Genomic DNA, 144,179 nt, shown 5'->3' with positions numbered 1-144,179 from the left:
GAGGTCAAGGGACCCCTTTGTAAATGGCCGTGCGTCTCAACGACAGCTAGCCTAACTTTGAAATATTATATATGCTGATGAGCTAGCATGACATGGTTGGTACCAATAGGTGCCTCAGGCGGTTTAGTTTCACTTAGCACTCTAGCTTTAAAACTGATCCCGTGGGTCTCATTAATGAGATGTCAATGATGCTTCTTGAATTATAAATATAGCATATCTGTAAGCGCTGTTTAGTGAGTAAAGCGCTCCACACGAACCATCCAAGCAGGGAACACAGAGTCCCTTACCTTGGATTGATAATGATGTATCCTCTCTTTTCGGTGTCCAAAAAACAAGGATAGAGCTAGATGATTTGTATGGCAATTACTGCAAAATCTCCCTCCACATGACAAGAGCTGGCAACACCAAACTTGTACTTTGGCAAAGCTAGTAGCTCGTCCTCATTCAGGTTCTATTAATGCTTTGGCAACGTGAAAGAATGGTGAGTCAGATAAAGGGGATATTTACAGGCTTCACTAATTCTCACTCTGATTTAACTTACTCGTTGTTTTTGCTGATATATTAGAATCCGATCATTTAGGATCTCCTCTCGCCAAATGATTGAAGGCAGAGGGGCTACGGATGCTCCCAGATGCAAACGTGTGTTAATATGGACATGCTGCCCATGATCTTCTTTTAAATGCATTTTTTGCAATTAATAAGATTTAAAGTTGATTGTTTCTGATTATTTATATGGAACAAGTCCATGAGCAAGCTGGATTCACATATCCAGTAGTGGAGTTGGTCTCAAAATGATTTGGCTTTTTCTCAGTTTGTGTTGTTCTTGTTTCCTCCATGACACTTTCTTTTTTTCCAATACTTTCATCCAGCTACCGAAGCCAAATACACATCAGGTAGACTTGACAGACAAGAACAAATTAGAAAATGACAAACTGAAGCCTCACCATTCATCACAACAATGTCCAGATAGCGCTGTGGTCTATAAAGAAAATGATAAGCTGCTTATCTTAATGATGTTATTGATATTAATTGGGTCAAGCACAGAGTCTGTCTCAAACTGTAACTGTAAGGAAGCTCTGCGCTCATTTAATGAGAGATAAGCTGCTGCTGGACAGTCAAGACAAATGAGAAATGGTGGAGGGAAGACCAACCAGCTCAGTTCTTTTCATGTTGTTGGACAGCTGTGAATAGATTCAAGACTGGTTCATTCGACCTGCCTTTGTGAAAATCACAGTTTTGTAGATGGCCGTGTGTGCATTTGTGTATTGGGTGTGTGTGAGTTGGAGAGAGAAGGAGACAGACACACAGAATTGGCTATTTGCTGTGGTACTTGGCACAGCTTTGTGAGCTCAGTGGTGGGTTTGTTTAACCCTGCTATGGCACAGCGGTGCCGACAGCTGCAGATAACTGAATACCCAGGACACACCCGCACTACCTACCAGTTAAGACTGCTCTGTCATTTTGAACTGATCACAATATTACCTTTGCCATGTCATTCTTGTTTTTTGGTCTAGGTATATAGTTTCAGCTTGCGTCTGAAAAAGGATCTCATTTTAATTTAGACCCAGTGGAGGTGGTCTCATACACTTGATCCCTCACATATGCCAGCTTGTGTGTGTGTGTGTGTGTGTGTGTGTGTGTGTGTGTGTGTGTGTGTGTGTGTGTGTGTGTGTGTGTGTGTGTGTGTGTGTGTGTGTGTGTGTGTGTGTGTGTGTGTGTGTTTACACCGCCCTGGAGGTAGGCTTGGCAGTGTGACAATGTTGTGGTTGTTAGTAGCTTCCTGCAGTTTGAGACAGCTCATATCAGCAGAAAAAAAATAAATACATTTGCATTGAAAGCTATTTGGTTTGTGGTTTGATTTGCTGTTGTTAATAACCCTCATTGTGTATAATAACAATCATAATATAAAGATTGTATATGCACATGTAACATAAGAGAGGCTTTGACCTTAAGTCCCTTTTCTGTACAGGGGTGTTATCTTTTTAGGAGCAAAGCCTGTGTGAAAAAGAACAGAACTCATATAATAATATAAGAATAACAATAAATTCTGTGATCTGAACCGCCAACATGGCTTAAGATTTAGTGGACCTAGAATGAATCTTGGTTGGAAAAAAGATGTCATGCACTGACACAAAAAGATGCTAAATGTGTCCTTGTAAAATTGTTGTGAAGCAGCTGCGGTCAGTTTGAACCCAAAAAAGCCCCGTAGATTCTTCTCGAACCGTTTGTGCTGCATAATTCACCTCTCTGAATATGATGTCTCTCCAAAATATAAACAGCTTCCAGTTGTTTAATCCCTCTCTTCATGCAGGATTTGTCTTCTTTTTAAGGAAGTCAACATTTTGATTGATTACATAAATGTCCTGAGCTTTGATTTATGAATGGCACAGATTTTCTAGGTTCTTTTAATGTTGTTTTGTCAGTACACTGAAAATAATACAACAGGCCTTGAAAGCATTGATGAAGAACTAAATAGTGACTATTAGAGCTAGAGGGAGGAAAGCATGGCCCTCTGCCTGCAACATGATGAAAGGAAATGATTGCTGTCAAATGGAGTGTGGTTGCTTCTTAGGTTTTATTCACTTTAATGAGGAGCTGCCAAAATGTTTGACACACCTTTGTTTTAACCTTTCCAAGAGAATGATGTTTTCATGATCTCTGAGTCACTGCATGTAAATGACATGTTAATCAAAACACAACACATAGTTTATTCTCATTAGTGGTGGGAACTAAAACATTTTTAACTAGGCTCATGCTATTCTGTAATCCCCATTGGTCATTTTAATTTAATTTGCTGCTGAGTATGAGGCATTTGCTGAAGCAAGCTATATCTTGAACACATGCCTGCACATAATAATGTCCAGTCCACTGGGGGATTTTATTCACCTAATATGCTTGCATTGCCACAAGCTAAGATTGTCTAATGTAATATAGTTATTCCTAAGTGGTAAGTAAGAAATAATCCATAAAGCACAAAGCAGTGAGGTGTGTTGGTGGTTTTAAACACAAGATATGAACACAAAGAACGGTTGAATCTGACTCATGGGCAAGAAAAAAGTAAATACACATTTTTGTTGAACAATTTGAAATGATGAAGCATAAAGTTAGTGATTCCATGTTTCTGCATGTTGCCATGGTTATGCATCTAGGCTGGTTTACCACTTTATGATCAATTAGGCTAATAAAGTTGCTTTTATCATTTTTTTACAACCAGTGGATAGAAAGGCTTCACATCAAACTGACTGACTTAAAAAAGCTTTGATGTTTCAATGTTCTGAACAAACTTGTTTTCAAATGTTTTAGCAATAATTAAATAAATTGTGTTAACAGTTTTGCCAACAACTGCTAGAATTGGAATTTGATTTGTATCATCTAACTTACTTGGTTCACTGTTGTGAGCAGTGAGGTATATTTTCCACGGAGACTTGAGAATTTCAAAATACAGAATCCAGCCCTGGACATCGCTCTCATTGTGTGATTGACAGGTCTGTTTAACATTTAAAGTATATTTTCTCAGTAATCCGCTTGTTAGACTTGCGAGAATTGCGTCTTGCAGACCTTCCAACTAGTACATCTGTCTGGAACATAAGACCTACAAGTAAGGTATTCTAAGTGAAACGAAAGGAGATATTTATATGCAGTGTGCATTTCAGCCAGGACTCACTATATATATATATATATATATAAAAAGACTGGGCTTTGTGAACATGAACTAGCATTTTGAAGAGCTCAGCACAAGGTGTAACATTGTGCTGAGTTAATCACTTAATTAACATGTTTTGCTCCCTACCTCAAACACACGCACACACACACACACACACACACACACACACACACACACACACACACACACACACACACACACACACACACACACACACACACACACACACACACACACACACACACTCACACACAGTGAAATACACGCCTTTGTGTCATTCATTCGGTGGTTGTATGAAACGATTCAGTGGATTACATTCAGCTGGTCTAATTTCTCAGGTGTATTGATACTCTGGCAGTGTTCGGCCCAAAGAAACTTTTTATTGTGTTGCATCTCGGGTTGAATGTTGCTTTGTTGCTTTGTAGTATTTTCGGTTTGTAGCATTTTCAGTTTGTGTTGTATCTCAGTCAGACATGGAGTTTGTGGATGCCTCTGCTAGCGTTGTTCAATGTTGCCATAGTAACCTCCGCCTCTTGGATTTGGTGGTCCTGAGGTCAACTCGTTTGCATTGTTAATATGGCTTTCATTTCATTTTTTATATCAAAAAAACACATCACATGCATACCGAGATATTGATTTTGTCTAAGTCAAGTTACCTGATTTAACACATGAAGATACAGAAAAATAGACTTTGTAGTTTTACGACAAAGCTTCTGCATTGGGATTATTTCTTGAACTGGAACTGTCAACGTGTAACGTCTCAAACGGCTTGACCTCAAACTGGGGTTGCTTCTAACACTTTCCTGCCAGAAAAAAAGAAAATCCAGCAGGATCTCAGGTGTCAAGAAGCTCCAGCAAAGGAGAATTTTTGGTTTAGAGAATAAAGAGTAACAGAGAAGAAAAAGAGAGAGAGAGAAATGAATAAATTGGACACAACACAACAGAAATCCAAACATGCACCCATTGCCCATGCTAATATGCCAAAGTTTTTTTTTTCACCAATTGGCGGGTCAGCTAGTCATCCCAAATTATATTTCAATCAGGAGAAACAATTGAATGAGGTATAGATAATTGTTTATTATAGCAGATGATATTTGGCGCTAAGACTTTAGTGGTCTCGTAAAAAAAAAAGAAGCAAATATTATCCATGGAAAATTGCAAATCCACATATTTTTTATCTTAATTCTCAATAAACAAAAGCATGTTTATATCTCCAAACCCTCCAATACACAACAGTGCTCAGTAATAGTTACCACATGGTTTTCATTGTAACTGAATATAGACAGGACCAAGTTAGGTAGGACGCTCATACAATGCAAATATCTACCAAGCAAGACAGATAATAAGCAAGGAAGACTGAATTTACCTTAGCCATGCTTGCAAAGTTTTTAAATACATTTGATTAACCAATCAATGAAAACATTTCCTAAGAGCCAAGTCATTTCTGTAAAACATTCGTGACTAATCGTCTGTCAGCCTTTGTGGCACCTTTGGCCGCAGACAGCGACCCTCCTTTCATCATTAACCTTTACCTCACTTTCAAATTACTGTATAATAGAGTAAGGTAATCTTTTGCACTGCTTAGAGGACACCTTATGCACTGCATTTAGTTCATCAGTTCCTACAGTCTTCTTAAGATAAAAAAAGTAATTTCTAATACACAGTCAGATAAGAGCCTGAATTCTCTCATTTCCTGCAGCATGGCATTTTGAACTTAAGGCTAAATCTTTACTTTACTATCTGTGTCTCTGGAGACTATTATTCCCCGCATATTGCCATTGGCCCTGTTCTCTTTGCCTCAGAAACACACCCTTGTGTTTGCCATGAAAAAAGCATTTCTGAGCATCCACCTCTACATCGTGCAAGCATGGCTACAATAATTAAATGACCTGTGTTGTGAATAATTGCAAACTAAAATAAACATTCATTCATTGTTGTTTGCTATTAGTGAGAGAGTGAGGGGTAGACTCCTTCCTGCATCTTCAGGTTTAAGTATGTATAGTTGTCAATTCTCCAGCCCCTGCAGCCATAACGGTATTCTCAGATCTGCCTCAAAGTGACTCATCAGCCCGCAGGGCCCTCCGACGCTCCTCTTCCCAAAGCAGGTCTGCCTCTGCCAACGTCTCTTTTGGGGATGGAGATTTCTCGTGAGCCCCAGAGCATCACAGGTTTTTTTTACTTCAAGGATGTTTTCCTTTAAGGGGAAGGTAAGGTCATTCCTTTGCCTGCTGTAGACACACAACACACTTGGTGCTCATGCACCATTTTAAGTGTTCCCATGGGCCATATTAAAGTGTGCTTCACAATAACATGGGTAGGCGAGTGTTTTAAGTGCTGGCTAAAAATCTGAGGCAGTACTAGAAATACCTGATTGTGTGTGAATTCATTTCCAAATGAGAGAACACTTAATCATTGACTTGGCACCTCCATTGTCAAGCAAGGACTGCTTGAGGACGGTTACTATAGTCACACATTTTAACTGTGAATCAGTACATCAAAATACTTAACAGGATAATAATATAGCCATAACATTGGTGAAATGGAGTTTAAACTCTCAGGTATCTCCTTCATCAATTCTGTCAGTCATGAACTATGATCTTTAGGTTTGTCTGAGCATGAATTATGATGTATCTGCAATAAAATCTTAATCTGAAGATAGCATAAGTATTACTCATATTTTTATTAATAACTTTTTTATCTGTCGTCAGAGATTTATCTCATCTAGTGCTACCAACAGGTCAATATTTACACTTGAAAACTGATTATCTAGCTCCTTTGAACCTCAGCTGGATTTTGAGATAAATGCTAAAATAGTACTTATATTCTAAGACACAACATATTACAGCTAACATTAAGATTAGTAGAAATGAGCTGGTGTAGTATCGAGCGTACATGGGCACTACAGCAGGGCCTCCAAATCAAACCTCAAAATATAAGGCATGATTGCAACGTCTGCTTTGGCACTTTAACAGAAACAAACATAGTTTTTGGGAGCATTTACTAAAACAACTGATACGCCATATTTTTTTAGTCATCATAACCAGATCTGCAACACATTCAACAAACAATATCAGATGCTGTGCATGTGTCATATTTTTTACTCAAAATCAGTCGCCTCGATCATGAAAAAATATCACACCTGGAATCTGATGAATGACGTTCTCCTTTTCAACTGAATTTCATTGATATTTGAGTTTGGAAAGCAGTAACACAACCATTTAACCGTTTTAAAAATCATTGAAAGAAGCTTTTGAGAAGTATTGAAATCTAACAGACAGAGAGATAAACAATCAAAACTGAAAACAAACCTTGGTTGAGGTCAAAATAAAGGGTGCAATCATTATCAGTGCCTTTCAGGTAATTTAATCATGACACAGTGGACAGACAAGGCAGGAACAATAGAGCACATATAAATAAATAAATTGAAAACAAGCTGAATTCTGTCTCCATTATTGATCCAATGTGATGTCTTCTGCTAATGGGAAACAACAGTTAATAACACACTAGTTTGTGGAAAAACAGGACACTCTTTTCAGCAGGATATCACAATGACAGGGATGGATTAAGGGCTTTTTAAACTTTTTTATCTTGAACTCATTCAACTGAGGTTATTTTCTCTAATTTTAAAGCTAAAAATTCAAAAAGCAATTTAAAACTGTTGGCAGTGATCTATCTGCAAGTCGTACGTTTTAATACAGATTCTCTTGATTCTTTTCGACTGCAGTTCCCGTTTGTGTTTCATTCGTGGATGAATTGTTTCTCTGTTGAAAACCACTGAAGAGACCTTGATAGCGCTCTCCATATGTTCAGCTAAATGATTTCCACCATTATGTAGTCATTTGAGTGATGAACGACCCCATCACTGCTGAATGTTGTCGATGCCTCATTACAACAAAAACACAGACGTGCAGCGCTCTCAGTTCGGGTGATCCTGTGTTAAGACATGAAAACTTTTGTGAGATTATGTGTAATAGAGGTCGAGACATAATATGGAAAATACATTTTTACATATTTTATGCCTCTTATACCCTTTTATATGCCTGTCAACTGACTGAAGTTTATAGATGAGAAAATGTTCACTACAAGTAAAAAAAGAAAAAAGAAAAGACAAATCAAATTTTAATTTTTGAATCCATGCCATCTCTACGCTCACACAATTGTTATGCCACACATTCTTTATGTATGTGGCATGTGTTTCCTTCTTCCAGTTATAATGAACAGAATTAGCTGTGAGGTCTATTTTATTTCCTTGAAGCAACTTTATAAATTGGTTTCAAGAAAAACTATAAAACTTGAGAAAACTGTGCCAACGTCTGTTTGTTTGAATAATGACTGTGACCTGATAAGATTGAAAAAGATGCTACTCTCGCTTTAATTCATGAAGCTTCACACTCGGGGTAACAGAATGTATTTCTCAAATGATTTACTGAAAAACACTCATATTGTGGAACAACAGGGAATAAATGTGACATGTATGTGTGTGAATGTGTGTGTGTTTGTTAGCTTAAACAATAGATTTATATCCACTGTAGTTGCTGGGAGGCAGTAAATTATAATGATGCATTTGCATAGAAGCCAATTTTGTACATTTTGAAGTATAATGTTTTATTGAAACAAGTCTGTCTCTACTGGGGTTATTGAAGGACATGAAGACCAGCACACAGTCACACATAGCTCTCTATTGGAAGAAAACAAACAACTGTGTGTGCACTGTTGTGTGTGGACCCAGAAGGAATGGAGATTACTATGAATGCTATGTAAGCACTGTTTACTCAGCTGTTAATTCACCTACTTAAAGCTGCGCAATCCGCTCATTTGAGTCACTAATCACTCTCCAGTCACACATGATGCCTGAAACAGCACCCTGCTGCCACATAACCTCACTGAAAAACATTCTGGGGACTCATCCAGCTGGTGACCAACTACTAGGTACTTGCTTAAAAGTTTTATGACTTGCTGTACCTTATTTCCTGCACCAAGGATGCATTGTTATCAATGAGGTGTTGAAAAGTTACAGCATCATCAAGCTTGTCACCCATCCGCTATCGACCTGAAGACGGATAAGCGTCTGTATTTCTGGGGTTCTGCTGTAGAAAGTCGATATCCAGGCAAAGACTTCCTTTTCCATTTGCTGCTTATCATTTGCTCACAGAGTACCAATTTGAGATTAGCGACTTGAATCTGAGTTGACAGACAACGTTATAATACTACTTGGATTATGAAGGGAAACCAGAACGCTTCCAATGCCAAAATCTGCATCTGAATGCAGAATCTTTTCATAGAATAACAGCCCACAGCAAGCTCATATGGACGTAGTAAAACTGAATATAAAGGAGAAATCAGTTTTCTCCCACTAGGCTCTGGAGACAGTGGAATCAACAAAATCAGTTCAGTCAGACACGCTGACATCAAGGAATCGACCATTTATAGCAACTGGTTATACAGTTATATTTAGGAGAAAAACACTTTGCTCTTTGAGGGAGGCTCTCACAGAATAAGAGCAGCGGCAAGGACTCTGACAGACCTAAGTTTATGTTGAGGCAATAAAATCACTTGGTTCACACTGGACACAGCAGCAGTCTCCTGGGTGAAAGCCCTGTGTTTTGTCATTCACAATGCAGATCTGTTGTATGGAAATGTAATTTTTAGGAGACAGGGCTGACATGAATATACATCTTAATGAAGTCAATACCTCATAAGGAGGAGATTAAGGGGCGTTGGAGGTAGCGGGGGAGAAATCTGGGTTGCCTGAGTTTAATCAGCAGAGTAACAGCGATAGGTATCAGGTCATAATATCACATAGTCACACAGCTTGTGAATGGCCAAATGATTGTTAAGCAGATTGAAAACAGACAATGTAAATCAGCCAATACGAGTTGTGGCAACTGATAGCACCGTGATGGGTTAGGTCTTCTATGGGTAGCTAGCGCATTCGACTGGATGATCAAGATAGTCAGTTCTTTGCATGATTGGCCCCAGTTTATCTTTCTTAGTAACCAGTGTTTCTATATATGAACAGGGACCTTCTCGTTCCATGCGTACAGCAGGTTGAGGTGAAAGTAGACCATATTCAGTTTTGTGTTTTACATGCTATTTTGTCTCTTGTTGTGAAACACTTTGTGACGTCTTGAAAGATGAAAGATGCTAAATAAATAGAGGTATTAATATTATTATCATCTGCTAACTGCCTCCTGTTGTTGCGTGTCCTGTGTACAGTAATGAATAAGTTATTCATTAATGCCTCTCCAAGTGCATGTGCATCTGCTCTCAGGTTCAGGATGTATTGAATTCTAGCAGTAGAGGGCACAATGGCACTTTCCCAGTGACCAATAGATTTACTGATTTAATTCATTTAAAATAATTAGAACTGCCTTGTGGGAGGAAAACAGGCAACATACATTATATTCTACTACATGGTGTCATTTGTAGATTAAAGGAAATGTAAATGCAGCAGCAGTTTTTGTTTAGACTTGCATCCAACAGCTTCATACAGTATAGCATGCCTTCAATCGATGTTCGCATTCAAAATACTGCATGCAACCTCTGAGGACTTAAGTAAATTCTAATTCCTTGATATCAAAATGAATTGAATAATAACAGCTTAACCTATCTATATGCTATTGCTGATTCAGCGAAGGCTAACATTAAAAACAGTGTTTATAGCTTTTTGATGTGTGTCTTGATATATAGAAATATATATATATAGACAAATCTTTAGAAACTAAACTTCTCTTGGCCTTAACTACTGACAGAATTCATTTCAAGCCTTTTCAATGTTAGAAACCTGGCAATCAACGTGCTGATGTAACATGTTTAGACTATAAGGATCCTTTGTCATATACATTACATTACAGTACATTACATTACATGGGTGAATGATATCATTCACCCATTGATGACAGGGCTACAACTCTAACTAACATTCATGCAACATCCAGTCCACACCGATGGCAAGCCTTCGGGAGCAACTCGGGGTTAAGTATCTTGCCCAAGGACACATCGACTGCCGAAGCCGGGTATCGAACCACCGACCCTCTGATTGGAGAACTACCTTGCTCTCCACTACGCCACAGCCGCCCCTGTGCATATTTAGTATATATATAGTTTTCATCTTGACTAAAAGATAGCAGTGCAGGACTCATCTGCAACATTTCAGAATAAGATTTATTGAAGATTTAGTATGTTTAATGTTCACAGATATTGACATGAAACTAAATCTGGTTGATAGCTTGATTTCCTTATAGACAAAAAAGGAAATAATTATTTTATTTCTCAATGGATTTTTTTATTTCTGTTTCAGTTTCCTTACAAACTGAATATTTATTTTAACAGTTAAAGGTTTCATTGATTCATTTAAAGTAGTCAAACTAAATCCCTCTTTCCAGTCACGTATTTAAATGGCAGTGGATGAATCTCAATCAAGGAATCAATCAGATAAGATAGTCTTTTTCTCCCTTTCTCTTGCTTTTGCTGTGAGGACCCTCCTCACGTTCCCTGTGGACCATGCCTGTCTAAATGTGAACCCTCTCCCTTGATTAAATGTGTCAGGTAGTAGTTGGTCTTCACATCATGCCAGCTGCCTGGGGGCTTCCGGTGGGTGTAGTTTCCTGACAGCTTCTGGATTTCATCTCTGATCCGTGTTTTTTACAGACAGTCATGAGCACAACATTAGCAGTTATAGCTTATGATTAAAGCTACTACTACACCCGTCTCATTCAACAGGCCCAGGTGTGTTATTCAGAGAGTGGATGGGTGTCCCTGCTAAGCATTTAGAGTAAGGTTTTCCAACCCATCTAACATCTGTCACTGGGGCAGGGTGGTATTGGACTCTGTAAATGGACTTGCATTTGAAAAGCGCCTTTCTAGTCTTAAGACCACTCAAAGCGCTGTACACTGCATGTCATTCACCCATTCACACACATTCATATACCAATGGTTGGGAGCAATTTGGGGTTCAGTGTCAATTTTCCGCACAGTGGCAGACCTGGTATTCCTCCTGATCCCCAGCCGCCCCATATTCCAGGAACTACGTTTTTCTTGGAAGACCACTGCCAACATTTAGTCACCTTCACTTACCTTAACCATGCCATAGGTGCCATACATACTGCCACAGATATTGCTGGAAGTGAGATTTTTAAAAGGTCAGACATCAGAAATTAAAAAATGCTTGTCACTGAACATAATCCAGGGTTTTGCAGGATATTATTGATGTCCTTGTCTGGCGATAAGGTTGAGAAAAACTGTAATATTGCACAGACAGTGGGAGGCCCACGGTGGGCCATTTCTGCCCCCTTGCATCTAAATCCGGCCATCGATTATCCAAAAGGAATGTAAAATAAAAGTGAGCCGACCTGCCATGTTGGCAATGAATCCTCAATGTACAGGAAATCTGTGTTCACATGCATCTACGGCAAGTACAGGGATCAAAATTGTACCAGGTGGTCAAACTAAGATGGATATTTGGAACAGACGGTTTGTGTAATACTTTTACAATTTTATTCCTTTCAAATTAAATAAAAATAAATATCTGTATGATCATCTAACTGTGTTTGTTGTCCCTTCTGACTTCTCTTCAGTGGTGTTGATATGTTGCTGCAATGTTATCACTGATGAACCACAAATAATCATAATTACCAGAATTATCCTTTGGCATCTTCTTGTTTGCACAGTTTCTCATTCACGTTACAGCAATACAATGCCACTGAAATGTCTTCACAGCCTTCAGGTTTATCCAAAGTTGTATCAGAAACACAGAGTGTGAGAGTCTTAATTAACATGAAGGTGCTTGAAAGCTTTGATGTTGAAGAGAATCAGGAAATTGAAATTTTGGCAAACAAACACGCTCCATCAAACGGTTTTGATGCCTTATTTTCAGTTTCTAAGTTGGCCCATAACTCTCCCAAGGACAGGTTGTCTTTTTATTGAACCACATGAGTACTGTTTGTAATTACTAAAAGCATTATTTTCTTTGGATACAACATAGGCTGATTAGTGTATTTTCATATCTGTGGTCACTGTCCCCAGGTGGAGTCAGTCGATGGGAACTGTCACAGGCTGATTTAATTTCCATAGGCTCGTTCAAAGGTACTCTGGGAAAAGCCTGCACCCAGCTCTCTCTCTCTCTCTCTTTCATTACACTCCCAATGCACATTCCCTTCATTTCTAAAGACAATCCATCTGCCGCTCTAAACCCTGTTTTGTCAAGAGTTGTTAGCTGCTTGGCCCCAGGGATGAGCACCGCAGGCTATTATTAATCTTGTTTGTTTCGTGTCTCTCTGTCTCTGTGCAATAGCGAGAGTGAATGCCCGGTGGACTTTCTCTTCCACAGACATAATCAGTGATGTAAGTAAGTGCAGATTATCATTGAGACTTGTGAAGGAGGGCCGCCTCTAAGGTCTACATGTGTCATCTTGTGAATGATAGTCATTTGTACAGGAGCGGTTTTGCTCTTGTAGATTTGAATTTCTACCAAAATCAGTAAAAACACAAAGGTTAAAGAGACATCTGAAGATAGACCATAGACTTTTGTGCTGAATGTCAATAGCTACGAATTTAATTAATTGTCGTCATGAAAGTAACAAAAAAAGATTAAGCTGCATTTGTGTTAACGTGTTATATTTCGGCTTTGTGAATTTTATGACAGGGGAATACTCCTGTAAATGGAATTTGTAGCTATTAATTAAACACCCCCAGCCAGTGTGATTTCCAGCAAAGTTATGCTGACCAGTTGATAATGCTGTGAAGCCAACGGTGAGAAGAGCTGACAGAGTCAGATCCCCGAAAATCAAGATGTTATCAGAGGAGGGCGGGGCGAGAGGAGAAGGACACTGCTGATTCTGGCTCAGCCATCTTTAAACCTAGCCAGCGGCACTGAGGATTTCTGAGCACTCATAATCAATACATTTACGCACATGCTTCTCATGTAAGTGAGATCTGATCTGGAATCGATCCCCATTAGTGACTCCGATGCCTCGCTGACCTCATCTTTTTTCCATCACATTAGCATCGAACAAATGAGCTGTATCCCATCGTGCTGCCTTACAGTCCCACCAACGTCTCAGTAATCAAACTGCAAAGAAATATAATAAAAACTGTGGATGGTTTAACTACAGCTTATTTCCCTGAACTCATAAATCTGTTGTCACTATAAAATTGAGTTTCATGCAAAAACAATACACTGAATAATAAAAACAAATCTCTTTTAAGGATTAAGTTTGAGTGCAAATAAATCACTTTTTTACTGAAGCCAGATGGAGAAACACTACAACACAACTTTGAAAGTTACTTAAATTCAAAGGCACTGCAGAAAGAAATTTCTTGAGATTTATGGAAATTCACACCTCATTTCAATGAAAGATTTGTCAGCAAAAAGGAATTCAGTTCAACAGAACCACAAACTACAGCCTTCGAAAGCCTCTCTTTCAGCAAAAAAAACAACCATTTTAACCTTCGTGAAAGTAGGATTTAGTCCAGGTCTGTTATTAGACTGCACACGCACTGCAAACTGGCAAGTTATTTACTCACAAGGATCTACTTGTGCTGACATGCCTAGAATAGAATTATTTATTGTCTCTACACAATGTTTAAAAAATGAAGTAGCAATCCTGACGGTGCATACACATATATAAAATATTGCGAAAGGACTTTGGTGATCCCCTGACTTTTCCTCTTGCACCACAATTAGGTAAAACTCACAAGTGAACAAGTATGCAGAAGCTTTATTTAAAGTTCAGATGTTTTGAAGTGGGGTTGTATGATGTGCTTGTCCATAGTCTACAGTAGATGAGGGTTCCTAGCTTGTAGAAGCAGAAAGGAGTTACAGCATATAAGCAAAGCAATAATGTGCTGTTGTCGATACCAAACGTATTTTTGCCACAAAAAAGGAAGACCCACCAAAAGTTTTTCAAGTGTAGGCATATTTTACTTTTGCCTGTTTAGCCTGACATGAAACACAATCTATGTTTCTAACAGCAACTGAAGCCGTTATCTATCCTCTTTAAAAGCCAGCAGACTCCAATGAAAAAAAACGTAGCTTTACATTGCAGAACACGGGGTTTGCTGGTCTACCACTGGTTGACTTTGTGATTTTGGGGCAAATGTCTCAACAGCTCATGGATAGATTGCTATCATATGCGATACAGACATTTATGTCTCCCTCGGGATGAATGAAAAATATTTTTTTTGATCTCCGTTCTATTATTTAGCACCATCATTACATTTAACATTTTTGTTTTGTGCTAATAAATGTGAGCATGCTAACATACTAAGCAAAGAGGGTGGGCAAGAAAAACCTACCTGTGAAAATGTTAGCATGGTGATGTTAGCATTTACCTCTTAGCACTGTCTAATTAGAGCTGGAACCCCTATTTGTCAGTTATCATTACTAAATTGACAGTTTGGTCCAAAGGTTTCCCAACAGTTGTCTCCCTCGACTGAAATCAATATTGTTAGCCTGAAAGATGTCATTTAGTGTGATTCATGTCAGTAATTAGTCCTGTTGTCTTGTGTTAGCTATGTTCCTGCAAATCAGGTGCTTTGTTGGTGAACGGCCACACAGCATCCTGTGTTCAGACAGCCGTTAGAAGCTGCTCATTAGATAGTATCTTTCCTCGGTCTGAGGTGAGGCCGTGGCTGCTGTAACACTGCTGCAAACATTTGCCGCTATTACTACTGCAGCTGCTGCTCACATAACATTTCAGTAAATGTAGCATTTAATAAGGGCTAAAAACATCACCCACCAATATCTGCAGTGTTGAGTTTGGCGTATGCTTGCATGAGTGGGATGAGGGCCGAGCTCCAATGTCAAATATCAGCTCTGTACATATAGGTCTAAAGTTTAACTTGCCACAATTTTGTTACATCATTTTTTCTCAGTAATGACTAGTTTAAGGCTTGTTTTGATCAATTATATTTTCTCTTAACATCTGTAGGATTGGTTTCCTGAATGCTCTAACTAAACTCTCTTATTGTGAAGGCTCAGTAAAAACATGTTTGAGTTTAAAAGTATGCAGAGGCCAGTAAAATAAACCAGTTTCACTCAAGATCGAAAACAGGTCACAGGAAAGGTGAGGCAAACTTATCTTTAACCGCATCCGCTATTGGGCAGCAGCCCAGTAGTCAGGCAGGAGGTCCTAACAACCAGCGACAACAGCTGTAATAAACAATAAACAATTCAGCGGGGAATGAATGGAAGCGGCCAGTAAATGTGTTACTGGGCTGATGGGGACTAGAACAGGTGTGCAGGTGTACGGGATGGTCAGGAGACGGGGATTGGCATGCAGGCTTTACTGCAGGGCAGTTGGGAGTATCTGAAATGACAGAGACTTGGAATTAGCTGAGATTGTGTCACTTATGGCAGCTGCAATTTTTTTCTAGCCTTATTTACAGTGATGCAACATCACTTGTGAAACCCCTGTGGAGTTTTTAAGCAGAATACCTCATTAAAACAAGTTTGTTCTTGAACCTGGTGTGATCGCTCATGGAACAATTTTTAACTACACGCATCAGAGGTGATTAAAGAGGAGATTTGAACAAAAGACTGACATCTCAAAGCAAAACTTATAATTGTGTCCTTCAGGTGAAGAGAGCAGCTGAGTAGTACCTTCATGCCTGAATGGACATGATTGAAAATGTTATTTTAATTTAATTTCTATGGCGACTAACTTGTATATACTGTGAGTGGTTAATCCATTTGGTCATTTACAGTTTTATTAATAACCTCAAAGGAATGGCTGGGACTAAAGCGTTTGGCATTAACCTATAACAACTTTTAACCCACCATTGGAACCATATTCAAGCACACCTTACTTTAACATTACAAAGCCAAAGCTGAAATCAAAGTGTGTTTTTGTCTTCTGAAAGTAAATTTTTGACCTTCACAAAAACAGGAAAACATTTGTAAAGGCAAACTGAAATGCACTTTCTATTTGAATCATATTGCTGTATCTAATTGTCCCTTATTTAAGCAATTTATTATTTCATGTAACTGCAAATGCAAATACATTTCCCTTACTTTGTCATTATTTTGGCACATCAACTATCATTATCCTCTTGATATGACCATATAGTTGTACATTCTTACATCAAAGACCTTGCTTGGGGTTTTCTGAATGGAAATGTTTTTGGGGATTTTGTCATGCAGAGTCTCTGTTCAGAGATGCAAAGTGTCTTGATGCACACATCATGTGATGAGCCCATCTGTAGACCATGTACCTGTGTATATAACCTGAGGCGAGGTTTTAATGAGCATTTACAAAACAGAGAAAGCACTGCATATCAAATGGGTAGATAATGCCCCTCAAGAAATGAATAAATCTCATAATGTTTAAAATGATGTGACAGTTAAAGATCAAAAACAGCAGTAATGAAAAACACACCAGTTAAAGACCATATTACAGCCACCATTTAATAATGCATACAGTATATGTTAAACAGTATTCAGCATGAAAATGACTCATCGTAAACATCCTACTGCATATAACAATCTCCTAGCAGTAAACACTCCCATTCGATAGAGTACAGCTCACCACAATGAGCACTGTAGGTAACAAGGAAATGATCAAAAATATACTTACTTGTCAAACAGTAAAGAAAATACAATGACCAAACAAACTTTAGACAAGTGACCTTTTCAAAACACAATGCAGAGTACGCGGGCTTTTGCATCAAGTCCTGTTTATTTGTGTCCCTTAATCATAGTTTCAGCCTCCAAGGGCTTCACAATAAAAATGAAAAATAAATGGAAACTACGTCTCAAGAGAGAGTAACCAAGAAAACAATGGTACACATAGAGGAACAATAGGAACATAATCAAACATAACTTGATTATCTTGCAGGTGGTTCCTTCCTGACCTGGACTTTGTTGCCCAGCACTAATTTGAAATAAATCAATTGATTTGAGTGGCAAAAACCTCCTCCAATTATTTTCTGAGTTGACCGACTGATTGAAGTGCTGAAGTGTTGTCTTGCTTGGACACGGCGTTAGAAAAACTTCTCCATTAGTTGTAGATTTTTTATACAGCTTACACCAGAATTTATTCAAGATTGGTAAAAATGTAATGTAGTATTCAGAGTGTCATCAGCCTGTCCATAGAACATTTATATTGGCACTTTTGGTTATCTAATGGAAACCCTGTGTATCTGCATTTATTTTTTAAACTCTTATTAACCGATTAGCAACCGTTTAACTGATTTGCATTTAATTGTATGATTCGTAATAGAAAGATTCTTCTTGAGGTTTACTGTTGCTTGATTCGTTGTAGACACCACTGACAGGGACGACTGGGCAAACACCCAATTATCCGAGAAGGTCAGAGTTGGTTTGCAAGACGGTTTATTTGTGCGGAGACCTGTGGCAAGTGATGTTTTCTGTTTGTGTGAGCTGTTTAAGTTGTTCTGCCACTGGGTCAGTCTGTTGATCCCAAAGAAAGTCCAGCTGCAAATTATGACGGTATTATACCAGTGGGTTTGTCTGACAGTCAAACTCATACTGCAGTAGAGTTTCATGTTTGGTTAAAGTTTCAGGGTTTAATGGTGTCAGCTGTTTCTTTCATCATCTCCAGGAAAAAGAATGGTTAAAGTTTATCAACAAGTTGGTTTTCCCGTTATAGTGCAAAGAGTCACAATTAACACAGTGAGGCGAGTACTGCTAAATTAAAGAATCATAAATAGAAATTAGCAATAAAAAATATTTAAATATATCTGTAAAGATAAGACGAATACACGATGACAGAAAAGCCTGTTAACAAATCCCAGTGAAAGCACCCTTGAAAGGTGCAGCTGAAGGGGTGATGATGAATTATAATGATAATTGCCTTTCTGCTTGAACTTGCGTTAAAAGCTTCGTTTTAGATACACTCTACAATCCAACATATTGGTATGTACACCGTGGTTTGAACAAAAAAACACACTTTAACTAGAGTGCTTACACAGTCAGTAAAATCACTGAGAAACCACATAATCAGCTGGGGATTTGTTCACTATCAGAAGTGAAAGCAAAGCCCAGAGTATTTGAAAGGACCACTCTCACCCCCTCTATGCCTCGTTTAAATTCCTGCCCTCAGGGACGCCTTTGGCAAAAAAGAATATTTACAAAAAGTCAAGTGTTTCCAATGCAACTGATATCTTAAACTAAAAAATGATTATTTTTTTTCCCTCTACAGTTCCTTTAACTATTAACACCACTCTTCTGGAGTGCACCCCAAGCTTCACACGTGAGTCATATAGGTGTGTGGCTGTGCACATAGATTTGAGATAAATCCTTTTTGTACATGCTGTTCTTAATGTTATATGTTTAGGTGATATCATTGATGTCTTGTGTTATTATTGTTTTGTATATGTTACTGCATGATCAGAGACAAATGTACGTCAGTGACCAATGAAGTCGTAATGCATGAACCTTGTACATTCATCATTCTATATTGTCCATATTTGTAATAATTATTGTTGAATGCAAACAGGTTAATTGTCATCATCTTTTCTATCTTTTTCTTTTCTCAAATGTGAGATTTTATTCTTTTTTTGTATCACAGATGATAGTAAACTGAGAGTCTTTGGGGTTTTGGACTGTCTGATGAAACAAGGAATTAATCAATATTTAAAAACAAAAAATCATTATTTGGTCGTATTTGTCATCCACAGAAAAATTCAAACGGGTCAACTCAACAGCTTCTTTTCACAGGATTTTCATTATCCTTTAAAATAGATGTCAATTGATAAATTATCGTCTTAATTTAATGAAACAAATGAACCTGAATCCTCACGTGTACCGTACGTAAGTATAGTGAGTGTAAAGAGACAAAGACTGTAAAATTGTAAATGTGACTGCTGTTTAAAATTGTCCGTTTCCCTCTCAGTGATTCATTATACATGCAATGAGATATGTGATTACCATTTTGAGTACCAGACCCCCCTTCAATCATCCGCCCACCCACCCCACCCACACTGACGCACACACACACACACACACACACACACACACACACACACACACACACACACACACACACACACACACACACACACACACACACACACACACACTCACCTACACACACAGACACAAGCACATTGAAGGTCAGTTTTAAAGGACAGCTTTTCTGTTTTAATTCCTAAAACACAAGAGAGTAAAGCCTTCCAGTATCTGTGTTTACCACGGAGATCATCTTTCTGACTCAGTACTCAACATCAAAAGGCAGCATCACGGCACCTGTTTGGGGTTAAATGCCAAGCCAACGGGCGCGTAGCCAGCATGCATTTCCATCTCAGTGTTGCTGAAAATAAATGCTAATGGTTCTGCTCACGGTGATGGTGATGAAAACAGTAAAATCTAATCTCTGACATGATGCAGTATTTGCTATTATTTATTTATCATCCAATTTTTACTGAGTTCAATGGACTTTAAAAAGCCATCTGTCAACTAACCTGTCAGCAGCTGTTACTGTGACTGTGCAGCAATTATTATTATGGCATTATTTCCAGAAAAACCAAAGAGAAACAGTTTTTTAAAGAAAACATTTTATGACACATTATGACAGGAGGATTAAGAGAAACAGGCTGGCTAGAATTCTTTAAATGTGTCATTCCCCTTCTATTGTCCTGTCTTTTCTCCCATTGCATTCTTACATCAAAGGGAATGCTCCACTTTTCTTGGACTGAACTGGACTCAGCTGCTCTCTCATGTTGCATTCATGTCTTGTTTTTCAGAGAGAACTTGCAGCATGAAAAAAAGTACTTTTAAGAGCTACATAATACTGCTTTTCTCCTGCCGTACCGCACCTTCCACTTATGTCTCTTCTTTCCTCCTGTAACATAGGCCTCTTTTGCTCCTCAATCTGCAGAGAAAAAATAACTCAAATGGGAGAAGGAACCTGCCAGCAGACTTACTCATCATTCATCACAGTCTGTTTGTGGCCACTGTACGCAGCGGGTGAGTCAGCAGCAACCTGCGCATCTAAGGTTGAGACTGCACCACGACTCTGGGGACGACTGAGGGGGCATTTGTGGTTTGCAGCAAAGTGGACAGGTGTGCCGCATTTTTGCATGCTGTCAGACAACCTGCTTGCATGCCTTCTCGCCCGCCTGGCTCTTCTGACCCGGCCTGCTGTAGCCAGAATGCAAATGCACTATGGCAGCATTGTCATTGGAATAGGCACTGAAATGTCATTAGCGACAAGGCCAACCCATGCTAATCGCTAACATCTTGAAAAAGGCTGCCTCTGACATTGGTGCAGGGTCTGAATGAGCTGTGATAGCTGATGATTGTTATCTGCTCAAAGTGGAGACGCACTCTCCATGTTACCGAGCTGCTGCACCTTTGAATGCACTGTGACAGAAAGGAAAATCTCACATCCTGTGAAAAGGATTGATAAAGCCGCCAAGGGTGGAAAAACATTGGTGGCAAGTTTGTATTTTCTCATATCATGGTCATAAAGAGCATCAGTCAAAGCTGTGTATGTGATGATTTGGTGAGAAAGCGATTTGTCGTAGAAAATCCTGCTGTTCCACACTGGCTTATTCACTTAAGAGTCATAAAACTTCTGTAAAGTCTGTAACTGCATTTAAAACTGAATTATGTTTGCAAATGAGCATTACATTTTTATTCCAAACCAGACACCTGTGCAACAAACCAAATAACTTCATGATGTTATGCATACTCTCTCTGTTTCCCTTTCACACAGACAGACACATGCATATTGAGCAAATGTTACCAATTAGCATTTCAAAACAAAATAGAATTAGATGCTTATCGTGTGTGTCTCACAAGGGATTGTCCTTTGCCTTATTCTGTACCCAGTAAACATACTGCACAGTGTACATACTGGTGTGGTACAGTTTAATAAAACGTGATCTCACAGAAATACGTGAAATGACCATGACTTCTTAAAAGTGCTCTCCATGGTGGTGGCGTGTGATGTGTAAAATGATGTGTCGGCATCACGGCAACAATTTAACATTAGGATTAGGCAACAAAACCCATAAATAGGTTTAGGAAAAACATCATGGTTGGACTAATGTAACTACACAATAACTTACGTTGGAACACAGACATTGGTCTCCTGGTTGAAAGTCTTGTGTTTGTTTGAGCCATCCACCTCTTATCCCCACCTGTAACTAGCTCTGGGCGTTGGATATTCATGAGGATGCGTTTAATTCTTGTTATCAAAAAAAGGATCCTGTTTTTCATTCCGCTGGCATTTGCTGTTAATTGTGCAAAAAAAATAATCAAGAATAAATTCCAGTAAGCTGTCATTTGGTGATTTGGAGGTCAGAGACATTAAGCAAAATTTGGTTGTAAAGTGAGGGTTTATCAGGTGCACATATGAAATAAAACAGTTGATTGAACTCCATTCTAATTAGAATTTTGAAATACATTACTTAAAGGTACAATTGGCAATCTTCAAAAACATTTTTTAACATTTTTATTGAAATTCTTATTAGATCTTGATAGCAATCGATGAATCAAATGCTCTGACAAACAACCGGTATCTGTGGCTTACGGGTCTCTGTCCAATATTGACAATCCTCCCCTATCACTCTTGTTCACGGATGTGGTCGGCTACAGGTACAGTTCAGTCTCTCCTGTGCTTCGAAAATAGTTTAAAAAGTTAAAAACTAGGCCACTTAATGCAGGAAACGTTGGTGTTTATATTCTTCAATGACATGGAGTGCCTGCTGCAGCACAGGTGTAGGGGAGTACACATAATATACTTGTACAACTCACTAGTGAAGGTCAAAGTCATTACTGTAGCCAACAATTAATGCTAAGGTGAAGAAGAGGATACTGGCAGGTCCATATATTATTTTATGCATACCAATCAGATAGTAATGGGAGGCCTTCGGTGCCCTTTCACTCAAGCAGATCATTACTTGTAGTGTTAAATTATTTCTCACACAGGTTGTGTTGATGCTCATATAAATGGACTGTTTGACTCTTTAATTGAGACAAGCAGTGCCTGCTATTTTTCTCCTGATTAGACTGGGCTGAAAACAGTGACCTTTCCTAATGAATCCCAAACACATAATCAAACATAGCACTTTGAAATATCTACCTGGAATCCATGACCATGCATGGTTTCCTGAGCTTGTTAAAATCATGAAACCTGAACTCCTCATCGTGTTGGCAAACAAATGGGATTAATGTTAATAGTTAACTGAAATAATATTTTTACTTCTTCTTTTCTTTATTTATTTTTACAGTAACAGATGATCAACCAGTGAAAAAAGCAGACTGAAGAAATGTATCACTAGTTATAGAAAATGAACTTTCTTTCTTGTGTGACAGATACAATTACCAACATTCAAATTTACATTGATGGCCTATTATACTGCAATTACCACTACAACATCATTCCATAACTTAAAGTAATGATCTAAATCTGCCAGCTGCATTTACAGCTTCTCCTCTCTCACTCCTTTTATTTTTTGACCAGATATTATTATTCAAACCAGCAAATAATAACCTACATGTTTATATAAAGTGGGCTTAAAACAGGTTCCACCATTCCTTCGGTGCTGCAATCGTGCTTGCATATGACCGAGCGCATTCAGAGGAAAACAGTCTCCTTCTGCTGCTTTAGGAAATGAGCACAAGCTGTTTTCAGCTCAACACGTCTAACTCAGACACCTGTTACTGTTAGACAGACTTAGGCTCCTCTCGACAGCTTGCACAATATTATAAATTAGCTTCCTGCTGCCTCCACTAAATATAATCATCTACATAAAGTTTAGCAAGGAAAATTGCTCTACTCTGTCATGCTACTGATTCTAAGCGTTTGTGACCTTTACAGAAAATAAGCTGTCATTTAGATTTTGTTAGCAACCACCTCTCTCCCATTTCCTCCTGCTGTAAAATAAATTGTATGGTTATACTATTAGCACCCAGTGAGCAAGCCAGGGGGAATTGATGAAACAACATACGGACAGTTCGACATTATCACCATATACGAAAGCTATTTGCAGCCCCAAAACAATTTTAACTCAAAATAAATTACAAACGTTACATATATCAGCTTTACCTTACTGTGGAAAACAACCATTGTGTCGCAGAAGCCTGTTAAGTTCATTCTGCTGACTTTATCAAAACACTACTACATCATCTAATGACCCCTCACTTAGGTAAGACAAGAAGACAAAACAGAATGTTCATAGTTGCTGTTTTAGATGATGTTTCATGGATTCACGGAATACTTTCAAAACATTTGCTAACACTATTTCCTGTCTATCAAGGTGTATAAAAAGCTTTGTCTTTCCCCCCAGTGGCCACTTGCAGGATTGCAACAAAAAAAGCTCCTTTGGCCCCAAAAAAGCCTTTTCTGAACATTCAAAAGATGCATGTAAGACTATATAGAAGACAAGTTGAAAATAAGTCAAGATTATTTTTTTGAACTATGGAGGTTCCATATTTGTTAAATTTTCCCAGAACTTAAAATTAAACAGTTTTTATGTGTGAGACGTCATCCCAATGTAAAGCTGCATATTTGAGTCTGTAATATATGTCCTTTGTTCTGATTGTAGAGAGATCTAATTTTCCATCATGGTGGATGCATGGATTGTATCTTTCCAGTGATACTGTTTTGGATTCTATAAGACACCAATCAAACTTAATGCTGCCTCCATTAAAGCTCTTCATAATGGCTCCCAAAGTAAACCTATTTATGCCTACCATTAACTTGCAAGCTCTAGCTGGATATCACACCTGCAAAAGGAAAAAAACACATTTTATTACAAGGTGTAGTGCACTGTGAATCCATGCAGAAAGCATCGTGATCAGAATCCAATCACATCGGGCCACGTTTGGTGGTCTGGCTTGCATTGATCCGACCTCAAGCAGGTCTTAATGTAATCTGTAAATAGTGACCACATTCTTGGAAAAGCAATCCGGTCAGCAATTTGAAAGGTCACCTAACTCCACCTCTTTCTTCTAGCTCAAGCAAGCACAGTCTTTTATCAAAGTCAATTTCTCTTTCGAACAGTGTTTCCATCCCCTTTAAAGGGTGTTTCCCGTACCACTGAACTCTGTGGCTGGAGTTAGGGTGTAGTAAGGTTATGGTTAGGCAAGGTAGAGTTTGATAGTTTCAGTTGAGATAAGGTTGGACTGAGGTTAAGTATCGCAGAAAAAGACGACGGAGGTTTATGTTTGGGCTTGGATTGATGTACGCATAGTTGTGTTTTGTCAATCTCCGTCATTTTGTAACAGGAAGCATATGCAGAAGCTTGGTTTATACCCCGACAGTGCGCCGTAAATGGATGTAGAAACACCCCTAGACAGAAGATTACGTATGGAGAGCTCTACCTGCAATTTAAAATACGGTGGCATTGTTCTCCAATAGTGCCAGAGTAGTGCCAGAGTAGCCGTTGCTATGCACGACGATTACGCACGGCTGTGGCTATTTATAACATCTGTGCCATTGTACCTGCAACCATCATCAGTAGGGACATTTCAATCTTTATTATCAAACGTCAGGAAGATGATAAAAGGATAGTTAAGAGCATATTAAAATAGACAAATTCAAGTTTTTTGCATGTTTTTATCTTTTCATGACAACAAAAGTTAAAAATGTTGTTTCCCAAATTTATTTACAAAGTGGAAAAAAATCTGGGTGACATTAAATGTGTAGAAGTTTAATGTCAGGAAACAGGAAAGGATGGCTCGAATTGAAATAAAAATAAAGACGGATCATTTCACAGCTGGCTCTAGAAAAACGACAGACATTGTGTGTATTTTTTGTCTCTATGTGTACTGTAAATGAGGCAATTGATGTATCCAGCAACAGATACAGATATACATTTGTGAGACAATAGTTTTTCAAATATGCTAAACATTTTAAAGAAAATATCACAAGATACTGTCATAAATAAACGGCCTCTGATGTTTTTCTCAAACTATTGCTCAGATTCACGTTTTGAATCCTACTGACTGTTTTGGACCGTACATTAAAACACATGCGTGTTGTGTATTTCTTTGGCCGAGACCTTTCATTTTAAATCCTGTTAAAGACCCTGAGGTTCCCACAAGATACCAAATATACTGTATTTTAAGTTTGAATAAACATTGTATCGGTGATTTTCGATTTGATGTGATTGTGCTGCCATAACAAATGTCCTTGATTAGAATGTTTTACTCAATATCTGTGTTGAAGCATTGGAACAGGCAGATACTGTGGGAAGTAAATATATATATTTTTTTATTTTAACTCTTCTCTTAAGGAGAAATTAGATTGAAACCGAAGGATTCAAAAGGTCCATTCAGCTAAATGTCTCTACATTCAGCAATTACCGGAATTTAGATCCATATTTTACACAAAGGCACAATTTATAAAGGACATCTTCAATCTTCATCCTCAAGAATTACTGTCATTTGTATCCTTGGCCTCTGAAAACAATTGCTGCTGTGGTCGGTTTGAATTCATGCTGGTTATAATGGATTCTAACAGGCAGTTTTCTTGGTGGAAAAAGTTTCATAGAGTCCAATTTCTCAGACTACTCATGCAGTTTGTGCCTTTTTGTTCTGTCTATGCTCTGTAAGATCCAAATATACATTGTTTTATCATAATATAGAAACAACCACTTCTATGTTTCACTGTGAAATGGATGTGTGCATAGATTGCAATTTTATCCAACAACAATAACAAATATAGAAAACTATTAGCAAGGGGAAGAAAAATGATGCAGTAAACAAAACATTATAAGCAAACAGTTTCTTATTTGGAGATTCAGGAGCAGCAGATCTTCACTCCACATCCTCTTGTCCTGCAGTGAAGTGGACATCGTGGCACTAAAAGGCATGTAGACGGCCTCGGCAGGAACAGTGTTGGACAGTTAGATGGTGTCGTAGAATGGAGATACAGAGAGCCAGGCCTGTAGTGATGCTCAAAGAAGTAACTGACTAAATTATAGAGAAATGTGTCTGCAGTGAAGAAATTCAGAAAAGCAGACGATGCTGACTGAGCTAATTAAGTTATGGTGTGTGGCGCTAAATGAGCGGGCTAAAGAGTCTAAATATAAGGCTGCTGTAATGTTTGTTTTTCCTCATAGCGTTCAGTATGTGATTATATTCTATAAAGCAAACCAGCGAATCAAAGTGTTTGCGTCTGACATTTGAACCCTTTGCATAGAAATGAACTGCTCGGTGTTTTCTCAGAAAGGAGCAGTTGGACCACAGCGGGGACTCTGGCACTTTACTGGTGACAGAAATCTTTCTCAGGTGATTTCTGTCATGTCTTTTCGCCTCAACTGGGGGCAATTAGGGGATTCGTTCTTCACATAGTTGACAGATCCAAGTAACATGGGAGCAAAAAAGTTCTTATTTGCAATTTCAACCATGATGAAAAATAATGGGTGGTATGTCATAGAAATGCCGATGTCAGTATGATATTGATTCATTTTTTCCTGTTCTGTGTTTAAAAAAAGATGGGAACAATTTAACTGAAATCGCATACAAACTGAATGTAATAACTTTAACTGAAATCATTTCCAAAATAGTGAACGGAGGTATGGTGTCCAGTACAAAGCTGGAGAAGAAGAAGGAGTCTGATTTTAAACATAAAGAGCTTTATTTTTGAACACATAAAAAGATTAAGTGTAAATATGGCAAATCACTTCTCTGGAGGTTGTGTGCTCAACTGTTTCTTTGCCAGGACAAGTAACTTCATGGAGTTTCCACTAGTTGCCTGGCAACTGGACCTGGCCAAGAAATAGTAAGTCCCGTAACGCTCAACTTTCTGCAAAAGCGAATAAGCAAATATACTTCTATATGACAACATCTTAGCAACAATGTCAAATAAAAGATTAATTTGACATTGACACTCCAGAAATACATTTTCATATAATATATGTTTTTTTACTCCAGAAAGTAAAACTTTTATTCATTCATTATTTAAAAAGCTTTACAAAGTGCAAGTTTACAGTAAAATAAACTAAACTCCCATTAAATAGAAGAGTGTGTTATCATTTTATCGCCCAAGAAATTTGATTTGTTATGTTTTTGTTGTTCATGTTGTTGTTTTGTTGAACCTGATCAGGCGTTCTACAAGTCTACAAGTTCTCAACAGTGATTCATTGGATTGATCAACAGTAGCAATACCAGAGATAAAAGATCTTGTTTTTACGTTTGACAATAACTTTGCAGAATCCGGTTCAACTTGGATTTTCAACTTCTCATGAATCAATCTGAAGATAGTTTTGAGTTTGATAATGAGCTACTCTTCTTACTCTCTCAGGTCTTTTGGGCAGATATTTGTTATATCCAGTTCATGGACACTAACCTTACACTCATCCCTGTTGTTGGCTTGAACAATAGACTCATTAATGTTTAATCATCATGTTTAATTTTCCAGAGAGACAGTTATCATTTTAAGAGTCAATACAATAAGTTTCTTCGGAGAAACCTTTTTATCATCAGGCCAATTCCTCGGCTTTGATGTGAGATAAAGCAATTGAGAATCACATTAATACCAAAACATGGTCGGGACGATTTATCTCAACCAGCTAATGAGCCTGGGAATGTTTCCAGTGTGCATAATCAAATGTGGAGGGAAATACAATGTATGATTAGCATATTACAAATAAATACTAAAACAAATCCACCAGTTCTGGTACAAAGGAACAGGTAGACTGTGGCAGATCTGGAAAGATTATTGAGGATTTAACTGGGCACAAAAACACTAACCATACAAATGTGTGTCTCTCATCGATATTTATCGCCATCTTCTTAATAAAAAGAAAAGAAAACAGCTTATCCAGCAAGAATAGCTTGGCATTGACTTTAGTGGTTATTTGTTTATAAATGTGTTCCCTGTTTTACAACTGTCTATTTCATACAGCCCTGTTGACAAGGTTCACGGAGAGAGCAAATGACGAAACAAACAATGTGTACTATACAGGCGGTTAAGAGGTTGATAACAACTTTAGTTTAATTTTCTTGGCTTTAATTAAGGACACCTGAATGTAACACAGGGAAGGCTCCTTCCTCACAGTGTAATTACATGTTTTTACATCTCTTCAACAAACCACTTACCCTGTCTTTATTTTCACCAGGCCAAAACCGACCAGCAAATACAATCAGTCCTCGTTTCCTGTGCTTTTCACCTTTAAAAAAAGCTTTGTTAAATGTGTACTTAAATTAATTCCATCCATGCAAAGTGTGAAGACAATCTCTAGACAAAAAGTTAAGAAAATGTATATATCTACCGTTAGACAAGGCGTGCTAATGTCAGGTAACAGCGAAAGACTTCTTCAACATTTCTAGTTTCCCATTAAAGGCTTTCCACTGCCCTAACATTAAAATGTGTTTATTATGAAGCAAATGCAGGAAGTGAAGTATCAGCTGCAGCTTTACACACGTTAACTTACAGCTGCAGAAGATGAACAGAAAACTGAATTTAGGTGAATCGTTGACGTTTGCCCAATAAGCAGAACAGCTGTTGGTGTAAATAATGTAAACCACTTTATTTGGAGGTAAAACTGAAAGTGAGCGTAAAAGTGTAGCTAATAATCCTGCTGTTAAAACTGTTTGTGTGCAAAACTTCAGTAGGTATGGTATATCAAAAATATTTTACTCTTGGTCTATGATCGTCTGACCACTTGTACATCTTGCTTTCTGGGGATGTCACTGGTTTTCCAGATCCGTGCAATTGACTTTGTAAGAGACATGTAATTATAACCAATCGAAATGATTGCCTTAACTGCAAAGGGAAAATCCAAGTTATAAAAAAATGGAATAGTCCATTAAGATATCCACTGAATACGAATTAGTATGTCTTCTCTGATGAGTCTTCATTTGAGGTTTTAAAGAGATCAATATATTGATTATCCTAACAAGGAAAAGCTTGAAACGCTTTGGTTCTGAAACAATTTCCACAGGATCATACTGAAAGAATTAAAAGAGATGCCCTTGCTCATTAATCATCATCATAATTAGTGCCTCACACGTGTCACACACTCAGAACTGTGCAGTAACAGCATAGGCTTTTATGTAGGCCGTCAAATCACAGCTAAATGCCCACTAAAGTGAGAAAGAACTCCCAAGATATAGTAATGATTAGATTGGTAGCCGACTAAATTACAGAGAAAATGTGTCTTTCAGCCAAGTATCAAAAAGATGCTGTGAAAACATTCAGAATTGCAAATGATAGTGACAGAGCTAATTAGGCTGTGGGTGTTGTGTGGCGCAGAAGGAGCTGGCTAAAGGGTCTAAATGTAAGGCTGCAGTTATGCTGCTGTCATCTATGCACATTGTGCCATCATTTAAAGCAGAGGATAACAAATTACAGGGTTTGTGTCTGTCGTTTCAATGAACCTGCCACAGACTTTCACGGCATAGTTCATCTCGAGCTGGAGCACGAGCAGGATAAATCCGTTGTTAATTTTTCAGCTTCTCTCGTTGATTAAAAGATTGGATGTGTGACAAATCGGAAATATTACCTTTGTGATTTATATCGCCTTGCTCCTGTCCCTCCACCTTATTGATGCACAATTTGTGTATGAAACAAGAGCAAGATTAACAACCCTTGACAGTGAAATATGAAATGATCCAGATGCAAATACACAGAATGTCTGCGGCCGCTTTTTTTGTAATTCAATTCAAGGGCAGAAATTAGACTTGCAAAATTTCACCCATACACAAGGAAAATTACACCTAGACGTAGCCTTGCTGTTAGTGGCAAACAAAGGGGAAATGAAACATGCACCAAAAAGAAAGGACCATCAATCTAATGGGATTCTATTGCAAATTCTCGTTTCAGGACTGCCAGCTCTCACTGGGGCATAGTCAACAGTGGAATAGCTTTCAGACACTTCAGCACGAGGACAGCAGCTCTCTAGATCCCACGCAACAAGCATTATTGCATGTAAAACTGTGATTATTTTTTTTTACCTTTCTATAGAAAGAATAACAGCTTGAAATAGAACATTGTGGAATCCAGTAAAAGCCAAATCAGCGCCATTAGACATGGTAATAGCCTCACTTAGTGATCGCTGCCACAATGATAGTAGCAAGCATTAACTCTGCTCATTAAGGAGAGTTGAGCCTCACTGTGATCAACACATGCCAGCATGAGATGAATGGCGCATTAAGACTTATTTAATTAGGCCATTCTACTATTTAACAGTATTTTTTATTTATTCTTAACCTTAACTGTGTCATTCATCATGTTGTGGCACAGATATTTCTTTTGAATTTGTTTTAGGGAACTAGTGATGTCCCCGTTAGTAACCTTTCCTTTTTTATTCAGAGCAAAAATGGAGCTTTAGAAGCCAAACTCTTCCTGTGGGTGCACTCATTTGTGCTGGAAAAGAAAGAAAGTGGAGGGTTGGATGACAAATTTGGCGGAGGGAGCGTGATTACCGAGACACTGGCAGCATCGGTTGTCACTTCTGCAAAGCCTCAAAATACAGCCATCCTTTTTCCAGACCCCAAACTCATTACAACCAGTGCAAGAAAGAGGAGCGTGAGTTAGAGCTGCTTACACATTATGACTGATAGTAAAAACATGTAGAAATCATATGACCTTCCTACTACATCAGTAGATGTGTCGGTGCAGTCACGTCATACAAGATGAAAAGTCCAACAACCTTTGCATCATCCTCGCTCTCAGCTACAGAGAGGCATCTGGGAATGAGATATCTGGGGAGAAGTGTGGGCTGAGAAGTGAAAAATCCTCCACAACTTGTAAACCAGAGTGTAAAACATTAGGAGGCGGCAGGGCTGCAGACCTGTACAGCCTGGATCTATCTGTGTTTTTAAAAGTTATTTTCTAAACTGAATTCCTTGTTAATTGTCAATACCAGTTATTTGTGGAGAGGTAGATAGTAAGCTCATATTGTAAGGCTCACATCATCAAGTGTTCATGCGTAGCAATTTCATTGGGGTAACTTACTGAGTTGTTTACCTACATTTATTTTGCTGATGAATTTTAAGTAGGCAACCTCCAAATTTAGCAACACATTCTCACTCCCAACTCGTCGAATACCAACGCTTGGCCAGTGTCCCTATGCTTCAAACAACTGACGTTCTAGTTCTTGACGTGGCAGGGACAGCGTGGCAGTTTTAACTCTTTCAAAGCAAGTGTCTTTTTAAGGCACGAAAAACACTTACATAGATTTAAGAAAAGAGCGTGGTTGACTTTAACTTGACTCACCAATGAGTCACATGACTAACGAATGCTGTGATGTGGGTAGGTTTACATTTGAGTTAACTGAGTAAGAATCCGACGGGCACTGACCGACTGTCGGTGTTTGTCAAGTTGGGAGTGAGACTTTCCTCCTAAGAACAACAACAGCATCAAAACAACATACAATGTTTTCGCCTTCAAGTGACAAGCCCTCTAGCGGCCATAGTATGACGGGAGAAAAGGAGTAAGTCAGTTGGCATTGTTTTGTTAAAGTGTTCACAGGAAAGAGGACGGGGTAGATGGATGGGTCGAGAAAAGATGAGACTTGAATACGTTTGTTTCCCAACCGTATTTTAATTTACTTGAATCCGTAAAACAGAGGTGGCAAGTCCAAAGCACGACCCATAGAGAGACAGTAGTCTCATTTATGGGAAGTATCCTAGGATGAAATAAACAAGATTTTTTTTTAAATACCCAATGTGACATAGGTGCGGTAATCAGACGGACAACCATTTAGCTGTATTCAAAGAGAACACCAAACATCCTCCTCTCCATCTTGCTTCCAGCAAATGCAGCGATTGTTTTCACCTCCAATTATGTCAACCCCCCATGGCAGGATAACCACTGAAAGGGGTGTCAGCGTTGCTTCACAATGCATAACATAATACATATCATATTGCCTGGATGTAAGTGTGATTTCCTTGACGATTCTTAGCAGGATGTGAAATGATAAAGCAAATGTAAGGCTCTCAAATGTTGACAATGTGAAGTTGTAATTTCATTCTGTTCAGAAACTGGTCTGCATTATTTGCCATTAAAATATATATATCTAAGGATTATTCTCATGGCTGTTTGGACATTACTATGTCTTTCTGTCCAGAAAGTCCAGCTTTGAATTGACTGAAAATGGTTTAAATGATGTCACCACCCACATTCTCACTGGGTTAATTTGACAGTACTGAATGGAGGGCACATAAAGTTCAACTGTGGACAACACATTTATACTCAAAATTCAAAGCTTCTGCTGTACTGTGTTTTTGTTTCCAAATGGATTTGATGGTTAAAAAAAGGGAAAGGAGATTTTATTTCAAATGCACAAAGTTTTACGCATTTTTCCAAATAAAGAAACGGCTCCCTGTCAGCTGGGATTCCACTGAACATAAGGTCAAACTACAGTATGTCAATGTAGATCTCCTCAAGGGATTCTGCTTGTACAAATGAAAAAGCTTTATACTCTCCTTGAATAAGTATTTTTTGGGGGAATAGTGAGAGGTCCTATTGTTTTCACTGCACTTTAACTAAGGGTCAATATCTTGATAGACGAAATAACAAGCTGATTATTCACCATTGTCAAGAAAATAAGAATAATTTACACTTGACTAGAATCAATAAAACAATTTAAATTCAATTGAAAAGTATTACTTTTCCATTGACTCCAGCTGAACAGAAATTCAATTCTAAACCTCAGCATAACAAATAATGTAATAACCAACCTCACTGCTTCACTGTAAACACAACACCTTGAAACAAAACGTTATATGAAATGGAGAAATAGAAAAAACAAATGAGACAATAATCTTTACGGATTTCTGCGTTTTCATTTTGCAACTCCCAGATTAATACAAGGTGCTAATTATTGTTACATATGCAGCTTGTTAGGGGGAGGGATAACCAGTCACAGGGGATCACATCCATAATTCATTAAATTACCTTTAAACTTAGATCGCAAACAGCGAAGAAATATCTTTATAAACGTGGTGGAAAACAGCTTGAGGATTTCAGGGTCACCGTATCCTTAATTTCCAGTTAATACTTATTAGATGGTATATCAATCAATCAATCAATCAATCAATCAATCAATCAATCAATCAATCAATCAATCAATCAATCAATCAATCAATCAATCAATCAATCAATCATATATATTCACACTCCAAGCCTTGACTTACATTGACTTTTTGTTGTGTTTTGTTACCAGCCTGTTAATGAGAATCTCCATTTTAACCCAGCATTTATAAACTGTGTATGATGTTATAATGTAGATGTAATCATATATATATATTAAGGACATCATCATTTTTCATTAATGAATGTGTTAACAATTATATTTCCTCCTTTGAAACATATATAGCTGATGTATAAATATAATTCAAAACATTTTAAATAATATAAATACTTCCTTATATTCATAAAAATATGAGTATTATTACTGATTTGATTTCTTACTTTAATGTTATAAATGTATTATATCTGCTAAGTTTTAATCTAATTTTATTTGTAAATATTTGTTCTTCACTCTCGTTGAAAACTATCCACTGATCAAGTTGTTTATTTATTTATTTTATTTGTGTGTGTCTAACTTCTATTTGCCAGGTCAAGAATCAATCTTTAAGGTTAACATATCTTCATGAGTTTTCAACATGTCATAAACAGATCTGATGATTTGTATAATACAAACAGTCATGGATACTCTATATGGGAAGTGGTTGACCAATATGTTAACAAACACTTAGAAATGACCTTATATCTGCTTACAACTACATTACTGTGTACTATAAACAATTTATTATGTTGATCTATTTGCCTTATAAATGCTAAATAGGGGGTGTCAAGTACTACACAAAGTTAAATGTAATGAATGCAGAAACTGAAACCTTCTTACAGGTTGGATGGACTGCTGTTGGCACCATCACCTGGAAATATACAATCCCTGCCATCTGAGTCTGATCCCTCTGTTCATTTGTCAATATCGCTTGCCACTTCTGCTTTCAAGGGCGCATAAACGAAAGGTTGAGTGCAGACATTGAACCTTATTATGCCGATGGTTGCGGGACTCTAAAAGCCGTGGGTCATTAGCTCTCATAAAGGTCTACATGCCGTCCCCTGAGTGACGTTCTGCTGAGGACAGGGAGATGCATCTGATGCATTTTTATTATAGACTCCACAATGACTGCGGAGGGAGTTTGGTCGATAAAACAAAGGCTTGGGGAGTGTCAGGAGTGTATTGTTTTTTCAACCGTCAGGCCTGCTATCACAAGTTTATATTGAATCTATGCCCTGTACGCAGACCTGTATCACATATCTGCAGAGTAAGACGCTATTTATGTTGCAGCAATGCGCTGAAGAAATTCGATGCATTCTTTCTGCTACGAAAGTGACTTAAAAACGAGACGAAATGTGTTTGTCTGTCTTCCTTATCACAAATATTTCTCCTTCGGCTGAGGATTTTTCCTGAGGGCTTGGTTTACCCATGCAACATCTGGACAAGAACATTTTAGAGAAACATGCTTACTTTATTGCGACTGAAAACTGCAGCACTTGTGTACTTCCTTTAATCTTAAATTCTTGTGCATGTATTCAGCTGGCTGCTACATGAATCCACCCCCAGCCCCCCTCCATACAATAAAGCTTGATTTATTTTCAGTCTGCTCTGTGTATTGGATAATGTAGTTTAATCTGATTCAGGCAGAATCCTGGCATCCAGGTAGCGAACGTTTCTATTTGTCTGCTCTTGGATTTGGATCCATCTTTTTCCCCGGGACCTAAAACAAAGCATGTGCTGGATGTGAGCCACAACTCAGACGAGATGTTCAGAAAATGATCTTCAGCATACATCAATCCTGAAATGATTCAGGTGGGGAGAGGGAATGGAGCTTGCCTGCAAAACAAACAAATGAAGGTGTCTGGATAGGTGCTCTACGCAGAGCACTGGAGGGATAATAGCTCATGATAAAAGAAGCTTAATGATTACATTTACCGTCTGTTTAAATATTTAACGCATTTCCAGCTAATTTCAAAAATAATAAATAGTAGCCTACCATTCTTGCATGAAGTTATGCAACCACTGCGAAATATTCCAAAGGTGAATAATATATTGCATAAAGGTCACACGTACAGATTTCAATGATATTTCATTATTACAACCAGACCACCACAGAAATGCAACAGTATATGACCTTTCAAGGCACATAAAGAAGGCTTGGGAGGGTGCATTGATGGTAAAATTGATTTTTGTCCTTCCATCTCCATGTGATATCACATCTCCTATAGATAGAAATACCACAATATGCTGTAATCTCACTTGACTGCATGGTGTTATTATGTTTCCTTTCACCTCTGCACAGTAAATGACTGCAGGATGCCTTCAATCCAGGTGACATATTACATGGAGAGGACATTAGGATAATTTCACAGGTGAACATGTGAAATGGAGAATACGATTAATAACAGGTACATATATAAACCCAGGTCTATGCATAATTGTCATGTCAAAAATAAATCCTTATTCACAGGGCAAATTAACATTAAACATGGTGAGATCAATTTATCTGTGCAAGTCGAGCTGTTGAACTCTGCCTTCCTCATAGTCTGTGACATAGATACACAGAGTCCTACCTATGGGTTAAATGTTTAAATGAAAATGGATACAGACATTAGAAAAGCAGTGCAGTGTTCAGGCATTGAACAGTTTAGTTTCACTTAAAACAGCAGGGAGAGAAAAGATAGGTTGTTCCATTATTCAAGTGAAGAAACCTAATTCAGACTAATAAAGCGCTGTAAGCAGTGTGACCTTGGTGCTGGGTTGTTTGTAATGCTAACCACTGCAAAGCATGGCTACTGCCTGGATCTATTTGTCTTTTCTCTTAACTGGATTGGGTCAATAAAACCATGGACACATAAGAGACCAGTTAAAGGCCCATTCCACACAGATACATAGTTATAGTTTCTACCAAATACATTCCGCTATATTTCTTATTTTTTATTATCTGTGCACGACAAGAATAGAAGACAGTGGTACATTTCCCCATAGCAATCCTTTTGTTCATCTGCATAACTTCAATTTTGATAATTACATTGCTGAAATGGAGCTCCAGGCACCTACCCAGAAGCACTATTTGGCTGCTATTGCTTTGCGTCCTCACTTATGCTGCAGTCAGACTTGGGCTAGCCATTTTTCACACACAAAAAAGCAGGCTTGTAAAATATTCATCCCTCATTTTTGCATAAATTACATCTCATTATCGGCTGTGCATACAGTTGCATACTTTTACAGATATTATTAATGTTATAGCACTTTCATCTGTTTCTGCGTAATTGGCTTCAACCTCTGCACAGTTTGTCATCTCTCCTGGGTGAGATGTCTCTAATTTTCTTGCTGTTTCTTTGTGAAAAAAACAGAGATTCTTGAGATGAACCCATATGTGGTGTTCAGGTCTAAATTAATATCTATTTATATAAAAAATTATAAATTACTTAAAGTCGGTTCTTCATTTTGAAACTTGTTATACGTGTAACATTTTTTCTCTGAGTACATACTTCCCCCTACAAAAGTATGTATTTTTGGCATGTTTCAGTTTAAAGACTTGTATCATACAGTCTGAGATTTCTGATCATTTTAAAGGACTACTCCATTGATTAAGCATCGACTCCTAAAACATTGTTTGGCTCGGGATGGACACTGCAGAAAAAGACATATTTATTTTTCATTCTACACATTCTTGGTGCCTGCATTGCCTACAATGCAACTCGTTGTGTTACGTTAGCAGTGGCTAATGTAGCATATAGAGCCAGGGTGATGCAGGGTTATAGTTGATAGTTAGGCTAGGCGCTGATAATGTCAAAAACACATAGGAATGTTCCAGAAAATCCAACAAATATGTAATTTATTATGTTTAACAATTTAAAAGTCCATTTATGTCCAGGGTCAGTTTAACCAAACCAACAACATTAATTCATTCAAAAGAAAATGCATTGATGAAGCTAGCAGCAATGAATTAGAACCTTCTGGAATTATAAAACTGAACGACCATTTCATGATGAACAACAGTGCGTCAATCATCTTTTCAGACCTCCTGAGTCCTCTGGAGTGAAAAGAAGTTCATTAAAAGTAAAAGCACCTTTGTTTTGTTGTTGTTTCATACAATCGAGGACAAAAAGGGCAGAATTTATTTTGAGAAATGAAATATGTATCCCTGCTATGCCTACTTGAAAGGTTAAAAATGTGTCCTTGTTAATTCTAATAAAATCTGTCATCAAGCCCACATTCGCCAACTCAGCAGGTTTATTAAGTCCTGGAATAAATTGTCAAATGAGATACAATGTTCAGCTTGTATTTGGTGTTTTATATTGGTAATTATGCAAGCGAGTGGAGACTCATTTAAATAATAGTTGTGGCAAGAACCCTAATGTTTGTGGGGAGATGTTGAAGAACTGAAGTTTAACAATAAAGCTCTGAGGAGCTTCATACCTAATGTGTGCCATCATTAACTAATAACAGACTTAAAGAGATTCAGGAGCTAAAACAGGAACAACATATATCATGCTCAACTCATGTCATGGAAGTGGTGAACAACACGGGGGGATGTAGCTCTCTGCCATGATGCTGACAAGTTGATTTGTTTTATCAGGATGCGTTACTCTGACAGCTTATTTTGTGCAGCGCCGTGTGGCCATGTGTCCAAACATCTGCCAGCTCTAGCAGTCACTCCGAGCCTAAAAAGAAGCCAGCTAGCGCCAGAAGGGAGATAAATGCAGCGACTTCTGAATTATTGAGGAAAGTCAGAGGTATCTTAATTTTAACGACTTTGGACATAAGGGGAATTTGAAGGTTGTCATTGCTCTTTTCAATCAGAGCAAGGACATAGCAGCATCCTCTAATTTAACAAGGAACCAACTTCTAATCTACCTTAGAAACAGCTGGGATCCTAAATCAGCTAAAACCGGGCTTAATGATGACACACAAATCTGTGCCGATCGCAGAGGATGACCAATATGCAGCAGCCAGATCAAATTGCTGTTACAGCCATCATTTAGGAACAGTGAGAAATGGCATCTTATAATGACAAATTATTTGTAGTTTTAAACCATAGCTGTTTTATTTTCCACTGCATCTCAATAACCATTTTGTATCCATCCTAGTTAGCATTTCAATGAATTCAACTGACGGTGATCCGATAAGCAATTCCAGAAATGTTCAGTTATTTTCTCTCTTTTCTCCAGCAGCTTTGTGTCATTTGATAAACAGTGATAACTCTTGCAAATTAGCAGCAGTTGTTGGAAGTGAAATGTAAATTGACCCCCCAAGCTTTGCTGATCCTGGTACAAATTATCTGTAAAAGAAAAAAGAGAAACATTGATTTTTAACAAGGCTTTTCACAGATTATTCTGGTTAGATCTTTCTTCCATGTTAGAAGCGAGACAGGGGCCGCCATGGGCAGAACAACGGTTGCTATGTGCGAACCCACACAACAAAGGTAAACTGGTGTCTCACTGCTCAATATTGTAGCCCCAATAGAAAAGTAAAATCATCATGTTTACCTGTTACTGTATACGTATATGGTGACCATCTTTTTCGCCAGGTGGTTACAATTGGTTACCATTGGTGAAGACAAACACACATTATGCAAGGCCTCTGTACACTGACATCAAGTAAATTATTATGGCTTCAATATACTAGATTAAACACGTTGACACTCTGACTCTATATTCTGGATTTCTTGGCTATTAAATCATCCATCCAAGTCCTTTGCTGGGATTCGTTGCCCTTCTGTGATAAATGAATCTATTATATTCTTCAGGAGCGTCTGTGACGGTCCTAGGTGGTTTGAACAACTGCGGTGATTAATGGCAACATGAATTTTGCAGACACCCTCTACTGGCTTCAAATAGTAACTACTACTTCCTCAAATCATTCAAGTAATAACTCTCTTTTTCTCTCTCTGCAAAACTCATTTTTTTCCCCTTCTTTTGCTAACATCTCCTTTATCCAATACTGACCACCCAAATATAAAACTCTCCATGTTTCTCTCATTATCTCCGCATTACAGAACACTATTCTTCATCCTCCAAAATTAGGTCAACCGCACCAACATATTACATCATGACAAAGCCTCTCATCGTTTGAGAGTACAGTATTACTTTGATGAATGAAGTGATTTGCACATGTGAAAAAACTGTATGGCCTTATAATTATTAAAAATGAATCATAAAAAAGGGAAAGAGAGTAGCTCAGTGCAGAATGTTGTGTTATTTATCTTAAAACTCGTTGCCAATGTAAGTCTTCACACTGAGGGACGACTAATACCGGGATAGCATTTGCTTTTCAGGAGTTGTATCCTCCTGTTTCCACAGAAACTGCAGAGCTTCCCATCTGCTTTTAGGGAATTGTGTTGAGTATTACTGATATTGACACCCTTCGTTTCTCAGGGTGAACTTTGTTTTGATGCACAATTGCAAAAGTTAAATTCAAACCCTGAATCCGTGAGAGGAATTATATGAGGGAATTCAGTAACCAAGGCTTAGCTGGCTGCGACAAAACTCACATTTTTCTTGGCAACACCTGCCTATTTGCTTATTGATTGTCTTCACACCTTTCCATCAGCATAAATCACGAATACTATCCTGTTTGGCAGCTGACTTCCTACAGCCCATGAATGCATTATGCAGGCAGGGAGACTTTTCAAATCGATCGGTGCATTATAAAACTAAAATAATAACTTCAACAAAAATAAAATCAGATGCTTTGTTCTTTGTAATGGATTAGGTTGTCTGTCATACCATGAAGAAATTAAACTGAGGTTGGCAGCCATCCCAAATACTTGTGATTTTAATAAATCGTCTAAAAGACGCAAAATGCCAAAGTCTTTTAATCTTTGAAACAGGACTCAGGACTTTCCATAGATTTAAAGAGTTTGGCCATGAATTTATCATTGCCAAAGTGCCCTTTAAGGCTCTAGGCCTATTATTGGCTGCTGAAAATGATTTCAAAAAACCACTCAGCCTCAAAAGGATGAGCAACATTTTTTATAATGTAATTCTAATGCAAATATAACATAACCTACATTTGTCATATGAGTTAAGTCGGCAATTGTTCACCATCAAAAATACACTAGACAGGAAGATCCCATTTTTGTTTTGAGGCTTATTTATAAAAAATGTAAAAAACAAAAACTGGTTTTGACTTGCTAGGGGCCAACTTTTTAACCCCTCTTTGCAGTTTTAGAGTGCTACCCTTCTTAAGTTGGTCCTGCACCTGGCTGACAGTCATGAAGCATTAGATGCAGAGTAGATTCAGTGATGAAACATGACACATTGATGTGGAGAACTACAGGACGGACCAACAAAAGATAAAATTATATGGGAAGAGTAATAATGGTAAAAATAGCTTTTGATTAAATAATGTAAGAGATTGAGAATCAGATAAATTATATATGGTCATAGCCTGAATTGCATTACATAATTGATGCACAGTCGTACATTATGTACCAACTGTCAACATGTGAAATGTGTTTGAAAAAAGAATACAAGTGTGATTCTCAAACCACTTAAGGGCAAAGAGGAAAGAGAGGCCCATGGGGACAATGCTGGTGTCATGGCTGGACCCGCATAAATCATGTATATCGCATTTCTTTACTTTTTTTAATCCGAGGCACAGTTTATTTGAGGGAGTGTTGGGATGCCTTGAAGTGATAAATGATTGGGATGTCAGATGTCACAGCACACATTACAAAGGCCTTATGAAACTACTAGTAACACTGCAGAGAGAATGAGAGTAGTTTTGGACTTCTTTGATTTGTCAAGGTCAAGGGATGAAGCTCTGCTTTTAAAATTTGATCAAAAATAACGTCCATGACTCATTTAACACCATGTTGGCTTTGACTGCTTTTATGGTTAAGCAACGGTGAGAGGAAAAAGCAGGACTTTGACCAAATGAATGCAGTAACACCTGTGTGCATTTGAGGTCCAGGTTGGATGCCATGAGTGCAACTTACTGCTGTATTAACAATTATACTTTCTTTTATTTCACATGTTTCAGAAATGCACAGCGCAAGCAATTATCCATGTCTGGTGCAGGTGTGAAGGCTGGGGGGAATTGAAATAAACAAATGGGGGACCAAAAGTGAGACGACCTTCACAATAAAATGTCAAAAATTGAGAATTGTTACTAGGCCTTGAAGATGTTTGGTAAACCTGCACTTATTATCAAAGAAATAATTGCAAAAACAGAAATTCAGAGCACAGTGCATACATGGAGGCTAATAAGTGTTACTATTCAGGAGAAAATTGAGTTTCAACAGCGGCTGAGATGAAGCCACAAAATTAGTTTACAAGTATAAACAATCTGTTGAAGAACTCCTCAACTGCACTTTAATATTCTCAAATTAAGATGAAGAGCATGTCACCCATCAGTTTTGTTTTGTTGTTTTTTAATTGCCATTTATGAATTATTTTCAAAAAACAACATTTACATGCTTTTTGTTAAAACCATGCACCTGGATCACGTCATGGTTTATTTCAAAACAGCTGCAAGACAAGGTTTTGCAAAAAAAAACACTGTGCATCACAGAGCCTTGTGGAAATATTGCTTAAATTATGGACATAAAAGCTGCCATCTTTTTCATTTTGGATATTCTATTACTGAAGTTTACACAGATTGTTTTTTTCTGAGGATGCATATTCCAATAAATAAATATTTCATTTGCTGAAACAGTTTGAGTTGAGATTATTATGTCAAAATGAAATAGGAATCTTACCTTACATGATACCTATACATGTTTGATCAACAACATGTACATAAGAACTATGTAACTGTATATGGTAATTTGCACTGTTTGTGATGTTTTATGTCTTTTTCAACCCTCTAGACATAATGGTGAGTGCCCTGAGTCTACGTGTCGAAACATTTTGGGAGTCTGCATGATTACTCAAAGGACCATTCTGTCATGTCACCAGACAGACCGAGACAGAAAACAAAACAAAAAAAACCGAACTACTGTTCAGGTTAATTGCACTTGATCAGTCAGAATACAGTCTGATGACTAATGTTTTGCAGTGTGTACGGAGGTAGTGCAGCCCGGAGGAACGCACAAGGATGCCCACGAGGCTGTGCGAGCTTTGAAAAGGTAGGCATTTTGGAGAGGAAGCAGATGGCCCACATTAAAAGCAAAGGGCCCTTGTGACTGTCTTCAATGGCCCTGCAGAGAACCGGGTAATTAAATGAGAAATTTAATCAGATTCCTCAAATTAAATGTCCAGCTGGATAGTTTTGCGAGAAGACCACTGGCTACACATACACCTAAGGGAGTGTCACTGGTGGATGCTTAATTCTCCAATCAGCACACACCCGCACATGATGATATTCCAGGTGATGATTACTGCTAAAGTATTCCATTCACAGTTCTGCCAGCAGGAGGCAAAGGGACATCAGCGTGTGGCCACAGGAGGGTCGTTTTAATAATGGGGCCTGGGAGGAAGCAACAAAACAGTGAGATGACTGGATGGGGGTTGGAATCAGTGGGTTTAGCAAGAGGGGGGTATTTTCTCCTTTTGCACAAGGCTTCAACCCTCTGTAGGATTCAAAAATGGCCTTTTTTAATCATGTTTGATGCAACATGTTTGATGCATCATTTTTTTTTTGTTTTTTTTGTTTTTTTTAAAAGAGGCAACACAATCCAGTCTGGTGATTTTGACAATGTGACACGAGCCACTAACAGTGGCTTTCTGTAGTCCTGCTTATCGTGGCACCATAGGCAGGATCCAGACTCTGGGTCCGTTCCGACTCGTTCTGCATTCAGCAAATCCAAGAACCGCCTCCCTCCCTCCCTCCCTCCCTCCCCCTCCCTCCCTGCTCCCGCCCCGAGCTGGCTGCCTCTCTCTCTCTCCCCCCCCCTCTCTCTCTCTCTCTCTCTCTCTCGCAGCCCGTCCTGTAGATGGGACCAGCAGCCAGATATCCATGCATGCCTGACCGCTAGTCCACTTCCTGGGTGGAAGAATGGGACATTTCCAGCACCACTTTTCCTCGCGTTGTGCATTGCCCTTCGCCACGCTGCCGCCGCGGATAATCACTTAATAATGACCGCGTGTGATCAATATTATTATCGACCACTTTTTTTTTTTTTTTTGGTGCTTTTCTCCCCCTGTAGTTAAAGACAGCGATTGGTCGCCGATTGACCCTTTCCTCACTACGGGAATGTCGCCATCTGGAAGCCCGCTACAGGCACGGCGGAGTCCAGCACATTTTGAACAGTTTTCTCACCGCCGTAGCGCACGTATCGTGTTATTCCTCGAAGCTAAAGGCAGCCTCTGCTCGGACTGGAGGCGAATCAATTTGTCGCTTTAAAGAAGAAGAAGAAGAAGAAGAAGAAGAAGAAGAAGAAGAAAAACACACACACACACACACACACACACACACACACACACACACACACACACACACACACAGTGACTCTACTGAATCGCTAACCAGTACTTTGATGCTCTGCCTTCGTGGCTGCTGTGCCAACTTCGCCTCTGCTTCGGTCGTGTGTATGTGATTTTTTTTAATTTTTTTTTTTTATATATATATAAAGAAGAGAGAAAAAAGACTCAAACTTTGTCACCCGTTGCCTTCTTGTTGCTCTCGATGAGTAGTCTAACATGCGGAGGATACGGGAACCGAGTTACTGGTGGATTTTACCCTTAATGTTTTTAACCTTGCCCAAACACAAAGACTGCCATCCTGGTAAGTAAGCTGTTCATGTGTGGAGCCTAACTACCGAGAGTCCACAGTGTTGCATTTGTGTTGTTGTTTTTTTTTATAATAAAGGGGTAAAAAGTTTTTTTTTTTACTGTAGATAAACGACATTTTTCCCTCAGTTGCTCCGTTTAGCCCGGGCTCCACTCGGAACAGGGCCGAGCCGAGTTTCACGTCCAGCCGCGGTGTGAACGCAGAGAGGCGTTCAGGCTCCGTGATTTGTGTGTGCGTGTTATTGATCAGGCAGCTGGACAATGGCGCAAACTATCCCCCTGCTTTTGACGTCAGACTAAACAACTCCTGTTTGACCCCGGCGCTTAACATGGTAGCTGAAACACTGGTTATTCATACAACATGGTGTCCCCATAATGAACACATCTCAGGACATGTAACGGGAGATGATACATCCGTCCTGGAGGCACTTAACAGCCACAGGGTTTTTTTTGGGGGGGAATCACTTTTATCTCCCGTGGAGATTGGCAGTGTTTTTTCTTTTCTCAATCTGTTAAACCTGTTGTTTTTGTTTCAGTTTTTTAAAGTTTTATTATAGGCGTACTGCAAATTGTGGACGTGGTTTTATGTGGATGTATAATTGACGTGTCTGCGTGCTGTCATGTGCGTAGGTAGAAATGAGGATGAGGGAGATAGTTAGCGCTGTTGGCTCGTGGATGGATGTGCAAGTATGAGGGGTGATTAATGCCACTGGTGCACAGATATAGTCCTGGAGAATATCGGCTTCAGTGGTCCATCAGTTTGAGATGAATAGTGTTGCACCCATCAGATCCTGCACCACTAGAGAGATACCGGTTAAGGGGTTTGGTTGGATGTTAACAGGTGAAGTATTACTGATGTGCAGCCAGAGGTTGAAGCTGGCTGAACACCAGTTTATTAAAGCTATCCAAATAAGTGACTCATTCTAGTGTTTCTATATGAGGTCATATTTTCATAGGTGTTGCCATCCCAACCTTCAATAATGGCTATGACAGAGCAGTATGTGACCATGTTGAAAACAATTCTGAATATATATATATATATATATATATAGGTTAAATCTCCTACAGATTCACAGAGAGGTGCTTTGCTTTTCAATAGTTTTCCCCCCCAAAGTGCTGTTTTTTGTAGGTTTGGAACAGGGCCTGATTTAGATTCACGTTAATCTAAGGCCATGGTTAACCTTGCACAGATGACTGGTTTGGGTACGGGCTAATATTGGATTGAGGGATAACACACTTTGACACACAAATTCTGCTTTTCCAAGATTTTGCCAGTAGCTCCCACATTTTTGCTGATTTGATACCTAGATATTTGAGAGTTATAAAATCACCATCAAATAATGATACATTGGCAGGTATGACATCATGACACCTAAATATAATCATAATCATTATAATTATAATTGTTTATTAGACAAATGTGAAAACGTAAGTTCTCTACTGAGGAAGACATTTTACACTTCTAAAATGAATGTGGTGCACTCTTGTGGACAAACTATGGGATGTTACCACAATTTTACTGGCATTTCTGCACTGCACATTTATTACATGTCAGCGAACATGCACAATTATAGACATGTGATAAGCTAATATAGTCCGATAACAATTACCCACTAGTTTATCAGTCTGGTTGTATCATCATCCAATTAGAAGCACTTAAAGTAGGAGCAGTAGTTGTAGCTACTTATTTTTATGTTAAATATCATTCGAAATTGTAGCCACCGGAAGGTCTTCTAGTTCATATGTTTTTATTCTGTGGCACCAATCATCTCCCATAGTGAAGTAGCAGTGATGTAACACAGGAGAATGGTTCCTCTCTGAGTCACCCCCCTACTCTGCCCCAAAATCCCCCAGTTCCCTGCTTCCTGGTTCTTAGTTTGCAGCTTTATTGACCAGTAGCCTTCCAGGCCCCCAACACGTCTGACTTCTCTCATATGGCATGTCTCAACAGACCTCTGACACGCAGCAAACAGGCAGTACAGGCTGACCGGCTCGAAGGTGGTGGAGAATAAATCCAATTTAACTACTTGTACACTGTCACAGAACGCATTCATCTACCGTCTAGGCCGGGTGACCTAAATCTTAATAATATGAATTTAGAGTTTACATCATAGAGAGTGATACCGAGCCGGTGCTTGTTCACATGAAAAGAGGAGATTTGAAAGGGACGGGGATTATTTTCTTTTCTTAAATCAATGCATGCCGGATTTAAAGACATAGCTGTCTATGAATCTGGCATTGATTTTTCACGACATCCTAGAGAATTTTGATCAGCCCTGTTTGGAAAAAGCAGTCTTCCATGCTTTTCTCACTAACACAAATGTCTCTCGTTTGTTTTCTCCTAATATTTCACTCCCTTGAATAATATGGTGCTAAAAAATCTGTAAGAGGAATATTTGTGGTTGGTGAAGACTCTACTTGTTTGTTTTAAAGTTGTGTGGGTGGAATTGCAGCTCCCTGGTCTTCATAAGAAGCATAGCTTGTCATTAATTATAGAAATTCACTTTATTGCATCACTTAAGTAATGAGGAAATGATTGCATGCTATTTGAATATGGCTATACAGAAATGGATAAAGGCGTGAAGCCTTGCGATACAGCTGGGGAATCATTTGTAGCAAAGACAAGGACCTAAATTAACGTCATTTTAGGAATCGAAATAAAAAACCAATTACTACTTTTCGACAGATATAATGACCATTTTCACTTGTGTGTACTGTATTGTAGGGATGTTTGTTTTTTTCAAATAACACCATCCTTGTCCACTGCAAATAGAATGTTAGTGAGCAAACATGGTATTAATGTTGTTAATGAGGTCCTGATGTGCTGCTGTGCCAGCAGGATGCCAGCTGTCTGGACATCACTGATGTTGGCAACAGCATCATTATCATCAAGGTCCTTCTCTACATTCTCTGGATAATTGGTTTGATATGTACAGTACTGACTCAAAAGTAACTTTCTCCTGGTTTTAAAACTGCATCAGTAGCATATGCTCAGTCTGGATCGTGGACCGGCTCAGCGCACTATTATCTGTTGCCTCTCGGCCAGCTGCCTGTGCCACCCTCTAAATGGTCCGATGGGGAAACACTGCAAATGTAATCACTTTTCACTCGTGCAGATAATTCGCTGTTTATCCTTTTAGCCAGCGATGCTCATCCTTTGCTTATTGCTTTCAAATGCAATGACCAGCTTATCAATGTGTCTAATTAGATTGGATAAACTTCAAAATAACAATGTCATTTTGTTATTAAGGAAAGTTGTGACTCAGTGTGTTGTATGATGGTGGGTAAGCAGTGACCACCGTGGTGGTATGGGAAAAGCACCCCAGTGTTATTTTTTTTTTTATTCAGTTTCCTGTAAAACTGTAGTAAGTAAGTCAGTTTTATTTATGCTACAAAACGCTTCATTGAAAACTAGGATAACCATGTGAAATGAATGTCCTTTAGTATAACTAGAGGTAAATAAAAACTGTATTTCTGGAGGTGGCAGATAAGACAGTCAGGGGGGGAGCGAGACAAATTTTCAAAATGCGAGCAAGCATAATTTAAAGTTTGAAATGATTTCTTGTACGTAGAAGAGTGTGAATGATTTATTTTGGGTTCAATGTTAATGTTGCAGAATGTCCTCACTGATGGGAAATGCTGTTTGAAAAATTGGTCATAATTTCCCAGGATGTAGCAGGGCAAGCCTAAGTAAACATTTGCAACCTTGTATTAGTTTCAGAGTTGCTCTGTATTCCCATACTAGATGTAACATTGCCTTGTGCTTTGACACCAAAGAGTCATAGTATGCAGTAAGAAATCAAATCAATAAAACTGTCTATATTTATAGAATATATTTTTATAACATGAAATTCTACAAAAAAATTGGTTCATAGCGCTACTAGCGGTTAAAAAAAATCAACAAGTTGCATTTTTTAAAAGCCGCTAGAGGAAAGTAGTTTCATTGATCCCCTGCAAGGTGCATGCAGGATACAAAGCAGACAAAGTACATATACTCTACCACCTAAACCTTGTTTTCTCACTGCTCTCTAGTTGTATGTTATTATAATTGAATTAGAAGAAAATCAATACCTAGCGTACCGTTTCAAGGAGCTGAAACATAACCAAAAGGCCGAGATGGAGATGCTGGCATTAATACTGAAGTGGAATGTTTCAGTGGATATGAGCCCAACATTATGAGAACAATGCTTTATTGAAGGGGGAATTCTAGTAATTTGACATTAATTGTGATTAAGATGTTTATTTGTATAACTTATGTTAATCAAGGCAATCAGTCTCCACTTCATTACTCGGTGTGTACGGTTGAGTTCACTCTGTCTTCAGCCAAGATACTCCAAGCTGGTCACAGTAGCATTTTAATGTTTTAGAATGACTCACAGCCACTTCACTCCAAATCATTTCATCTGTCCTAGCAACATGCAACCAAAAAGGCACATAGACATACACAAACACACAAACACAAACCAGATTAGACCAGGCTGGTTGAAACTAGGGAGGATGAATGCTTTTGGGGAAACGAGTGTACTTATTTCCTGTGCTTCATGACAATAGTGATTAATGTCCAGGCAATAAGGCAGTGTCACTGAAGGACATATACTGCTGCACTCAAGGACTTGAGCCATATCAATAAATGTCCTGTGTCCTTCAGTTGCCACGTCCTCTTTCCCTTTTTAACAGTCTTGCCGCGATGTGATACTGTGTCAGCTTTACTTACAGCTGGACTGTCAGTCAACTCTGCCCTCTGGAGAGTGGACACAATGGGACCCTCGGGCTTCATTCCCCCCTTTTTCCTGCATTGTGCTATTGTGGGTCAAATGAGCATGCGTTTGCTTTGTGCTTTTTTTTTTTTTTTTTTTTTTTTGGTGGGCTACATTCAAGATTGTCTTTTTCAGAGGCGAGGAAAAAAGCAAATTCAAAAGTAGGCTATCCCATCCACGGGGCTCATTTTCTCTGCCGTGAATTATGGCGACAATCACTGAAGATATGGGATTAGGCTGTGCATGTTTTATCAAACTCAAGGTGCTCTGCAGAATGCAAAATAAGCCCGTGCATTGAGAGTCAAGTTGCATTTGATGAATTTAATTTTAACCGTTGCATAAATTTTGTAGGTATTTTGAGCTACTGTAGAACATGTCTGAAATATACCCGTGTATACCTATTTTGTTACTTTGCATTAGATCGCTTTTAGATTCAAAATTGTGTTCACCACAGTCTTCATATATAGAAAAAGTGGTCTTTACCCAGCTCTCAACACTCTACAGTGGTTGTCGTTCTGTATAATATAACTGTCCTGACAGACAAATGTTTTGTTCAAATGAAACAGCATAATGCTTTAGATTGAAATTCCGGCATGCTTAGATCTTTGACTGTTTAATTTAGCAAACAACACAGGGTTTTGGTTTATGCCACGAGAAGCTTTAGCTGTGTCATTGAAGATAGTTGTTTATTATTGGATATTAGATATTAGAGGCCAATATCAATATGAGAGTTAAACATATGTTAAAATATCTGCTGATGGTTGATTTCTTGTATATAAATGCCAAACATATTGTCCGAGATGTTTGATTATGATCCATTAAATTAGGTTATTAGAGAAATGTGACCAACAGGTTATATGTCCTCGGATATATAAACTATGTACCTTGTTTTCATTATTATTTAGTAGTCAGTGAGTGTGATTTTTAAAAGGCAGCTCTAACATTAGTTATCTTCGGGGTTAGCAGCTGTTAATCAGCAGCTCAGGCTTTTTTGATCTATTTACAGAAAAAAATACTCTCACATTTCAGGGTACATGTAGATAGTTATGAGAGCAGACAATAATGCATCTCATTGCTGTATAAACTATCTCTGCCTTTTGAAGGTTTTTGACTGTAGGACGTCTGGAAAGGCCCGTTGCTAAGTAGGGGAAAAACAGCCGTCGCTACCAGCGCCCTAATACCCAAAAGAGTTCTTAAAATGTTGCCATCTTTCCAAATGGTTGTTTGATTAAGCTATAACCAAGAAGCTTCCAAATCACCCAAATAAGAAGAAGAAGTAGTAACAAAGGCAGTTGAAAATAAATTGACTGAGGCACTGAAAAATGTGGGCTGTTGGAATTTAAATGTCTTCTTCAAGTAAGTAAGATAAGCAGGTTGCTTTGACATATCGCGACGATGCAGCATAGCATGATGTATTGTTTATTTTGGGATATGCACAAATATGGATATATCATATTACAGTGTTGAATTGTACTGTTGTTCACCGCGGAACATTCATCTTAAGTATTCGACATAAGTGGTAAATAAAGAGGAATAGTGAGGTTAACACCGAGCTGCTATCCTCTCTTCCACTCCAGTGCTAAACCCACTTCATTAATTCCTTGTCGAAAACGTCCCCCCCCCCCCCACCCTAAGTTAACACCCTGAGAGATCAGTCCCCAGGCTCTTTTCCTTTGGGTTTCCAATGAGATTGATGTTCTGTTTGTTTCTCTCACACACTTCGTCTCCATGGGAGCTTTCTCTACTTCGCCAGAAAGCTCAAAAACAATAATGAAGGGGGGGGAAGTGTCATTGGTATTTTACAATGTTATTAAAAAGCAAAGTGTTTCAGGTGGTGTTTGGCCTTTTCCACGTGTTTATTATATTGTGTCTGAAAGCTTACTTTTGGATGTTTAACTATTTTGCAAATTCAATTTGTGAGAGGAATGTGTGGTATTTTAATAATGACAGAGGCAGCTATTGTGAAATTCTGGTAAATTTCAGAGGCTTCCAAGGGAGAGGATGTGCTGAGTTGGATAGTTTTTTTTGAGGCAGAAAAGGAGTTAAGAGACTACCCTATCGATCCTGTTGACATGTTCCCCTTTGGGGAATGCAAATGTTTCTGTTCTTCAACACAAACAACCAAACCATACCGCTAGTGGAACCCTAATTAACTAGGGATTGGAATACCATGGCCTTTTCCTTTTGACATTTTCATATTTCAGGAAGACGTTGTTTAATGCTTCCTCAACAAAGACACCGCTCGTCTTTATTAAACGCTGAAAAGTCGACATGGTTAACAGGTGAATCTGTAAAAACTAAAATTAAAACACCTCCTAGTTGATCCCGGGTAATTTTAGCCGTACAGATTCCCGCGTGTATGCTTCATCTGTCAAACTCCGGTGCGAGGTGAAGGTGTGATAGCTGCTGTATTTTGTATATTGCATTACTGTATTATATTGTCACTACTAAACCACACAGCACAAGTGTTTAGCACAGCGGAGGAGACCAATCCCCAGGTATCCACTAGTCACTCAGGGACTCCAGGGATCATCTGCCCCAACACTTAGCAGCCAGCGCGAGGAAGATGGGAGCTAGCAACCACTCTGCCTCTCAACAGCCCCTCGGTTGTCAAGGCATCGAGGCATCATCCGCATCGCTGTAACGTTTAGAGTTACAAGTGACCTCTCTGAATGCCGTCTTTATAAAATGGAAGTGGTTGCTTTCAGATTTAAACAACAAAAAGATTATCTTGTATTCAAGCCCATGGATATTATATTTGTCCTTGCAATAGGAGATTTGGAGTATTCTTTATTTGGTAAAGAGGATTCAGAGGGTGGTATTAAGGACATTCATCTTGGCGCTGGTAACACTTACTCTACGCTCTCATTTCTAACAGAAGGTTGCTGATTTGTGTAGAGCAGCAACAATTGGTTGATTAATCAATAAGTCGATTGAGTGAAAACTTTATAAAAATCACCAACTATTTTGATGGTTGCTTAAGACTCTTGGTAAACATTCCCTGGTTCAATCTTCTCAAATTTCAGGATTTGATAGTTGCTCTTGGCCATACACTGTAATCCACTGAGTATCTTTGGGTTTTAGACTCTTAGTTGGAATAAATAATAATTTGAAGACATCACCTTGACCTGTGGGTAATTGTAACAGGCATTAACCACCATTTTCCAATATTGTAAAGGCAAAGCAATCAATCTAGCAGTTGAATTGATAGTTGCTGCCCTAGATTTGTGATTACAGGAGACTCGGAAATATACAGTAAAAGTCCTATTTTAAAGGTCAGGATTGAAAGATTTATTCCAACGTGTCTGCCATTTGAAGAGTGTCATTATAGCCTCATCATCGCTGTGTTATTATCAATTAACTTGCAGTCAGGTCAGACAGGCCCGCCTGAACTAGAGTATAAAAATAGGAGAGAGGCATGATTGGAAACAGCTTAGATGCTTTGAATGCAAGCGTTTCTATAAATTCTGTGTTAGATAGCTGTGATACTTTTCAAAGTAGAACTGGTGTGGATGGACAGATTACAGCAAATGGCAGTGTTTTTATTAATGGCGCTGCTGGTTAAGCAAAAATGTCCTTTCAATTAAAATGTAGGAAAATATTGCCTAAATATTAGTGACTCATATTTGAAGAGAATCTTTTAATACAACAACTCTTGTTTTTGTTATGTTTGTTTTCATACCCAAGATGACAAGTGGTGCTTTTCAAAGATAGGGAAGATCGCTCTGGAATATTAAAGGCAGCAGAATATGACTTGAATTTAATTAATGTTAAAATGAAAAATGTTCTTGTGTTAGAGTCACAGACTGTGGAAAAACACCGCTATAGAATCTGTGACATCACACCACAGGTTTCTTAGGGAATGTTTTAAAACTAATGACTGTTTTAATTATTGATCAATTACTTTTCAAATTAATCTTTTAATCTAAAAACTGTCAAAATAGTAAAAATGTCCACCTTCATTTCAACCCCCAAAACAAAAATATTTGAACCGTTCCAAAGTCAGTGTTAACAGTCAACAATTCAAAATGAGGTATTTTTACTGTTCTTATCGCCATCGATGGTTATTTACATAAAACAATTCAAATGATTAAGAAATGCATTCTTGTATTTTTATTTGAATAATTGCTTTGATTAAAACAAATCATTGGCATTGGTAGTTTAAACTATGTCTAGTAATCAGCTTAGAGCTAGTGTCAACACGTCCAACAGGTCACATAGGTTGTTCCTCAGATGCTTCTTTTGGACTCGTCTTCTTCACTAACACTGAAGAGCTTCCACACGGACGACATGTTGTGTGTGAGACGCTTTAACGATACCGTCTGTTCCGCTGTGTGCCGACATAAAACAATCATGCAGCTGCGTGTGCGTGTGTGTAGATGTGACCGGCATCAAATCTGAAATATGAGACTGACCGGCCTGACATGGGTCATGGCCGGTCAGCTCATATCCGGCCAGTTTCGTTTGCCAGCCGGTCTATCGGTGCATCTCTACAGACGTAGTTTAATGCAATCTTTACAGGTATTTAACGTTTTTGAATTTGCACCAAGGAGGAAAGGTAGAGCTGAGAGAACGACAAGCCTGCAGCCACCACCATGGTTGGCTGTGATGATAATCATGCTAACACACTTAACGATATCCCCTTAATGAAAATAATATATATTTTTTAATCCCATCAGATGTGAAGCTACATTTTGAGAACCTTATTTCTTGTACAAATTCTGTACCTCACTGAAGAGTTTCTCCTTTAAACGTATTTTTCCTTTAAATCTGGTTCTCATCCATCGCTGCATTTCCTTCGTCGAGGATGTTTCGGGCCATATGAACTGCTGCTAAATGCACTCCCACATCGGCTTCACCACTTAGCTGTGGTGTTGCTGCTTGATTAGAATCATTACCTTGAGTCGCGGCCAAGCACAGCTCTATTGAATGCTGTTTTTCAGCCTTTGTTCGCTCCTGCTCTTGTGTGCGTTTTATCTAAAGTTCATTAGCCTTGGGTTTGTTTTGCTGCAAGTTTGACTATATGTAGGCTGAAATTGGTGCCAAGGTGGCTTCAGACAAGCTTGAGGAGAAATTGTATGGTCATCTATTGATGGAGTCTGCTGTTGATTTGACCAGAATGGGATTCACTTTCAAACCTTAACAAACAACCACCAGGCTAACCACGTAAGAAAGCAAGGCCAAACAAGTGTGTGAATGCGGAGGAGCCATGGTCCGAGCAGATGTCCTCATTAGTGGCTGTCTTATTGTGAAATGCCAATAGATTTATTCCATCACTGTACCTCTAAAGTTAATCAGCTGCATATTGTGTGGACATCCGATATAATCTCTGCATTTACAGTTGTTGAGAGTGAAAGAAATGCCACACTTAAAATCACAGATTTAGGTCCAGAGATGACAAGAACGTGTTGCATTTTTATGTGTCTTTATTCCGTTCACAGCTAAATTAATATGTATAACAGTTGGAAACATCATACAATTTTAGTCACCAAAAGGGTGGGGATGAGTGCAGACCGACAATATCTTGGTGTGAAAATGAAATTGTTTTATTTTCTTGAACTTTAGCATGATATATTTTTAGGCAGTGTAATGAAATTAAAACATAACAGAGGATGATGAATATATCATGAATTGTGAAAATATTTACAGCTTCAGTGTGCAAAAAAAACCAACTAACTGAACAAATTAAATATCATTTAAATTAAAGCGTAAAGGTACAAAAAAATTGATATATTATTACTTAAAGCAAGAATGGAGCCAGCATGCAGCAAAAACACTGCTGACATGCTGTTGCGACCTTAACTTAATGTCTAGGGGAACACAGGAAGTAAAATAAAAATAAAAAAGAAACGGCAGAGACACATGAAACAATGTCAGTTTTATCATTCATTGTATTATATCATAAAGCAAAAAATATATTTGTTTTGCACTTGTGATGCAGTATAAAATAATGTTGGATGCTTCTGTGTATTCTGTGCTTCAGTGTTTGCTCCTTGCTTTTCTCGAGCAAAATTGTATTTGTTTGTGAAGTTCTTAAAATAAGAAAAAAAAAAAAAGAACTGTGTACACTGCACACTACTGAGGCTGCTAAAGAGGTATCGAGTGCCCTCATCTTCAGGGTTTTATTTATCGTTTCTAAATACAACCTTCAAGTATTGATTAGAGTTCAACACCAAAAAGCATTTAGAGAGGAAGGGAGCATGTCTGACTGCTTGTATGGCCCCGGGCACACAGGAAGAGCCTGTTTGGAAGTGATGCATGCAAAGTCATAGAGTGCTACTATCTATGGCCAACATTGAGTCATTTGGACAGTGAGCTTTTTTTCACCAGTACTAGGCCGGGGTTTTCTACTGAAGCACATTTCCTATTTGGTATTTGATTCCACATATTCTCTTGAATTTGAAGCTTCATTATGGTTTTATTTTACAGCTGAAATCGCTTTACCGGAGCAACAACAACACTCATTAACATCCCGGGTGTCCCGCGATTAAATCACCCAGCCCGGCAGTATCAGTGTCACGCTTTACCTGTTACGTTAGATGGAACCATTTACATTGCCAGCAATCAACCGTCACCATTCATGAACACCAGTGATGTGTGAGGAGGGTAATGTATCCACCAGAGGCAGCTGATATAATTTCGGGATCAATAACGAGCCAGTTCACGCAGGGCTGCTCACCGTGTCCTCAGGAATGACCTCATAAGCCATCCAATTGCCACATATTGAAAATTGAAAACCTCACTTTACACAGTAAATTTTCTTCACGTTGTCAGAGCTGTTATGTAAGGTCCTGCCGATGCGTGTGGGGGAAAAAGTTTGAGGATTGTTTATTGTAGATTGGAAAGGGGAACAAGCTAAAGCTGGTGTTGTAAAGAGGTCACAAGCCCCATATTTATTTAATCTTGTTAATGGTTTTCATCACAGCCCCTGATGCACTCAATCAGTGAGGGACAGATATTTAATGCACTTACCTTACTTTAGCAGCATTGCCCTAGAAGCCCACTGACACAATTCAGATTTACTATATAACTGTGACCATGTCTGAGGTGTAGCCATCCATTGTGTTCAGACTGCATGTGAATGGCTTTGTTAAACTTCTCCACAGGAAGTCATGACGTTTTAATTGATAAAAGAGTCAATTGTGGTCAAACAATAGAACAATAGTTCTCTACCAGCTTCTTATGAATAGAGAATAAATGCCAGGATGTGTTATATATTTTTCTTTCTTTTCTTTTCTTTTTTTTCTCTTTTTTTTATAAAGTAAGGCTGAATACACTGGAGACTTCCATCGAGACCTTTTTCGCCCACATGCTCTATACATGTCGCTTGATGCACTACACTATTCCTTGTAGTAAAAGGTTGAAGAACAGTGAAGCCCATCACACACTGCACTGCTCAGGTTTCATTTCCTCTGACTTCTGTATTATTAAAGCACTGGTAATATGAATACTCACAATATAGCCGTTTTAAGAGGGTGGAAACTGCAGGAAATGCAAGTGGGCTGAGAGTTGTTGACGCACTGGAATTTGATTATTTCTTCAGCTACATTTAGAGAAAAGACTGCCGAGCAAGTGTGGCATAATGAGAAAGTTTAGCACGCCCCCTTTGACCTTCCTCCTATTCTTGCTTGCTTTGTTGTTGAAGTTCTGCAATATAACACAAACAAAACTGTTTTCTGTTAGGGAGGAGGTCCAAGGCTGCAATGCACACAATGCCTACGAGTGTGTGTGTGTGTGTGTGTGTGTGTGTGTGTATTTGTGTGTGTGTGTGTGCTCGTGCTTTCGACTTATTTAAAAGTTGGGTTTGAGTTTCTGTCACTTCACTATCTCTCTATATCTCACTCTGAAGTTGTATTTTAGGGTTTTCAGCGCCCTGCATGGCATTCACAAAAAACGTCTAAGCTCAGCTCCGTTGAATGTGTGGCAGCACTTCCTGTCAATTAACATGATGAACAAAGAAGCCAGACAGGCCTTGACATGCACACAGACCAGCTCGTATATGCAAATGAAAAAAAAAATAGATTAAGACGTGCCGTCGAGGGAAGTTTTAAAATTAGTTTTTGGATTTTTTCATTTAAGTCTTATTCTTCATTGAGTTACTGAAGGACCAATTTTAACTGTAGACTAATGGGCTTAATTTCACTTAATGTGGCTGCATTTTTTCAGCCCAAGGGCGCTGATGTCCTCTTTGCTGAAACTGCTAGTTTGCTTTTAGCTGTGTAGGCCTAAATATTCTGCATTGGGATTTGAGTTGTTGCTTTATTATTTCTGAGCTTGATGTTTTAGCCCTAAGGCTCTGCTCCCTCTGTTCCGTATCTTTGGCTGATCTTGGCAGTTCCAGTCCGAGGTCCTTGTGTGACTCAAACACTTCCGGGAATATCGAGCCACATCGCCCACTTCCCGAGGAATGAGAAACAGATGCGCTCTCAAAAATCAAGCTCCACTTACCCCCCTTTCTATGCTCGTCCCCGGACCTTGTTTTACCATCTTGACTTTCACTGGTAACCATGTAAACCTCCACACGCTGCCGATTGAGTCAGGTGTTTGGCATTTGAAATAAAATGAGCACATTTGAAATGGAGGTGTGTTTGTCATAAATACATGCGTTAGTTATTCACCAAAACAGAAAGACAAGCAGATGTTCTCACATTTGACAGACGTCATGCATTGCAGATGAGATTGTACCAGCAGCTGTCTCCCCCAGTATGCACATTTGTTCCTCATATACATAGACATTCTGCATTGAGAGTCTGCCCTTCTATAAACCCGCGATGCCTCTGATAAACACAGCTCCCTTCTCTTTAGTACTAATTCAGACAGAATAATGTAAAAGAGTTTAAGACTGCAGTTTGTATAATTAGTAAATTTCATGATATGCCTTCTCTCTCCCTGTAATTGAAGGAAAAGATGAGAAAATGGGGATGGATGGCGTGCACGAGTTGTGCTTCCCTCTCCCTCCATAACTACTGTGGAAGTGTCTGTATGCAGCTGTGTGAATGTGAAGCAGGCCAATGCTGGAGGAAAATGTCAAAGATAACAACGCTGACTGACGAGTTTGAAAACTTTGACGTTATTGAATCGTACATTTTTGCTGAAACACTTAATAAAGTGTGGGCTCTTCGGGGAAGGTAGTGTTGTTTCACATTTAGTTTTTTTTTTTTTTTTTAGAGCACCTGCTTGACAAGTGAAGTAGTGTGAGGGCACGTAACTCATCGCTGACAGAGTGCAAGTGAGCCCAGTTCACTTTGCCTCGATTATTAAACTTAATTAAACTGATCCTTTCTCTGTGATAATTACTTTTGACAACACAAAGAAACACCAGTAATGCGCAGGGGATTTTTAGCTGTTCCACTGCCTCGTGTCATTGCCAGTTTACTATACTATGATTATCATGTTGTATAACATTTATCAAGGTGGTATGGATAGAAGATCTATCTCGATAGAGGTCATTTCATATCTTGATTATCACGACATAGCTCATGTTAAAGTAGTTAATTATATACATAAGCTATATGACATACCTACACAGTAAAGTCTAAGTCAGTGTGAATTACATGAAAAATGAAAAGTACTGAGTAGTTTCTCATTTAATTAAGAACTTTAGTGCACATGAACAGAAAAGTTTCAAGTGATATTGTAGACAGTTTAACACTGACCGTTAACATGCATGCACACAAATAAAGACTAATTTGATTGAACTTAGGAGTTTTAGATTTTCTGAGTATTTTTCTGTCAATATAAGCTTGTTTTTATCCATTAAGATAATATAGTTGTGTATCACAATATGTTACATGGTTTCAACACAATTTGATTCCATTGAAAGACGATAAATTACAAAAGTGAATTATCTCCCAGCCCTATTCTATTGCCCTTAAATGAATTCCAACACACAACATTAATTGATCCCAGTAAAGAGTGAGAATGTCAAAGCTTAATCTTCTGTGCCATTCCCAAAAACACTTAAAAACACATCAGAGCCACACTATTGTTTCTTCTTGGCATGTTCCTACATTACCATGAACCCGGGCGCTGTAGTTTATTTCGAGGCAAACCCACATACACCATCCTGCTCACACGTGTGCAGCTGAAAATAGTCCCCAACAAATACACTATATACATCCTGTGAAGTATTTAGAGACGGACTAATGCCTTGTTGGTTTCGGTCTTTTCATGGGATTTGCTGATAATACCAAAATATAGCATAATGACTGTTTTAGCCTTTACAGTCTGTCAATGTGGCTGGGTAAAAATAATAGATTCATTGATGACTCAATCCTTGTGTGCGGGCCTAATTAGTGTTCATTTAGTCTAACTAGTACATTGCAGTTCAAAACATTCCTGTTAAGAACGGGAATGCTTGGCCTGTGGTGTTTTTGTTGCAGCTTTCTTGAGGACCGCTCATACAAACAACTTTACAGGCAACACAGAGCTTCTTTGTTCATGTTCTACATGAACAACAGTAAAATAGGCTTACTGTCTGTTTCACCTGAATAACACCAGGGGCAGTCTTTATCTTTAGGCATGTAACTGCCTGGGGGCTAAACTAAAGGGGGCCCCAAACAACTACAGATGTATAATGTTAATATATGAAAAGTAGTTCTATTTTAAATCATTGTACCCCGAAGCCCAACCAAAATCACTTGTTTTCATTTGAGAAAATAACAGTTTAGATTCCCAATATATGTTCATTTTCTTCAAATAACAGCTGTTTAAAAAATTAGCTGGGATTGTTTTCAATATGTGAGAGCAGCTTCGGGGTCCTGAAGCCCCGCCCCCGCTGCTACACAGAGAGCTTTGTGCTTGATTATTAACATTGAACGTGTCACGTGTCCAAATGGCATCAAATTCAAAAAAAGCACTCCATGGGGTCTCCAGCAATACACCCACCAAGTGTGTCCCTGCTTTATAGTTAAATAATATTCATCGTAAAAAAAATGAATGAGAAGCCTTTAATTATAGCCATCTATGGGGAGATCTGCACAGCTGACTGTCCCCTGAATAGGTCTCTCTGCTAGTTATTCAACATAAGAACACCTGGATGTCATGTCTGGTGATAATAGGACAAGCAATAGCACTATTTTAGTGTCAAGAATGAGGGCGACAATTTTGTTTTGTTATAGATTTTTTTGAAGAAGCAGTACCAACACAATTAGGACAGCAATCTGAATATATTTATGTTTATTTGTTAAATTTTGGTCCAATTTATGGGTTAATGCATCTGGAATAAACTGTATTGAGCAAATACACATGAACAAAATCACATTAAAGCAAAAATAGCATCCATGCTTATTGTGAGCATTTAGGCTTGAGGAAATGTGTTGCTTAACAGCAGCACTTAATGTGTAAATTACTTTGTCAATGCAGGAGGCATTTGATAACTTTTCCATCCCAGACAATCCTCCCGGCTATAAGGACATTCTAGCATTACTCTACTTCACATACATGATGCGAGCTTTGCTGATAAGATTGATATTTTAACTCCGGCCCCCAATGACTAATGGAAGTTAAACGCTCCTGTGGTTGTTGTTATGCTGCTGTTTTTCAAGGGCTCTCAGGGGTTCTTAGCTTGTTGTTGAGTGTGATATTATGGAACAAATAGCATTGCTTCATGGTGGTGTAGATGATTTAACTGCCCTCAGGGCAATGAAAAAAGGAAAATGTTTTTGTATGCCGAGACACTGTACAAGTTGTTGTTCTGTAGGTGTTTTGATGCTTTTTTATTTCCTCCATGCTTCCTTAGAACGTACAGATGTAAAAATCAGGCTAAGTTTCACAATGTCTGACCGTACAAATATCTTTTAGGCCAAACTCTCTGTATATAGCATCTCATTTCAACTATCGGGTAACCTAAATAGTTGCCATTCACTTGTGTTTTCTGGATTTAAGATTTATGAACGTCGTTTGAATGCTGTGCAGCTCCCCTCGGTCGCCTTCAGGCCCAACGCCGACTATGTTGTCTGTCTGCTCTGCTCTGCTCTATCGGAGATGCTGTGGCTTTAATCCTTTGCCCACAGGGGACAGCTGACATGGATGAGAGTAAACTGTTGACATGGTGCTGTCTCCTATGCTCCCTGATCAAAGACGGTGTAGCCCTCCTGTTTCACAACCTGCCTTCAAATATGCTGCAAGTGTCTGCCACAGAGACAGCCCTCCCTCTTTGTTTCACACTTCATGTTAAACCCTGTGTTCCTTATAGTGCATTGATACGTCTGATGGTAACAAAGCAGCCGTCTATGACTTCACCCATTTAGACTCGGTGACCTCCCGCCAAACAATGCATTTGATTTGGAAAACACTGTGTAAGTGGCTCACAACATAGTGGAGAGCATTTTTGGAGACAGTAATGCATCGACTTTAAGTACAGGGAAGGACTTGGCTTGATGTAGTGCTTAGTTTAATTAATCCCCAGTAATGATGCAACTATTAGTAAGAGCTGAGCTTGTCTTAAGTGGCTGGAGGTGTGTGTGTGTGTGTGTGTGTGTGTGTGTGTGTGTGTGTGTGTGTGTGTGTGTTGTGTGTGTGTGTGTGTGTGTGTGTGTGTGTGTGTGTGTGTGTGTGTGTCTGTGTGTTTTGTGAGTGTGTGCGTCTATGTGTGTTCATTTGATGTGTGCAGATGCTGATGAACTACAACTGAATGTCTTAAGGAGGTTGAGCTTCAGGAGTCCAGGGAGTTCTGCTGTTTTTCTGAGGTTGCCTTTAACCTTGTGAGAGCGCTAACAAGTGTCATATACATTAGTTGTCATGGTTACTATTTCATGACGCATAGCATGTGCTTGTACAGTGAGAGAAGGGTACTCCTGTCACATGTGTAATAGAAATGGAGATTTTTAAATGTCCATGTTGTTGAGAGAGTCCTTTTCAAACGAGCATAATCTGGATCTGTTTTGGCAGATAACGTACGTTATATAACGTGTATATATAACAATAATGTTATGTGTATATTATTTGTATCATGGTGCCAAAATGGTTCTGGTTGGTACAGCTCTTTTGCTATTGTTAAAATGAACCAATGCATACAGGAAGAGACTGTTGTTATTCTTAGTGCATTTTGGCATAAGCAAATGTGTGAATACATTGTTTTTTTAACCCCTTTTTTATGTGTTGTACAAACAATCTGTGATACAACATGGATTATCTAAATGGGTTAAAAAAAAAAACTGTACTGCAGCTGGCAAAAGGGATTTCTGCTTCATTCTGTTTCTGGCAGATTGTCATCTCTGCTTTTGTTTTAGTTTTTCCTGCCATTCCCTTTTACACAGAAAACAATCTGCCGGCCCAATTGTTTGCATCCTTCTAGCAACAGGCAACCAATATTAGCTAATACATCTCTGGGTTTTGAATGCCACAGTGGGCTTTGACCGCTTGAAGCAACACAAAACACTCTTGTTTTGCTTGAGCACCTGATTGACAATGGCTACAGCTATGGACATTTTCTTCCCTAATGGCACAGACTGCATCCATCGTGTAGCACATTTTCCCCCAATGAGTTTGATTATTGCAAGTCTGGGACTAGCGACTGTGTATGCTTAAGGACAATGTGTGCCTCTAGCATTCGCTGTAATTCTGTTGACAATGTTTGATTTCTTTCGGGCAATTATCCCTTAGAGGCTCAGGAGGCATTTGTGCCCGGAAGACACAGGGCTGATTGTCTGCCCTCCTGATCACGTACACTGTCTGCATTTTACTGACCGAAGCAAGCAAGCCATTGTGGCATTATTATATGCATGTGTATAGGGCTGCAGCTATCAATTTTCTAGGGATAAAAAATATGTGTGCTTTATTTAGGAGCAATAAATATACAAAAAAAAGAAGATTAGACCAAACAAATAATTTATTTTATTTTCTCATTTTTATTGTTTAAATTGCATACACTAATATTATCTGTCAAAACTAGTCGTTAGGTTATATAATCTAAGTGCCAATTATTACATTCTGTGTTTCAAGGCTCTAGACCAGGGGTGTCCAAACTTTTTTCACTGAGGGCCACATATAGAAAAATATACGAAAGGCTGGGCCACTCACTAGAGGAGAGGTATATCGCCTCACCTCTAGTGTATTAAAGTTAACAAAATCAATCAGATGTAGGTAAATTATGCTTGATATTTGAATATGCTTAAAGAAAAAAACATCACAACTTTCCATTAATGGGTTTTCATTTATTTTGTTATAAAAATGGTTGGCAGCTCATTTTCAAAACAGCAGCCTGAGATTGCTTCTTACTCAGGATGGTGACCCTTCACAGCCCTGTATACAGAGAGGGGGAGAGAGAATAGGGGGACAAAGGGATGGGTATATTTAAGCTAGTTATACAAATAAGTTATTGGGGTTGTTAACAAATTAACTAACGTGGATTTATTCGAGCCGTATGAACCGAAAATAAACAATTTTACTGTGATTTAATTGCAATAAATGTACAAAAAGGGACGCTGAAATAACAACATAATGATGGTGGTTTGTAAAAAGTCAGAATTCATGTTTTGTTAGTTCTCTTTGCAGGAGGAGAAGGAAATCACTTTTAAAATGCCTGTTTTGTGAACGGAGCTCGGATCGATGACAGAGTGACAGGAGGAGAAGCTCAACGCTGATTGGCTGTCGGAACACAGCGTCCCGCGAATATGTCAACTGATTCGCGCCGCCAGGCTCGAGTTCGCATCTACTGGCGAATATTCGCGTCTGTGCATTGACTTTACATGTAAACTAGACGCGCAAAATATTCGCTTCGCTTTTGGTGTGAACGCAGCATTAAGTGCAAGTTCATGTGTGGGCCATATTCCATTATGTTTTTAGAATTTGTAGCGGGCCAATTAAAAATGGACCGTAGTTTGGACACCCCTGCTCTAGACTAAGCTTTTTCACCAACGATGCAAAGAATTGACATCAATGATTTATCAAAGAAACAACATCAATAATTTGCAAAGAATATGCATCAATACTTTTTCAAGGAATTAGCATCAATGGTTTGCAAAAAAATTTGTATCAATGATTTTTATTAATCAAGTAAGGCCTACTGGAGTTTCAACCCTACATGCTTAAATTGCAAACATATCGATTGTCCAGTCTATTTCAACGTTTTGTTCTTTCCCAGCCAAGCTGCTGCTGTAAAATAATTTGATTGATTGTAGCTGTAAGAGAGCAAGAAGCGTCATAGGGGCCGAAGGAGACGCTCCTCTTGTTTTCTGCAGATCCCCGATGGTGAAGATCATTACAACCCATTAAGGCTTTGTGTCAAACGATGGCATCTGGGCTCAAAGCAAAGGGATTTTTTCCCCAGCACATTGTCACCGCAGGGCTGCTGCTTCGGTTTTTGCACTGGTTCAGTTTGTGAGACTAAGAAGTTCAGGAAACAGACATTTGCCATAATAGCCAAGCCAAGATATATCCCTAGTCAAAATAATATTTTTTGAAGTATTTTTCAGTCACTCTCAGCACTGGGGGCTACAGTTCCTCCTGGGAAAAGCTGCAACAGCTGCAATTTGGGGGGAGATGTGAGGCACTTTGACTGAAAGTTTCTATCAAACTGAAGTATAGAAGTACTTAAACTGCAATATACAATTTTGAGCATATATAGTTATTTTTTATTTTTTAAATCAGTTTTGTGTAAGTGTATTTACTGCCTATTAATGTCAATATTAGATGCTCTGAAAAAACATGGATTTTGTTCCATAACGCCATTTTTCCATTTCAGTGCCTTTTTTAAACATCATTCCTTCCAAATCTGCACATGGCACATACAGTATAGTTATACGTTTTGGCATCATCGAGATACTGCTGAAATCTGAGAAAAGATAATATGGAGTTATTGCCCATCCCTAGGAGAGGCGATGAACCCCAGTTTGCAATGTCAAAGTTGGGCACATTACAAACCAATCCATCACCCCAACCTTCATACTCACACTTTGCGAAGCTGCATTGAGGGCACATTTCTTTCTGCATTGGCACTGAAATTTGTAAATCTAATGTAATGTATCCTTTTCTTCATAAATCTGTCACATGGTTGCCAAATTTTGATATCAGCCATTTACATTTTAAATAGATTGTTGGAAAAGCTATCCAAAGTATTTGTTCAGGCTCTAATTGAAACATCTCTTTCCCTGTGGAGTTTCTCACCTCTGTGTCTGTCTCCCACAGTTGCATCAGGTGGCCAACCCCACCATGCTGGAGACGGGCACCATGGGAGCTCCGGCGTAATGAGGGAGAGGAGGGCAGCTGGTGACCCCTATTGGTCCTATTCAGGTGAGCTCTCATTTGTGCGTGGACCCGAGACCTCAGTTGGAGGAGAAATGCATTTCTTTGACTTGTTCACCTCGGCTGAATCTTGCACATCATTTTTAGTATTTTTGTCATTTTGCCAGAAAGCGCTATTTCCTCCTCACTGCTGTAGCCAGAAGGGCTCAATTAGCATTTCTATAATTGTTTACCTGTACTGTATGTTTTCATTGCCCTTAGTAACTCTAATTAAACTAATTCACCAGAGAGGGATAAAAACACTGGCATACAACAAAGTAAACCTTTATGTTGTAGCCAACTGTACTTTACAACAAAGTATGTATTTTTCTTTATTATTTGTTACACATCAGGCATACAATTTATGTGGATTAAAATGCATGACCATCAGATCGTGTGGATTTAATTTAATAAAGAACTTTACAATTAGTTGTGAACCCAACTCATGTTCAACAAGTGATGTTTGAAAATACAAAAGTCAATCACGTAGCATAAAGGATGAATGTGACCTATAGGAATGTCACATTTTGCTGCACAGTTGGCAGCCGTCTTCTACCCCTCTATTTGTATTAAAGTGTATTTTATTAGATATACACTAGGCCTAGCTGTGAAAGCCTAGCTAGATTAGTTTTTTTAATTCCTGCTTTATTATTGATCATATGCATGCTTTTATTTCCAAAGTCAGTGGGAACCTTGTCCTCTGATCTATCAGATGGACTGGAGTTGCGGCCCAGAGGGAACAGTTAGATGTACATGCTGATGATTAGTATTAGTAGTATGTGATTGCATATGTGTATTTGGGTGATAAAGTTGTGTGTTTTCAAGTGAAAACAGCAAATTGATATGTAAATACTGAAATATTTAAGGGGCAGCAGCTTAGTAATAAGCTTTAGAAAGTTGTCTGCAAAAATCAAATTTAACAAAACAGATTTTGAAAATATTTTTGTCAATAAAGATGTCATTAGTTTTGTTTTCAACTGTGAAAGGCATTTTATATATATGGTTAATACATCAATTATCATTTTTAAGGCTACCAACATGCAATGTTTTCCAGGAAACAAGTTTTGTATCCACTCACTTATATATTTAATATTAAAACACAATAGAAGAGAAGAAAACCAATGAGAAAAACACCTTCGGCATTATAAATCCCTTTTTTTCCTTTTAATAGTAGAAATGCTTTTTTAATAGGGCTGACCTCGAATAATTGACAATTCGATTTTAGGTGCCTGATTCAATTGCCAATCTTACAGTCAAATAATTGCAGTTACGGTAAAAGGTGGTTATGAGACAAAGGATAATTTCAGTTGGGCTAGATGGTCGCTGATTTTACATAGAATCGCTTGTTTTCTCCCATAAATCATGATATCATATGGCATAATATAATAGTATAATATGGTATAGTATAATATTTCCCTCTATTTATAATATTGTTGGTGCCCTATGTACACACACATACACACACCCTACACGCAACATACAGCTGGTCCTTTTATTCTGAAACATCAGGTAAGCAATAGTAGCTTGTGTCTTGGCCAATCATTTTGTTGTTTTTACTATTTCTCCATGTATAAATAAAGCTTAAAAGTTCTCTTTACAAAATTCAGAGCATACATATTGCCTCCACATTGCTTTCACCTTTGGGACGGCTGAGCTACGACTATGTCTTTACAAGGCAATTAACAGTTTGCTGATATATTAATGCTCTGAATCCTGTATAGAGAAGCTTAAACAGAGGGTGATGAAAGAGCAAAACAATTAAATACTTGATTCTACAGTATAACCAATATGATTTGACCATGTAAATTCTTAGTCAGGGACAACCCTGCTTTTTTTACATGTTAGGCAGACCAGGAGATGATTTTTTTTGGCGGGCAACAGTTCTGATAAGCAGACATCAATGTTCTTTACGAGCGCTGCTTCACATTCAGCTATACACATTAACACAGTGCAAACACAGCCCTCTGTTGGCCATTGAGCAGCTCCTGTGGGAAATAGAGGTTATGTGCTTTGATCGAGGGCACCTCACTGGAAGAGCTCAGGAAGGGAGGAGCAGTGAGTTAAATTATATTTACAGGTTTCAAGGTCCAAAAACAGCCCGTAGCAAATAACTAACTTGGTCCCTCTGCTCTTGGAATGAATCACAGTTCTGAAAATGATTACACTGATAGAATATTTTGACTTCGGCACTGCTTTTCACATGGTCTAGGGCAAAAGAAATGTAAATACGAAAAGAGAGCAAAGAGTTTGTTTTTTCACAAAAGTGTATTAAATGTTTCCTGATGGTAGTGGTTTGTGTCACACCACTGCTATGAAACACTGCAGGAAACCATAGCTGCATTATATTACCATCCATCTTCATTGTATCCTTTTTTCATTGTATATGTAGCCTTGATTTTAGTTCATGATTGCTTATTTAAATTACCATATTCATCACATTCTTAATAGAGGGACCAAACCTAAGTACAGACTCCAGCGGGGCCCAATCTTATTCATGACTGGTTCTGATTTCTTTTTCTAATTGAGACATCGTTTTTTTTTTTTTCAGACTTGGTACATTTCTTTGCTCAGTTAAATTATAAAGCCGTATGTCTTTTACTTGACAGAATAGTATGTATAATTATGTAAACAGTCGGAGCTGCAGGCTGATATAATACTTATCAACATTTTGTAACCGTTGTGAGGGAATATCCAGCTATGCTTTTGTGTGCAGTTGTATTATTGCTTATCAAAAGGCAGGCTGGTGATTTGGCGCAGATAGGATCTGTTAATGTCAAGGATTTTAGTCCAGGGAGGGTGGACAAAAAAATGAACCAACAGCGGGTTAGGGGACTGGCTGACATGATTTTGGACATTCATTTCAGGCCCGCGCAGAGTACTAATTCCTACCAGTGAAGGCAGCTGGCTGATTGTACTGAGAAACGGGAAGCATTGAGGGAACACAGAAATGTCCATTGCTTTGGAAAGGTAATTAGCGGCTAAGGCTGTGAATGGGGGACAGACGAGCGTGCCGTAGCAGCTAAATGGTTATTAAGGGCATTTGCTCTGTGCAAGTGAGTGTAAAAGAAATGCACACAGTAGGGTTGGCCTGAAGCTAGAAGGCACTGGTGCAAAACAGACTTCATCTCAATGAGCTAGACACACAGAGAGAACACAACATATAGTGTAGCATATCACCTATTGTTTCACAGACCTCCCACACCCTTCACTGGGTTTCCTACAGTCTACAAACTTCTGCTGTTTGAAGATTGTGGAGCAATTTGCAGAAGCAAATACAGTACAGAGTAACAGTTTAGAAAGTTTCTTAAATCCTTAGTTTTGTTCTGATCATAAGCATTAGTTGTAAACGTTTGAATTGAGACTCTATTTTGTAATAATAAATAACATTGATGATTGCTTGATTTAAATATTGCTTTAAATGTTGGGTAGCATATGACATAATGTTGTTTTTTTACGTAATGATGTTAAAGTCTTCACGATAAGAAAGATTGCCCCACCTTCCTGTGTGCTTTGGTTATGAACCTCATTGTAAGTAGCTCTCGACACCTGGACTCTGAAATTTGATTAAAAGTTATTTAAGGCGTGCTGTGCATGCTGTGTGTGTGTGTGTGTGTGTGTGTGTGTGCGTGTGTGTGTGTGTGTGTGTGTGTGTGTGTGTGTGTGTGTGTGTGTGTGTGTGTGTGTGTGTGTGTGTGTGTGTGTGTGTGTGTGTGTGTGCATGTGTGTGAGGGATGATATCATACTCACCATTAGACTCCCGTAGGAACAGGGCCATGCATCATTTCCCCTTTTTATAACTCTGCAGGTTTCTACATCTTCTCTGTTAGTTCCTCCGACTTCCTTTATCAGCCCTTTTATGGTTGGAGCCAATATAGGCAGTAGTTTGCTTTTGATTGCACTCTGGTTGATTTATTGTTCGAGTTTAATTACAGCACAACAGTTGGAGTACATTAATGTGCATTTGCGGAAGCCTTATGCTTGATCCCCTCTAACAGTGTGTAGAATGAAAAGGAAAAAAGAAAAAGCAAAGCAAATATGTGATGACATTAGATGTGGAAAAATATAGATTAACGCCCTGAAGCTAATCTACACTATTTTTTGTTTTGTTTTCAATGCATTATGAGGTTTCGTCAAGATCCTGAAATAACTTGCATGTCCATCCAGACTGATGTGAAGCAATAATTCCTAATCAAATATTTATGTTCTTGCTGTGCCCATGGGGAAAATTTATGATTTTGGTTATAAAAAACGCTAACTGTGCATAATTGGGGAATTAAAAATGCAGTATAGAGCACATGGTACTGTAGCCCAAATCCCCTCAGATGTTATGGCAGTTTACCTCCACAAATGAATAATATCGCTATTAGGCACTACACCTCAAGTGATTTTTCACATGTATTACTTACTCCGAGCTCTGTGCTTTGCATAGATAGAGCTCCTGCTGCAGCAGTCATGGATGTTTGGATGGAAGCCATCCTGACAAGCTGTTGTAGCCACTGAAAGAGCCTGCGATTGTCTGATACGTATGGATTATATTTCCCCTCAGCCTGACTGTTGTATTCCACTTCGCTGAGGTTTCTTGTGATCATTAGCAATCTTTCCACTCATGTCTCACATAATGAAGTGAATGAAGTGTCATTTTCAATCAATTGCTATGTTGATCCAAGTTAATTAGTACTTTAGAGGATACAAACAATATCAGGTAACTCACTCTCTCCTGATTTCCAGGGCTGTTTGTTTACGCTCTGAAATAACCCTTCAATACTACTGCTGCACTAACCTTCTGTAGCTTTAGATCTATTATGTTATTCTATTCATTTTTTGATAAAAATGCGAAGAAAAATTGCGCCGTTGAGGTATTCCCAGCTTTTGAGATAAACCTGTCAATCATACATTATTCTGCAATTGGACAATCGATCTCGTTGGTATAATCTTTATAGAGACACAGTTGTTTGAACAATTTCACCACAGGATTTCAAAGCAGAGTTTTTGTCAATTGTTTTAACATTTTAAACTCTACGATTCATACAACCTCAAATTGGCCGGATGCTTGTGAAGGCAGTGCACTTTGTCTCTTGCGTCTTGACACCCCCCTACAAAGACCGGAGGGAAAAGAGCAATGCCATGTTGTCATGGTGCCCGACAGAAGGAGCTCTGCCTCCTGGAGTTAATGAATCGAGAGGAGGATTGCTCCCGGTAGACCTCCATGTATGAGAAGCACTTGACTTTAAAGCAAAGCTCCCTGACTATGAGGCCGTGCAGGGGGTATGCATGGAGGGTAAAGTATGGGGCATATTACACGGGGATATGGGGACATAGTCCTCAGGGATGAAGATAAAAATACCAGCCCTAACTGAGGTTTTACTATGAGTTTTTATGGATGAGAAGATGGAGGTGATTTTTACAAGAGCTCCTGAAAACTTGCCAAACTCCCATTGATGAAATCTGATGCATTGTAAATAATGATGTTTTGCTCTTTGTTGTTTTCGGGACAAACAAATATAATAAAGTAAAGTTTTTGTGGGATTTGTTTTGTTAACTGAATCACGACACACAATTTTTACGTTGTTGAAATCAACACTGCAAACCAATTGTTAAATCCGATTTCTGCCAGGATGAAATACTTCTAATGGCAGCTGAAAATCACAGTTCAATATAATTTCCAATTATCATCCAGTCCAATCACCTAGACAATATGCCCTGGGATTCTCCAAAGTGGCTGCCAGTAATATCAATATCAGAAGCGGTTGATTCAGCAATATTTCTTGCATTACCCAGCTGGAAATATACATTAGTAGGTCCTTTGGTGAACAAATGCTATCACTCTATCACTTCCCCCCAATCACCATCTATTCACATTATATGTCTGTCTTTTCATGCTTCACTAAACGATGCACCAAGTCTGCCGGTTGGTAAAGCCTTGGGTCACCTGCTAAAATTAAATTAAGATTTAAAGTCATCTGTTTTCCTTCTGTGCTCTGTTACTCAGCCTGTTCTTAACCACAAAGGGACTGTGGATTGCAGAGTTTCTGATGTGACATTTTCTACAACACAAATAGTAAATTCTTACCAAACTAGAATAGTGTACTCAGTAGAGTGCAGAACTCCGCCAGGTGTCTCTGCAATGACCACTGCTGTATTGTGTGTTTCATGAATACAACCCATAATTGGCTAACCCCCCTGTCTAAACCACAAGTGTATCAGACATCTTTCTCACTCGCAGGTCTCACACAATAGATATGCTCTCAATTTATGCAGATATCTGCACCGGCTCTCTGCAGACTGGTTTTTTCAGTTCCGTATCAGCTCCGTCTAACGGGCGTAACCGTGACTTGAAAGGATTATTAAGGTTTCACGCGTTTACTTTTTCGTCAAAACGCGTGTAAACTTAAGGTTGAGGCCCAATAAAAAGACACAAAATAACTGTGTCTCCGGCTGCTGAGCGAGGGCGATGCAGTCAGGTGTGTGTGTAGTTCCATCACACCGTCCAAAACTATAAAAGTGGGCAAACAGTTTTCTCCATTCACAAAAAGTCTGAGTAGAGTAGTAACTGAGGTTGGGCGATGCACTCAGCTGTGTTATTGCTTGCGGCCTCTACTGGCCGACTCAGTCGGGAGTCAGCAGGCAGTCAATGACGATATGAAACAGGAAATAAAAGGTTATTTGACTAAGTGTTAGCCACCACATGCACATACACACGAGTGGGGCTGGGCGATTGGTCAGCGTCATTGATGTCTACGATACAGTACAAACATGCATACATTTCGCTCAATGACTTCATATTGGCATCCTGGAGTGCATTATAAAGACAGCAGTGCTTTCTTCATCGCCCACATTCTAAAATGTTTTTCTGCACCGCTGCTGTTTTGGTAACATAATGTTAAACATGCATTATCTAACGTTGTTTTATTGCCGTTCTACATTTTCTGTATACTTTAATTGCCATGTATGAGTGCGAAAATGGCTTTAACTAAGGTTAGTGACTTCTACAATCTGTAAATCGTTTAAATTATTCAATTTCAATTATTATTGTTAATCACTTGCCCAACAGATGAAAGGATACATGTGATTATGTTAATCTCATAACCATTTTTAGTTTTGAGTTAAGTACTGAAGTAGAAATACTGATTGCCCCGTTCAGGGAAAGGGTTATTATGACATACAGTGATTAAATTAAATAATGCATCACAGCAATCCTTTTGAATTTTGAGTCCGGTATTTTTCTGATCAGGCATCTGAGAAATAGGGTATATTATATTGTTCCGTTTGTTTGTTTTTAAAATAAGGTGATTGATTATAATATTGAAATACAAATTAAACAAGTTTATGATATTTATATGGGCTAAATAGATTGTTATATTAATCAGGTATTCAAAAAATAAACTTTAGCATAATCATTAAATAAGTAATTTCTACTAAACACAAAATATAACTCGCAAAGTATTCTACATGACAATGTTGCTAAATATACTAAATCCACGAGTTATAGCAACACAGGATTTGAAGGCACACACTCTGACAGGGTATGTCAAGTGTCAAAACACCTTTAACTGTTGCTTTTTTTTTAAAGTAAGCCTACACACTAACAAACTGCCAGTCAACACATGCCAGGTGTTCTCGAAAGCAGCAACTTTATCACATTCAGTCCCTGGATTGGCACCTCCTGGCTACTGCAAGCCCCTGGAGGAAAATGTGTGATATTCAGATATATAACTAAAATTGTCTTGACTTTTACCCTGAATGTATATGTTTGTGTTGCATTTTAGAATTGTGCCCTGAATTGAACCCCTTTCCCTTTATTTTGGGAATAGAAACTCTATTCATTTACAGTAGGGTCCTTAGGAACCTTTGAAGTCTGTTGTGCTCATCCTGCCACATTCCTCTAGTGCCTCTCGTAGCCACAGCGCTTTCTGGAATTGATTAATTTCCTCCACCTGGGAGAACTTGGAGAGATTAATCTGTCTTACAACCCTACATTTATAGTCCCGGCCATTCTCTGTGATGATGGAAGCCTAACACAACATCATCTATATTCCTCCAGTCTTGCTGATGTGTTGTATCAACCTGTAGTTGTACCTGCACTCATTTTCTGAGTAAATGAGAGGTGTAGGAACACTAATTATTAAAAATGAATTTTGCCAGGGCCCAAGCTGACTCATTTTTCATTTTGGTTATTGCTAGCAGTTTGGATCAGCCTTTGTGTGCCAGAATTGGTCCATTTGTCTCCGTCAGGGGTGGGCCTAAGACAGATGTGCCAATATGGCTGCCGAAGTTCTGTGCTGGGGGAGAGGCATCTTAATTCTCCGTGATGTATCATGCTGGCAGCAACCAATTTAGCCCAATTGAGCTCCAAATCATCTTACTTCCCACTGCTTCTGCCAATCTGTTTCCTTTCTCTGGATGAGGTAAATACATTTAGGATGGAAATAAATGACAGGCTTCCTGTACCATGAACTAATACTCCATCAGTGAGGCTTTGTTGGAGTTGAATGTGTGTATTGTCACATTGGCATGTTAAGAGAACAGTGTCCTGGGCTTGTGCCATTATGATACATAAAGCTAAGGCACAATACACAGCAACAACAATAAATACAGCCGATCCATCTGGTTTCCCTGTATTGGGCGGATTGATGTATTGGGCCGACAGGTTTGCTGTGTAAACTTAATTAATTTAATTTCAGGTGTCACATGGTGTTGGTGTGCCTCGTGGCAGCATATTAGGCCTAGTTGGTTGCTCAAGTCTAACATAATGGATGTGGACATGCTTGGCCTGCTGGGATTTCAATATTGAGGAAGTGTGATATTGCCAGCCCACAGGTTTCCTCTCTAATGTGGTTATGCTGATGAGCTGGAATGAGCTAGCTAGCAGCTCAGCACATTTTTTAAACTCATAATCATGATGACTTACTTCGTAATGAGTGTATATACCCCCCCAGAGGTGAGGAGTTAACGGCAGGGGGCTAGGCCGTAATAGTGGCATAATGGCACAATTGTGGAAAATGCAATGCTTTGCTTGAATTATAAAGCCGTGTTTGATTGACAATCATATGCGAAAATGCTGAGAGGTATGTTGGCATGAAATTGCACCTGCAAGAGACTGAGTAGAAAGTGTAGAAAGTGAAAGTGTAGAAGCAATGGATGGGATTTAGTGCTGCATTGTTTCTAGCTCACTGACGTTCCCAGGCTTGTTAGATTGTTTATCCTGTGCTACTATCTCCAGTTTACTGAATTACACTGCTAACTATCGATTCCTGTCTGGATTCTAAATTATAAGGACACTTGCTGTGTAAACATGTAGCCGTTGTCCCTGCTTAGCTTGCAGAACAACTGCAATGTAGAAGAGTAATGGCTGCTGAGGGGCTGAGCTGGGTTTAGAGAGGGCAATAGCTCAGAGTGGTTCAAGCCTGATTTTCGTACTGTGTTGTTTTGTTGGCTAATGGTGCCTGAGGGCTGGGTGATATGCTGTTTTTTTAGGGGGGTTTTTAGCGGGTGGGAGAAAGTTTCTGTAATAAATATGGATAAGATAAGATTGTTGTAATTGTGTAAATATTGGGTCTATAATGCTGTCTGTAAATCACACTTCTTGTTGGGTAGCTTCATGTAAAAAGTAAGTTAAAAACTGAATATAAGAACATACAATCTGAAACGACCTGCACCATTATTGTTACTGCCATCTCAAAGACAATTATGTTAATCTGGGACGATCCAGCATTCATATTCTAACAATAGCAGGCAGGAGGAAGAAAACTCAGGCCTGTCATTCTTTGTCTTGTAGAGACTCATGACTCATTTAAGTGGGAGCTCATATACCTGCAAGGGGTAATAAATAATATAGACTTATCAAGAAATTATTGGGGTAGAAGCGGCTCTTTGCATATTGCAAGAAAACTTTAAGTTCTCACACATTTTAAGAATGGAAACCACCTCACTAGTTTTCTGTTTCTAGAGCTTAGTGCTGAAAATGACACTTTTCATTCAGCAACAAGCCAGGGTTTATAAATCTACCTTTGATTGAATTGAGCAAAAGAAAAAATATCCTCATGTTGGAAACATTTTGAGTGTGCTGTGTCCAGCTTTCTGATATATATATATATATATATATATATATATATATATATATGGAGCCATTTTACAGCTACTTCCTTTAAAAAATAAAAAAAATGCATTTCTAGCCTATAGCAGCACAGGGAAACTTTAAAGGCAGAGGGCAAAGGACCATTTAGTCAGTTACCCTTGTGCCCACCGCCTCTGCTGTGTCAGCCATTAGCTGCTGTGGTAACAACGAGCTCATATTTACATTTCATTTAGGCGGCACATACAATAAGCTGGACTTTTTTTTTTCTTGCTGTATGTGTCTTTTGGAGAAATGCATAGTAACAGTGCAACAAAGGGCATCACTGGAGGAAAACTTAGAATTTGTAATATTTCACTTTGTTTTGTCAATACCGAGCAGAGACCTGCCCACAGGAGCTTTAATTATGAAATGAATTTAACGGATCTTCCACAGCACGCACCTCTCCTCTGGAGTCAATTTTCTGTTCCTCTAAGTAAGCTCCCTCCTCCCTTCTGTCGTTTAATTTCCCTCCTCATCTATCTTTCGTAATGCTAGCCGCATCTCAATTCTGAGCAGGGGTTTGCATGTGGATGCTATGGGGGTAGTGAGGAGGGTGAGACACAGAGTGGATTAAGGCTGGATTTAAAATGGCTGCTTGCTGTGCTTAGCTCAACACTCATTCGGGGATGTGGTCATGTGGTATCTTGTGATTTGTGGCTTAATTAGCATTTTTGGGGTACCCAAGGCTAGAAAAAAAAAAACCCTGCACAGTTTCTCTCTTTGCTGCACTCAGTTTAATTTCTTCCACTTTCTTGCCTCTGAGTGTCTACTGACTGACACATGTACCCACATATGCACACGCTCTCCCACTCTCAAGCTGTAGAAATACGAGCAAAGGATGACTTGAGAAACCACACGATGGAGCAGCAGATTATGCTGTGCAGATGGAGGCTTCTCCATACAGACAATTTAATAAACACCTACAATCTGTTTAGTTCAGCGCAAAGTGCACAGGTGAAAAAATGGAAAGATAATTTGGCTCAAGTTGGCGCTTACCTCTGCAAAGGAGGTTATGTTAAGATGGCCCCTGGCTGTCTGTTTTCTGTATCTCACACTAGGACTTTGACTTTACTGTGTTCAGCTGTGATCCCTGCAGAGAGCTAATGCATCAAAGAGGAGGGAACCTATTAAATGTCAGAACTTTGTGACCTTTCCTATACAATCACCGTCATCCAAACGTTGGCTAAATGTTCTGCTGGGTTATCTAACCAGACACTGTTGATTATGAAAGTAGAGGGTTAAATGGGGAGATTATTAGGACTTTTCACACTGTTAAGTGGGTTTTTGTTTTGCTTACCATACATATGTGAATGTGCCTTGCTGATTTGCATATCAATCTATACTTGTTAGTGAGTGAAAATATGACACTAGTGCAACCCCTTCTAGTAGAACTTCTAGGAAAAGCTATAGTACCATTTCATTTTTGTCTCACTGTCATTTAATTATCTTTATATCTTTCATCAGTGAATCTCTGTCATAGTGTGTAAGCCTGTGTTCGTGCACATTTGTGTATTTCTGTTTCAACTAATACAGAAATAGAATAGCTAATAAGCCTTTGGAAGATAATTACAATGTCAGGGCGGGTCAGGGATCTCTGTATCAGTCCCAGACAGTTTGTGTACACGTGGTTTGCAGGGCTGATCTCCATTATGTGATGAAAGATGGAAATCAGATTTTGCGTTGCATTATCCCTCCCCAATGTCATTCACAATCTTTATCTGATATTGACAATTGCAACTTATATTAGAGAAAAATACGTGTCCTCCACACACATTGTCAAGAAGACAAACTTTATGTATTGCACAGTATATCTTAGACATTTTGAGAGGAGATAAGCTTTCATATCCTGAGCAATTGCGGGAGGATTATTGAGCTTTTGCCGGTTCTCACAGTGTAAAATTGGTGTTTTAGTTCCAAACACTTGAAAAAAGCAGCTCTCCCAAAATAACATGTACAAGCAGGCAAAACAAAATCCCAGATAACATGTCATCTGAGGGTTCACCCTGTGGGTGGAGATCTTTCACCTCTACCTGCTGACTGTGGCTAATGGTCTTCTTAGTGGTGACCTCATGCCGCGGGGCCATCCTGGTGCCATGACAGGCATGAGTGAGAGGCCTCTCCGTGTCTCACAACCTCTGTCTCCTGGGAGACAGCACCCGGTCCGTCTCCTTATGCCTGTCCTGGTTTATCGTTGTGCAGTGACCCGAAGTCAACTCAAACTCCTGCCGTCGCATCGTCCCTCAGTCAAAGGGACGAGAGCACTTTGGCAGGAATCTACCGCTGCTCCGTCCGCCCTGCCTATCTGATGTCCAGCTGCTTTATGCAAGAATGGTGACACAATTGGTTTCGTAAGGTTTTGGATGTGTTTGGCATTTAATGTCACGCTAGCTGCATTGCTGTAGAGATGGCATTGCCTGGCTGCCTGCTGTTCGGTCACTTTGATCCAGACTGGAATATCTCTTGGATGGATAACCCTGAAATTTTGTGCAGATGTCCATGGTGCTCAGACGATGAATCCTACCGACTGGTGATCCTCTGACTTTTCCTCTAGTGCCATCAGCAGGTTAAAGCTTTAACTTATCCAGTGAGATAGCTCCACATATACTTGATGAATGGGCACTATACTCGTGGTTCTCAGAGGACTTATCCTAATAGCTTTTTATCTAAAGCAGCAGGATCACATTTGAGGTTTTGAGTGAAATGTCTCAACATCTACTGTATGGTTTGTCATTAAATTCGGTATACACATTCATATGCTCCTCAAGATGAACTGCAATTGCTTTGGAGATCTCTTCACTTTTCCTCTAGCCCCACCATCGTTTATGACCACACACAAAACTAATAACATTCGTATCAGCTTCAGCTGTACTTTGTGTTAAGTGCTAATTAGGAAATGTTATTATGCTAACACCCTAAACCCAGATGGAGAATATGGTAAACGTTATAGCTGCTTAATGTCGTCATGTTAGCATTGTCATTGTGAGCATGCTCTCATGCTGATGTTAGCAATTAGCTCCAAGTATCACTGTGCTTAATTACAGCCCTGCAGAGCTTTGAGACGTGCTACTATATGCAGCAGTCTAGTTTATCATTTGGAGTGAATGTATTTGAAGAGAGTTGGGTAAGAAGGCACCGAACAGAATAACAACCAAATCAGAAGAAAGGAGTTTTGGACCATGAGAAAAACCCAAAGGGGGAAAAAAGTTTTTTTTTAGCTATACAGAGATTCTAACGTCATCTACATAACATGTGTTTTGCTCTACTCTAACTAAATGTGTACATAAAGAGACAAAGGGAACACCATCTAGAGTTTACAGTTTCCACTTTTACCCAGTTGGACCAAAATGGTTTAATGACTCTCTCGCTAGTGAGTTGACTAAGTGGTCGAATCGTGCCTTCTCTAATAGTCAGGTGTGGCAGTTCATAGCTTAGTTGAAGTTCCTAGAGCCAAAGAAGAGATAATTAAACTAATACATGAAGCTGCTTAAATGGAATATGAAGTTATGGCAGCTCAGAAAGAGGTGATGGCTTAGAGTGAGATAAGGTGCTCCCTGAAAAGAAGCGTAACAATAGGAATAGATGGAAAGGGTGATGTGAAAAATGAAAGATGGATTCTGCTTTATTTTTGGTGTGTGTGTGTGTTGGTGCACAGTCCAAGTATTGAGCGTCCTGATTGGTCCAGTCTGGAGAAACAGATTTGCTGTTTCCTTGCAGACGATTGCTAACATAAATACATATTGTGCAGTTGTTCTCACACATTACACTATCTTATCTACTTCAGCCTCAGTGCTTCATCTCGATTTTTACTAACTACTGAAATACTCACTAATTATTCCTTAATATAATACTGACTGTGATTTGAATACAATTGCTATTTCCTATATTAAAACATCCATCAAGCGACCAGCTGCAAGACATTTATGAGTGCTAAAGGTTGGCGTCTGTGCTTCCGACAGTTAGCCGATATGAAACAGTTGCCCTTGGACATTGTGGAGTAATGTAGCGTCACTAATCAGTGTTTCACTTTGCGGCTCTACAGAGGAGAGATCTGTGTTCTGCTCGGCAGAGTGCTCACCTTTCCCTCCTGTTTACAATTAGCAAGAGGTTTCCTTGCACCGATGCAGTGTTGGATTGTTGTCAATGTGCAGTAAGAGGGCAATACCCTGTGAGAAAACATTTACTCTTTTATATTGTGTTTTCTTTAATTTTTTTTAATGTGCGTAAAAGCAACTTTGAGGTTCAACAGAAATAGCCTTTGTTTATTTGCTTTATTTACTTACATTTTGCAAAACCCTCTCTCCTCAAACTTTGTCAGAACAAGCATAAGGTTTGTATTCCTACATAGAAAGACCATTGATATATTTGGGTTTTATTGGGCAGTCTTTTTTCATGTCTTGAAGGAATCCTTAGCATTGCTGTCCTTTTCAATGAGTAATACATTTTTCTTCAGGAATGAGACAGTTATTCTGTCAAAGTTATTATGAGAGGCCTTTTATTTTGATTGGGAAACTGATTTGACAATTGGTAGAATGAAAGGGGTGAACATTTTACAACTGTTGGCACGGTGATGTATAGGCCAAGAGCAACATTTTATGATGTAAACTTAAAAGGGGCACTCAGTAGAGTGCAGATCTCCTTTTTAGGTGCGTGTGGAACAACCACTGCTGTCTTGTATGATGAATGAATACAACCCACAATTGGCTAACTCCCTGTGTAGATACTAATCGGCGTTAAGGCGTGGTAAAACGCACTTAATTCAAACTCAAAATCAAGCCCAAAATAAGTCTTTATTACAGGCTTTGTATGCTGTTTCATATTTTGAGCTTGTTTGTGGGGAAGTAATCTTTTGACACTGTGAATGCAAAAATCCACAAAGGGCCAATTTGTGTCAACTAATCTCTTGTTTAAAAAGTTGCAGATTTTGCACACTTTTGCATAAACGTTGATCATTTGAACTGCCATCATTCAAAGTTGCATCCTAGTCATACTAGTCAAAATATTTCCAAACAGAATACAAATGTCTAAACAAATTAATTCTGCACTTAATGGAACACATACACTTGAATAGACTTAACCTGTGGGGCATTGAAAGCCTAACCCATTGTTGTATAAACAGAAAGGGTTGTAGCCTAGAAATGCTTGTTATCATGCATTAAAATGAAATGGACAGACCTTTGTCCTACTTGTTTTTATTTGAGAAAATGAAATGGGGAACAATCTACATAATCAGAGGTTTACTGTAACTCGTTGATAATTCAATTTGAAGGATAACTGGGAGGAATGGTAATACAGGGAGCAGCCACAGTACACTGGTTAGGTTCTCTGGTTGGTATCAGAGCGGGTCTGAAGCTCACAGTGGTGTAAGACTACTTTATATCATAGAAAACACACAAAATCAAATGTTCGGATATATAGGATACGTACTACTGGCTAGAACAATATGGTAGCTCAGGGAGAATGTGCCCCATCTTTTTTTTGTTTTTATTACATGATGTTGTTTTTAAAAGTGAGTTAAACTGCAAAGCAGAGATATCATTTAATGTATCAGTGTTTTTAGCAAATATGTCAAAAGTGTAGTTAAGAAATTGAACATAAACACTCACGCTTTAACGCATTGAAACTCACGCTATGGACCGTAATCATCTAGGTCACACCCCTTTGTCTTTCCTTCTAAAAGTTGATGTCGGACTTTAGCTAATTACCTTGTGGACATTTTGTGTGCAGAAAGATACTGCAGTCTCCAGCTGTTTGATCTGACAGGGCGATCTGTCCACCTGCTGCCTCTTCTCCAATCACCTGCCTCGCCTGTCGCTGAACAGCAGCTGTGCTATGAAGCAGAATAGACAAACAGGGCAACGTAAAGAGGGACGGAGCACAAACCGCCCCCATCTCATTTTTCTCCAGCTGGCTACATAAGTTAGTTGTGTAACATCCATTGTATTCAAGAATAGAGGTGTGCAACTCAAAGGACTCTAACTGGGCCTGAGGGTATTGGCTTATTCTGGCTGTGTGCCTTTTTTACCATAAATACTGAGGGGTCAAGTCAGGTTTGGGCATCCAATAAAGATTTAACATTTGCAATAATGCATTGTTGCAATGTATACTGATGATTTTGTCATGGTCTTGTTTTATCTTTCACACATGCACCACTCTGTAGGACAGTAACTATGTATGTAATGCAAGTAAATGAGAATAGAAGTTTCATTCTTAGATTTCTGTCCCTTTATTGTGTGGTGATCATTCAGAGATCCCTACAGAAGGGAACGTTCTGAGACATTTGTAGGCATGTTGGCTCTTTGCCACATTGAAGGGGAAACTGTTAACGTTTTTGAATTGAAGGGGAAGTTCTCCCTCATGGGGACAGAATGTATTTCTGTCCCTCTTATTCTTCACACAAGGTCCTGGAGATTATTTTTACAGACTAGGGGATGTTGTACTTATGCACCGGCCAACACCAAAGAACAGGAAGCCACAATTTCTATGAAAGTCCACGAGATGGAAGCAGATAGCGCCAAGGGAAAACAATATTTTGGCTGGAGCTCATTCTGGTGGCCAATTAGACCCCAATGCCTGTATGATTTAGCACTTCCTCTACCTGCTTTTATGTGTTTGGTGCTGCTGTGTGGAACACAATGACCCCTGATGAAAGATTGAGCTCAGGCTCTGAGACGGCCGTGGCGCCATCCTTATCAGATGCCTTCTTCTCAGAACTCAGCAAGACCACCTGAAATCAATGGTTGTATAGTTTGCCACACCAACATACGCAAAAGCAGCAAGCATATTTAGACTTTATTTTATTTTTTGTAAAAAAAATAAACATTATCGATGATTCTGGTGCTGCTTTGGAAAGCACTATTCCAAAAGTCTTATATAAGCGTCTATTCAACTACTCAATATTTGATCTCTTTGCAATGCTTGATGCATAAATGTGATTAAGATATAAAAGATTGCTTGCCATCCCTGATTTGTAAAGGGCAGTCATGAATACATACATGAATAATCCCCTTGAAACGTACAGAATAGGATTTGAAGTCAATAGCTCACTAGTAAAGCCCCTTTGTCTATAAAAGCATCTGAGACGCATTGTATATGCGGATGGATTGTTTGTCTTTTCCTCCACCCTCTCCTGTAGACACAAGCTGGAAGGGAAGCCCGTATCTTGAATGGCTGGGTGGAGTGAGGGGTATGAGGTCACACTGCTAATTGCATAATCAAACATGTCTGGGCTAAGATAATGCCTCAAAGATACCGTTGTATAAACTAAAATCGGAACTGGCTGCAACTTGATAAAAACGTGCAGTCAAACCGTTAAGGACAGTGATATGTTTGTCTTTGTTTGGCTGTGTTCTCCAGCACATTGTGTTTTTAACAGCTTACTATCAGCTATAAGTGCTGACTTTTCAGCTTTAAGGATGTTTTGTTAGGGTTTCTATGGTGGATGAACAGTGTAGGCTTTCTAGCTGTTTGAGTAAAAAATCCATCAGTTTAAGCAAAGTGGGGTAGAACAACGGCCCCAAATGCACTGACCGACGACCATTTTTTTATTGTAAAAGAGTGCTCTTGACGAGCCAAGTCATTTGACCTCAGACTTAATGAGCATGCATTTCACTAGGTGACCAGACAGAAGGCAAAATGCCAAACAAGGAAGGAGAGTCAATTTTAATAAACGATGTCCGGCTCCCCTCCTTGTTCCCTTCGTGACACCACCTGCTGGCAAAAGGATGCACTTTGCGTCATTCAGCCGACCCTTGCTGGCAAATGAGTGTGGAGCTCCAAGCACCCGCAGCACGGAGGGAACACGGAAGGAAGCAGAATATTGTTCATTTGCACATACAGTACCAGTCAAAAGTTTGGACACACCTTCTCATTCAATGGTTTTTCTTTATTTATTTTAAAAAAAAATTCTACATTGTAGATTAATATTGAAGACATCCAAACTATGAAGGAACACATATGGAATTATGTGGTAAACAAAAAAATGCTCAACAAACCAGAATATGTTTTATAGTTTAGATTCTTCAAAGTAGTTGAATGAGAAGGTGTGTCCAAACTTTTGACTGGTACTGCACAACCCACAATGCAGCCGCACAACGACAGTTGAAATTTGATAAAGATTCCCTTTTATTCCACTTTTAGTTTGACAGACACACAAAGTCTCCAGATTAGATTGGTTAACCTGTGGTACATACCCCGCTCTCTTTTCACTGTAAACTCTCAAGCTGCTCACTTCATGGTAAAAAAAAAAGAAAGAAATGAGATTCCAGTGTTTGGTGGGGGTGTGTTGCCCATCAGTTATTGTCAATGTATCTACCATATCAGGGGTATTTGATGGTACTCCACAAGAAGGAGAATTAAAAGGGTATGGCATTAAAACTGCAAAAATTGTATTTCTGTTTTTTTGTTAATAAACATGGTAGAGTATGTCAGGGTAATAAGGGTCAAACCCTTTTGTAAATCTCTGTCTCACTCCAGGCAAGATTCTGTTTCTCAACAAACACACTAGCTTGGCTTGTGATCTCAGCTTCACTGAGCCTCCTCCTACCATAAGTCCATGTTACGGCCTCATCACACTCTAACGCTGTGATTATTACTTCTCTGGAGATTAGACATTTAACCTCCACATCTTTCTTGAAAACATTTGGCTCCAGTCTTGCTAATTGGCCATTAGATTGCAGTAAAATGCTGGAGAGAAACTGCTAGAAGTAGAAAAAGAGTTTTCTTGACACTGGTTTGCTTTATCACCTCTATCGAGATGACGACTCGGCTCTTCTGATCCTTGGTGATCTTTGAGTCTTGGGAGCTTGTACCAATTTCAGATGAAATGCAGATCTTCTAATAAAGCAGATTAATATCTATAGATGGGCTAAGTGAAGGCCCGCTTCGGACCACTCCAGGAACTAGTCGGAGGCCTAGAAATCTGATTCATAATTTAAACTGAAAGAACCGAATCAGTTAACAAAACTTGGCTTATCATATCAGTCATCAACAGCAAGATCTAAAGTAACTTCCTGTTATATAAAAAGCAATTTGAACTTATGTAACGGGTCAGTAAGTGACCCACAGCATCAGCAAAAGGGAGTGCAACTTCAAAATGACTCTTGTGAAGTTTTATTTTCATGGTTGAGATAGCAGAGGATTATTGATGATCCATTGGATTTGATGATTCATAGAATCTTGTCTGCTTTTTATGTTGGCTTTAGCATTACACTTTGGGGGAAAGTAGTTCCCTTATCTGAACCTCCTGTCTGCTATCTCCCAGAGCAGCCAGACCTTTAATCACCTGTCACAGTAGGTGTCCGCAGTAACTCCGAGGAAGCCGATACTGTAATGGTTCTGGGTACAGTGATGGAAAGTTATAATTACTCTATGGGGCTAGTATTCATCATATTAATCAGATGATATGGTGTTGTGGGAGGTCTAAGAAGGAAAGGAGGTTGAGGAGTTTCACAGATTAAATCTCGATTATCATTTTTTTCATTTTCATTGCAATGAATGAATTCTGTGTTCTATGATTTTACCAAATTTTGTCATCAGAAAAAGTGTAGTCATGTGGTGGATGAATACAATTTACCAATTATGAAGATAATATAAAAAATTGTGATGAATATCAATGAATGTTATCTAACACAAAATGCCACATTTTTTTCATCAAAAAAGTGATTCAATACAATAATAAAGAAATATTCCATCCTTTTGTTAAATGAAGTGCTTTTAGTGTTGACTTCCTCAGTTTTGGGATTACTAACAGGCAACCCCTCCCCCAAGTTTCCCTCAACACAAAATTAATAAAATCAGGACTAAAGTCTTGATTGCAGCTCATTCAATTTTGATTATCAAATTCCCCAGTTTACCTATTATTGTGTCAGTATCTCTAGGATAAAGTGAATGAACACAAAGAGAATGTGTTTGTTGTGCTTGCTTCTTGCCTCTGTGTTCATGACAGAACTGACAAGGTCAAACAAACACACCTTTTAATTTGGTGAAGTGTAACTGAGTACTCGCTCGTGCGTCACTTTGTGCCCCCCGTAGTGACCACAGATGCCTTTTTTTATTCTTTCAAACTACACTGATGGATAACCTGTTTCTTCAGATCTCCTCTGAGAAGTGGTTGTTAGATAATGTTGAGAAAAAGCGCAGAAGACTGCAATTATTTTCACGTCCTATAATTCCTTGGTAAAAATGATTCACTGTTCTTTTTTGCATATTCCCACACTTGTCTTTGGAGCCTTCCGACGCCCACTGAAGGCATTATATTTTGTTTTTTTACCTTCATGGTTCACTGATAATTAAGTCGTCTTATACATATGAGCCACTAAAGGAATCAGACAAGAAAATCCTTCAAAAGTACAGTTCTCTGTACATTACATACGAAGTCACACACACAGGAGATAGAGGGCCTACTGTAACAATTTATGATTCACCTCCATAAACATTCTGTCATTCACCTAAAAGTTTCTTCTGTTTTTTGAAGTAAGACTTCTGTGGTCATGTTTAACTTGATCAATAACAATACATTTCAGTTGTTTAACAGTACAGTAAAGACAGCAATAAAAGACTCCATCTCTGTTGAACTGGTGTTCAGTCTCATTTGACACTCTGGTGTAGTAGTTTGTAGTTTTGGCAGCATGACCTCATTTACGCTCGGTACGGGCAGACACCGAAATTGACTGGCCCAATTTTGCCAGAATGATTTTCCTCACTTTGATTGTAGTTGCATGCAGTCTCTTCTTCTTGTCCATCTGAAAATGAAACCTACATGGCACAGAAAATAAGAGTTAGACTAAGCCCCATCCAAGAAATTAGGAAACTATAAGTTAGTGATTGGATTTGTATATATCTATATCTATATCCTCCCTGGTTGCTTGTTTTACCTAGTGTGGTTGGGAGTCTGTATGTTTATTGTTAAACCCTCACAATTGGCATCATTCAGCAGAGTCTGCTCTTTTCTTCTCGCAGTCCATTCAGCTGTGAGCTGAGCTCCCCCACTTTCCCTCATCACATCCCAGCCATTAGGTCACAGAGCTGCCAGGAAGCATGTAAAGAGATCTGCGGGACACAGAGACAGCGAAACGAAGTGATGCTGGAGGACGGGACAATGTCCGTCGGTTTGTTTTGTGCAAAGGAGCTGTTATTGGGGTTTACAGTAGACAGGACTGATGTCCGCCTGTGTTAGTACCACGGCTCAGACTTCATTCTGAATGCTCTCCACATTTCCAGTTAAGGCACCATGCAATTTGGAAAATATTAAATTAGTCTATTTCTCGTGAATAGGTGTAAGAATATGTATCTGGAGTATCTTGGTAATGGAAAAGGGTCTGTTTGAGGCACAATGCTTATGAATTCCTTGCTTATCTGAGAAAAAGGACAAAGGCCTGCCATGCCAGCAGCATAGCTTTAAGGAAAGCAATTTCCGTCTGTCTGTTAGGCCGTTGGTCCAACACTTTGGTCCAGACTGAAATATCTCAGTGTCAATCAGTCAAAATTGAGATAAAATAGATTATGTATTTAAATAAATATTTTGCAGCACCAAATCGTCCATGTTTGCCAAACATACTGTTGAGACTGTTCTCATCTTGACAAAAAGGGATTTCAGACAAATTCAACGATGAAAAATTCTGATTTGTCATAGTTTATTTACTGCATAAGGTCTCGTTTTCATACCATCAGGAATTATACCATCAGTTATGTCATTGTAATAACCAAATTAATTGCTTGGATCTCGAAAAACATTGATGTTGTTAGAAATTAGCCCAACAGGGCAACAAATGTGAGCAGTCAGTTGATCATACAGGTTGTAAACAAGCTGCAAATTCTAGCAGATTATCTACCATTTTACTTTGATGTAAAACCAAGATGGAGCACACCAGTCATGCTACTGATAATCTCTCAAGAGTGGGAGCAACTGCATATGAAATGTCAAATTTGAACCAGGAAGTTGGACTGTAACGGTAATTGAGAACAAGCAGTGTGGATAATCATTTCATCTGCCCTTGTTTTCTCTTCCAAATAAATGTAACTGGGGGTTTATTTTCAACCTGTTTGATCATCTGACCATGTATACTTGTCGCCTTTTTTATAAGTGATGTTACAGTGCCAGTGTCCCAGCAATTTCCTGAAATTTGGTGATTTTTAAGACGTCAGTAACAATCGTACAGTAAGCGTTACTGACTGACTGATTAGACTTACATGACTATTCTGTCTTGCTCCATGTTGTACAAGCCATCAGCTCATCAGTTGTCTAACCTGGACACTTGATACGGCTGCTACAAAGCCTGTGTCTCCACCATCTGGAGTGTTGGTAGCATATTGAAGCTAACAGCAGGAATGTTGTTCAAAATGTTGCTCCGATGCTCCTGCATTCACTCAAGGGATTCTGCAACACACCCAGGGCTTTGATCACACTTAACACTGCTACAGCTGCAATAACTGTTGTGACCCATTTCACTGCTGCCATACTGTGTCTTATATCTGTTGGCCTTGTTATGTGGTCAGTGCCACTCCCACATATGGACTGATCAGCGTAGATTTTTGCAAGTGCTAGTGTGCCAATTGCTGGAAGGACTGCCAGGCGGCATACAGCATGGATGCTTTTCTCTCAGAGGGACAAAACGGAAATGACAAGGCAATTGCCATTCTGTCAGCATTGCCATGGTAGCACAGGCACGGCTGTTTATCCCAAGGTTAATGGGATGACGCCTGGAACTGAAAGTGCCAGATTGAGAGAAACATGTGCCTGTTTTACTTAAAACTAGAGTGGTGTCACGTCACACAGAAGTGAGCTCAGAACAGGTCGGGTTAACAAACAGTATGGACTGTACAAACATCACTTATCTTACTTTCAACATGGATCATAATAAATTAAAGTATTATTGTATCAGTCATAATATTGGTGTTTTGTCATTGTCTTGTCTTTCTTTTACTATGTCTCTTGTGTGCACTTTACCCTATGCTGCTGTAATCCTGCAAATTTCCCTGCTGCGGGACTAATAAAGGATTATCTTATCTTATCTTATCTTATTGAACCTGTGCTGCAACGGATCAAAACACCTTCAAGGTTGCAGAACGTTGCTGAAACTGGTAAAAGCAGTCTATGAGAACTATGACTTTTGTTAAGATGGGGTAAATACTCGGCTTATGGCCACTGCAGCTTCAAATGCTGAAGCATTTGCTACAATTGCTGAATTTCTTTGAGGTAATGTGAAGCCTATAATATTGTTTCATACGGTAAACAGTCATTGTCTGTATTCTGCAAATGCAACATTGTGTGAATCCTTCACGGACACCAGACAATGCAGATTAGCTACTTTTGTCTAATCTCTTGCAATTAGAAGTTGTCACTGCTTATTGTAAACAGTTGACCAGATGAATCAGTGTGCTGTTTATTTAGGCACTACTGTCTCTCAGAATCTCTCAGAGTGTTGCAGGCTGGTTTAAAATACACATCTGATTCCTATCATGAAGCAATTTAGATTTATTTCAAAGAAAAATGAGCATAGACCACACATAACAGCATAACTATATAATACAATCTACCATCGGAACACAAATATTCAAAAATCTTCACAACCTCTCGTTCACAGATTTGGCTCAGGGCTGTTTTTTGTGGTCATTCTGATTCATCAGCTTCCTATGAATTGTTGGTTACAGATAAATTCTGCTAAATGTTGTCATATTTCTGGAAGGTGAGCTGTAACATCAGTGTAACCACCTCATCTCTATCCATCATGAGTATATAAAACGCTCAGCATACCGCATGAATTACCTGATAGCCCCTATAAAGATTTTCATTAGAATAAGTGTGTCGTGCAGCCCGGTGTGTATGAGCCGATCTCTCCGAGCCATGTGCGGAATATAGTTGCAAATGTGGCGTGTAATGTTTTATATAAATCAATCTACAATATTTTTAAACATGTACTTATTTTTAATATGTTCACCTTATCCATATAGAGTGGAGGGGCTGCAGTGGGAAAGGCTTAACCACTAGGATTATAGCCATTCTGATGGATGGCAATGAGACAGATTAATCGACTGCTGTGCAAGACCTCACTTATCTGAATTTTAGCGCTGCTCCTCCCTTTTTGTTCTTGAAAGGCAGAATTATCTCTCTGGCAGTAAATGGGTTGTAATGTGTTTTTTAGTGGAAAATTAGCAAAAGATTACACTTTTCTCTAGTTACACTTGAATAAAAGTGGCCTGTGAAACATTTTAGTGTGTTCAGTATATTTAACTTATTACAACATGTGGTTCTGATGTGATAAACTATTGACATGTTAATGATGTTTATTTTTTATCTTAGCTTTATGTTTGCATACCAACAATAAATCTACGGCTGTTGCTTTTATAACTTCCTCTCATGTTCTGAGTTAACATTTACCCGCTCTACACACGTCGGACCAATGGAATGTGTGGTTATTTTGAGATATGTCAGTCACATTTTATGTGCTATATATCTCAGTAGCAGCATTCAAATGTTTTTGGTAACTTGTCACAATTCACTTAAGAGGAGAAAGAAGGAATGCAAGAAATATGTGTTGAAACTGCCAACTAGAGAACCTGAACAGTTCTCAGGGTTTTTTATTGTTGGTAGCCCACATAGCACACTTTGTCGGTTAAGGGAATGGTAAATATTCAAAGCAACTGGAGGCATTGTGCTTCACACAGCTCTACCAAAAAGAATGTATATTTTCTGCAAACACAAATGGGATGGAAGTAAGTAAGTCTTAACCAATTGCACAACTGCCTCAAGTGTGTACTGCATAAATATACAGCCAACCCTACACTCTCTGAGCTCCATTTTTTGTCCTGGAAAAATTCAGATATATCCACTGAAAAATAACACAACTGTATAAGTTTAAAAGTGAACTAATAAAGTTGTCCACAAACACCATCATTGATCAATACATCATACAGTCAGACAGATGCTGAAATGTTGATATCAATACCGATAATGGCGAGTTTACAAAATCCAATACACTGGCCCAAAGCAAACTTTTTATAATATAACTTCATAACATAAACAACAATCTTCCTGAAAAATCAACCTGTCAGTTTGGACAATCTATGTAATGATGACCGTGTTTCTATATTACTCAAGCCCTCTTTTACACTTCTGTCCTGTCCAATTATTGGGCGGCAGACATGTACACACAATACCAATTATATCTGCAATGAGCTGATATCAGCCAATATATTGGCCTTGGTTTTCTGTTCTAGCTCTATGGCTCCAGACATAGACTGGAGATTTATTTCTCTGTAAGTCCAATTAATTTGTGCCAGAATTATTGATTATGTATTCATACTCAGGTATGTTATGAAATAGAAGATGAGAAACAAAGGCCAATCAAATCAATTTTGTTTTAACTTAAAGCTCAACGAAAGAATTGTGAGTTATTATTGAATGTTTCACACAATGTTTCAGGCTTTATCAGACTCCTTTTAGCCTGCTAGATGTCCAACTTTCTTTTTTCTTCAGCTCTCCCGCATTGATTATGTTGTCGATTCTCAGTGAGACTGGCCTTGTTAGCAAGGCTTTTTCATTATGGGGAGTCATTTGCTTCAGTGATGATATAAAAAAATATTGCCTCACAAAGCTTTAACCTTTAATCAGAGTATTGTTTAATGGAACTAATTGTGTTTAATTAAGCTTCTGACAGCTTCCATGTTGATGGCAAGGTTATGGCTAACCTGTCAGCAAGCACAAATCAATCGGAATAGAAAATACTACATTCATACGTAGTTTTTTTTCTACGTAAGGTATTAACAGAGGATTTTGTACATGAAACAATCACTTTTTTGAATACCTTTGAAATGAGTAAAGATAAATCCCTTCTGTGTATTTAAGATTGACAAGTAGCTTTCTCATGCCTTATAATAATAGTATTGCATTCCTAATGGGCTCTGTTCTAGGACATAAAATATATGGGGAGTTGCACTAAAACGGAGTTATTGGTAAGTCTAAAGCCATGACTGACAAATGTAATCCTGCTAACTGATGCAGTCATTAGTTAGAAATGCATCTCAAATCCATTACAACATTCAATTGTAATCCAGACCTCAATAGGCGATAATCTTGTGGGTGGTGTTTAGATGACAGTTGATCTTAATTTAAATATCACGGGACAAGTCTGAGACATTTCCAAGCGCTTATCAGTGTTTAGTGCAGTCTTTTCCTAACGTACTGACATTCATCGGAAAGATGAATTAAATGATGCCTGCTTATATGTCTGCACTCCCCACAGTGCATGTTTATGGTTGTCCACTGGCTGACGTGGTAAAAAACAGAATTCTTCAAAAATAATCCAGATTGGCGTCGTCTCTTCGAGTGTCTTGAGCGAAGTGTCTGTGGCTGTAAGGTGTTTATACATTACAAGACATAAAGCCACCCTTTATCCAGGGTGTTTTAGTAAAGAGGAGTTCTCATATCTTTGCCATGAGCCAGGAGCAAAGTTGCCCAGTATCTGTAGGGAATGGGATCATGAATATTGTGTTAACCCAGAAAAGTTCAAATCCATGCATGCTTCCTTGTTCCCCTGATCCCCCAGCTTTTGTTGTTGCATTGGCCCATTGTACCCGAGAAGAGATCAAGGGGACCCCTGTCGGTTGTGGATTATTCCTTTGTAGAAGCGCCACTGTAGGGGATAGAGGATTAAAAGAGCAGACAGTGGAAGGGGATTCTACAGGAAGTTCGTTTGCAGCACACACTGCACATTAATTGTTAAAGTGGAGTGTTTTCTATTGAATAGCCTATTTGGTGTAATGTTTTTTTGTTTTCTTAAACCTATCCGAGGCATAGACCCACATTAACTCCGACCCATTGTAGGCTCAGTTTTAGTCAGTGTATGACTGTAGGATCTGCCTCATTTGGATATTTATAACATATATGGAAAATTAACGCTGGAATTGCCTGTAGCCAGATAATGAATTTTCATTGTGTTTACATGTTTTCCCAGCTGTTGGAGGGGTTTAGAGGGCACTGCAGCTGAATGAATATAAAAGAATAATTGTCATCTTTCTCTCAATATCCGTTAAGGGCATATTGGAACCTGGCCACTACTGTAGCAGTAATCTTGTCACAGTGGTTCTAATTTCGAATGTGTGTTATAGCTAAAATCTTTAGACAAAAGGGAATTCTGTGGACTAGTCTACATATTTCATAAGCTCTTGCTTCTTCTATTTTTGCAGGAAGCCATGGACCTCAAAGCTGGGCTGCCTCATACCCAGAATGTGCTGCGAGGAACCAATCACCTGTGGACATTGCAGATGACCAAGCTTCGGTTTCGGAGGAGTACCAGGAGCTGGTGCTTGACAAGTTCAACGCTGAGTCCTCCAACCAGACCACCATGAAAAACACTGGAAAGACAGGTGGGCATCACAGATTTAGTTAAGGACTAGTTTTGCCCCTAAATTCCATTAGACATTGATATAATAATACCAAAATTCAAATTTCTTTGTATGGTAATGATTTTTTGCATGACTTTTATGAAGTACCTTAATTTTCTTTAGTTAGAGTTTTTATTTACTAAATTAGCCAAAATCAGACATTATTAGTGGACATTTTTTTATCCATAAAGGTGATTTCCAGATAGTTAACCATTTAAAAATGTATACTGACAATGTTATTAATGTATATACACAATGATAAAGGACAGTATCCATATCAAATACCAACATGACCCAAAATCTAATGTTTCAGTAAAGCACGCAGCAATCACACATAATCGTATCACTCTGATGATGTAATGATTCTTGTAAATCTATCAGTGTTTTATTATTGCCTTTTTTGTTTTGCCCACAAATTCTCTTCCCATGCCTTGTTTACAGAAACATTTTGAAGCTTATTCGATAAAACTGCTACTTCAAACCATTGGCACTTTTTTTTTTTTTTCAATCCGCTAATCCGTGGACCATTGGTGTGAAAATCCTGACCTTAATTGATCTCCTCTGCTTCTGGCACTGTTTCTCTCTGAGAGTAGTTTCATCTTTTCCGTTTGATCATAATAAGAGTTGTTAGCCTCCATGACAACCAAGACCGCTGGGACAGCCGAGCAATGCTGCGGACTGCTTATTTACAAAGATGGAAATAACACGGCTGGCTGTAATTTTTGGGCACAAGCAATTTTAGATGGCTAAGCACTGTGAAATTAGGAAATGGAACAATGTTACCAAAAAATGTCATAATGCATTTACTGTTTAGAAGAGGTCAACTTAATACTTAGCAAATTCACCTCACAGTATTGTGAAATTAATTTAGAATACATTTTCCTTAAATTACATACCTTTTATCTTGTTTATTAAACTAAATAGTCTGCCATTAAAACTGCCCTTTTGGAAATACCATGACATGACATGACCGGAAGACTTTATTGCTCATTGAAAGATTACTTCTTTTTTTTTTAATGGTAAAAGAACTATTTCATTACCAAGGAGAATGCACTTCAGGATATAGTGTGTTTTCAAATATTTAACAACTTTAAATAACATTTAAAGATTTTTTATTTTTATTTGGACAATTCAATGATGAATGAATGGACAGGTGGATCAATCATATTACAGCTTATTGGCTCTGTTCAATACTTGGTTAGCTGATGCTCATCTCTACCAAAGCCTAAAAACCACAGTTCAGAACAAAGTCAAAAGCAGTAGATAACTTTTGTCAGCATTTATTTTCAGGGCTGCATTTGATTGTCTTTATAACTTGAAATGTGGATGAATGTCATCAAGGACTAGCCTACATCTTTTAGTGTTAGTTGTTGATCCTTGTAGACATTTGTCCTTCATGTCCTTGGAAGACAGTTTCAAAGTTTTGAATCTGATGCATTCTCCTCAAATTAATCTCTGGCCTTCGGAGTGGTCTTAGTGTATACATGCTACACTGTGTATGCCCAGTCTACAATCGATGTTCATGCACTGACAATCTTTTGTTGTTGTGTTATTCTGAAGTTGTTAAAGATGTTGTTATTGTGAGATTGTCACAGCACTGTGGTCCTTAGGAGTCGAGCAGATACCCGTTAGTGACACTTCAACTTCAACTTTGATCGTGGCTTTGAGCATTTTGTTACATGAAAATGAATTAATGCCATATGTCCTCTCATCTTAGCTGCAGTGTTTCACAAATCGTATACCTCTTTGTCCATATACAGAATATTGTCATGAGACTAGGACTACTTTTTGCTGGCTTCCTCAGTCATTTGTTCACATGGACAGCTACAACAGTGATGAAGAGGGAAGCTTCTAGTCCCAAATGTTAAGTCTGATATGTAAAACCTTCAGTGAGATGTGCTTCGGACTATTGATGTATGTGAGCAGAAACATTGACCATACCAGTGCGATATTGCTGGCTTTATAAACATTTTATTTCTCTTTTGATTTATACATGTCATAACTGGCTATTTATTTTATTTTATTTTTAACTAAAGCTTTTTTTTGTTGTTTTAAATGTGCAAGGTGTGCCAAGCGTGTAGGAAAACAAAAGTTATGGATGTAACTACGGTTCTATGAATCCTGGTTGACCCCCAGAGGCAGTGCTTAACAATGAAAATCTGCCATCTCCGGGATTCGTAAAACCATGCACAACTTTCGTTCTATTTCATCCTTACTGACCACAGACACGGTTTAACACTGGATGACTTATATCAACAGAGTTGCGATGAATCCCAAGTACTTACCCCATACAGCTGAAGCAGAGGTACTTGGCAGAAGAACCGCAACCAGCAGCCTTTGGAGGGCGAGAGATCTGCAACTCTGACCGGTGGTCAAGAGGCTACAAGCAAAGAGCTCCAATAAATCTTAATTGTAGACTTTAGCTTAAGCTGATGATACCATGATAGTTAGCCCGCGTAAGCGAGAAGATTGAAAAGGACCGATCTCAGGGATAACACCAGAACTTGTTCCACCTAAATGTTGGAGAGATGTAAGACATTCAGTGTTAAGCACTGCCTCTGGCGGTCAGTAAGGATGAAATAGAACAACAGTGGCCGATGCAAAAACTTAAAAAGAATGGCCCTATCTAGAGCCAGTGTTTGGTTTTTCCATTCTAGAGACATGGTGGCAGGTTCTTTATAGAGGACTCACTCCCTGTGTAGATATTAACAGCTAATTTAAAGTTAACGAAGAACAACGGTTATTTTAAGGTGATAAAACCCTTAAGAAAACATAATTATTGATATTACATTCCATTTCCGTATATAGATCCTCCTAAAGGGGGCACAATGTTCTTTTTAACGGTAGTATTCAATCTAAATTTTACCATCCAGAGGCAGGCTGTCAAGCTTTTTGCATGAATTTCTGTCAAATATGGTAATACAGATTCCTTGCCTTTATTGTTCATGGACTGATTATGCATATTGTCGTGCTTCATGCCTAGGGCAATTCTGCATCAGGAAAAACCCTGCCACTAGGGGCTGCTGAAGGCCAAATGTTCAAATCCTGCAAAGAGGGGGTTTATCATCCTTCATTCTATTTAAAAGTCAATGTTGTAATTAAGAACTGAGTGAATAGATCTTAGAAGTTCATCGAGATTGATTTCACAAGGTTCCCTTGTGCCTTGACCGGCTTTGAGATCGAGCTGACTTACTGCCACTCAAGCGGTGTTTCTCAACAAAACATTTCTCAGTTAAATTTCAAACAACTCTCGACCAAATTCATGGAATCGGAAGGCTCCAGGGACATTTGCATTGATCAAGGATTTACTTTCACACACACTCCCCTTCTCTCACTGGGTGTGATTCAAGGTCTTTTTGGCTTAGCTTCTAATTCCTGCTCTGCTGTTGGAGGGTTCAAACACACCCAGGGCAGCATCTCTAATGAAACTCCCATGACCAGCCAGCATCCCCTTTCCTTGACTTTCCTCATTTTGCAGACAGGATTACACTAACTCAACAACAGCAAAACAGAGATTTATTACCATCCTTGTGACTATGTATGTGTTTTGCAAAAGAGTTGCTCAATCATGATCATGTGATGGATAGTTATTTCGTCTACCGACTGATTTTCACTTTGAGCTGATGCTTTTAGTCTCAGAAAATCTCCTCCATCTCCTTCATACTGTGGGCCATCAGCTTAAGCAGCACTGGCACATTAATACTGCTGGCGGATTCTTTCTTGCCTCACAACAGGGGCTAAGCTCATCCTTCATCACACAAGGTTCTCCTCTCTTCAGATCTTCACTTCTCCCTCTTCCTCTTCTCTGGATCTCACACTTGATTCTTCCTTCTAGTAATCACGGCATGGTGATCTGTTTCACTTACCTTGATGTCATCCCTCTGCACAGCTTGTTCATCATGTCATCTGTGTTTGCTGACAGTCTGTTTGCTGGTACAAAAGCTCATCCTCGTGGTTTGCTTTGTGTGATATGATTAAAAGTGGGCTGTCCATATTCAAAGAGGCTGACTTTGCTTGTAACAGGGGGATCAGCCGACAGAGCACTTGTACTGCTCTGGCTATGGATGTCAAATGTAGACGTGGTAAAGGTTTATAGATACATTAACAAATAACTTCAGCAAGGACAGCAGAAGGATGGTAATAGTCCTTGTCATGGTGGTGTTTTGGATGTCATGTAAAACTGAAGAACTAATAAGAGCTTAAACTCTCCCTTTCATTACACTGCTGAGCAAATTTACAAACGTAAGCTTCCAGGAAAAGCAGACAGGCTGAACTGTTAAGGGGAATCCAAATTCCTGTTGTCATGTAAAAATCTCATAAGAGCAGTAATGTCTGTTTTAACCTCAGGGGGAGGATTACATGGCCCACTATAAATTGGGAAAACGTTATGACCCTTAAAAAATCCACTCAGAAGCCATTGCAGGATTTTAAAAGTGCTCGAGCTAGTAACAATGATACATTTCTCCACAGAAAATGAGATATTTGGGGGTCAATGTACTTTTCTTTGCAGATAGCAACAACATTTAACATTAAAGCTGTGGTGTCAACCCCTCTGTGATTATGCTGTTTGATATGGTCAGCTCTCTTTAAGCAAACACCAATATCTATCAAAAGTTGTCATTTTTGAGGATACTGAGGTTAGAGTTCAGTTTTGCAGAAATATTTCTCATGCTGTTGAAAAGTTTTATTATCACTTCCCTACCTGAATGGCAGGCTTTTGATAGATAGGGCAAAATTGGATTTACAAAAATCTAGTTTGAATACTGGCAACCTAACATACTTTTTAGGTTTCACAGTTTGGTTTGGATTAGATTTGTGACCAAAACATTATTGAACATTAAAATTGCGCACATAATACTTTCATCACAGCCTGTTTTGAGATTTCAAGGGCCTGAACTTTTATACTTTCTGTATAATTACACTTTCACAAAATTATTAAGCATTAAACTGTAACAAGATCACTGACAAATTAAATGTCATAAAATGTGTTAGTGCTTGTGTTCATAAACTCTTTCAAAGTCTTATTTTTAAAACCATATTCTTCTGTGTACAGTAATGAAACTCACGCACTGTAAATACTTTTACAATGCATTCATGGGACATTAATTACCATAACTAATAGTGGCACAGCCTAAAAATAATTCTACAATAAATACCTAATTACAAGATCTTTTTGAAACAAAATGATTAACCTTCAGCAATGCAGAAACTGCTAGTAACTTTGCATGAGAGGTCATTTTAAAATGCTTGCTTTTCTACAGCTGAAGGACGACATTACAGCCTTGCACAAACCTACCCGCCGGAAGAAGATAACAAAGCAGGCGATTTTTAATGTCGTCCTAGCGAACCATACAGCAAGTTTAAGAGAGGATGGCTTTGCCTGTAGCTGTTCACACCAGCACCCCAGAGTCAACCAATGGGACGTCAAGGCCGATGGAATAGGCTGGTGTGCGTAAATCAGTGCCATCATTGTGAATGTGCCCACCACTGACTTTGTATCTAGCAATGATGTTTCCCCACATAAAGCATCCTACGGAAACAAAATCATGTCAAGCTGTGGGTTGCCAAGTAGCAAAATGTCCCTCTTTTGCTCCTCTCAATCCCCTGAGTCAAGATCAGTTGTGATATTCTTATCCCTTTGAATATCCTCGAATGAAAGTATAAGAGCACATTAATGAGTCCCGATTAAAATATATATTCTGTGTGATAATTTCAGAACAAAACCAAGTCTGTGTTCAAGGCAGCTTGATTGACATACAATAACATCAAGAACATGAAGGTAGCAAAGGGAGTGTGGAATTTGAATAGTTTACATATGCATTAAACACAAAAACAAATCAGAGCGAGTCTACAATCTTTGCAAAGTTGTTAGTTCATACTGACAAAGTCTGAGGGAGAGACTATGACTGATAAATGAATCAGTTTCTGAAGCAGGTAGAAATTGCATTGTCATGTTATTATAGAAAACAGATTATGTTTGATATTTGGAGATAACAAAGTTCATTGTGTCTGGATCAAAAGCTTATAGAATAAATATGAACACCAAAGAATTGAAATGTGTTATTTTGAGATGATGCGATAATTGAGTTGTCGTTACAGGAAAAAAAAACAGATGAGAGCTTAGATAATAGGAATTAAGTTGTGATCTTGAGATAACGGATAACAAAGAAAATGAACAGCCATCGCCGCGCTGAGCTTCTGTAGAATCAGTTCTTTGAATATCTCCCTTTTGTTGCCATGAGTGTAACTAATTTTCCTTCTTTGTTTGATTCAATCTTTCTTTCTTTTTTCCGCCCCTGTTTGTCTCCAGTTGCTGTTCTCCTGAAGGATGACTACTTTGTAAGAGGTGCTGGACTACCGGGGCGTTTTAAGGCTGAGAAGATGGAGTTTCACTGGGGCCATAGTAATGGATCAGCAGGCTCCGAACACAGCATAAATGGCAGAAGGTTTCCTGTAGAGGTAAAGCATCCTGTCACCACAATACACTTTGACAAATGTGCAATATAGAGCCATAAGGGTCCATATTGAATATTAGAGCCTAATGCAGAATTGAAGCAGCACATTGGTGCTTCTAAAATTCTGTATACCTCATCTCAAAGAAGTACCACTGGGTACTTGAGTGCTGATTGTGAAAGAAAACCCAATCCAGTGTGGTCAAAAGTAAAAAAGAAAAAAAAAATGTGTAAAAGCTGGCTTCCAAATTATGCTGAACTGGACCCACTGAAAAGACAGGTCAAAGAAAAATAGCAGCTAAGTACTAGTGTTGTGGAGTGTGAAAGATGTGGGGATTTACACGGCATGAAGAGTCCAACGATGCATGTTGGAAAGCCTAGAATCCAGCATTCTTGATTCTTAACCCAGACTAGAGACTGGTAGTATGGCTATGATAGCAGCCTCTGCTGCTTTGATTCAGACCTTTTTTTATTCTTTTTTCTTGTGAGTTCCATAACTGTATATGGAAGTGCAATACAAAATCCCCATAGAACCCCTTTTAAACCTTAAGACTAAGAAACCGAACATTAAACAAAAAACAAACTAGCTCACATACTAGCTACTTTCAGCTGTTAATGGTCTGTTGTTAATCAAAATACAGTTTTATGCATTTACAATAGAAAATATAAAAAAATGTAAGAAATGAAAAGTGCACAGTTTTGCAATATGGACCAGGGGAGGCAAAAGTTGACAATATAAAGTACAAAGTACAAGAATGTGCATGTGGGGAGATGATAGAGTATGTGTTAGTGTAATGCAGAATGTCAAGGAGATCACATCAATGAAAGAAGAGTGAAAAGGCATTGAGGAAAAGTAAAGTTTTGTAGAGCATAGTTTGAATACGATCAACAATGAAGCAGAAGTTTGTACTTTCCTTGCTCTAAAAATGCTTTTTACACAAGGTCACAACACATTTCTCAGTGCCATTTGTGCCAGAAGACAAATAGCAGACAAAAGAAACAAAGGGAGAACAGACTGCAGAAGAAATAAAGAAAAGCGGAAAATAAATTATCACCCACTCTTGTAGCACAGATATAAAGGGTATTAAGTCTGAAACCCTTTTGGTATTATTTATTCTGGCTCCTGGATTAAAGAAAAATCCCACTATTTGTGTGTGCTGCAGACAATTAGTTATTAGTGCCTTTCAAATGTTTATGATTTACAATGCCATTTCTATTCATTATCTAAAATGAATTAGTAAATGTGTCTTGCTCTGACATTTTGTGGGGTTATTCTAAATGTTTTGTTTTTTTATCCCCTCTATTGTCAAATGGTTAATAATTAGTGTAAATATAGCAGTGTATGAAAACAGGAAATAGCTGTTAGTGTGCCTCTCTGTCCTATCTCCAAACACGCAGCTAGAGTCCCCCCGTGTTTATTTCTTGGCCCTGTTCTTTGGAGCTCTCCATGCAAGCACAGCTTTTGATGCTGAATGGCTGAGTAATTAGATTTATTTTTGCCACCTCACTTTGTGTTCAATGTTGTGTTAAAGGGCACTGGATTATATACAGCCATTATAAAGCTGTTGTGCGTATGGCTCCTTTGATGGCGTGGTTTTAAATAAGACAACGGGATTCTCTTTAATGACCAATTTAGGCAGCCGTTAGGAAAAAAAGCTGAGCAAGAAGAATTATGAGAATTATGCCCGTAAGATTCATCATTTATAGATGTTAAATATAGATTTGTGGCTTGGCATGTTTTCGTGTGTAATCCAAGGTTTTTGCATCGACCGCTCTGTTAAAGAACATGGACTCCAAGGTTAACGTGCTCTTAATTTAAGGATGAAGCTCTCTTTAAATAAGAAAAATAAGCCAACAAGGAAAAAGTAGCTTTGAATAATGGAAGGAAGAAAAAAATAGAATAAGGATATGGCAAAAGATATATACACAAATAAACCCATAAATAGGATTCTAAATAGGTTTGATATTTCTTGATTTAACTGCACATGAAGCACATTCAACCAATATGAGTCATCTGTAACACCTGAACACTATGTGCTACAAGTGAGAGTGATTAACAACTATTGTACAAGGGAGTAGACATGTTGAAATAAACAGTTTAAAGTAATGGATACAAGATACAGTATGAATGCAAACCTTGACCAAACCTGTTATAACAAAAAGAGCGATCAAGACATTACATTACAGTCATTTAGCAGACGCTTTTATCCAAAGCGACTTACAATCAGTACGTAATATCATGTAATGATATTACATATCATTACATGATATTACGTATCATTACATTTCGTTCACCCATTCACACACTGATGGCAAAGCCTTCGGGAGCAGCTTGGGGTTAAGTGTCTTGCCCAAGGACACATCGACTGCCGGGTATCGAACCGCCGATCCTCTGAATGGAAAACGACCCTGCTCTCCACTGCGCCACAACAATAACAGGATTACTGTGTCGGATACATTATAAAAACATATAATAATCCTATCCATGTTTATCGCCTTCACCTGCTAACCCCTGCTCCCTTTCCCTCTCGAATTTCCCCCATGGGGATCAATAAAGGAATATAATAATACCCTACACTACATGACTCATTCCGCACAGCTTCTCCAGTTTTTTTTTTTTTTTTTTTTTTTAAATGTTCTGTTTGTTTGTTTTGTTTGCTCCTTTGTGTTCTTTTTTTGTTTTGTTTGTCTTCGCCCTATGTAAAGCGTCTTTGGGTATCTAGAAAAGCGCTATATAAAATTAAAGTATTATTATTATTATTATTATTATTAACTAATTAAATTAAATAACCATCAATTTAAAATCCATTTAAAAGAACACAATTGGGAACATAGAAAGAAAGATGAAGGGCTACATCACACAAAAAAGGTTGCTTTGGAGTGTTTTGGCTCATGCATCCGTCTATTTCTTGCTAATATATAAAGGCATTTGAATTGACAAAAGCATTGCCATTTGGATGCAAATGTAGTGTGATTATTTTTCAGAACTGAAAAGGATGAGTGACCCTCTTCTCGTACTATTTAATCTGTTAACACAGACCTCATAGGACTGACTTGACATTCAGTATGATGAGGTTGAGGTACTAAATGACACCATGGAGAAATGTTCAAAGGAATTTCAGCATTAGTAAAATAGGCCCAACAAAAGACAGCCACACATGGCAACCCAGCAGTCATATCCTCCTGGGGAATGCATGGTCTTTGCTACAGGAAGTACAAAAAGGAATATTCCATCCGCATATCCGCAAAGATGTTTCCTGTTAACTACACGCCGTAAATGTGCACCATATATGCGGAAACAGCACTGAGTGGGAGGTCTGCCTTTTAAAATGATTCTCTCTATCAATAAGTTAGCCCGCATGTATCAAACATGATGTATTATTTCACTCTCTGAATCAGAAGGTGGAAGGAGGGAAATCAAATGATGTATGGTTGAAAGGGAACGCGGTTCTGCCGGATCTAGCCTTTGGCCATTAAACGTCATCCTCTAAGATATGCCATTTTGATATTTATGCCCTGACAGAGTTTGATGTATTTGATATTATATTTCATCCGACACCACATGAGCAGCAAAATTTTGTGTTCATAAATGTTTGTGTTTGACAAACCCAGTGATCTTTCACAGCAGAGGTTGGCTTTTGTTTTGTTTTGTATATCTTTTGTTCTTCGAGAGTTGAGCAGCATGACCTTGGAGGTTGAGCTCAAGGGCTTATTTGTCTCTGCTAAACAGAGACTGTTTTCCAATCTGCTGTCTAATTATCTCTCCACTTCAAATGAGTCACATTCAGCCCTGAGTCACTTATAACACCCCACATAAAGCATTTATGCTTATAGTCTGAGAAAAACAACAACTCAACAACAACAAAAAAATGTTTATTCCACCTGCTTAGGAGATTGAAAACCCACATATAGTTCATACGTGGGTACAGGCGTTGGAAAGAAAAAAATAAAATAGCTGCATTATAGAGCTGCTCTGCCTTTGGAACATAGTCATGTTAATAAAACAAAAACAAAAACAAAAAACAAACACGGCTGCTCGGCCTTTGGCTCACAAGCTTGACATTAATCTAACCACGGCCTCTTTCATGGGAGTGAAGTGGGGAAATCGATAGATGGACCACCTGTTCGCTCTAACAGCACGATGAAAAATGAAACAGTGGATTTCTTTTTCTGCCTCAGGGTACCATAAGCAGATCCTTTCTCATAATATATTAGGGTGTCACCAAAGTTAGATTAATTATACATGGACTACAAATCACAACTTGGAAGGGTACGCACTCAGTACTGCGGATGTATGAAGTGTTGGGGTGGGTGTACAGTACGGTACATTTCAGAGAGAGAAGAGCTCCAGTAGCACTGAGAGCTTATCTGCAGTCAAGACTAACGGGGGTGGATATGGCGACCCTGAGAGCCCAACACACATACTAAATGTAGAGAACACAGAAAACACTCCAAAATACATAAATGTGATGGAACTAAAAACTGATGAATATGCAACTGGTTTGTGCCGCATGGAGTTACTGAAGCCCCATCAGTGGTGTTGGAAAACGAGTAAAAGATGAATTTGTTGGTTAGTATTAACGCTAGGGGCAAGAAAACATCTGCAATAATATCTGAATTGTGCAATCAGAATGAATGTTTTGTTAATCTTCTTGTGTTTTGTCTATTTGAATGTGTTGAATGTCAGTGTATTGAGCTCTCAGGGTCACCGTAGCAATAAAAGGACAAAAGAATGTTGCATGTTTATAGCTTCTGACTCGCAACAGCCATCATAGCAAAAGTATCAAATGATCAACAATAATGGATATGTTAAAATATATGATCATATTCCCATATGATTGGAGACAGTACTACTATTACTCAAGGCTTTTTGCATTGATGTTGGTTGTTCTGCTGGGACCAGTAGTGTTAATGTTAATGTTGTAGTGAATCTTTGTGCATTCTTAGCTTCTTTTTGTAGTTATTTTAAATGTACATACATTGATTGTGATTACATTCTATCTGTTTACTTACACATAATCCACCCCCATGCTATTCTCTTGAGCTCTCTTTTTTAATTTTCCATGACATTCTCTTTCAGTGATCTGTATGTGAAACACCAAGTTTCATTTATTAGTTAATAACACCTACCGTACAAATTTTTTGACACTTAATCCTTCTTGAAAATGAATGCTGTAGCACTTAGTAGGTGCTCGAGTGAAAACATAAGGTAGATGGTTATGAGATCATCATGATGTGTTAAAAGAAAAACACATTTACCAGTTAACAACAAAATGCTGCAGTAGCACTGATGTAAAGTGAGGAAAGAAGAATAATTTTGTGCTGCTGTGATAAATCTCAGATCTCTCTGCACACAAACATATTTCTTGTAGTCTGCTTGTCTTGCCTCAATATCTCGCTGTCTTGGGAAATAAGGCCAAACATGACTTACATTTCACCTGTTTGTGCTTAAATGGAACTTGGGAATGCAGAGCAGCTTTCAGAGCTTGTGTTTCCATTCACTTTGTGGGATGTCTGCTCCACAGACAAAACTGGAGGTGAATTATAAACCTCAAATAATGTTTTGTTTGTCTCTCGGTTCCCCCGGGTTGCATCTGGTCTTTCGCCAGCTGTCATCGGTTATTGGTAGCCACAATTTTCAGATTTTCTTTACATATTTATCTGTACAACAGTATGGTTCTTTTGCGCTGACAAAACAAACATGTATGAGTGTGTCTGAATGTTTTAAGAGAGCTTAGAAATTGGTCAGCCCACCTGTCTGTCCTGCTTAAAATCAACAACTTCCGGCGAAATCTTAGGATGCGAATGAAGTTTAGACTAAGAAGGGGGTTTGTGGCAGAGCTCGCAAACATACAGAAAAACAAAGCGTGCAATCAAGTGATTTAAATTTCTTTCACCAACATTTATTTTTATTGGCTGCAATGAAAGTTTTTGACGGTTGAATAGCACATTTTCCAGTGTGCTGGTAATAAGAGCAGTCACGTGAGCCAATGTCACTGAGTAAATGAAGCCTAAGGGGGCCAGCTTAATTGGGTAATGTATTTAATAACATCTGAAGGGTGATGAATAGCTGGAGCTCTTTCTTGCTGAGTTCTCACACAACAAATTAGTTCCATTAAAGGCTGCAGTTAAAGGAACTCTGAAAGAAACTGATTAACTTAAATTATCTGGATTGAGTCATTTTGTACCTGTTTTAGGCCTTTGGTATGCAATAATGGATTTATCCTTATTTATACACTTATTTATTTAGACTTTTTGCGTCTGTTTTCTGCCCAGCCAATTGTGGCTGGGTTTTTTCTAGCCCTCGTAATTTTCCTTTGAAAAAAAGGAAAAAAGGCAAGCATACCCTTTAATTAAATCAACATCGAGGACCTTTTTTTATTGCCAATTAACTTGGTTCAGTGACATGAAAGGGTTTTTCATTATAAAGAGACTAGAGACAGCGAGATGATGGACAGCTCCAATTGCTACTTTTAGAATCATTTGCCGATTTTGATCAGCACTACCATAATATGTCTGCTTTGAAATGAAAGGATAAAAAATACTTTTTATTGGGAACCAGAGACATGACATATATGAGGTATTCAGTGTTTGATGGTTTTAACATCACATACATACATCATTAAACTTTTTTTGTGAAATCAGAAGCAATGTTGGAAGTGATTTAAGGTAATTGGAAGTGATGATTATAAGCATACAATTCTGTTAGATCTCACCACAGGAGAAGAGCACATTCCTCCATTTCTTCCTCTCAGCTTGTGACTTGTCTCTGTGAGGACATTCGCCCTGAGGAATGGGACGCTGTATTTCTCCAACATCCCCCAAGAGTGGCAGAACACAAAAAGGAATGACACAGATTATGGGAGATTTATGAGAGTGATAAATACACCCTCTTTTATGCCCCTCAAAACAGCTTTTCATCAGCTCCTCAGCAGTGTGTCCAAGTGATTGATGAAAGGACTTTTGGTTCTCCTAGTCCACTCCTCAAGCTGTTTATGCTCTGTTTCCCATCCCAGATGCAGATCTACCTTTACAATTCGGATGACTTTGACAGCCTCAGTGCTGCCATCAAGGAGAGACGCATCATTGCTGCCATGACCGTCTTCTTTGAGGTAAGGTATCACCAGGTCTGAAGGTCAAGACGAATGTAATCTGAAAATTGAAATGCAAGTGCACTTGTACTTAGAGTGTACTTGAGCATTTTTATATCCATAATAGCAGCATGGTTCTAGGGCAGTGATATTCAACTAGGCCCCCCATTGGCTGCCAGGTGGTCCACCGACCATTTTGTTATTCAATATGAAAATTAATTGAATCACAAGGGGATTTATTTTTTACTTTTAAGATAAACAAGATGCCAGAATGCATAAAAAGCTAGGATGCCCTGTATGTTAGCTGTACAGCCTCATTGAGTCACTGGCATGTTGACTCTTAGTCTTGTTAAAACGCACAACTTTGTTTGCTCAGAAGAATAACACTGCTCTCAAGGGAAACCTTTGTAATGGCTCTGCATTTAATTGATGGTAGAATTGCCTCCGTGGAAAATATCCTTTTTCACAGGCTTATTAGATTACTTTATTTTCACAAACTATGCTTACCGCCAACTGTTAGTAATAAATTCCAAAACCAAGGAGATGAGAGAACACATTTTGCAAGAGCGGATGAAAATAAACTGACAGAAATGAGAAGAAAATAAGAAATCATACTAAGAAAAAACTAAGAAAATTGACTCGAGACATTTATGATATAAGTAGGATGGCTGTAATTATATTAGTCCAATTATGAAAAGGATGAAGATGTGAATTCGTTTTTGAGGTCAGTAAATGATAAATATTTATTAGAAATGGACTTTGGCACCTGTGTTGTGATAGTATAGTTTCTCTTCACTTTGCAGCTGATTGTTTTTCTGTTTCCTGTGGCACATTGCAGATTGCCTACCGAGATACCACAAATTGTCCCCTGAAGGTCTGCGCACATAAGCTGTTAATGGACAAGAATGGTCCTAATTTCTGTTAACAGTAAAAAAACACCTCAGAGATTTATGAACCATAAAAAAGCATACACCAGCAGCACACCTTAAATTCTTATTTTCTAGTAGCAATATCTTTACGATTGATGGCAGGCAATCAATGCGGGCTAACTTTCAGCTTAATAGCATATAGGCAAGGGTCAGCTCTCAGGAAGAGGCAGGCTGGAATGGGGACACAGGTGTTTGTAATGTAGGTCTACTCTTAGACACTGATAAACCGAGTGTGTACGAGGACCTAAATGCCTCTGCTGGGTCCTGACAGTCCTATTGCTTACTGCAATTAGCACCCGCACACACAATCCGCTGACTAGCTGTTTACAGTGCAAGAGTTTTTAAAGCGGGCACACACACCTTGGCTCAGATTTACCATTTCTAATCAATGAGGAGAGTTCTTCCTGTGCTCCCCAAAGGCCTATTAATGGCCTCTAAGGTGTGCATATTATCCACATTCAGCATTCAGTTCCACACAATTATTCTCCTCTGACTGACCTGAATTAATGTTCGGCAAGGGAAGATTGGTCTCCTGCATCCCAATACTGTTTTGTCCATTCCTGTCTCCTAAGTAGGACATTGGGGATATTGCAGAATGCGTAGCTGAACAATATTTGCTTGTCTTCACTCATTTCAAGGAATTAACAGTAGGGTTATAGCAAAGCAGGGAATCACCACTGGTGTTAGTTCTCCCCTAACATTACAGGTCAAAAAGTAATCATACTTCCCCTCAACGAAGCATCAAATTCTAATAATCAAAGTTTTTAATAGTAAATGTCATGTAAAATACATGTTAATGTAGCCATCTAGTACAAAGAAACAACAGTGTTGTCAATGACCAAGAGACTGAATCACCTCATCTGTTATATTGACCATCAAAATCTCACCAAAAATGAATCATCACAAACTTCACAATAACAATAGATGGAATTAGATGCTGCTAGATTATATTGTATTGTAGAGATGCTCCCCTCATTGTGTCCAGCTGCTGTATTTTGTTCATATTGATTGTCCTTAGTCGTTATGTTAGATTATTACTCGAGTCTTGTAATCCCTTCTGTAATCCTTTGTCTCTGGACATTTCCTGCAGCTGGGGCAAAAAGACAATCCAGCTGTAGAGCCCATCATCCAGGGATTGAAGGGAGTAGTGCATCATGGTAGGTAATTGGAAAGTGTGTGTGTGTGTGTGTGTGTGTGTGTGTGTGTGTGTGTGTGTGTGTGTGTGTGTGTGTGTGTGTGTGTGTGTGTGTGTGTGTGTGTGTGTGTGTGTGTGTGTGTGTGTGTGTGTGTGTGTGTGTGTGTATATATATATATATATACAGTATCAGTCAAAAGTTTGGACACACCTTCTCAATCAATGTTTTTTCTTTATTTTTATTTTTTTCTACATATTTAATATTGAAGACATCCAAACTATGAAGGAAAACATATGGAATTATGTGGTAAACAAACAAATGCTCAACAAACCAGAATATGTTTTATATTTTAGATTCTTCAAAGTAGTTGAATGAGAAGGTGTGTCCAAACTTTTGACTGGTACTGTATGTAGGAGCTATTTATTTGATGTTTGTATTTAGTTATTTTGTGCATGAGCAATATTGTTTGATTTATTAAGATAGCTTTTTTATTGATGGTCATTCATTTAGTTTAATAATATTTTTGTTGTTGTTTAGTATACTTAGTTTTGGGTTTGGTAATTTATTTTGAATTGGGTAACACTGTGGGCACCTGCGGTTACATATAGGAGTAGGCAGGTATAGGACCAGCATGCACCGGGGTGGGCCTATAGTTTTTTACCAGCGCATGAGAGTCAGCGACAGGATTACCTTTGTTCTGTTGTTTGTTTGCCTTATTTGTTTTGACCAAATAAATCATCAGCAACACGGAATTCTGTATGGACATTAACCTCTTTTGCCTGCGTAAACCACAAACCCATGGTGCGTCAGTGGCCCTTTGATTTAAGGTTGATTTTGGATTTTTCGGACAATTGGCCGAAAAAATATGCGGTTTATTTATTTATTATCCACTGGTTTATTTTGTTCAGTCAAACTAAAATCTCTTCTACATGAAACAATACTGTTGGAATTAAGTTCACGTGTTACATTCATTCCATTGATATCCGTTATAAAATCACTTATGTTCATCAACATGAACAATCAGCTTGGTTGTTCCCAGAGGAAAATTCCTCGAGACAGTGCAGACATTGTGCTTCTCCCCTGCTGTTTCTCCTTAGAACAAAACTTGATGCTCTTGCTTTCAGCTGCATAACCGTTGGTCTTCATTTAAAAAAAAAAACTAATTAGAGTCTAAACACATGATATGAGCAGAGTTTAACTTCAAAAGGAGACAAAATGTGCAAGATACCGCCTCTCCCTTGCTTGTGCAGCTCCACAATGGAGACCTCTGAGGAGCCTCACTTATAGAGAAACAGCTATTAATTACATCTGAGCCTTTAATTAGAAAACACTCCGTTTTATTCTGACTCACACATACATGTGTACATTTTGGCCCTTGGCTCCTGCAGAGGCTCACATTCACATTTAAACTGTCATAGTCATGTGTTGTCTTCATGGCATATTGTCTTAAATTACTGCTGCAGCACTGCATGCATGACTTATGCAGACCATAAGCAGATGATATGACATGACTTTGTAATCCTTTATTGCATCTGGGGACACAGCAGCTCTGTTTACACAGACACGTATGGCTTGTTTTACAACCTGCCGCTGACGCTCTTAACTGTATGTGAGCATAATCATACACCCACAAGGACACGTAAATGGATGAGGATATATAGAAGCATGGAGTCATTGCGCTGTGTCCATGCTTGTTTCACAAGACTAGTGCTGGGCTTCGTTGGGCTTTTTAGGATTATGATTTCACTCCCTGTACTTTCTGGAGATGGATGTTTATTGTTGTGCGCTTGTTAGGTTTTGACTTTGGTGCTGAGCATTGTAGGCGTGGATACTTTTATAGCTCTCTGAATGAGTGGGAAAAGACACACATGTAAGGGGAGAAAAGCTCCCTTCGAAGCCCCTTGAGATTCTTAAAAAGCATATGAATTTGCCCGAGATTCAGAAAATGGGTCTTTTGTTCAATGAAATTTCTACACTCAAAATTCCATTGAAGTAATTGCAGTAAGGAAATTGGCCTATTTTCTGATTGCCGCTTTATCAGCTGGGAGGCCATTTCACCTGTGGTTTTAATTTCACAGAGGTATTACAGCTCCGCTTTTCTTTTGTTATAACCTTGATTGAGGCAGGTTGCCAAAACATGTTGGTTTCACTAGAATATTTTATGAATCTCCATCAGCCTCTAAAAGTGGCTGAACCCTTCACAGATGTTCGTGCTAACCCCACAGTATCTCTCATCTCCCAGATGAGAGAGAGAGAGAGAGAGAGAGAGCTCGGTGTGGGTGTGGGGGTTTTTTGGACTCACTTCCTGCTGGCTGCTAAATGCATCTCGCCTCCTCCCCCGTTAGGGTGGTTGGTTTTCCGCTAGCTCGTTATCCCACAGTCATCCATCCATCAGCATCTCGGCGGCCCATGAGCGATAGGGCACGTACACTGTCTGAAGACGGGGAGAAGAAAGGCTGTGAATACTGAATTTGACTTTGAGTACAGATGAGGCATGGGGGCGAGGCTTCCAGTGCCTCAGTAGTTCTATCAGTCCTATCACCACAAGCCTCTGTATTTTTAGATAAGTTCATAAGCTGTGAGAGATTGGATTGGACATAAATGTAGGTTTATTTGGGTTGTTTTAAAAAAATATTAAACAAGCCCACTTGCGTAGCTCACGCAGGGGATGAAGGGATCTTCCTGCTGTTTTGTCTTGTTATTTTTTTACACTGCCTTGCCTGGTTCTGATCACATTGGATAGAACAGATCCGGTAATCATTTGGATCTGTCCTAATCCCCATGGCCTATGTGACAGTTGTTACACGTAACAGAGCAGGAAACCACCCAGCCACAGATCAGCTGTCAGAGCAGGCCATTTTATCTGATTCCCCTCCCTTTGCTCCTTTTTAAAGAGGACCAAAGGGAGATCTCTGAGTACCGAGATCTAGCTGGAGTGATAACAAGTGGTGAGGCTTTTAACTGCCGTCACCGTCGTTCCACTAGCAGAGGTTTTAAGGAAAGCAGTTAAAATGCCACAGGGAGATTGAAATGAAACAACCATTTTAAATGCAACTGAACATATGCAGGGTTTTTTTGGGGGCAAAGCATTTAAGAGTGGTAAAAATGTGATGTTTTTGATCCCTTGCGCTACCCAGAAAAGGAGACCAACCTCAGGTCGTTCATCCTGAGAGACATGCTGCCATCGTCCCTGGACAGTTATTACCGATACACCGGCTCTCTGACCACACCGCCCTGCATCAAGGTAGTGGAGTGGATCATCTTCTCCAGGCCTGTGTATCTGTCCCACTCACAGGTGCGTTAAGTCCACACACACACACACACACACACACACACACACACGCATACATGCCCAGACAGCTGTATTCTCAATTTGCACACATTTAGCGGATCATTTGCTATCCCACAGTATCGACGCACAAGCAACTCATTTACCTCTGCCCCATCTTCCCTTTTTTCCCTCGTTCTTCCCCAACTCCTCTTCATATGAAACCGTAACTGCCTTTATAGTGGATGAGTAAGCAGAAAGCGGGTGCCCATTACTGGCATTTGAATGATAGTGTGAGATAACCTTTATAAATGTACCATGCTGTTGGTCTGAGACAGTGCCAATAGGGTCTTAAATAGAATACTGCTGCCCATGGAGGCTGGTTATTACAATATAAAACATTTTCAAATGCAGAAATGTTCATTCATTAAAATGATTCCAGTAAAGGATTAACATACGCTACATGCAAAATGTGGTATTTTACACGATTCACCCATGTGCTTTAGAGCAGTTTTTCTTTTTGCTATTTGTGATTTTGAGAGGTAATATATGCCAAATCATGCCCCGTGCTTTTTGCTGATCCCATACACTGTTGCCGGCATCTTTTATACATACAATTCTTGGGTTACCCAGCTGCCTATCCTCCAGAGCGTTCTGTGCTGTGGAAATTTGCAGGGCTCAGTGGAATTTCTATTAACTTGCAGGAGGACAAATCTTTTGTTCAGAAATGACTTCGGCTGCAAGAATATTGACCACCACCACAATGTTTGTGACGCTCACAGATAGTCTGTTATGAACCTGTAATTTATTTCTCCAAGCACACATTGGACACATTGATTCCACAGTATCTGTAATGTGTAGTCATTACGGCACACGGCAGGAGATCATTCATGGCAATCAATGGCCACAAATTTGCCCCATTGAGAAGTTACAGCCCGGTAGGTAGCCAGGATGATGATTGAGGTCTGTGCCTGCTGCTGCCTGTGGTGTGAATGTTTCTTGCAAATCCTCTGCTCCAGTTGTGAGCAGTCAGCTGCTGACAAGTGGCTAAAATGCAGTCCTGTATGATATATTATATCCAACACACGGACAACCACACGCACATAGTAACAAAACCACTTTAACTTGCTTCACTAGCTATTCTCTGTTTCTTTCCATCTAGCTGGAGGCCTTTTACTCCATCTTTACAACGGAGCAACAGGACCACGTCAAGTCTGTCGAGTACCTGAGGAACAACTTCCGTCCCCTGCAGGACCTGGACAATAGGAAAGTCTTCAAGTCGGCTGTAAAAAATGCATGGCAGAAAGATTTAACTGAAGTCCTGGGAAGCCCTCACAGCACTGAATCTTCAAGAGGTAAGCTTCGTTCCCTGCATTGTACCCCATTCTCCCCGTGGTTTGCACCAAAGTTTAACCCAAGGGTCTCCTGTAATAACATTCATTGCTTGCTGTTTTATTCGGTCTTGTAGTTTTAGAGAGGCTGAAAAAAAAAGACATCACCCTCCAAACTCTTTAAATGGCAATCGATGGTGTCATAGGAGTCCCACTCCCATCGCTTCAGCATTTGGAAAAATTTGACAGATCTCTCAGTGGGGTTCCACATTGGCCCCCATGCTGAGAATGTCAAACTGTTAACTTGCATTAGTTTGGAGGCATCATTGAACACCATTTGCATTATTATTTTTAGCTTTGATAGTGTTTTGCGACAAAATTCAGGGAGCTCATCTAGCTGCTCACTCTGTACACCCATACATAGAACCCACCCAAATCAGTAGGTCAGTAAATATAACAGGACCATTAAAAAGAAGTTACTCCCTGAACAAATTCTGCTGCAATTTAAAATCACCACATTAGAAGGTGATATTTTAAATTTCACCAGATTTCTAAATAAAGATTGTCCTCTCAGAATAATGCACGTCATTCTTTCATTGTTACAACTATTTTTTTTTTTTATCAAAGAACATATTAATACAAAGCACAAATTCATGCAGGGATTGATTAGAGTATTTTTGTTCATCTCTCTTTAATGTGTGCATCTTGCAGCGCTTGCTTCAACAGAACAGTACAGGAACTATGAAGACTAATGAGAAAGGCTGCTGCGCTTTAAAGTGGTGTTGTTGGTGTCTGGCAGGGAGAATTGATTTGGAATGCTTGTGATGAAGTTGGAGCACTCTCACAAGGCCGATCAGCAATCATCATTAATATGTGGCACAGCTAAAATAGACCCATACAAATTAAGTTGCGAAATTGCTTTTGTGGCATTATGTCAGTAGGCAGAATGGATGTGGACCAGTGTCTCATCATTTTTTTCTCGTTGCTCGTTTTCTCTTTATGTCTCTTTCAGTTTTATTTCACTGTGCTAAAATGTAAAAATTCATACTTAACTGTGGGCGCTGGGAGTAAACGGCGTCAGTCTCATCTTCAGTGGGGACATCTGTCAAGGTTGTATGGGGGGGTATTTATCTTCACACAGCAAATTATGGTTTTGCTTGTAAATATTATGAGAGCCAGGGCCATACCTTGACTGAAAGCCCATCACTGTGGCTTTTACAGCCATGAAAGTTGTTTGTCCATTAGAGATGTAGAGCTTCTGATGCAACTTACAGGTTGCAAATTAGGTTGTCAAGTAATAATGCCGAGATATATATAGGGCAATTTGGTTCCTATCATCCTGTGCATACAAGCCTTTTTCTCAAGAGGAGACAGATTTGTCGTACCTTTGTTTTTGTTTTTTTGGTTAATGATATATTCCACAAGGCTGCAAATAACGTTATTTTTTTAATTATAAATTACACTTTTCTTGTTTAGCTGATGAATTGTTTGGTCTATAAAATGTCCATAGTGAAAAATGCCCTGCACTTGCTTGCTTTGTCCAACTTAGAATACAAAATAAGTCAATGCACAATTTTATAAAACAGCAAGTCCTCAAATTGCAACTGGAACAAAAGAATATCTGACTTGGCAGCAATGACTCAAGTTTATTTTTTCTTTGTCGACTAAGGACATTATTAACATGTCCTAAGTGGTAATGTTGTAAGTCAGTGTTAAGACTATGACGGTAGCTGTAGCAAGAGTCACATATTATAATGAAATAAGTACTGCAGTTGCGGTGTTGGTATTTAGCCCTCAGATGACATACATACATGACTTTCCTGCAAAGTTAAAAAAATACAAATATTTAAGTCAACATTAGCGTTCTTTGTGTTTTCAATGAAATTGTTGTTTTTCCTGTCATTTCAATGACTATACACAGCCTCCTTAAAACAAATTGTACAGCCTTGAGAGGAGAGAAGCAGCAGAACTGCTGTTTGTTTACAACTGTCAATTTATCCCCTTTATGGTTGATTTTGCCAGGAGAAAAATTTGTGCTCTGCTCTTGAGTAGTGTTGCAGACTGAGGGGAAACCACTATGAGGCTGATTTGAGACGTTACAATATATCCATTCACAGAAAATTAATAGGATTTTTACAAGCGAGGCTGTAGCATGACAAGTAATCGTGCCAGTGATGAAACATTGGGAACTTTTCATTTCATACTGCGTCACAAGAGTTTTAGTTGAACCTGAGATAAAGTGTCAAAATACCATTTGCATACAAATGTTGTACAGATTTAGATTAGCATTTGATAATTCAGCTGGTAATCTTCCATTATATTAAAAGGTTTCACAAAATGAATAACTATCTTAGATTAATGAAGTTCATAATTAATACAGAGACATCATGATTGATCATCAGTAAACCCCACGTAAGAAATGTTGCTCCAATTAAAGTGAACGAACTTGGCATGGAAGGATATGAAAATCCCATGTCACGATTATCCTGGCCAAAATAATTGTGATTCACAATTTTATCCCAGTAAACAAAAATATGAATAAAACTCTTCAAATATAACTAAAGCGTACTCAAATAACTTTCCCTTACATTTTGTTAAGAAATAAATGTATTCATTGCATAACAGATAGGAAGTGAATTGAATATCATTTTTAATGAAAAACAAAAAAAATGATTATCATAAATCATTGCCGCCCCCCCTGCATAAGTAAAGATAAATATGCTTTTTTCAGTTCATAATCCCGACCATGGAAATTCACACCAATCAATGTATTGTGTTTTTAATAGTGATCTGCAAAAAAAAAACTGTATAACTTTTTTAACAAACTTTTTTCACAAAAATAAGAATCACGACAGTGTTGTATGTCAAGTTACCAAATAAGAGTGTAGAGCTACACCTGCTGTTGTTTTTAGTGTTACTAGTGCACAAGTGTTGATGGTGAAAAGGATGATGGCTGACGTGACGGTAATGATGCAGGCAGTAAAACCATCATGATGTCTTCAGCTGTTATTAAACAGGCTGTTTTTCAGCTACTGAAGTTGACAAGGAACATCTGACGGGTTATAATGCATTTCACACCTGTCACACCTCATCAACACCCCCAAGATATTCTTGCTATTGTGTATTTTTTTTCGCCCCGTGTTCCTCTGTCTGATTTCCTCCCACCCTGTCTTCCTTTCACATATCACGGTTGATAATTTGCACCATAGCGCCACTGTGTAAATGGAGAACTGTGGTGACAATTTCAAATTGACAGAAACCCCTTTGTGCACTTAATCAGCTGACACCGTTTCATGATTGCTGTTGCCCTGATGTACTAAGAAGCATGTCCAGATTGTCCTTTACTCACACTGACGGATTCTTGTGTAAATATCCGTGCTGCAGCCTACACTGCCACCTTGAGGCTGACTTACGGGTTTTCATCCTCCTCATTTAATTCTCCTGTTTAATGTTGCACGGACAGGAACCTGCAAATTAGGAACGGGCAGGAAATTGCAGTATTATCTGTACCTCATGTTTAGCACTACACCCAGCTGTTTGGTATTCTACCTGGAATCTCTCGCAGTGATGTGGCATGAAAACTTAACAAGTCTCCAGAGTGACAATCTGTACTGAAACTGAGGCTGGCCCCAGTCAAGCCTCCAGGAGTGTTTTTTTGTTATTGCGTTATTTTATTATCTTGCAGCTCCTCAAGTAGATACGGCTTTGAGTCCAGTCGAACAGTAATGATAGGCTTGTTAAAAGGAAACGTGCATTCTGCCAACACTCATCAACAACCCAAAGAAATACATGTGGTCAAGCAGTCCTCCCAGTCCTCCCTTTCATTTTCACTCAGTTGTATTCACACAGTGAAAAATAAGTATTATTATTTATTTCTCTTTTCATTCTGCTTTTTTTTTTTATTTAAATCTTACCCCCCTTTACTTTCTGCTCTTTCAGTGTGCAGCAGTGCCCCAGTGAGCATGAAGATCAAGCTGCTGAACCAGACAGCATTGATGGTGAGCTGGGAGCGCCCTCTGGCCGTTTACCACCCACCTATCACCAGCTACATGGTCTCCTACAGCTGGGTGAAACGTGATGTTGCCGACGAAAAGACCTTCACCAAGACTGGGGACCAGAGCATGGTGTGTATTATTGTATTATCCGTTGCCACTAACAACTGCTTCCTCCCATACCACAGCAGATTGTCAGAAATGTCCTTCTGGATGTGGTTCTAACAGCTCTGATTGGTTTTGCAGAGCCTCTGATGTATCAGACAGGATCAGAGGGTGGCTTAATCACTGACAGTGTGTATAGGAGGTGACAGGTTGTGATGAACTCTGCGCTCGGCTGTTGCTTGATATGAGGGGCCAGACAATCCCCTGTCACTCACCTGTCTGAAAATAGACACGCAGGACTGTCGCACACATTGACAAGTTTAACTGATATATATGTAATGTGTTGGCAAGTGTGCCTGTGGCCTCGTCTCAGTTTAAGCATTTTCCATTTATTTATTTACTTTAGTCTGTGACACGTCAGTATAGGCTCAGAGATAATGTGTAGAAGAATCAATCAAACACAGCAATATAAACCCCATAATGTGGGGATATATATGGGGCGCATTGATTATTGGCAGATAATGGTAAAATAAATTCATTATATGTTATTCCGATAATAAATTTAAAGCTGATAAATTATCACTGATAATAGGGAAGCTACATTTATTTTATTAAATTAAAAAGCATAGTACACCAGTACAGTAGGTGGCGCTATGCACTTTGACATATAAAGTTTAGTTGCAATCAACTTGAAAACCCATTTTTTACCCTCAGGTGTGCATTAACTAAAGGTTATGAGTTGTTTTTTAAAGCACAAATATGAAAGCTGTTTACCTGATCGATATTGCCGATCAGAAGTAGCTAATTATTGGTAAAAAAAAAAAAAATCCATACTGTGCATCCCTTAAGTGTTTTCTTTTAATTATTATTTTGAACAATTTAAAGACTTGATCATTTTAAAAAATCCAGTCTGCTTTCTAGCATTGGATACAGCTTTTTGAAGACAAATATGTCATCTTTTAACAACCAACCCAGGCAACTGTGCAAGTGTAGTCCTTTAGATCTCAGTGAAGTTTTTGACACCAGTGATCACACATTTCTGCTTGTGTGCCTTACACATTGAGTTACCACATCATTCCTTCCTGTATGCCTCCACTCCCTGCAGGAGGTTATACCTACAGGGCTATTCTTTTTCCACACTACGTATTTTTCTCCCTGGTCACATATCCTTCCACTTGAGGGAATCCAACACCCAGCTGTGCGTCTCTTTTAAAGCCCACTGACCCCCAGCTGTCTTGACGGTCTGCATGACTAACTCTTCAGATATAAACAGTGCAGGGGCAAAACACTCACCCACTGGTTCAGAGACCTGGGATCAGTTCCCTTGTGTCAGTACTACCTCCAGCATGTGTTTCAGTAAACTCAGTTGTCAATGTCATGTGTGGGAAGCCGGTGAGGGATCATGTAATGTTGTTGCACTAGTGAACACTAATGGTTGATTGGATGTGAAGGGATGGATGTACACCTTTGCACATATTTCATCCTCCCTTCCCTCTAATGCTTAGCAACCAGCTAATGCATTAGCTAATAACCCTTTCACACAAGAATGTGTTTTGCTTCACTTCACTTGGATGTTTAACCTTCACTGCGCAGCATTATGTATGTGCAGTTTGGCAGTAAAAAGCTGTTTTCACACTCTACAAGATGCAATTTGTGGTCCAAAATGCAACTTATACACAGTTACACTGAGGATGGGCCTTTCAGTGAATTTGTACACCTTGTATGTTGTGGTTAAACATTTGGAATTAATAATATTTGCATAATCATAAATTCTGATAGAGAGGAGAAGCAGATGTCATTTTGTGTGGAAATTCTATATCAGACACATAATATTACTCCATGCATTTATATCCATCTCTGAAAGGACTATATTGCACTCTGTGCCAAAAAAATAAATTTGAAAAACTCAACAGCAACGTCTCTTTCCAGATATCATGACCCAGTTACTCAAGATAATCCAAAGACCTTGCTGTGAGCAATTTCATGTGGGAACAATTTTTTCCATTGCAAACTAGTTACCGCAGCTCAGAAACTATAGGCAAGTGGGTTGAAATTGATATGCAATCAGGCTTCGTGCATTCAAGAACACCCCCACTAAATGTAACGAACGCCATCCTCAGCTGTAGATAAATGAACATGTATTTCATTCATTTAACTCCTGCGCCCCTCAGAAGTCTGCATCTCACCTACAGCTAATTCAGAGACCGACCTGCCACAACAGTTCTGTCTGATGTTAAACATAGAAACCATCTCACCGCAATTTCAACCTGCTACTCTCAGCATCCTCCTCCAGCTACATTTACTAACCTTTTAACTCCCCATCAGCCATACGGCTCCCTCAGGTCCTCTGGCAGAGCAGGCGTATCTCTACAGCCCCAGTATTCATTTTCTATATCCTGTGGTCTTGACATGAGGCTCCAGCATTCTCTGTTGGTATCCCTCATGCTGTAGTATGAGGGATACCAACATAGTTGAGAAACTTAAGCCTCAAATATGAAGTATTCATTTGTTAAAACCTACATTTGAACACTGAGTTGGCTCGTGAGACTTTATTGGCTACTTTATGACTTTAACAATTATCAGAATGAGCGATTAATATTTTTTTTTATTTGTTGTTTTAATATAATATCTTTATATTCTGTTAGGAGCTTTTTAAGTTTATTTTGCTGTACATTTATTTCAGATGGCTGACTGAAAGAATGATTAATGTGTCCATGAGGTGCTCTATGTGGTTACACTCCATTAATACACTCGGTCAGTCGCAGTGACATTATTCTCTCTCTTCTGTCAGTCTTTCTTATTACACCCACTTTATTTCCGCTTCAATTTTCAGTTTCTATCTCTGGACACCTTTTTATCTGAATCATTTTTTTCCAGAAATACTAGCTCTCCAACACAAGAGGCAATCACCCATCCATTCTGAGGGCCATTTTGATATAAGTATAGCCATCTGCAAAGTGCACAGCACAATTGAATTAGGCAGGAGATGAGGTTTTAAACTGCGTGGACCTTGATGGTCATACACTGTTGACAAAACAGTGGCTTAGCAAAGTATGTTTTCATTTTGGCCAATCTAAAAAAGCAGCATCCACAGTTTGAAATATATTTTAATTTAGCCATTTAAAAGTTATTTACTAAATGTTTGCAAGTGTTTTTAAGTGCATACGTATGTGCATCTTTTCTTTTGCAGAAAGCCGTCATCACCAATGTGTCCCCTGAAGTCCTGTACCTGTTCAGAGTGCAGGCAGTGTGCCCGCATGACCTTCGCAGTGATTTCAGTCAGACTCTGCTCTTCAGAGGTACCTGGTCAAAACCCTCCAGCCATTCTTGAAGAAGAACTAATTTTGACAAATGAAATGTATTTTTAAATGTTTGCTTGCTCTTTTGTGTTTCAGCTAATACAACAAGAATATTTGAAGGGTCACGTATTGTGAAGACTGGGATGGTGAGTTCACCAGAAGATGACACTGAAATTTTCTTTTTGTATGTTGGTAACAGTCGTGTGGTTCTGTTGGATAACCACTTTTTTCTCCTCCTGTCTTTGTCAGCCCACAATTTCTCCAGCGTCCTCAGCAGACATGGCTCCCATCAGCTCTGGTTCCTCCACATGGACGTCCTCTGGCATCCACTTCTCCATTGTCTCCATGGCAACGGGGATGGGCCCATCCTCTAGTGGCAGCCAGGCCACAGTGGCATCAGTGGTGACGAGCACCTTCCTGGCAGGCCTGGGCGTGGGCGGAGGGGTCATCTCTTCTTTGCCCAGCTCTGTTTGGCCCACGCAGGCGCCCCGAGCCACACAGAATCCCACCCGTGCATCCGTCCCGCCTGCAAAGTCCAGCACCGAGCCGGCAGCGCCCCAGGGCTCCGAGACAGACACTCCGTCTGAGGAGAAGCAGGCTGCACATGAGGACGACGAGGAGGAGGAGAAGGAGGGGGAGAGAGAGGGAGAGCAGGAGGAGGGAGAGGATGAGAAGAAGAAAAAGAACAAGACTGCACCTGATAATGAGGAAAAGCAAGCCAACAGCACTGTGGTCAAAGAGCCTTTAATCCCCACCCCCGCGTCCACAGCCAAAGAGAAAGGAGAAGGGAAGCCTACAGTCAAAGGCACCACGGTGCCCTCAAGCACCGGTGACGATCAGTTGGTCAACGTAGAGCAGAATCCCACAGATGTAAATGCAGTTTCCACCACGGAGCCTCATAATGACACTGCCGAGATGCAGATCCCCCAGAGCTCCACACTGTCTCCAAAGATCAATAGTGAAGGCAAGAGTATCTGGCCTTTCTCTGTCCATCCTGGTGAGCAGACACAAAGATATGACACAATATTGCTTGTTGTCCCTTCCCAACCAGACACATCCCTTTTGCATTTGCAGCAAGGCTCTTTTCCTTGTTGTCAGCTATGATACAAGGCAAATCTGTGATCACTACCAACAGTTATGGAGCCCAATGTCACATAGCAAATACATTGATTTAAGACAGTGACTACGCTGGTTACCAGTTTAGTAAAAGATAAAGCTCCAGGCGTTTGTGTCACTACAACAGAGAGGCCTGGAGGCAGAAATAAGCCATCTGCCGTAGGGATCTGCCTCGAGGAATCCCTTTTAGCATATTTTGAAAGAGTTTGCTTCAAGGAAAAAGGATTTTGAAGATTTTTTGCCAGATATTGTACCCTCACAATGTTAGATGTTAGTGATAATGTTAGTGTGAATAACAATGGTTCCCCTTTGGGTTTATTATTCATCATAGGTTTATTTTTCATAAATATTTATTTCAGACCATGCTTAGGTCAACATTAGATATATAATAATTTATAGTGAAGATTAAAGCCCTTATGAGTAGAATTAAGACATGTGTGATTACTCCCAGTGGTAGCTTAAAAACAAAGGCACTTTGGCAGACAGCACTGTATGCTAATACACCCCTCCCCTCCGCTCATGGATCTGACCTGGAGACACAGAATAAAGGACTAAAAACTATACAGAAACTGCACCAATTTTCACCAAGATTTCCCATTTTACTTACCGCCAAAAAACATTTGTTATCAGAGTAATATCAAACGTGCTATAATTTGATAAAAAGCCATCACATAGACACTTTATAGTTGGCAAATGAGCTGGTATGAATGAGTAGGATTTCTTTTAGCCATGTATTTATGTGCCTGTGTTACGTTCCAGACGGGACCATCTTGTCCAACGTGACCCGAACCCCTCACCCGGGGATGGGCAGGATGGTGTGGATCGTCCCCTTGGTGGTGGTGTCTGCTCTCACTCTGCTCTGCCTCATCATGCTGCTCATTGTGATGGTCTACTGGAGGTGAGTTCAGTGAACCTAATCTCATTCCAGATGGGACGTTGTAGGTCTGTAGTTTGGTAGAACAGTAAAATCAATCAATCAAGTTTTATTTATATAGCGCATTTCAACCAAATCAATTCAATGTGCTTTACAAATGATCGACAAGACGGAAATGGAGAGAAGATGAAGAGACTTATAATTATAATAAAAATAAAATGTAAGTACTACTCTTAGTTCCCCTGATGGCTGTTCCACCAGTTTAGAGCATAGTGGCTTAAAGCAGCATCACCAAATGTTTGTTTTTTTCTACTTTGTAGAAATGCTTAAAGATAAAAACCAGAGGATATGAGGGCCCTTACTGGTTCATGAACTAAAAGCATTTCTGAGAGGTGGTCTGGTGCAAGGCCATGTTGTGCCTTTTTTAAACTGATAAAAGGACCGTTACAAACACTACCAGGTAACCAGTGTAAAGATTTTAAAATAGTCGTCATATGTGATCTGTCATTACGTGAAGTGCTTATACATTCAGAAATGTCTCATCTTGATAAGGGTAACACTGAAACCCCCCTCAGTGGTGTGAAAAACGACCTGCCCCTCACCCATACTGACCCCTCCCATAAATCTCACATTTCGGGTTAAGCGACAAGCCAGTCAGTCTGCTCCACATTGAGACCCGTCTAGTTTGGATGTGTCTGTTTTATGCACATGCATGCATGAGTGCTCATCAATCTCAAACAGCCTGGTAGCAAGACTGCTTTCATGCCTGGGTGTCGTACACCAGGCCCATCACCCTCCTGGGTGAGGGTCAGGAGACCTGAAGGCCCTGCAGAGCCAGCAGGGGTCCCAGCTGTGTCTTCATCTGCTGGGCTAATTCCGTGCCATGCTATTGGAGCCTCAGTAATTGCACAGGCCAGGCCATTAGCACATGTGGGATAGTTAATGAGTTACAAATAGCACCATGGACCATGTCCTCAGCTGGTCCCATGAATATTTACTGACTGCAAAGGGTCTGCTTCTCGTTGGGTAGCATTTTCTTTATTTACAGCCTCAGATTCATTTATACTTGAAATGTATTAGATGAATTTCATAAATTATTTCTACCAAGTGCAAAATCAATGCAGCAAATGTTTATGGGCCGACAAAACCTTACTGTGGCATTTTGTGGTGTCAGATAATACGAGAGCGTGGTATAAATAACAGCCTGGTTATCAGCTCCATAGAGGTGTTCAAAAACAGGCCGATGAAAGCAAGACGACTTTAGCAGATTCAGTCAGTGGAGGGATTACTGAGAGTTGTGGTATTTCAGAAGAAGAGCAGGGGCAGCTTTGACATCAGAAATGGCCATCACAGCTGTTATTGTGACAACGCTTGACAGTTCACAGACGATGCCTGCTTCCTCTGGGTAAAAGACCCTGATGAAAGATGAAATCATCCCATTCACACTCTCTTCCCTCTTTAAGCTCTGCGTTGTGTCTCTTGGTGACAAGTGTGTTTCTCTGCTCACAGATGGTATGGTCGTTAACAACTTAATATCATTTATTTTAAATTTTTATTTATTTAAAATGTGATCAATTGACCATCTTTTGAAGATTTATGGCCTTGTCTTATTTTTAGCTTGTTCGTTTTCACAGTAAGCCTTAAGTTGTGTCTACAATGGAATTAATTTCTGGGCATACAGTACACATCTGGAAGCCTCAGAGGCTCGAGGTGTTTGCTGAAAACCCACAGATGTTCAACTGAGGGGGAAAAAAAATCCCATTTGGTGTTAGTGACTCAGTGCTGCTGACGCCGGTGTTGAATGGGACGCCTCTCTCCACTGACATCCATTCAGAAAGACCATTTCATCCCAGTTGCTTTCCCCCAAAGCAAACCGTTCTTTTGAGATCATCCAAGAAAATCAGAGAAGGGGTGTCAGCTATTCTGTTTAGTTAGCAGCACCACATCTGCACCCACGGGGGGGCCATTGGATTGGGAGGCTGTGACGCAAGCCAGAGGGGGGGGGCTCTCCTCCCCTTTTTGTTTTTCATCCTCCCCTCTCAGTCTTTCTCTCTTTCCCTCTCTCTTTCTATATCTTTTACGTACAGTTCAGCCTTTTTTATTTTTTACTCTCTATGCTTTGGTTTATCTCTCTGGAAGAATGACAAGCATCTGCTCCCTCCTCTGCATCAAGTACAGGTAGGATTAAACCTGGGAAATGCTGGCACTGGGATGAAGCATGGGTCTTTTATATGCATTCATTACTATACATTGTCTGTGAATAAGGAGGGGGTGGAGACTGTGGAGGAGGTGCAAGTAGTTCAGGACCTTACAGACACTTACAGACAGTCTCTGTTGTACAGGAGCTTTCTAAAAAGTGAGGAAACCAGAATTTTTTTAATGTATTTATTCTATTAAGACAACATCTGACTAATGATTAAATAATTGTCTTTTTTGTTGTTGTGTTCAAACCGGAAAGGAAGTCTTCATGGAATGTTTTAGCCTAAAAAGAAATTTGTACAATTCATTTTTTTACAAAGCTGTAATATCCACAGTTAGATATTCTCTTAGAAGCATGGCTGCCTTCAGCCTCTCTGCATGCAGCATCAATATGACAAGTTTTACAGTTTTTCAGTCTGAGATCTTTGGACCATGAACTGTGTGAAATTGGAAAGGGAATATGCAAGGAGCGGGAAAAACATTTTATCTCTCGATACAAGAGGAATAACCCCTATGGATAGGAATGTCTAAAGTTTCACCCGGTCTCGATGATGAAATTTGTCAATACAAGTTTGTGGTTGTGGCAGAAGCATCTGCTGGCAGCAATCATGCACATTTTCTCATGAAAATTGACTCGAGTTGATTCTGTTGTCCTCAGGTGGAGTGGGGTTTCTTGAAAGGGGACTATGATACACTGAAGACAGACTCTGTGTTTGGATAAGTTGTCTTCAGTTTGGGTAAAGAGCTAAATTTGCAGCTGCACTGTGTGTCGCTGTGAGTTGTTTACCTTTTCCCCGTAGTCAGCTCAGACTGTTTCCAGGAGCTGCTCCGTGTGCGATCAGCTGTGTCCCACTCACTCTGGGGTTTTCATTAGCAGTTTTCTGCTGCTCCCGACCGTGTCATTCTACAGTATTCAACTTTCAGATGATGTTGTTGACAGACCGGCTCTGAGAACAATGTGATAACGACTCCCTAATAGACTTCACTGTGGCATATGAGTGTTATTCTCTCTGTGTCCCTGTAGGAGATTTTTCCAGACTGCTCACTTCTATGTGGAGGAGAGCAGCTCTCCACGGGTGGTGGCCAATGAGAATATACCAATCATCCCCATACCAGGTAAGCCTTATTTATTTCATCATATTCAGTTTTCTTGATCTGTGATTCCCAGCCAATGTAACTTGTATTATATGGTACCTGTGTGGTACTTGTGTACTTCAGAGGGTATACTGCAGTGGATTTGCTGATTATGGAGTAGCTCAAGAAATCGGAACAAATAGAAATTACAATTGGAATACATAAAAATGCATCCTCATATGAAGTCAACTACAATACCAGAACACATTATTTAAGAGTGTGTAACAGTGAACAGGCAAGCAAAGAAGTTGAAACAGTTTGCTAATGTATTGTAATAAATGTATAAGATGAATGGCCAACATAGATAGCTAAAAGTGATGGTTAAATAGTTAAAAAAAAAAGTTAGTTGAAAGTAATTGAGATATGTTTAAAAAATGTAACTAAAAGTGATACAAGAAACTGCTGGAATAAATAAACAAATGAAATAGTAAGCTTAAACTAATGGATACACATTTGAGATGGACAGCTTAAAGTAAGTTTCATTTGACAGGACTGTGGGTGTACATGGACAAAAAGATTATTATACATTGTTATTTAATCTTTAAAAAAGAGTGATTTTAAGACTTAAACTGAGGACAAAAAATGTCAAAGTGATCTTGATTTACTTTAAGTCAAGCCTGCAAATTTCCCCGCTGCGGGACTAATAAAGGATTATCTTATGTTTGTTGATAAAGAACACATCCACAAACCACCATTAACGGTTTTCAAATGGTTTTCTCTATTAGCTTGATGTCTGCATTTGCACAGTTTCTACCCATTTACATGTGAAATGACTCTGAGAGCACCTCTGTAGGAGTTGTATAACTGGCTATTTGTTGCCTTTTAATGTCTGAGGCAGCAGAGCAGAGGCAGCTAGACAACTTGGATCACACTATCCTGCTTTTACAGCTCGGGGACATTTCAAGGCTTTGATATTCCAGTTAAAGAGCTCAGTTGATGCCAGTATTGATTCCACATTCATTAGGCTTTTATTTCTTGTCTTTTTCATTCTTTGTGCTTTTCTTTATTCTTCCCCCTTTCTTTCTGTCTGCTTTTCTCCATAGAAACTATGCTATTTTTTTACTGCACATATATTCTGTATGACTGACCAAATGTTTGATTGAAGTCGTAAATGTGCAAAAAAATGAATTTCATAGACCAGTGGCCTCACGGGCTCAGAATTTGCATCACTTATCTTCATGGATATTTGTAGACATTTAAATGTTTTGTTGTTAAAAGCATTTCTATTGCACATAGTGCATTGGGACATGCAAGGATACATGTGAACAAACCTCTGTTTAATATCCCGTCAAGAACAACTGGGCCTAATCAGACTTACTTTACCTTTTCAATTTCTAGCACGTAAAGCCACATTTCAACCAGAACCATTTGGATGAACTGATTAGTCTGATAAGGGACTCTTGACACTAATAGAGGAGGGGACATTTTGATAAATTAGAATCCAGAATTCACCTTTATGCTGTAACCACTGAGGCAAGTAAGAGCCCTAAAAGCCCCAGCTGTGGGGGTGTATCAGTTAACATATTTGCCAGTATCAGCAGCATTGACAGCTGGGTCCCCTTCCTCTATTGTCCCAATGTGATGGAGACCAGTCTTATCAAAGATCCTTCATGTGTGATTTGGGGCTGATTTGACTCAGATGAAACAGATGCTCCCACCTATATATGCTCAAAATACCAAATCTAGATATTTGTGATAGAGGTCAGTCTGTTAAAAAAGCAAATAAATGACCTTTTTTTCTTATCGTTTTCTTATCTTACGTTTAATTTTTACGTTTCTGCCTGGTGACATTAGAATAATATATATATATTTTTTTTAAATCACATTGGTTACTAAGTATTACTAACACACTAACGCATGTACACACATTCTCAGAATAGATGGTGGCTAGAAACAAACCATAGTAGTGCACTATGAACCACACACACAGTGATGGGCACTGTGCTAACTGTTCTGTTTGTCCTGCAGACGACATGGACGCCATCCCCGTTAAGCAGTTCATTAAACACATCATGGAGCTCTACAAGAACAACCTGCAAGGTTTTTCTGAGGAATTTGAGGTACACCTTCAACGACACTTCAATAATCATTCGTTTTGATGCATCGTTGACCTTTGTTATATAACTAATGTTGGTTTTACATTGGAGTTCGGTTCAGTTGGTCTGTACAAAGCAAAAAAATAAGCTGTATATTAAGTCATGCAGCAACTGTACCATAGATATTTATTTATGTTCTCGAGTCTCTCAAAGAGCTCGGAAAGAAACAAATGATAATGAGCATTGCCATAAATAGTGTTGCTGGTTTGTACATGTAATGCATTTCACTCATTTTTCTGACCAAGGGGGCATCGGTCAGAACCGTGGTTAGAGATTATTTTATGCATGTGTTTATGTGCAGGGTTGCTTCTTTTGAGCAGATGGTTGTGAAAGAGACGGAGAGAAAGATCAAGAAAGACGGAGGTTAATTAGAAAAGGTCTGTCTGCTGGATGACTGGATGGGAACACATTCTCTGTGTAACCAGGTTAAGAAACAAGGCAAAAGCTTCGCCCCCAGAGGATTCCTTCTAATTGGGGTCATTTGATGTGAAGCCCATGTGCATAATTTTCAAATGCATCGCAATGAGGCTGGATTGGAAAATGATTGTTGGATTTTAGGGGTGGATGGGTGCAGTGTGGTGTAGTGAAGAAGAGGAGATGAGGGCTGTTTTACTGGAGGCCTGAGTTCAAGCCCCAGTGGCAGAAAGCATCTGCTCCTCTGAAGTGTCCTTGACCGAGACACTGAATCCCTGCCAGTTGCAGTTTAACTTGAGCTCCTTATGCAGGAAGCAAGTTTTAAAGAAGAAACATTTCCCTTTGAAGACAAATAAAATAAAAAATAAAATCAGAGAATCCTTATTAAAATCCATCTATGTATATTTTTTTCCTCTCTCCAGGAGGTCCAACGCTCCACAGCAGACCTGAAAATCACTTCAGAACACTCAAATCATCCCGACAACAAGCACAAAAACAGATACATCAACATTGTGGCCTGTGAGTCAGATGTAAAATCTGTATATGATTTCTACTTCTGCACAATCCAATAATCTGTTTATAACATGTTTTTATCTTTTAATAATCCCCCAAAATATATAAATTATCTTCCTAGATGACCACAGCCGGGTGAAATTACGAGCTCTGGCGGGGAAAGATGCCAAACATTCGGATTACATCAATGCCAACTACGTGGATGTGAGTGACTAGTTTGCTTAATGAAGCTTTTAGTTTGGTTTTATTTTTTGCTGTTAGAAAGGTTGTGAATTCATCTGCATGGTCCTGTCTTGTGTCAGACGCTAAAATGCGCTAAATGCTGACTCCTTTATTTAAAATATTTATTTAGGTATCAAAATCATGTTAGTGACTGACAGAGCAATACAAAATGTATGAATATGTATAATTTCTGTTAGCTGAAGGAGTAGATTTCATGACCTACCAGTGTCAGTAATCCAGTCCTCGTTGGTTGTGGCTAATTTGTATACTATTGATTGCATCTAACCGGTATATATATATATCCCACCACTCTCCTGTTTCAGGGATACAACCGGCCCAGAGCTTATATAGCGGCTCAGGGTCCTCTCAAGTCTACATTCGAGGACTTTTGGAGGATGGTGTGGGAGCAGAACACAGGAATCATTGTCATGATCACAAACCTGGTGGAGAAAGGGAGAGTATGTTCACTTTAATGTCATTTGCAGAAGTAAAAATACAAAACAAATCCCTCTCTGTATTTGATATATATATATATATAATTGATTGTGTCTGTTGTGTCCTTCAGCGGAAATGTGACCAGTACTGGCCGACAGAGAACAGCGAGCAGTATGGAAACATTGTAGTGACGCCAAAAAGCACCAAAGTGCACGCCTGCTACACACTGCGGCGTTTCCTTATAAGGAACACTAAAGTTAAAAAGGTAACTAAAAGTCAAACTCTGTTTGTTTGAATTAGATTTCACTTTTTTTCATCAGCTTTTTGTTACTAAGTTTGTGTGTAAAGTCCTTCTTAAGCTAGATTCAAACTACTGATTTATTGAAGTGGGCTGCACCATTAACACTTATGAATGTCCCAGCTAGTAAAGTCTTCAGTATTTTGTAAAGAGTTTGCTAGGAAACATTAGTGATACTATCCAGACAAAAGCAATCAACTCAGGAAACAGGAAGTCTCTGTGGCATCACAGGGTGCAGCATAACTTCCTGAAATAACAGTTGTAAGGGCCAAGTGACATATAAAACCTATGTTCTAACTATTTACAGGTATATATATGTATATATATATACATATATATATATATAAAAAACAAAGTCATACCTGTAAATAGTTAAAACATAAGTTCTATATATATGGAGAAATGTGTGTTCAGACATAGTGGTAAAACAACACATTTAGTAATTAAGGATAGATTGTTTTATTTCTGTGGTATGTAATTAAAATCTACCCAGTGTACATTAAAATAAAGCACTGTGTTGATCCAGTGTGAGGTCAGCTATGTTGATCATATTTCATATTATCTGCTTTACTCTTTACTCTTAATGGGTCACAAATTAACAAGCAGTGTTGTAGTCAAGACCACCTGAACCAAGACCAAGTCATGACCAAGACCAGAATGTATCGACATTAAGACAAGACCAAGACGATCAGACAATACACTGGCAATGTATTGATATCTCTACAGTGTGGTCTTGACAGGACCTCTTTATCTGAGACCAAGACAAGACCAAGGAAAAATGTAGTTCATTCTGAAAAAACAGAGAGACCTTTAAAAAGTGGTTTTGACACCGGTCTCAAAACTGAGACTGAGTTTAAGTACTGAAACACTGTTAACTAGCTCTTTTTCTGTTTTTCAGTTAGCTGCAAAACAGCTACATATTTACAATTACACAATTTTAATATTTAGTATTCTGTGTAAAATAAGTTTGAATGGTGCAGCCCCTTTTCCACTTAGTAAAACTAAAGTAATTCAGTACTTTAAACAGCGTATGTTGGGATCTTGATAATTCCTTCCATGTACAGTAAATGAAGAGCCTGCATTGTATTCTCACCATGTCTACACATCTGCTCTCATGTTCCAGGGTCAGAAGGGGAACCCAAAAGGGAAGCTAAATGAGCGCATAATTGTCCAGTATCACTACACCCAGTGGCCTGACATGGGAGTACCAGAGTACACCCTCCCCGTCCTCACCTTCATCAACCGCTCATCAGCGGCTCGCGCTGCAGACATGGGCCCAGTCCTGGTGCACTGCAGGTACAGTACTTACCGTATTACCGAGCTCCTGTGCTAAATGAATGTTACTTAAGAGTGCTAGAGCCTCATACGTGCTGACTTTGTTAACAGCTCCCTCTATGGGCCTGCCATTATGCTCATGTTGCTTCATGCTCTGCTCCTCAGTGCTGGGGTCGGGCGCACAGGAACGTACATTGTCATTGACAGCATGCTGCAACAGATCAAGGACAAAAGCACAGTCAGCATCCTGGATTTTCTCAAACATATCCGCACACAACGCAACTACCTAGTTCAGACGGAGGTAAGAACCCCTAAATCATCCCTTATTTTGTGAAACTGGATTTCTTCTTTTGCATTAGAAAGGTCATTTGTGATTAAAGACAGTTATAAATGCCATCCAGTTTGATGCTGTACTGAAAAATTAAAACTCACCTAGAAGAAAACAATAATTAATGTATTCCCATTTAGGGGTAATGATGCACTTCAGTTTCTTGTGTAATGAATATTACAGCAGCAAACTTATTTTACCTTCACCATGATTTTAAAAAAAATAATAATGATTTTCATAGGAATTTAGAAAAATTAAACTGACAAAACCTTTTTTTACACTTTCTTAAGTCATAGCCACAGGAGAAAAAAAACTATTTAGATCAGACTTAAAAATAAAAACTACCTACAATAAAAAGCTGGATGAAATACAATTTCATATTAGCATGTTGAGCTTTAAAAATGTATTGGAATTATTAACATTTATTTTTCATTATTATTTTGTCTCATACAAACATGATGTAATTCATACACTTTTGGTCCCCTCAGGAACAGTACGTTTTCATCCACGATGCTCTGATGGAGGCCATCATGAGTAGAGAGACAGAGGTGCCCGCCTGGCAGCTGCATAGTTATGTCAACAGCATCCTCACGCCCAACTCGACAGGACGCACACTTCTGGAGAAGCAGTTCAGGGTGAGTAAATCTTCTGGGAGTCTCGCTGGTACGTTTAGACGAGCTGTCACCGTCTGCAGTGGCGCCACCGCCAGCCGAAATCAAGGCTGTCTCTGGATCAGAAGCTTGTTAGCAACGTGCACGGTGGCTTTCCAGTTTGAGACGGGAATAGATAGAAAGCGTCTCTGATGTTGGTTGTATTAAAGTCACGTCTGTCACCCCTGCTGCCTTATGCAAAGCTTGATGAATGATCAGGAGAGGGGAACTAATTTGCTGGCACATAATGTCACTTCCTGTCGAACCTCACACGCTCATTTTTAATGTGAAATACTTAATCCTGGCGGTTAAACAACATTGTGGCTTATGATTTCAATGTACAGTGACTCTTAGGACATAAATGTGATTTTGTTATATATATATATTAATATCTGGTCTTTGCTTTCTGTCTCGCCAGCTGTTGACTCAGTGCAACGCACGCTTTGTGGAGTGCTTCAGTGCCCACAAAGACTGCAACAAGGAGAAGAACCGCAACTCCTCAGTGGTTCCCTGTGAGTATCTATCTTATCTTTTACCAAAGCACAGTAGTAGTGGGGCTGAGGTTTTGGAGAACCGAGGTCATGTTGAGGCCGCTGGAGTCTACTTTCACGGGTGTCAAGAGGACCGGTCGTAATGAGTTCACATAGAAAGTTATTGGGGCTGCTGTCCTGATAAGAGTCATACAGCAACCATATGTTTAAATTTGAAAGATAAAATCACATTTGGACCCCATTAAAAGCATTTCCACAAATAAAATCTTATCTGTGTTGGGTACTTTTCTTTCCATTCTAGAAATGTAAGAAAATAATACTCAGCATTTCCTAATGTACTATTTTCCAGTCTGTAAATTATTAAAGACAATTCTTGTTCCAAAATTAAAGTCTATTTCTATAATCCTATAAGTAAATCTTTCTATGCGTTTTACTGCGCCCCGACAGGGAAAAGGACGTACTTGTTTCTATAGCAACAGCGAGGACCGATAATGAATGTCTGCATTATCAGCCAGTGCGATACTATAGAGGCCTGGGTTTGTGATTTAAAGTGTTTTTTTTTCTCTCTGCTTCTCTTCAGCGGAGCGAGCAAGGGTCGGCCTCACCACTCTGCCTGGAATGAAAGGAACAGATTACATTAATGCATCCTACGTAATGGTACAGTGTAATAGTCTAGCTCCATCATGCTTGCTCACTTTTTTTCTTTTATTAAAGAACTTTATTTTAAGCCCTTGCAAATATTGCTGAACATTTCTTACAAAAATATCAGTTTAGTACGTCAGCTTTTACAGTCATCCATCAGTGTGAATGCTCTGAGCTTCACAAATGCTAACCGCTCACATCTGTCACCTCAGGGTTACTTCAGGAGTAATGAGTTCATCGTTACCCAGCATCCTTTACCCCACACCACCACAGACTTTTGGAGGATGATTTGGGATCATAACGCTCAAATTATTGTCATGTTGCCTGACAACCAGGGCCTGGTAAGTTACCCTGAAACATAACAATGCACTTGTCGTCTTTTCTTTTTTTTTTTCTTTTTTTTTGGCCATTAGATCTAGAATGTCTAATAAAGGGCAAAACTGTAATGTAGTCTACAAACAGATAAAAACCATATTAACAGCTAAACCAGTGAAATAAAGAATTAACTACAGAGCTGATGAATAAAGGTATCTGCAACAGACTCTGTTTGACCCCTCTTTATTTCTTTCTTTGCAGGCTGAGGATGAATTTGTCTATTGGCCGAGTCGGGAGGAGGCCATGAACTGCATCGCCTTTACCGTCACACTCATCAGTAAGGACAGATTGTGCCTCTCCAACGAGGAGCAGATCATCATCCACGACTTCATCCTAGAGGCCACACAGGTACTTGGAGCTCTCCTTCGTCTCATGGCCGTCGCATGCCCTTAGATTGATGTGACACGAAGCATCACAAGTCATGCGTTCCTGGCCATTCCTGGTGTTTTGATTGCAATGTCATGTCATGCGGCGTGTATGAGTGACACTCCCACTCCTCTGTGTCACAGGACGACTACGTTCTGGAGGTGAGACATTTTCAGTGCCCTAAATGGCCCAACCCTGATGCTCCTCTAAGCAGCACCTTTGAGCTCATCAGTGTCATCAAAGAGGAGGCCATGACTCGAGATGGCCCCACCATCGTGCATGATGAGTAAGTTTGTGTTTATCTCTATGATGTCCTCTGTCACTACAGGGAAAGTCTACTTGTACCAGAGATCCAGTCATAACCTAGTGCAGGAATCTGTGAATTAATATCCATTTCATTTATATTACACACTGTTGCGACAGCGACGCTGGTATTCATTTCACCTTGTGAGTGTGTGTGTGTGGACCACGACAAAAATGTGGTCCTGGAGGCACCTCCTGTAATTCTGCACTGGTTTAAATCTAGGTGTCTAGATTTTGTCAGTGCAATTTTGTCACAACCTTGCATGATGCAGTCACAAAACTTTGCCGGTGTGTAGTTGAGATCAAAATTAAGGCCGAATTAGAAGATTAGAAAATGAAGGCCAATGACCCCTTTCCCACTTTCTGGCCATGGTCCAATCTGGCGTCACTGCTGCGGTGTTCTACTTCTTATTGTTTTGAACACTGCCTCTTAAACTGTGTTTTTAAGGGCTCAGAAGTGGTAACAGAATCCTGAGACCTTTAATTACCTTTGGTTTGTCTTTTTTATACTATAGTATTTGCACCAGTGGGATGGAAAACAAGCCACTTATCGTGGAGTGCTCTCCATTGCATTAGGTTTGAGAGTCCTCCTGTGAATGCCAGCACTGAGTATATACAGGCAGCTACCAAGATAAACAAAAGTACCAATCCGACGTCTCTTAGAAACCAGGCAACCATAACAATTTCCACAACTGTTCCCAGCTGATGTCTTTCCTGCAGACCTCTGTGCCTACAGCACTTCAGCTGCTGTTAGTGAGAACATCAGCTAATGGAAATAGTCTCTGCCACTGAAGGCCCTGATAATCAATCACTCTTCATCCCTCATTTACCTCGAGCTCTATCTGAAGTTGCTGCAGACTAAATTACAGGCCACTCTGTCTCCCCGCCTACTTACACCAGATGCTAATGTGATGAGAGGCTAATTGCTAATAATCTCTGTAGAAGTAGCTGCTTACCTCACACATTTACCTTCTCATATACTGTGATGATTTTAGCGACAACTCCTTGTTTGTTACAGAGGATAGTGTTACTTCAGTCTGCAGTTAGTTAATGATGATGGGATCTAAACAGTAAAACACATTGTCATTTTTGACAATCCTACTATTGATTTTGTAGGTGTGATGTAACATTGTATAAGAACACCTGAACAGGAACACAGTTGAGAGCTGATTTTGAACATTTCCACACAGGTATGGAGGTGTGTCAGCAGGAATGCTCTGCGCCCTCACCACTCTGTCCCAGCAGCTGGAGAACGAAGGGGTTGTCGACATCTATCAGGTGGCTAAGATGATCAATCTCATGAGGCCAGGAGTCTTCACTGATATTGTAAGTTCAAGTTCATCAGATGATAAAATGTCAATTTTGTGTTTAAAGCTTGTTCTGCTGCCCCCAAGTGGCCAACAAATGGAAATCATACTGCTTTAAGCAACATTTAGGTGGCCCTATTATGCTTTTCCACTTTTCCCACCTTCTTTAGTGTGTTATATATATTTTTGTACATGTAAAAGGTCCGTAGAGTGTAAAACCTGAAGTCCACGCCTAAAAGGAGTTACCCTCCCCCTCAGAAAGTCCTGAGCTGCCTGAAACGGCTCCATTGAATTCTCTCCTTCACTTCCGTAACTTTATGAGGTGATGTAAAACTCATCGGCTAGTTTTGCCCTCAAACAACAAAAGAGAGAGACGGGGCTGAAGCTCCGGAGGAAGAGTTTTTTGAAATGTGAAACGTTGACCAATCACAACAGAGCAGGCTGGCTGACCAATCAGAGCAGACTTTGCTTTCTGGAGGGAGGAGCAAGCGCTACAACGGAGCATTTCAGAGAGAGGGTGAGAAGAGGTGCTGCAGGACAGCCAGGATGAGAAAAACAAGGCAGATTATGAACATTAATGCATCTAAATATGTTGTAACTGTAACTTGAGATAAAAATATGCACCCAGAAAATAGCATAATAGGGCCTGTTTAACTGCATTGGTCAATTTCTCGTCACTAGCAGGCAGAAAATCACAGCAAAGCAACCACCATCACTAGCTTACGTTTATATGGCTGACATGCTGGCAAACAAGCCCACTTTACATCCAGCCGACACAGAGCAGAGCAATGCAAGCATTCCTTTGAAGACACGTTTTTCTCCACCAGTTGAAAGCAAGTCCAATATTCAGCTCGGTGTTTCGTTTCAATCAACTCTGATAAAATATTTGGCCCTTTTAGCTGAAAAAAGCTCCACTATGTTCACCTTGCCCTTGGTAACTTTCTCTCCTTCCATTCAGTTGTCTAATGGAGGTCAGTGAGATTTTTTTTTACGCCAGGCCATACAGTAATGTGGGATGAGCTAAAAGAGACCCAAAAGGTCCAGAGAGATGCAGAGATGGGTTCATCACTACCAGTGGAGCCTTTCACATCCGTCATTTCATTCAATGTTTGCATCAAAAATGTTGATTAACGCAGTTCTTAAAACAATCTGTCACATTTCTGTTACAGGAAGTGATCTGTGTGGTTAACCTATCGTGTGTTTGTGTTTTTGTGCACAGGAACAGTACCAGTACCTTTACAAAGCCATGCTCAGCCTGGTCGGTAACAGAGAGTTTTGCCTGAGTCCCATGCACATGGACACTAACGGGGTGGTGGTGATCGCAGAGGAGTCGGACCCCGCCGAGAGCATGGAGTCGCTCGTCTGAGGGAGTTCCCACAGGCACTTAATTTGTAAAAAAAAACTCGAGAACTTTTCTGAGGCCTTTTTTTGCCAGACTATTGATTAAATGAATAACCTTATTACTTTTTATACTGATAAAAGTTTTTTGATATTTATGTTTTTGTCCTTTATTTCTCGTCTTAAATGTTATCCTGCTGAGCGTTTGCACCTGTTTAAGTTGACGTGAAGGAAAAAACAGCTCTGTCCAGTTTGCACTATACTATCAGTGTTACTGCCTATATCCAGTGAGTGAAGACGTTTAACAGTTAAATCTTGGCATCACGACACAACCGAGATCTTTGGACCGCATTGAGACAAACCTAAAGCATGAAGACCAGGATGAGTTAAAGCGATCCACTTCCAATCATTTCTCAAAACAAAAACATCACTTTACGACGTAGCCCAGCACGCATTCTGTCACTTTGTCACCTCAACTGTCTTGAGGCTCCGCTCCACCTGGTTGAAGCTCTTTATCACCTGCTAAGAGACTATTACCGGCTTAATATTCATATATTGTCCAAATATTTCACTGCTGTCTTGTACAATGTACTTATTTTGTTAAACTGTGTTTCAACATCTAATGTAAACATGAATTTCTTTTTAGAGGAATTTATTTGTTACATTGTTTTGTAAAATATATATATATATATATCCTGAATAGCCAACCGCCGATTTTTTTTTTTAGTGCTTTTGTCTATTTGTTTAATGGCCTTGGCGTAGATTCATGTTTTATGAGATTATCATGATTTTTTTCAGCTTCTTCAACCTCAACTTTCCAAGCTCAACTGTTAACATGTTTAGTGGGTATCTGTATTGACACAGTACAATGTCTACAAAAAGTATTCACCCCACACAAACTTCCATGTTTTATAGTTTTACAACATTTAGTCGCAGCGGATGAAGTTATGATAATTATTTTTGTTGCCAATCAATTGAAAAAACGACTTTAATGTTTAAATGAAAACAAATTTCTACAAATCTATCTATATTCATTTGAAATAGAAAAAACAAAAATGGATTGATTTTTATTAGTTTTTACACACATTGGCAGCACTTACAGTGACTCTATGTTCATAGCTTTGAACATCTTGACATGTGTGCAGTTTATCACATTTACTTGTCAAACTCAGTTTAATAAGGACTCTGCGTGAACAGCAATGATTCATGTCCTGTCACTTATTCTGGACCTAACTGAGGTCTTAGACTCAGACTAGATCTCTCCATGACATTATCATTATGTTTTTTTGAAGACATTTCTATGTAGTAGTTGCTTCATATTTGGGGCCATTAGTTTGATGAAAAATGTAATCTTACAGTTCTCTCACATAGAGAACCAGAGTTTCCTCCAAGATTTCTTTATATTTTACTGCCTGTTGCGGAGAATTGTCCTCACTGACCTCATGATCATGAGGATGGTGTGTTTCTGCGGATGTACCATGTTTGGCTTACACTCCACTAGTGTGACCTCGTTATGGTCTCACTTGTTGCCCTTTTTCTCAACACACGCAGATTTTAAGAATCGTGCCACACTCCTTCAAGTTTTATAATCGTATTAGGGATATCCAGTGCCTTGGAAATGTTCTTATGTCTTTCCCCAGTTTGGTATTCTTCAGTAAAATGAGATTTGTTTGTTTTCATGGTGCGTTTTATGCCAGGAAAATGATTTAATAGCTGTTGGATCCAGGTATAGTTTAACTAAAAAAACTAAAATAACTGTCACTGGATTACACACAGGTGATCACCGTTAAACTTGTAAAAAAAAAAAAAAAAAAAAAAAAAGGTGTCTGCACCAGGTCTGACTTGGATCTCATAGTGAAGGAGTGAATATTTGTGCAATCAAATGTTTTTTATTTTATTTATAAGTCTTACTTAGTTTAAAGCTGTGACTCAGTTCATAATTTTTCGTTTGATCAGTGTAGAAAAAGAATCCCAATTACACCCACTGTGACTCAAAGTTGTAAATAAATAAAACATATAAAGATCAGTAGGAGGTGAATACTTTTTGAAAGGCACTGTAGTTTCTTGTGTGTGTGTGGGGGGGGGGGCGGGGGGGTGATGCTTTATTTGTAACCAAAGATGTGGTTCTAGTTTGCAACATGTAAGTGGTTTTGTCCTGAGATCTATTTAATCAACTACAATTTAAACTCAAAATGTTTGACTCTTCCGGTGCAGATGACCGGTGTCAGAGGTGTGAACTGAACAAGAGTTAAGCATGTCCTCCACTCACAGTAAATAACCAGAGTATGAGATTTAAGATTCAGACTGTAAAATATATTTTGATCGGGGTGATATTCTGTCTCGGCACCATTTTGTGATTATTAATTATAAGCCCATTTCAACCCTGAACATCCCTCTCTCTTGATTGATTCATGTGTATCCTCATACTCTGTGATGTACTCTCTGGTAAAAACTTTCTTTCTGTGAACACCCACTTCTCTGACAAAGGGGAGTTTGCTAAATTCAGTGAAAACCCTCCAACATTTGGAGACAAAAGTCCAGATTGCTGATCACTTAAATCTGCAACAAAAAAGTTTTTAGTTTCTTTTCTTTTCTATGGATTCCAACGTCCTCTCTGTTTGATATTTTTATGCTCGTGGAGTACTGTTGTTTCACACGATTACTTCAAAAAACAAATTGTCTTCGACTTTAATGTAATCTTTGTGATCATAGAAGTTTATATTTTCATACAAAGATTTGGTTTGTACAGTGGCCCTGTAACAGATTGTACTTTTGTGGGAAATTTATTATCAAAATCCTCACAGCAACGTCCCCACAGTCATACCTGCCCCTCTGAGGTCCATGCTGATATTTAAACCAGATATTTCCTGACATTTACTCAATGGTCCAGGGATCCAGTGTGTTAGCCTCAGTGCATTTCAGCCAGGTTGGTAGTGAAGTCTATTTTGTAACTTAAATAAAAAATCTAATGGTTTTGTCCATCATATCACATGTTTATATGATACTATCATAGCCATGTATTTCTATGATGCTGTCATATACCATATTGTAGTGTAATAGTGTTATTTAATAGGTAAATTGTATTGCTATTCATGAAATAAAGTTTGGGTTTGGGTGCACAGCATCCGTGTATTACATGGAACTACTGATGGACGAGTTTTCACTTAAGCCGATGAAAAGCAGATAAGCAACCTGTTCATCCTGTCGCCAGTCAGTCTGTCACCAAACAACGGCGGTGGAAGAAGTTCTGAAGTCCTGAGAAAATAGTCCTGAAAAGTCCTTCATACAACATTTTAACTGAGGATATAAAAGTACAGTATCAGCAACAAAATGCACTTAAAGTACTTTTGAAGAGTTTAAACTGTTGGTTTAATCCAGGGGCTGAATTTCGACTTCAAAGGTGAGGGGGAGTGGGGGTGATGATGCTCAGACCAAAAATATTTTATAAAGATAGAGTGATTAAAATTGACCCTAAAGGTGAAAAAGTGCAGAACAAAATCAGACTTTTAAATACAGAGTTTTTAGTTAGTTTAGTTTTTAGTTAGAGAGAAATTTTAAACAAAAACAATAAAGGTGGTGCAGTAAAGTAACATGTTTAAATTAAAGAGTAAAATGTATTTTTATGTTATAATACTATATAAATACGTGTGCAAAAATAAACTTATCAATAAAATATATTTGGAAATATATATATATTTTTAACTCCTTTAAACCATAAAGAGCTCAACATTTCAAATATGTATCAACACTCCAATATCCACTATAGAAGATCATTTTTCCACTTTTAAATATGTTATACAGATTTATACATACTGTACTATGATGTTTCATATGGGATTTTTTATGATGACTTTTTGAATTACATACTATATATTTCATTACATAAAATACTATGACATTTTATAACGTACTATATTAATTATTCATGGCATAAAATACTCCAGCCATTAGCTCCCTCTTATCCGGGGCAGCAGTCTTAGGACGGTGTTTCGCCCCTCTTCCCAGCAATGAAAAAAATATACAAAGAAATTAACTATTTTGACATTTTTTATTACATATTCATGGGATACTTAACTATGACATTTTGTATGGGATTTTTATGACATTATACTATGAGATTTTTTTATAATTTTACGGTATACCATGACATTTTTAATTGACAAACTATCATGATATGCTTTTTATGACTTTTTTTCGGCACACTATACCTCGACTTTTTTTCAACACGATAAAATATGGCTTTGGTATGACTTTTCGATATAATATACTTTGAGTTTCTAATTCATTTTCAATTGTTTCCGACTTACTATGCTATGACGTTGTTATAATTATTTTTTTCTCATAGGGATGATATACCAAGGCTTTTTATTTGTTTTAACCCTACTAGACATACTATGTTATGAGTTTTTATTTACTTTTTTAGACATATTATACTTTTAATTTTTAAATTCCTTTTTTTTCCACTTCCTGGCATATATATTCATATTTTATTATCACTTTCTTCAACCTTTTATGACATCCAATTTCATCACATACTAATTTATGACATTTTTTACGACATACTATACTATGGCGTTATAGGGGCATATTATACAATGTCCAGTTTTTTTGACACATCTTATAACATAATATATTGTGACTTGATATTCAATAGTGTGACATCTTTAATTAATGTTTTCATTCATTTGACATTTTGTTGACGTTTTTTTTATATAGTTTGCTATGCCATATATACAGTGGGTACAGACCCCTTTTTTTCACTCTTTGTTTCATTGCAGCCATTTGCTAAAATCGAAAAAGTTCATTTTTTCGCATTAATGTACACTCAGCAACCCATCTTGACAGAAAAAAACAGAAATGTAGAAATTTTTGCAAATTTATTAAAAAAGAAAAACTGAAATATCACATGGTCATAAGTATTCAGACCCTTTGCTGTGACACTCATATTTAACTCACATGCTGTCCATTTCTTCTGATCCTCCTTGAGATGGTTCTACTCCTTCATTGGAGTCCAGCTGTGTTTAATTAAACTGATTGGACTTGATTAGGAAAGGCACACACCTGTCTATATAAGACCTTACAGCTCACAGTGCATGTCAGAACAAATGAGAATCATGAGGTCGAAGGAACTGCCCAAGGAACTCAGAGACAGAATTGTGGCAAGGCACAGATCTGGCCAAGGTTACAAAAGAATTTCTGCAGCACTCAAGGTTCCTAAGAGCACAGTGGCCTCCATAATCCTTAAATGGAAGAAGTATGGGATGACCAGAACTCTTCCTAGACCTGGCCGTCCAGCCAAACTGAGCAATCGTGGGAGAAGAGCCTTGGTGAGAGAGGTAAAGAAGAACCCAAAGATCACTGTGGCTGAGCTCCAGAGATGCAGTAGGGAGATGGGAGAAAGTTCCACAAAGTCAACTATCACTGCAGCCCTCCACCAGTCGGGGCTTTATGGCAGAGTGGCCCGACGGAAGCCTCTCCTCAGTGCAAGACATATGAAAGCCCGCATAGAGTTTGCCAAAAAACACATGGAGGACTCCCAAACTATGAGAAATAAGATTCTCTGGTCTGATGAGACCAAGATTGAACTTTTTGGCGTTAATTCTAAGCGGTATGTGTGGAGAAAACCAGGCACTGCTCATCACCTGCCCAATACAATCCCAACAGTGAAACATGGTGGTGGCAGCATCATGCTATGGGGGTGTTTTTCAGCTGCAGGGACAGGACGACTGGTTGCAATTGAAGGAAAGATGAATGCGGCCAAGTACAGAGATATCCTGGAAGAAAACCTCCTCCAGAGTGCTCAGGACCTCAGACTGGGCCGAAGGTTCACCTTCCAACAAGACAATGACCCGAAGCACACAGCTAAAATAACAAAGGAGTGGCTTCGGAACAAGTCTGAGACCATTCTTGACTGGCCCAGCCAGAGCCCTGACCTAAACCCAATTGAGCATCTCTGGAGAGACCTGAAAATGGCTGTCCACCAACGTTCACCATCCAACCGGACAGAACTGGAGAGGATCTGCAAGGAAGAATGGCAGAGGATCCCCAAATCCAGGTGTGAGACACTTGTTGCATCATTCCCAAGAAGACTCATGGCTGTACTAGCTCAAAAGGGTGCTTCTACTCAATACTGAGCAAAGGGTCTGAATACTTATGACCATGTGATATTTCAGTTTTTCTTTTTTAATAAATTTGCAAAAAGTTCTACATTTCTGTTTTTTTCTGTCAAGATGGGTTGCTGAGTGTACATTAATGCGAAAAAAAATGAACTTTTTCGATTTTAGCAAATGGCTGCAATGAAACAAAGAGTGAAAAATTTAAAGGGGTCTGAATACTTTCCATACCCACTGTATGCCCATTTTTAATGGCATTTTATACTATGATGTTATTTTATCCAATTTTTCTGATTAACGTTACTATGACATTTTTCTGACATTTTTCTGTTATATACAATGACAATTTTACAACATAAGTTTTTTATATTTTTTTTCATGGCACATTTTTATGATTACAGAAAATACTGTAGTTTTATGACAAACTATATATTTTTTAATTATATTTTATATTATTCTGTACCATTTTAATGACAAACTATTATTATTTGAAGGCGTTCTAAACCTTTTTTCATGACAGTTCTTTGCTATACTCTACCATGAGGTTGTAATACAGTATCTTACATTATCACACAGCAAGAGAAACAAGCGACAAACATTATAAACACACATTTGCCATTTAACTGCAAGTAGCTTTGTTGTTAAAAAGTTTTTTTCTTAAACTTTACAATCTTACAGTAATTGTGAGTATCGTGTTTAAATTTTGGACAAGCATCAACCAGGTGAATTTGAATGGGTAATTGTTTATTTGCTCCAAACAGCCAAGTTGGCTGTAAGCTGGCTAGACACTGTGTGTGTGTTTGTTTGTATGGCCGTACAGCCTCTGACTGACCTCATTATTCCACAAGAAACTCCAGTTCTGTTGTTTTCCTCCAGCCTCTCCTTTTACAGCTTGTTCTCCATACGTCTCAAATAACTAGCGGGTTCATAAAGGACAGGAGCTGCTGTTTCTGCTGCATTACAGGGACATTAAATGATTTCCCAAAGATAAGAATAGAAACTTTCATGGGTGTGTTTAGTGAAGAGGCACAGTGGTGTACTGCCTGTGCTCCTTTAAAAAAATACCAATTCATGAATACCACTTTCTAATGCTAACTAAGCAGCCGATTCATGATGGAATAATATCCTCAGAATGAGTTTGTCACAGTGAATCTAGAAATATAACGTCTGTGTCTTCAAACTTGACTAAATTGGCTGCAAGAAGAAGTATTTAAGTAGCCTAACCTTAAATACAGATATGAATGCACTTAGTTACTTTCTACCACTGCCCAACCAACACTTGAAGGGCTGTTCGGTGTGTCTATAATTCTGTTTCAGACGGACATGCAGCTGGTAA

The 144,179-nt window shown here is 38.9% G+C and overlaps 1 protein-coding gene across 1 annotated transcript; it reads left to right on the top strand.

Annotated features, from left to right (window-relative positions):
• Positions 1 to 43,964: 43,964 nt before the first annotated feature.
• Positions 43,965 to 138,816, top strand: ca16b (carbonic anhydrase XVI b). The gene is made up of 29 exons (XM_054616290.1): positions 43,965 to 44,272; positions 65,163 to 65,267; positions 92,554 to 92,733; positions 99,062 to 99,210; positions 106,220 to 106,315; positions 108,314 to 108,380; positions 111,497 to 111,654; positions 112,790 to 112,982; positions 116,898 to 117,082; positions 120,246 to 120,354; positions 120,451 to 120,500; positions 120,604 to 121,351; positions 122,230 to 122,368; positions 125,568 to 125,659; positions 127,646 to 127,737; positions 128,610 to 128,706; positions 128,822 to 128,904; positions 129,246 to 129,380; positions 129,488 to 129,622; positions 130,779 to 130,951; positions 131,096 to 131,231; positions 131,747 to 131,893; positions 132,327 to 132,420; positions 132,980 to 133,056; positions 133,254 to 133,382; positions 133,618 to 133,764; positions 133,926 to 134,068; positions 135,276 to 135,411; positions 136,612 to 138,816. Exons 1-29 carry the CDS (start codon positions 44,188 to 44,190, stop codon positions 136,756 to 136,758), a joined length of 4,227 nt encoding a protein of 1,408 aa, XP_054472265.1. The 5' UTR covers positions 43,965 to 44,187; the 3' UTR covers positions 136,759 to 138,816.
• The last annotated feature ends 5,363 nt before the right edge of the window (positions 138,817 to 144,179 follow it).

The sequence above is a fragment of the Anoplopoma fimbria genome, chromosome 17, assembly GCF_027596085.1.
Source record: "Anoplopoma fimbria isolate UVic2021 breed Golden Eagle Sablefish chromosome 17, Afim_UVic_2022, whole genome shotgun sequence".
Taxonomy (NCBI): Eukaryota; Metazoa; Chordata; class Actinopteri; order Perciformes; family Anoplopomatidae; genus Anoplopoma; species Anoplopoma fimbria.
This window is presented reverse-complemented; position numbering and strand designations above follow the sequence as displayed.

Excerpts from the sequence above, each read along its gene's own strand:
- ca16b (XM_054616290.1), top strand. The coding sequence starts at position 44,188 with ATGCGGAGGATACGGGAACCGAGTTACTGGTGGATTTTACCCTTAATG. Across the intron at positions 117,083-120,245 it reads AGACTGGGGACCAGAGCATG|AAAGCCGTCATCACCAATGT; the intron begins GTGTGTATTATT and ends TTTCTTTTGCAG. Across the intron at positions 125,660-127,645 it reads ACCAATCATCCCCATACCAG|ACGACATGGACGCCATCCCC; the intron begins GTAAGCCTTATT and ends TTTGTCCTGCAG.